This window comes from Phocoena phocoena, chromosome 14 (assembly GCF_963924675.1).
Source record: "Phocoena phocoena chromosome 14, mPhoPho1.1, whole genome shotgun sequence".
Taxonomy (NCBI): Eukaryota; Metazoa; Chordata; class Mammalia; order Artiodactyla; family Phocoenidae; genus Phocoena; species Phocoena phocoena.
Genome location: NC_089232.1, coordinates 14,281,444 through 14,420,993, shown reverse-complemented (window position 1 = coordinate 14,420,993; position 139,550 = coordinate 14,281,444). Strand labels below are relative to the sequence as shown.

At 46.8% G+C, this 139,550-nt stretch overlaps 8 protein-coding genes across 11 annotated transcripts; 5 read left to right on the top strand and 3 right to left on the bottom strand.

Moving 5' to 3' along the window:
• Positions 1-35,018: 35,018 nt before the first annotated feature.
• On the top strand, positions 35,019-41,792 carry MAT2A (methionine adenosyltransferase 2A). The gene is made up of 9 exons (XM_065890763.1): positions 35,019-35,229; positions 37,470-37,547; positions 37,643-37,765; positions 38,060-38,172; positions 38,260-38,403; positions 38,583-38,801; positions 39,016-39,198; positions 39,351-39,484; positions 40,158-41,792. The coding sequence occupies exons 1-9, from the start codon at positions 35,139-35,141 to the stop codon at positions 40,258-40,260; spliced, it is 1,188 nt and encodes a 395-aa protein (XP_065746835.1). The 5' UTR covers positions 35,019-35,138; the 3' UTR covers positions 40,261-41,792.
• A 2,524-nt stretch (positions 41,793-44,316) lies between these two features.
• GGCX (gamma-glutamyl carboxylase) lies at positions 44,317-55,235 on the bottom strand. 2 transcript variants are annotated; one of them, XM_065890749.1, is made up of 15 exons: positions 55,132-55,235; positions 54,568-54,738; positions 53,287-53,445; positions 52,795-52,960; positions 51,043-51,121; positions 50,511-50,617; positions 49,479-49,642; positions 48,865-49,130; positions 48,585-48,716; positions 48,045-48,196; positions 47,434-47,603; positions 47,090-47,220; positions 46,323-46,470; positions 45,954-46,149; positions 44,317-45,515 (listed from the first exon to the last, which is right to left on the bottom strand). In XM_065890749.1, exons 1-15 carry the CDS (start codon positions 55,172-55,174, stop codon positions 45,323-45,325), a joined length of 2,277 nt encoding a protein of 758 aa, XP_065746821.1. In that variant the 5' UTR covers positions 55,175-55,235; the 3' UTR covers positions 44,317-45,322. The 2 variants fall into 2 exon arrangements, with proteins under 2 accessions (XP_065746821.1, XP_065746822.1); XM_065890750.1 differs by lacking the exon at positions 54,568-54,738 and having other exon boundaries at positions 45,251-45,515; positions 55,132-55,174.
• Positions 55,236-64,247: 9,012 nt separating this feature from the next.
• VAMP8 (vesicle associated membrane protein 8) lies at positions 64,248-67,758 on the top strand. 2 transcript variants are annotated; one of them, XM_065891443.1, is made up of 3 exons: positions 64,248-64,527; positions 65,867-66,025; positions 67,301-67,758. In XM_065891443.1, the coding sequence occupies exons 1-3, from the start codon at positions 64,525-64,527 to the stop codon at positions 67,439-67,441; spliced, it is 303 nt and encodes a 100-aa protein (XP_065747515.1). In that variant the 5' UTR covers positions 64,248-64,524; the 3' UTR covers positions 67,442-67,758. The 2 variants fall into 2 exon arrangements, with proteins under 2 accessions (XP_065747515.1, XP_065747516.1); XM_065891444.1 differs by having other exon boundaries at positions 64,472-64,527; positions 65,870-66,025.
• Positions 67,759-70,106: 2,348 nt separating this feature from the next.
• Positions 70,107-77,098, top strand: VAMP5 (vesicle associated membrane protein 5). Its single transcript, XM_065891661.1, has 3 exons — positions 70,107-70,145; positions 76,049-76,186; positions 76,661-77,098. The coding sequence occupies exons 1-3, from the start codon at positions 70,143-70,145 to the stop codon at positions 76,868-76,870; spliced, it is 351 nt and encodes a 116-aa protein (XP_065747733.1). The 5' UTR covers positions 70,107-70,142; the 3' UTR covers positions 76,871-77,098.
• Positions 77,099-79,097: 1,999 nt separating this feature from the next.
• RNF181 (ring finger protein 181) lies at positions 79,098-81,366 on the top strand. The gene is made up of 5 exons (XM_065891436.1): positions 79,098-79,209; positions 80,275-80,405; positions 80,589-80,698; positions 80,882-80,956; positions 81,225-81,366. The coding sequence occupies exons 1-5, from the start codon at positions 79,124-79,126 to the stop codon at positions 81,282-81,284; spliced, it is 462 nt and encodes a 153-aa protein (XP_065747508.1). The 5' UTR covers positions 79,098-79,123; the 3' UTR covers positions 81,285-81,366.
• A 685-nt stretch (positions 81,367-82,051) lies between these two features.
• TMEM150A (transmembrane protein 150A) lies at positions 82,052-86,276 on the bottom strand. The gene is made up of 8 exons (XM_065891478.1): positions 86,185-86,276; positions 85,482-85,661; positions 84,993-85,040; positions 84,566-84,652; positions 83,862-83,929; positions 83,430-83,557; positions 83,041-83,218; positions 82,052-82,820 (listed from the first exon to the last, which is right to left on the bottom strand). Exons 2-8 carry the CDS (start codon positions 85,646-85,648, stop codon positions 82,579-82,581), a joined length of 918 nt encoding a protein of 305 aa, XP_065747550.1. The 5' UTR covers positions 85,649-85,661; positions 86,185-86,276; the 3' UTR covers positions 82,052-82,578.
• Positions 86,277-92,540: 6,264 nt separating this feature from the next.
• On the bottom strand, positions 92,541-94,380 carry C14H2orf68 (chromosome 14 C2orf68 homolog). Its single transcript, XM_065891663.1, has 4 exons — positions 94,274-94,380; positions 94,072-94,190; positions 93,030-93,181; positions 92,541-92,663 (listed from the first exon to the last, which is right to left on the bottom strand). The coding sequence occupies exons 1-4, from the start codon at positions 94,378-94,380 to the stop codon at positions 92,541-92,543; spliced, it is 501 nt and encodes a 166-aa protein (XP_065747735.1).
• A 1,971-nt stretch (positions 94,381-96,351) lies between these two features.
• USP39 (ubiquitin specific peptidase 39) lies at positions 96,352-126,255 on the top strand. Of its 2 annotated transcripts, XM_065890745.1 has the most exons (13): positions 96,352-96,648; positions 99,537-99,606; positions 100,879-100,973; positions 102,184-102,320; positions 103,550-103,702; positions 108,953-109,178; positions 111,042-111,119; positions 112,010-112,077; positions 113,183-113,371; positions 118,045-118,187; positions 122,982-123,117; positions 124,822-124,908; positions 125,751-126,255. In XM_065890745.1, exons 1-13 carry the CDS (start codon positions 96,381-96,383, stop codon positions 125,796-125,798), a joined length of 1,698 nt encoding a protein of 565 aa, XP_065746817.1. In that variant the 5' UTR covers positions 96,352-96,380; the 3' UTR covers positions 125,799-126,255. The 2 variants fall into 2 exon arrangements, with proteins under 2 accessions (XP_065746817.1, XP_065746819.1); XM_065890747.1 differs by lacking the exons at positions 122,982-123,117; positions 125,751-126,255 and having other exon boundaries at positions 96,381-96,648; positions 124,822-124,861.
• The last annotated feature ends 13,295 nt before the right edge of the window (positions 126,256-139,550 follow it).

The following is a 139,550-nucleotide window of genomic DNA, read 5'->3' as shown; positions in this document are numbered from 1 at the left end:
ACCATATTCTTTTTCAATATTTTCCAACAAAAACAAATCTTATTATTTGAGTGCTTTCATTAAATAAATCCCACGAGGGTAACAAACCTTAGAACAAATCACATTTGGACAAAAAGTCCAGTGTTCTGCGTCAGGGTAAAATGTCCAATTAACATTTGAACCAGAAACTTCTAATATTTGAACTTATTTTACTTGTTGCTGTATGTACTTAAATAATATAAAGAAAAACTCTAATTCAGAAAAAAATAATGTGGAAAATGATAAACTAGAAACAAAACAATTTAAACCATTTAGAGACCCAGTTTACACCACAGGAAGAAAATAAAGTTTTTCTGTATGAAGAAAAGCATCACACTTTTTAATATAAGCTAATTAAGAATTAAGTGCTCCGTTTGGCTGTCCTCCTGCTCTAGGTGATGTCTCCTCGCCCATCCTCTTTGGATGCCCACTAATCAGTTATTCAGAACCTTCTCTGTTCTGTCCCCCTAGCCCTCTCCCAAACACTCATGAGCAAATAAGTAGGCCACGTGGATAACTTTCTTTAAAAAGAGTACAGAATTTCTGCCCTCTTCATCTCCACTTTCCAAATACCTTTGGCTTGAGCTTATCTCTTTTTTTGCAGTTTAAGGACTCAATGAATGTTGCCCATGAGGGAGCAGGCAGGATCTCCCCCACCTTTGTGAGGTGGCTCCTTGTGTCTCGAGCCGGATGAAGTGCTAGATAGAAATGTACAATTCCTCCCATTCAAGAACAGGAAGAGCACCCAAGAAATCGAGTCCCAGCTTCCCTTCCCATTTTCAGAGCATTTCGGAGATTCCAAACAAAGCCAGTTAGGCAAGAACTTATTTAAAGCCTTGAGTTTTTTTCCACACCAAAATTTTATATTTTAAACTGTTATATAAATTGTAAGCCTGTTAGCTTTATCCTTTTATGGTTTTTGTATTTTCAGTCTTGTTTGGGAAGAGTTTTCCTAATCTCAAGATTAAAAAAAAAAAGTTCTCCTATATTTATTTTTAGTACTTTCATATGGTTTAGCTCCTCAATCCATCTGGAATTTATTTGGGGGTCTTTTCTCAAATTTATGGGTGAATTAATTCCTCCAGCAGCATTTCCTTATTTATTTGAAATGTCTCCTTTAACAAGTATAATATTCTTTTTCTCCCATAGCTGTTTCTGGATTGTATTCTGTGCCAGTGTTTTGTTCCACTGATTCTATGTCTGCACACATTGTTTTTATTACTATAGCTTCAAGGTATGTTTTGATATCTAAAAGGACAGCCTCTTATTTTCTTTCTTTTCCCAACTTTTCTTGGGTCTTTTTTTTATAGTTCATTGGTTTTACAACCTGAAGTAAGTCTGAGTCAGTTTTCTCATCTGAAAAGATTAAGACTATGGACTCTACAGTCATTTTTTCTGGATATCAGCAAGGTCCACCCAGGCAAATGGAAAGTCTTCTAGGTCTTTTAAGCAGAGGGGATTTAATACAGGGAATTGGTGACATGATATGGAAGGACTAAGTAGCTTAATGCAAAAATAGGAAGCTATTCTGCTGGGGGTGCAACAGGAGGAGGATGTACTATTGCTAAAGCGTAGAGTGGGAGCCATGTGATGGAATCTAGAACCCCATAAGGTTGCCTGATGGGAGCTGGGACCATGGAGCAAGGGCCTGTGGAGCAGATACAGGAGCCACGGGAGACACGGCTGTTGCCAGAGACGCCACAGGAAGCAGAGAGAGGGATAGGGAAAAATACTCTGGCTTCTCTCCTCCTCCCTTTCCCCAAGCTTCCATTAGTGCTTGCCATTGGCTGAATCAACCTGGAAACTGGAGAGCAAGGGAGGCTGGGAAATGTAGTTCCCTGTGATATAGCACAGAGATTAGGAAAGGCAAGGGAGTAATGTGAGCGAGAAAAGGCAGTTGGGCACAACCACATACCAGTTGTGTGACCCTGGAAAAGTTACTTAACCTCAGTTTGTCTCAGTTTCCTCCTCCAAAAAGTGGGGATATATAATAATAGTACTTACCTCACAAGGCTCTCGTGGGGATTAAGTGCATTAATACGTGTTAAACGCTTTGTAAGCATTTAATAATAGTATTTATTATTATTATTCCATAAAATGAAGATAGCAATACCTATCTTGCAGAGCTATGGTCAACAGTGAAGTGAGATAATGACTGCAAAATGTTTGCATCGTGTCGTGCATCTGGTACTGGGTACTTCCTGAATGTTTGTTCTCCTCGTAGCCTCAGCACCTCACCCTTAGTATGTGCTCAATAATGGCTGTAGCTGACGATGATGATGGCCTCGACCTGGGGAGGATGCAGCCTGCTCAGACTGAGGAGGGACATTCTTGCTCTGCTAGAGAGCTAGGGGGACTCTGGAGGGCTGGGCCTTCAAGGGTTTGGGCAACACACAGCCCTACATCAACCAATATGCCCACATACGGAGATGCATTTGGAATGACTTCCTGCAACTTTCTCGGGTTTCTTCTCCTGCTATTGTTGGCGCCCCTTCTTTGATTTTAGCCTATTCTTTTTGGCTCATGCAGACAACTGTGCATTTCTGTGTTCACATACATGGTATGAACGTTCACGAGTACACAATCCTGTGTGTGTGTTGAGTACTTTCCCACTTATGAGCATTGCTCCCAACAAGCCCGCTAATGCAGACAGGGCAAGCTTCATTATTATCCCTGCTGAACAGCAATGGAATCCAAGACTTCAAGAAGACAAGTGGTACACCCAAAGGCCCCCGGGGACTTGGGACAAAGCCATCTCACTCAAGTTCAGGATTCTTCCTACTAATATCTCAGGCAGCCTCCCACAGGCATGTGTGAGTTAATGTGCATATAGGCACATGTGTGTACTCCACACATACACAATAGAGTCAAGTCTCTGAAGGGAAGGTTCATGTCTTATCAATCTTAATATTCCCTGCCTCAGATAAAATGCCTGGCAGCTGGAAAAGAAAAAACATCGTGGAATTGAGTTGGCCTTGACTCTTGAACAGGACCCTCCTGGGGGAGGGGTGGGGAACATAGATGAGAATTATGGCCAGAGCCAGGGTTCAAGACCAGCTTGACTGAACTCTACAGTGCTCTGACCCTTGATTCCAGCTCTACCCAGACGTTTCTCAGGTCATCACAGAGCAGAGGACCTGGTCACCAGGAGGGAGTGAGATTCTCAGGGAGACAGATGTGCCCACCTGGCTCTGCCCTGGGGTGTGTAACAGCTTCTTCTGGGCAGTGGGATCCCTGGCAGGCAGGAGTTTGCTCTAAACCTACTGTGTTAATCCACCAACTGCCTCAGCTGCCCACCCGGGGCCTGGCATCCACACTGGTCCCTGGCAAACCAGTTGAAGCAGGAGCCTCATTCATGTGGGCACGGAGCACTGGCAGGAACCATGGGACACTAGAGATTAGAAGCCCCAGCTAATAAAATGGTTGCCATTGGGCATCAGTGTTTGCCAGGCACGTCTACGTCAATACTTGTTTTATTCTCCACTCAGCCAAGGCATGGGCGCTGCTGGGGTCTGACTCACCCCTTTGCACTGGCTTCAGCTATGAACTCATTTCTCTCCGACATTTTATTTATTTATTTATTTTTAATCTTTATTTATTTATTTGGCTGCCCTGGGTCTTAGTTGCTGCATGCGGGATCTTTAGTTGCAGCATGTGGGCTCTTAGTTGCAGCGTGAGGGATCTAGTTCCCTGACCAGGGATCGAACCCGGGCCCCCTGCCTTGGGAGCTCAGAGTCTTAACCACTGGACCACCAGGGAAGTCCCACCCTTCTCCGATATTTTACAGATTCTATGTACTCAATTGATTTGTCTTTGCTTGGCATCTGTGCTCTTCCTCCTTATCCTGAAATGGGATGCCACTCTGTCCTGTCGGCTGCAAAGACTTCTGGAGCAGGAACGCGGAGGCAGGCTCAGCACAGGTGGCCCAGGCAGCTGCCCATGCCACTGCCATGTGCTTTCAAGAGCCCTGTTGGCTGCCCCACTCTCCCCTCTGCCCACAGACATCCCAGTGCCCCTGAGAGTCAACAGGAAAAGGTTGGGTCATGAATTAGACAATGGGCAGTGAGTGGGAAGAATAAAAGCCAAAGGCCTCACATGGGGACCCTGAGACCGCATGCACCCTGCCCCCGTTACCCCTCAGGCCTCATTTCCTCTTACTCTCCCCTCACTTCACTCTTCACTGCTCCTGGAACATGCCAGGCCCACTCCTACCACAGGGTCTTTGCACTACTCTTCACCCAGGCAGCCCCATGCTCCCTCCTGCTTCCTGTTCAGTGCTTTGCTCTGATGTCGTTTTCTTGCCGAGGCCTTCCTTGACCACCTCCCTACAATTGCAAGCCCCATTCCCCACCCCCTTGCTTTTACCCTGGCTCCTCTCACCGTCCACCTTAGTTATCTGGTTGATGACTGTTCTCCCCACCTCCGCAGTTTTGTCTGTTTGCTCACTGCTGTGTCTCCAGCACCGAAGCAGCGCCTGACACGTAGCACATGCTCAGTGACATTTGTTAGATTTTTGCATGGATGAGGCTGGCCTGTGAGCTGATTCCAGACAGCCCTGGGTTTAAATCAGCCCCACTCCCTTCTGGGCCTGACTCAGTTCATCTGATGACAGGGGCGCACGTGCCACTGGGTAAGCTGCCTTCCAGTGGTAATCATTGGTGAGTCTGGGCCATATCCTCTTCCCACCCAAGAAAGGTCCAAACAGAATGCAACGAGGGAAGGGAGGCAGGAAGCAGCTGCCAGGATGACTAACTGGGATCTTAAGTCATTGTCCCCCAGTGCCAATCGTTACAGGCCTCAGCAAGGCTCAGGATTAGTGAGACTCATGTGGCTTCCCGGCCTGACCCGGCCCAAAAGGGCCATGAGGCGCACTTGGAAAAATAACTCCATCATAGAGAGCTGACACTGAGGCCTGGAGGAGGAATTGAGATTTGCTGGACTTGTACAGAAATTTTGCAAAACTAGACGTGATTCAGCTCTCATTCAACAAATACTGTACTTATAAGGACTCCCTCAGTGCCAGGCACTGCTCTAGGCAGGAACAGAGCAATAAACCAGAGGAGAGAGGTCCTGCTTCGACCTGTGTGTTTACTTGTGAGTCCCGGCGTACCATCCCTCCCCAAGGCCCAGGGCCTGCTTTCCTTCCACCTCCTGCTCCCCAGTATTTTAAATCTCCCCAGATCTACTGGCTACATCTAGATACATAGATGCCATGTATCTCAAAACCAAAACAACAGCAGCAGCAAGGACCTGTGCTCCCGCTAGACCACTGAGACAACAACACTGAGTCCCCCGTATCCCTCTCCGTCATCCCAGTCACATCGACTTTGTGTTCTGTCCCCCTTTCAGGAAGCTCCAGCTCTCTTTCTCATTCTCAGCATCTTCGTGTCTTTGGTCCTACCATTCCCCAACAAAGTCACCTTCTGTACCTGTGGGGTTAATTGCTCCAGTGGTTCCCAAACTAACTGTATGTCCCCGTATTCAGCCCCTTCGAGCTGTATTATCTGAACCGTATGTCCCCTGTATTCAGCCCCTTCGAGCGTTCATCCTTATCTGAACCCTCCCCTCCCTTCCCTCTGCCTCTTCAAAACTGCTCATCACATCACCCTCTCACCTTCAAGGGGAGGCAGGCTTCTCTCAGTTCCCCAACCCTTGAGAAACTCTCCGCCACACAGAACACCTGCTTACCATGAATGCATTGTCATCTGTACTGCACACACACCTTTCCATGTAATTACCGACTGTCCGAGATTGTTTCCTGTATGCATGTCTTATCTCTCCGTGAGACCGTAAACTCCTTGAGGGCAGGGACAATTTCTATCTTTCTGTATCCTATACAGCCCAGTACCCACTCACTCGGCAATCAGTGACAGATCTGACCTGGATTTACCAAATGGTAATATTTAAGAATAATACATTTGTTGAAACGTGTATTTGTTTACAGATGTTAAAAGGAAAATGTAGCATGCAAGGCGGTATTATACGGTCTGATTACCACGGTGTAAACTATGTACTCATAAGGGTAAAACTGGAAGGTAATCGGTAAAAATAAAAAGCATTTTGTCAGGGTTGTTGGACTATGAGTGATCTGTTTAATAATCTGTAACTATTGTTAGTGCATTGTTTATGCATTTGAAAAGAGTTTTTTTTAAATACGTGGAGGGCTTTAAGTGTCATCGAAACATTCCACTCTTGGGTACAAACTCATTAAGTCTTTCTTACGAAATAAGAGGGAATGGGAGCGGGGTAGGCAGGATTGGCAGTCCTTTCGAGATTTTACTCAAGTCATATTTATACACAAAATAGCTAAGCAAAGGGGGGAAGACGCCAAAGTCCAAGTTTTCCCTGAAAATGTTTATCCCCTGAGGATGGGACAGAAAAAATAAACAGCTTAAAATAACCAATGAAATCACGTGAGCCGTAAAGATTTTTTTTCTCTCCACCAGAATGGGAAGTGTGTGCATTCCCCTTGAGTTTCCTGGTGTTTTGTGCTCTGAAGCCCCAGCAAGCGGGGAGTGTGACTGGGAGAGGGAGAGGCTGGGTACACCATCCATCCAGGCAAGGACAGCTCTGGGCACAGGCTTCCTCTGAGTCCTTAACCTCTTCTGACATATTTATTTTATTCATATCAGACTGTGGGCTCTCAAAGATGAGGACCATGCTCTTTCTGTCAAAGAGGTGGCTCCACAGCACACCTAATATCTAAGAGGAACCCAAGAAGTCATTGTCCAATGCCCTCATCAGACCCAGGAGGGCCAGGCTCAGAGGCGTGTGCAGAGGCCACATAGCCTGGGATTCTTGGGGGCGGGGGGGGGGGTGCTGGTTTTAGAGAGCTCTGGAGCGCCCAAGCCCAGCCCCCAGCGTCGCTCAGGTATTCAGAACATCCCTCTAACGAGTGTGGGTTGAGCATAGATTCCCTGGGCCAGAGAGATGGCAGAAGAACGACAATAAACAAAGCGTGCTCCCTAACATTAAGGAGCTTAGGATTCAGAGGGAGAGATGGGGCAAGTTCACCGATAACCAGAATACAAAGCAGAAAGGAAGAAGCATTGCAAGGGGCACGCGCGGAGGAGGCGGGGAGCCTCTGAGGAGGTGGGCTGAGAATGGCTCCAACGGCATGAAGCTGGCATTCAGGGGTTCAGGATGATGCAAATGAGGTCAGAGGCACCGAAACAGTTGCATTCATTAAACAAATACTGGCTGATCACCCACTACCAGGTGCCAAGCAAGGTTCTAGGCACTTGGGAAGCAAATCTCTCCCCTTGTGAAATTTACATTCAAGTAAGAGAAGGGACTTGCCTGGTGGTCCAGTGGGTAAGGGCCCGGGTTCCATCCCTGGTTGGGGAACTAGATCCCGCGTGCCACAACTAAGAAGTACGGATGTTGCAACTAAAGATCCTGCATGTCGCAACAAAGACCCAGCACAGCCTAAATAAAAGTAAATAAATATTAAAAAAAAAAAAAAAAAGAGTAGGGACACTACACAAGATATATAAGTAAAAGTAGGTTAGGTGGGCTGGTGAAAAGGTAAAATTGTGGAGCCACTGTGGAAAACAGTAGGGCAACTCCTCAAAAAATTAAACATAGAATTATCATTTGATCCGGCAATTCCACTTCTGTGTATATTCTCACCCCATGAAGAAATCTGGGGTAAGAGTAGTCCAGAAAGAGGCATCAGCAAGTGCAAAAGCCCTGAGGCAGAAACGGCCAGGAGACCATTGTGCCAAAGCCATTGCCATGAGAACCCATGGGTTTACCTTTGTGCCTCTTTGGTTGATTCCAATGGTACTAGGGAAACTGCTTAATAGTGGAACTAGGAAAAAATATTCCTCAGTTCTGGGGGACAATGCAAGAGTATAGGTTCTTATTTGGGTGAGAGGTGGGAGGAGTGAATTGGCTTTATTGAACTCAGAGCAAAGTCACTATAGGCTCTAGCAGTTACACTTCTTTGGGGAAGTGTATGATCACTCAGACCATAGAGCTGCATGGAACCATAACTTCATTTCTCTGGAAACAATTCTGCTAGGACAGGAGCTGAGAATTCTTTCTCCATGACTTGTGGGTGAGTTTGTGTTCTATGAGAACACTGTGTTTTGCATTTCTCATTACACTGCTCTCATAGCTCCTGGGTTTGGAAGAGGTCACTGTCATTAAATTCTTTTATGACTTTCTCCCCCATCAAACCAAGGATAAAGGTGAATAAAGAACTCATCCAAAGCAGAATGCTCCAACGCCCCAAGATAATTTCTTTTCATAAAACCTGGAGTTTCATGCCAGGGGCATTACATAAAAATAAAGCCAGAGTAACCAAGCGTAAATTATATTGTTATAGACAATGCTATGAGATGAAATCTTTCTTTCAAGATATTTTAATTGCCAGATGCCAAAGATAGTAGACTCTCTTCTTGTTGAGACTTTGCCAGCCTTGTAGCTAATGCCCACTGTAGCTGCATTAAAGGCTCTGGGGCACCTCTGCCAAGATGTGATGGCCAAGAACCAGTGATGACTTCAGCGTAGGCTTTCTCCACCTGCCAGCCCTGCCGCCATCTTGGTCTGGCCTGCACACCAGCTTCCTGACTCTGTCTGATTTGCAGGTCCCATTGGATTGTTTGTCCTCACAGTAAAGTTTTTAGGAAGCTAGCTTAAAGTTTAACGCTGGGCTTCCCTGGTGGCGCAGTGGTTGGGAGTCCGCCTGCCGATGTAGGGGACACGGGTTCGTGCCCCGGTCCGGGGGGATCCCACGTGCCGCGGAGCGGCTGGGCCCATGAGCCATGGCCGCTGAGCCTGCGCGTCCGGAGCCTGTGCTCCGCAACGGAAGGGGCCACAGCAGTGAGAGGCCCACGTACCGCAAAAAAAAAAAAAGTTTAACGCTGAGGGATGCTGTGGCCCTAAGGGTGGTCTCTGGAGGGATCGTCTCTGGAATTCTCTGCTAAGACCCAGTGTGTCTAAGCCACGGTGTTATGGAAAGAGCATAGGAAGAAATAGGAGACAGGAAGTCTGAGGCTTAACCATGATTCATCTCTGTGCTGGTTGCCTTCTGCTTGCTTAACCCACACTAGAGCCACGCCCTACTGGACTCTGCCCTGCCCTGTGCCCCAGGAGACTGACCTGTATAGACATCAACAGGCTCCGTTGTCTTCTGGCCTAAGTAAGGCCAACGGGGATCTCTAGGAGGAGAGAGAGGTTGGTTGTTAGTTACCCCGACTCCTTCCTAGGTCACCTCAGGCTGCCGTCTCTTCCCCCTGAAGATGTCTCTCTCCAGGTTCTGGTGATTGCGCCCTCCTCTCTCTTTCACAGGCCTAGGTAGCTCCCCAAAACTCCACAATGTCCCTTGCATTTTTCCCGCTTTTGTAAAGAGTTCCTTTATTGAATTCTGCTGAAAAGATCCAGTTTAAGTGTGTCCTCTTCCTCCTGCCGGGACCCTGACTGATGTGGTCACGAATGAGCTGGGTGGCCGTGGTCACACCAACTTAGGTCTTGGTTTCATCATCTTTAAAATGGAGATAGGATTTCCCTGGTGGCGCAGGGGTTAAGAATCCGCCTGCCAATTCAGGGGACACGGGTTTGAGCCCAGGTCCGGGAAGATCCCACATGTCGCAGAGCAACTAAGCCCGTGCACCACAACTACTGAGCCTGCGCTCTAGAGCCCACGAGCCACAACTACTAAAGCCCGTGCTCCCAGAGCCCGTGCTCCGCAACGAAGAGAAGCCCCCACTCGCTGCAACTAGAGAAAGCCCGTGCGCAGCAACGAAAACCCAACGCAGCCAAAATATAAATAAGTAAATAAATAAATTTATTTTAAAAATTAAAAATAAAATAAAATGGAGATTAAAATGCCAGTTCTTACACACTCGTTCCAGAGTTTTCATTAGGTTTATAATGCATATAAAGTACTAAATAAACACGTTTTAAAAATAAATATGCTATCTAAGTTTCACAATTCCAGGAATGCCTAAAAATAACATGTTGTCTTTTATATGTCAATATACTGCTACCAATATACGACATTTTGGGTAGTTTTTCTAAAACACATGTGGGTTTTTATTAAATACCCAACAGGTTAACTGGTTTTCACTGTGATAAACATAAACACATTAGATGGCCAATAATAATCCTAAAATCCCAAATTCAGGAAGACAGATAAGACAAAAACACTTTCCATATTTTGTACCCTTCAAGGTAGTAATAATTAGAATTTACCCTTCAAGGTAGTAATAACTAGGGAAAAAATCTAAACATAAATATTGACATATCTTTCCTTTTTCATAAATAAAAATAGCTTGATTATCACCATTAGCTACCAAGAGTCAACCTGGTATAGGAAAAAGGACATTGGCAGACTTAAAAGACATGTCCCGAATTTATTTTTTTTTATTTTTAAAAACTGTAATTTAATTTTTATTTTATATGGAGTTTAATTTATTTACAATGTTGTGTTAGTTTCAGGTGTACAGCAAAGTGATTTAGTTATACATATATCCATTCTTTTTCAGATTCTTTTCCCATATAGGTTATTACAGAATATTGAGTAGAGTCCCCTGTGCTATACAGTAGGTCCTTGTTGGTTATCTATTTTATATACAGTAGCGTGTGTATGTTAATCCCAAACTCCTAATTTATCCCTCTCTGCCACCTTTCCCCTTTGGTAACCATAAGTTTGTTTTCGAAGTCTGTGAGCCCGTTTCTGTTTTGTAAAACATGTCCTGACTTTAAATGCCACTTCTGACACATCCTATACGTGTGATCTCAAACAGAGCATTTAATCCCTCTGTTTTCATCAGATCTGTAAATGGGGGTAACAGTTGTCTCCTCTACTTCTGTATGAGATAACAGTGAAAGGCCCTTGTAAATGAAATTGAGCTATTGGTAATTGCTCGCCCAAGGCTTCTTTAAATACGTCATCTCTGATTATTCTCATCTGATTAAGATAAGTGGGGGCACTAGGGCTGCCCTGATTGGAGACTCAGAGGGGGATGGTGTAGGTCTTGGGGGAAGGAAGTGAGGGGACAAGACAGATGAGGGCCAGATGTTCTGACCACCTAGCACGGAAGAGTCACCCTGGGCTGGCTGTAGTCCAGACATAGAAGTTGGGCTCAGCGGTGGAAAAGACCGGTCCTTGCCCTCGACGACTTTACCCTTTAACTAGGGAACTAAGTGTAACCCGCAGAAAATCTTTCCTGTGTGCTTCACAGGAAGCTCCAAGCTCACTGCGTACTGCAACATCTCCATCAGGCTGCAAGGAGGAGCTGGGCCTCCAGTGGAACCCAGGTGCAGGGGTGAAGCATGGGCACCCAGCAGGGAGGAGGCTGGCTGTGGGGAGGGGGAAACAGCTTTAGGAAGGGGACAGACTGCCGGGCCTCGGGACCAGGCACGATAATATTTACATTCATGCATTAGGAAACAGAAAGCCACCACACAGTTGTGAGCAAAGCGTCTCAAGGTCAAAGTGGATTTTTGAGAAAGATGGGTTTGGCAGAGACGGGCAGGATGAAGTGATGGAAAGACTGCAGAAAAAAGATTTTTTTTTCCCACTCCTTTAAAGAAACCTGAATATTTGCAGTATAACTCGTGACTTAGGATAAGTGGTTCTACCTCCTAACAAAGACAGGCCCCTCCCAGAATATCTGTTTTCCCTTTAAATGAAGTTGATTTACCCTTCAAAACAAGAAGCTTACACTACTGTGAGGTGACTGTCACAGCTCTGAAAGTCCCAAATCAGATGGGGGGTCTCCACTCAAGGCCCTGTGGATTTACAGCCACACTTCTCGTGTTTGTCACACTCTAGTTACCAGAGTATGTGGGCGTTTAAAAAAACAACAACAAACTGTTCCCACACAGTATTAACCCTTTGGTATTTCAGAGGTGAACGGTGAGGTTCAATTTGGCCCTCTTTTTGGTTTCTGTGAGCCGCTTTCCCTTATTGTCAACTCACCCTGCAGACCCAGCTCAGCAGTGAAGGCTTATTCACCATCCCACCCAGGCTTTGGCTCAGCTTAGACCCAGAAGCACCTGGATTAGCTCCCTCAGTAGCCAACAACATTTTGTCCCGGGTCCAAGTTGTTTATTTATCTTTCCTAGGCTATTTGAGTCACTGAAAGAAATGTATTTGCTTTTTCAACTTCTCTATTCCCTAGAACGTTGCTTCCTTTTTTTAAATACATGACATGATAAAGAAGTTATGCTGAGTGTTTTATTAGCAGATTTTGAAGGAGGGGGAGGGAGGGTCTAATTTGAAATAGAGAAAGAGGGAACTAGCCTTTTATTTGGTTTTTATTTTTCCCCTGCATTGTCATCTTCACCATCGTATGTTGAAATGCAACATATATTGGCACAGAATACACGAAAGGCACTGGTGTACATAAATGTCATAACTCCTGCCCACTGGGGGCTTCCAATCCAGTTGGGTGGTCTGTATGGAATCAGCTATACGTTCTGGGTCAGGACAGAAGTCTAGAGGAGGGGGCGATGGTCAAATGAAGGGAGTCAGGGAAGATATGGAGGAGGTGGGGCCCCAAAGGATGGGTGGGACCTGGGAGACCCAAGCTGAGGGGTGGGTTCTGGGCAGGGAGAAGCCCCAGGAGAGGCTGCAGAGGCTGACACAGGCTGGCTGTGTCTGATGAACTTGGTGTGCGGGGTGCACTGGAGAAGCGGGTGGGGCAGAGGGAATGACAGCTCTGAAGGTAGGGCCGTCATGGAGCAGGGGCTCAGAACCCCCGGTCTGTGGCTGGCTTCAGGGGTCCTGAGCCCTGAAGCCGTGCTGCTTTGGGGGTATGTTTGTGCAGGCTTCAGCAGAGATGGTCACGGAGGCCCAAGGAGTTTGGGGAGAGCTTTGCATGCCTTGGCTGAAGGGTCTGGATTTTACTCCATGGAAGCCAATGAGTTTGGAGGCCAAAAAGCAAGGTATCATGGGGAAAACAGTTGTTGTGTATGGGTTTTGTTGCTGCCGTTTGGTTTTTATTTTTTAAAGATTAATCCAGAGGTGGTGGGTTAGACGAGGAGGAACTCAAGTAGGGAGATGATTTCAGTCTCTTATGGTTCAGGCATGAGGTGAAAAAGGACCAAACACGATGATGGGAGGGGCAGGAGAAACATTATAAAAGACAAATTGGCAAGAGTTTGTGACCACATGTGACAGGAGAAAAAGAATGTATTAGTGAATCAAAGTGACCAGTCAGCCCAAGCTAGGTATAACTAGGTTTACATGCAATACTGGCTTATTTCTATAGCTTCTTGCTTTTAACAACAGATTTTGCTTACAAACTGCCCCAAGGATCATTTTCTTGAAGGATCAACGTGCCTTCTCAAAAGGGGGTATGAGTGACCAACAAACTTTGAGCTCCTTTGTAGACAGAGAAGTTGGGCCGGGGCACCCTATTGAGCTGACAGTGGCCAAACGTGTAAGTTTCCAGGAGAAAGTCACAACAGGCCTTAGAGATTCATCAGCTTTCCTTGTTACATTTTTCTTTTAAATTATTATTAAACAGTCAACATAAAATCATTGAAGAGAGTTGCAGAAAACAGGAGAAAGCATTTCCATTTTTGGCTTTGGCAGCCAGATGCCTGAAAAATCCTGCTGACCAAGGCAGCGAATGCCCCAAATAAAAGTCCATATTTGTTGAAAACACACTACACTCAAGACACTTTGGAATTTTAAAACAATGAATTCAAAGGTAAGCTGTAACAAGGAAATTAATGTTTTTTAATACCACTTTCACTTAATCAAAGAAATATTAAAACTTTTGTTATCTTGAAAAGAAATGGATTAGCCAGAATGTTGTTTCCAGACGTTTGTTTGGTTTTCACTGGACTTTTTGCCTTTGGGTCAACAGAGTTTGCTCCTGTCTGTGCAGCTCTGAGTGGTGCTTGTGAGCCAGACCCCACCCAAGCCACAGGGGGAGATTTTCCAGGTTGTTCAGGCAAGGTTGTCACCTCCTGTGTCCAGAAGTGGGGGTCACTGCAGTGCAAGCTGACAGGCTTCTCTCTGGCCCTGTCTCAAAGCCCCTTTCCAACAGGTCTGCTAGAACCTGAGGATGAACAATGCAAGGGACTGAGGCTTGGGACCAGATGGGAAGCTGGAATCCCTCTGGAAAATCAATTTAGCATTATCTAGACAAGTTGAAAATGTATAAACCTTAAGTCCCAGAAATAACCCCAGAGAAACTCTTGATGGTGGGCCCCAGGAATCACATGCAAGAATGTTCACAGCAGCACTGCCAGCAACAGCAAAAAAGTTGCAAACAATCCAAACATCCATTGAGAGGCAAATGGAGAAAAAAGTGGCAGAGCATTCACATAGCAGAGTATTATACAGCTATAGGCCACGGCATACAGGAATGTCACACATATCATGTGGGGTGGTGAGAAAAGCAAATCAAAGAATACGTACTGTATAATTTAGTTTATATAAAGTTCAAAAGTGTGAAAAACCAGCAGATGGTTCAAAGATGAGTATTTTAGGGTAAAATTACAAAGAAAAGCAAAAGGATAAGCAACGAATATTTAGGAGGGGGCTGGGATGGGAAGAAGTACACAAGGGGGGCTTCAATGGTGTGGGTTGTAACATATCTTAAACTGGGTTGTAGGTAGTTGGGTGTTCATTTTTTACACTTTCTCATATGATCTATTATACGCATTTAATATTGAATTGGATTTTGAAAAACAAGATAGGGGCAGAAGTCTCCTTCAAAAGGCTTGATTACAAAGCCTTATCCTCATATTCCAGGAACTCAAAACTCATCAACTCTATCTTTGTTTAACAGTCAGACAAACAAAATGAAGAGGCCAAGTACGTGTACGTAGCAAATGTAGATGGAGAAAAATGACCCAGGAGCCCCAAGTTTCTCTGTCTTCTGGATCATATTTGTGTTTTAGCATTTCTTCTTTTTTATTTTTCATTTCTTATTGTAGTGGGAGGCACAAACAACTGGGTGTAAGACAGGCTCAAGGATGTATTGTACAACACGGGGAGTATAGCCAATATTTTGTAATAACTGTAAATGGAAAGTAACCGTTAAAAACTGTATTGAAGGGCTTCTCTGGTGGCGCAGTGGTTGAGAGTCCGCCTGCCGATGCAGGGGACACAGGTTCGTGCCCCGGTCCGGGAAGATCCCACGTGCCGCGGAACGGCTGGGCCCGTGAGCCATGGCCACTGGGCCTGCGTGTCTGGAGCCTGTGCTCCGCAACGGGAGAGGCCACGACAGTGACAGGCCCGCATACCGAAAAAAAAAAAGGATTCAGTGTTGAAATTGTGAAATCGTAAAGAAAAAATGAGCTATAGAATAACAAAAAAAAACACCCAACCCATTTCTTGAGTATGTCATAAGTTAGGCAGGGTTTAGGTTATGAGGACTGGCCAGTGGCAAGACACGCTTCCTGCCCTCGTGGAGAAGACAGATAATTAAGCAATAGCGGTAAACGAGTGCTGCACGGAAGTACAGGAGGCGGGGGAGACAGGGCAGCGGCAGGCAGCTGAGCCTGGGGAGATGTGCTTTGGAGGGTAATAAAAGCAGGTGCTACTTCATACTAGGCCACGTTCTAGGCACTTTACATATTCTGTACACCATATACGAACTCGCTGAGTCCTCACAACAACCCTAGTGAGGTAAGTGCTATCATTAGCCCCGTTTTTTTGCAGATGAGGAAACTGAGTTGCAGAAGGGTTAAGTGACCAGCCCAAGGTCACACAGCTAGCAAGTGCTGAGCCAGGGTTTAAACCCCCCTGCACACTGGTGTTCTTAACCACCGCCCTCTGCTGCCCCTCATACTTCCCTGAGAAAGTGACATTCTGGCTGAGGCCGGAGAGAGGAAAAGCAGTCCGGCAGAAACAGAGGAGGGGGTGGTGAGAATTCTGGGCAGGGCCCGTGTATGTATCACTTGAAGGTGATACAAGGAGCTAAAATAAGTATTTAGCCACAAAAATTGTGAAAGACCCTTCCAGCTGAGAGCAGTCCTCTTTCATCTCTTTTTTTTCGGGACTTGGCCTAGAAGAAGCAGTGCCGGAATGAGATGAGGTCCAGGGGAGGTGGTCTGCACTCTGTCAGTTTCCCTGGGTGAGACACAGCCCTTGGTGCCAGGGCTCCAAGGGTTTCCAAAGGCCCATGGCAACAACTGCCAGGGCTCCTGGGAACGTCCCCAGGCATCCAGGATCCTGCCGCCTTGCCAGTCTCTCTGTCCCCTCTTGGCCTTATTTCCCAGATGGACCCAACATCAATCAAGGATGAGACCTAAGGCACGACCTAGCAAACAGCTGGCAAACTATTTTTAAAATCCAATTTAAAATTGTGTATGTGTAAGCCCCAGTGTATTTCTCTGGGGGATTCTATCTTTCAAGTGGAAATTTTTTTAAGTCAAATAAGGTAATCTCTATTTTGATTCCCATCAAACCCAAGTGCAGGGCCCTGCGGCCTAGGGTAAGTGCTAATCCACTTTAAGCACAGGCAAGTCGGAGCTTGGGAGCCAGGGCGACTCCAGGACCCAGAGAGAAAGGTCAGGACTGCTGATATTTATTGTGTTAACACTGTTAGTGTGTGTTTGGCTTTGTCTGGTAGAAGAGAAGAAATAGAAGATATGAGTTATGGCTGTGGACGTGGGGGAGAGCGAGGCTTCGGGGATCTGCCCGAATGCTGTTCAGCTTCCTAAATCTTGGACTCTTGCTAGCCCCTTTCCAAGAAAAAAAAAAAAAATCAAGCATTCGGAAGAAATAGGAGTGAGGAGAGAGGAGGGTGCCCGGGCAGGGAACAGAGCAGAGAAAGCGAGAGGGAGGGCAGAGAGGGGTGGGGACTCAGCTCGCCAGCACTTCACAAGGCCTGCTTGTCTAACTCAGGCCACTGTCTTTTTGGTGATTCTGCAGTTGCCAAGCCTCGGCCTCAGGCGCCACTGGTGAGATAAAGCATCTTGTCCCAGGGCCAGCCACATAGCTTATCCTGCGAGGATGACAGCATTTTGCTTCCCCTGACAAACACCTTTTGCATTCAGCCAATCAGATTTATTTGTCTGCGCTTTTCTTCTTTCTGAGGCCTAAACTGGATGGATACATCTAGAAAAAGGATTTCCACATTTTTATTTCCCCCCAGGTACTTTCTAAATTTCATTGCTCCTACCTCACTCTTTTTGTCTCAAACAAATAAACAAACTTTAGGATAACCCAAAATGACCCTTGGCTGCCTGAAGGGTCAGGCCTGTTGTGGCCACAGCCCTGGCCAGAGTCATCATCCAAGCAGGTGAAAAGTTTTTGTTTTTTTTAAATTAATTTATTTACTTTTGGCTGCATTGGGTCTTCATTGCTGTGTGCGGGCTTTAGTTGGAGCGAGCGGGGGCTATTCTTCATTGCAGTGAGTGGGCTTCTCATTGTGGTGGCTTCCCTTGTTGCGGAACATGGGCTCTAGGTGCTCAGGCTTCAGCAGTTGTGGCATGCGGGCTCAGTAGCTGTGGCTTGTGGGCTCTAGAGTGCAGGCTTAGCAGTTGTGGTGCACGGGCCCAGTTGCTCCACAGCATGTGGGATCTTCGCGGACCAGGGCTCGAACCTGTGTCTCCTACATTGGCAGGCGGATTCTTAACCACTGTGCCACCAGGGAAGCCCCCAGGTGAAAGTTTTGAGTCATTGGAAGGAGACATATCCTGGGGTGGAAAGGAGACGGTCCCAGCCAGGCGAGGTGGGCCTGGAGTGGAAGGAAGCTCCAGACAGAAACACCTAATAATTTGTTTGCTGTGATGGGACCCAGGGTGGTTCTGCAGGAGGCTGCTCTCAGGAAGGACAGTTCTAGGAAGAAGGAGGGGAATAAGGCAGGGAGCCAAGTCAGAGGAGGGCTTTTCAGATAAACCACGAGCCTATAAATATAACTTCCCAGGGCTCAGCAATTGCTAGTGTCTGCAGCCATGAAGTGATCACAGTTTCACCAGGCAGCTCATGCTCAAGTCTCATCCTTTAAAAAGCCGTTTTTTTTTTTAAAGTTTATCTTTTGGATAACTTTAAAAAAAAATTAATTAATTTATTTTTGGATGCATTAGGTCTTCATTGCTGCGCGTGTGCTTTCTCTAGTTGCAGTGAGTGGGGGCTACTCTTCGTTGCGGTGCATAGGCTTCTCATTGTGGTGGCTTCTCTTGTTGAGGAGCACGGGCTCTAGGCATGTGGGCTTCAGCAGTTGTGGCACATGGGCTCAGCAGTTGTGGCATGTGGGCTCAGTAGTTGTGGATCGCGGGCTCTAGAGCACAGGCTCAGTAGTTGTGGCGCACAGGATTAGTTGCTCCACAGCGTGTGGGATCTTCCCGGACCAGGGCTCGAACCCATGTCCCCTGAATTGGCAGGGAAGCCCTGAAAAGCCATTCTTGTATAGAACTAATGGATAGCAAACCCTCAGCACATGTCAGGCCCTGATATATGGTAACTGCTCTCTAAATACAAGCCAATATCATGATTATTATTGAGCAGAAAGCTGCCTTTCCCAAATATTTAGCCACTGGCCCAGTGCTGTCTTTAAAAGCAACCAGGGTACTTCTCTGGTGGCACAGTGGTTAAGAATCCGCCTGCCAATGCAGGGGACATGGGTTTGAGCCCCGGTCCAGGAAGATCCGACATGCCGTGGAGCAACTAAGCCAAAATAAATAAATAAATAAATAATAATAAATAAATAAATTTTAAAAATAATAATGCTGTAAAGAATAAATAAAAAATAAAATAAAAGCAACCAGGTCCATGTCTGATCCTCTTTGTTCTCGTTTCCTCAATAAACATCTTCAGTTCCTTCCAGCAGATCTGATACAGCATAGCTTCCAGACACACCACCATGGTTGCCCTCAATAGACAATTAGAATTATCAGTGGCCCCTTAAAACATTTTAAACATGGTACCCAGGCTTGAATCTAATATCTCAGTTATTATCTGACCATCCAAGAATATAGTGGAAAAGTACTCCTTAAATTCTCTTACCTGTTCATACACAAATCATTATGCTAAGCATGCAGGAAATGCTGGAGATTCGAAAATAAATACAACATAGTGCCTGCGATTTGCAATTGCCCCAAATGGGGCTACTTATCATCGTACTTGAATGGATCAATAAATCATGGTCTATTCACACAATAGAATATTACATGGCAATGAAAATGAACTACCTACAACTGCATGCAACAATATGGATGACTCTCACAGATGCGATGATCAAGAATGCCAGACACAGGGGCTTCCCTGGTGGCGCAGTGGTTGAGAGTCCGCCTGCCGATGCAGGGGACGTGGGTTCGTGCCCCGGTCTGGGAGGATCCCACATGCTGCGTTGCGGCTGGGCCCGTAAGCCATGGCCACTGAGCCTGCGCGTCTGGAGCCTGTGCTCCGCAAGGGGAGAGGCCACAACAGTGAGAGGCCCGCGTACCGCAAAAAAAAAAAAAAAAAAAAAAAAGCCAGACACAAAAGAGTAAGTACTAGTTTTGATTTATTTTTTTAAATTTACAAAAACAGCTGAAGCTATTCTATGCTGTTAAAAGACTGGACAGTGGTTCCCCTGAGGAGGGAGATGGAGTGCATAAGAGAACACATTATTGCTATAATGCTCAGTTTCTATATCTGGGGGCTAAGTGCATGAACACATTCAGTTTGTGAAAACTCTGTGAGCTATACATTTACAACATGTGCATTTTTTCTGCTTGACTGTTACATATTAATAAGAGGTTAATGGGGGGAAATAGCATGCATAGGACCAGGTTAATTGGAGGAGACAGAGAGTGAGATAACTTTGGTTCCACAAGGTAGATGTGGTGATAGAGAAATATACAATGTGTGTTACAGCCATACAGACAGAAGAAGGAGCAAGCAGCTGAGGCTCAGGGATGGAATAGGGTCAGTGAGATCTCCTGGAGGGACTCTAGAACTAAACAGGAGCTGAACATCATTCTCTGAGACTGAATACCAGGAAAGAAAGTAAATCTTGTTTTAGATACACTTATAGAGAGAGGGCTGAGATGTTAAAGGCACTCACCCCTGAGGGCCTCGTTTGTTCCCTGAAGTAGAAAGGCAAGATAGGCCACAAAGATGAGAGTGGAAGTGAAATGTGAGAAATGAACATGGTGACAGTTTAGAATAACTGGGGAATGAGAGCCAGAGCCAACCAAGGATAAGTAGAAATAATTTGATGGGTGGTACAGGGAGAGCCCATCAGAGCTACAGACCGTGAACTTGGAGTGGGGCCATTCTCACTGGTGGGTGGCCTTTTCAAGAGCATAAACAGAAAGTTCAGGGTAGCTTAAAAATTCAGCCATTGTGTCTGGCCAGGAACAGAGAACATCAGTTGTGTGTGACCCCACTCCCTCCAGTTTTCCTCTCACAGCTCTGATCGTTTCTCAGCCTCACTGAGGGTTCCTCTTCCTCTACCCAACACTTAAGGATAGGTGATCTCTAGAGTCCAACTTTGAACCTGGCCTTTTTTTTGGTCTACCCAAATCCTAAGTTTCAACTACTACTGGTTGTCGATCTGATGTGTTCCATCTCCAGCTCAGAATTCTCCGAGCTCCATCCCTATATGTCTACTCAACGTGATCAAATTCAACATGTTCATCAACTCAGCACGTTCACAACTGAACTCATTATTTTCTTGCCCACGCTCTTCCATCTCTATCCCTCTCCTTCCTTCTGAGTGTTTCCTTGGACAGCATCACCATCCACTCAGTTGCCCAAAGCAGATGCCTCGGCCCCCTCATCCTCCTTATCCGATCAGGCATCAAGACCATCAGTCTCCAGGACTTCCCTGGTGGCCCAGTGGGTAAAACTCCACGCTCCCAATGCAGGGGCCTAGGTTCAATCCCTGGCCAGAGAACTAGATCCCGTGTGCATGCCACAACGAAAAAATTTGCATGCCGCAACTAAGAGTCCACATGCCGCGACTAAGAAACCCGCATACTGCAACTAAAGCCCTTAGTGCTGCAACTAAGACCCAGTGCAGCCAAAATAAATAAATATTTTTTTAAAAAAGACCGTCAGTCTCCCTTTTTAATAACTCTCCTGTCTGAGGCAGTGTCTCCACCCCCGCCATCACTTTCTCAGTTTGGGCCCCGCTCTGTTGCAAAAGCCTTTGACCAGTCCCCCTGACTCTAGTCTCATATCTCCTCTCCATCCTCCAGCCCGCTGCCCTGGTGACCTTCCTAAAACCCAAACGATTGGTCACAATGCTTTCATTAATGCAGCTAAAACAAGACAGTCCTGTGTCAGGACAAACCATAATCTCCCAACTAAGGGATCCCTCTTCTCCTTCTTCTTTATCCCTCCACGTTCCTTGTCCGTTTCTAAAATATTTATTATTTTAAAAGTCTTGTATTCACATAGTATTAAAAAAATCAAATAGTATAGAAAAGCATCAAATAAAAGGCAGAAGTTATCTTTTCCTCCTGCCAACCCCCAGAACCATTCTCCAAAAGTTACCACCACTTCTTATGTACCCTTCCTGAAAGAAAAAGTCTGCATATATCTATTTTTTAATTTAACACAAATGAGATCACATTGCTGTGCACACTGGTTTATTTTTTTAAACAAAACACATCTAGAAGATCTTTCCATGCCAGTATATACAGGTCTACCTCATGTTTTAATGATTGCATACTTTTCCATTACGTGGGTGTATTTAACTTATCCCCTGCTGATGGATGTCTAGGTGCTTTCCAGTTTCTTTGTTATTACCGACAATGTTGCAGTGAACATCCTTGTACATAATTTTGGCATAACTTTGCCAGTATATTCCTAGGGCAAATCTCTAGCAGTAGAATTTCTAAGTCACTGAGAATAGGCATTCAAAATGTAGACAGACATTGCTGAATTGCCCTCCAGGAGAGCTGAATCTGTTTATGCTCCCAGGACTAGTGTATGAGGGTGCCTATTTCCCCATAATCTTGTGAACACTGGGCATTACCAAACTTTTGTTTACCAACCTGATGGATGACAAATGGAATCTCATTGTTTTGTGATGCATTTCTTTTAACTACGAGTGAGGGTGAATACATGTCTATTACATGTCTATTCGCTATTTGTGTTTCTAGTAGATTGTTCACATCCTCTGCCTATTTGGTGGTTAGTTTGAGTCTGGGTGCGTGAACCGTTGTCTCTCCCAGGGAAGTTAATAGATTGATAGAACTCCATGAATTTCAACTTTGCCCAAATAGGAGCCTCAAACAATCGAAGACTGAGCGGTCCCTGAAAGTTTAAGTAAGGATCTACTCCTGAAGTTTTCTGTCCAGTGATGCTTGGCCCAGTCAGCTGACCACACCTTACTTCTTATGCAAGCATCACCCCAAAAAGAAGCCGCATATCTATCAGCAAATCATTTCCATTCCCTTTTCCTCTCAGGTCCTGGACACCATTAATCTACTTTCTGACTCTATAGATTTTCCTATTCTGAATATTTCATATAAATAAAATCATAATATGTGATCCTTTGTGACTGGCTTCTTTCACTTAGCATAATGTGTTCAAGGTTTGTCCACACTGAAGTATGTATCAGTATTTATTTCTTTTTTATGGCCAAATAATATTCTATTGTATGGATATACCACATTCTGTTTATTATTGATAGACATTTGGTTTGTTTCCAACTTTTAGCTATTATGGAAAAACTGCTATGAACATTCATGTACTAGTTTTTGTGTGAACATATGTTTCAGCTCTCTTGGGTATATATCTAGGAGTGGAATTGCTGGGTCATACGATCATCCTATGTTTAACTTTTTGAGAAACTACCAACCTGTTTTCCATAGTATCTGCACCATTTTACATTTTCACCAGCAATATATGAGTGTTCCAATTTCTCCACATCATTCTCAACACTTGTTATTATGTCTCTTTTATTATAGCCATGCTAGTGGGCATGAAGTGGTATCTCACTGTTTTGATTTGCATTTCTCTAATGACTAATGATTTAGACCATATTTTCATGTGCATATTGGACATTTGTGATCTTCTTTGGAGAAATGTTTATTCAAATCCTTCGCCTATTTAAAAGTTAGATTTCTTGTTTTTTTATTGTTGAGGTGTAAGAGTTCTTTGTATATCCCGGATACTAGACCCTTGTCAGTTATATGATTTGTAAATATTTCCTCCCACTCTGTGGGTTGTCTTTTCACTTTGTTGACAGTTTCCTTTAATGCAGAAAGGTTTTTAATTTTGATGAAGTCTAACTTATCAATTTTTACTTTGGTTGCTTGTGTTTTTGGTGTTGTATATAAGAAACCATCGCCTAGGGACTTCCCTGGTGGTGCAGTGGTTAAGAATCCACCTGCCAATGCAAGGGACACGGGTTCAAGCCCTGGTCCGGGAAGATCCCACATGCCACGGAGCAACTAGGCCCGTGTGCCACAACTACTGAGCCTGCGCTCTAGAGCCTGTGAGCCACAACTACTGAGCCCATGTGCCACAATTACTGAAGCCCACGTGCCTAGAGCCCGTGCTCCACAACAAGAGAAGCCACCACAATGAGAAGCCCATGCACCACAACAAAGAGAGCCCCCACTCGCTGCAACTAGAGAAAGCCCCGCTGCAGCAACGAAGACCCAACACAGCCAAAAATAAACAAATAAATAAATTAATTTAAAAAAAAAAAGAAACCATTGCCTAATCCAAGACAATGTAGATTTACTCCTACGTTTTCTTTTAGGAGTTGTGTAGATTTAACTCTTACATATATATCTTTGATCCATTTTGGGTTAATTTTTCTATAGGGTGTGAGGTAGGGGCCCAGTTTCATTCATTTGCGCGTGGCTATCCAGTTGTCCCAGCACCATTTGTTGAAAAGACTATTCTTTCCCCCTTGAATGATCTTGGCACCTTTTTGAAAATCAATTGACCATATGGGGACTTCCATGGTGGCCCAGTAGATAAGACTCCACACTCCCAATACAGCGGGCCCGCATTTGATCCCTGGTCAAGGAACTAGATCCCACATGCACGCCACAACTAAGAGCTCACATGCTGCAACTAAGGAGCTGGTGAGCTGCAACTAAGGAGCCCGCCGGCCGCTACTAAGACCCCATGCAACCAAATAGATAAATAAATATTTTAAAAAAAGAAAGTCAACTGACCATAGATGTATGGGGTTTATATCTGGACTCTCACTCCTATTCCTCCAAACTTTCCTTAATGTGCTTTGTTACTTTTATACATATATATATATATTTACACATATTAAAAAAAAATAAGCCTAAAAAGTAACTGTAAAGAGGAAGGGATAGCTGTATTCATGCTCAGCTCCCAAGAGGAAAACCTACATGGGGTCCACTTACTATTAGACACTGTCTTTTGTGATTTGGTTGCTTAGAACAAGAGCAAAAGCTGAGAGTTATACAAGTCTTCAAAACCGACTCCCTCCAGTTTATGTGCTCCCAAGTGTGTCTGAGGGAACGTCAGGAGGGAAGCATGGCAGGAGGCCAAGGGGAGAGGGTCAGAGCCTGGCAGTGTCATTGGTGGCAGCAGTGGGCCAGAGTCCAAAAAGAGGGCAGAGTCTGTACACACCAGGCCACATCTACAAGGCGTGGTTTGTGAGAGATGGCTCTCAAGGCCCAGCCAGAGTCCAGAAACCATGAATTTAGTCCAATCTCCAATTCTCAATCCAAAGGAATGCCTAGGGCAATATCTCTGGAATAGATACTGTGGAATAGGATATATCAGAACACTGTAACTTAGGCTGGGACTGTGGGCAGTATCCAGGGTGTGTGTGGGGGGCGGGGTTAGGGGGGAGGGATCGAGGGAGAGAGAATGAGAGAGAGCAGTCTATTTTGTAAAGTTTGTATATTTAAAAAAAATTAAAATTCGGTGGTCTCCCTAGGGACAAATGACTTCAAAGGACCAATTAATGGAGCATGGTGGGGGGCTGTCCTTTTCAAAGAGGGCTCTGCAGTGGTGCTGGCACCTCAGAAGCAGGTTGTCTGGTATTTGGGACCTTCCCATGAAACCTGTGCCATAGAAAATGCCTACTCTACCTGGGGAGGCTAGGCTGACTGGACTGAAGCAGGTTCCTCCACCACACTCCACACCCTAGAGATAACTCACTTTCATTGTTGCTGTTAATATTATTTTTAACTTACAGAAATAAGTGTTGCAAATTTTTACAATTTTAAATAACACAGGAGTGAATACAGGAAAAGCATAAATCTCACCCCACAGAAGTAGCTGCTATAAAGTTTGGTGCTTAGACTCCTAGTATTTATTCTATGAACCCAAACATATTTTATATATATATATAAATGTGTATATATATATACACACACACACACACACATTTGTACTTACACATATGCAATAATTTTTACAAAGATGAAAATTGTTTCAATTTTTTTTATACAGAAGAATATCACAGACCTATTTTCAATCCATACATATAATTGTACCTCATTCTTTTTATTTTTAAATTTTATTTATTTTTTACTTAGTTTTATTTTTGGCTGCGTTGGATCTTCGTCGCTGTGAGTGGGCTTTCTCTAGTTGCGGCGAGTGGGGGCCGCTCTTCGTTGCAGTGCGCAGGCTTCTCACTGCAGTGGCTTCTCACATTGCAGAGCACGGGCTCTAGGCGCGCAGGCTCTGTAGTTGTGGTGCGTGGGCTTAGTTGCTCCACGGCATGTGGGATCTTCCTAGACCAGGGCTTGAACCCGTGTCCCCTGCATTGGTAGCTGGATTCTTAACCACTGTGCCACCAGGGAAGCTCCTCATTCTTTTTAATAGCTGCATAGTATTCCATTGTGAATGAATGAATGAACAATTTTTCAATTTCCCTGCTAGTATCCATTTAAGCTCTTTCCATATTTTTGCTATTACAAAAAATGCTGATATAAACACACACAACATAGTTACACATCAAATGCTAATATTTCTTCAGAATAGGTTGATAATAAAAACAAAAATAAACAAATGGGACCTAATGAAGCTTAAAAGCTTTTGCACAGCAAACGAAAACATAAACAAGACAAAAAGACAACCCTCAGAATGGGAGAAAATATTTTCAAATGAAGCAACTGACAAAGGATTAATCTCCAAAATTCACAAGCATCTCATGCAGCTCAATATCAAAAAAACAAACAACCCAATCCAAAAATGGGCAGAAGACCTAAATAGACATTTCTCCAAAGAAGATATACAGATTGCCAACAAACACATAAAAGGATGCTCAACATCACTAATCATTAGAGAAATGCAAATCAAAACTACAATGAGGTTATCACCTCACACCAGTCAGAATGGCCATCATCAAAAAATCTACAAACAATTAATGCTGGAGAGGGTGTGGAGAAAAGTGAACCCTCCTGCACTGTTGGTGGGAATGTAAATTGATACAGCCACTATGGAGAACAGTATGGAGGTTCCTTAAAAAACTAAAAATAGAACTACCATACAACCCAGCAATCCCACTACTGGGCATATACCCTGAGAAGACCATAATTCAAAAAGAGTCATGTATCACAATGTTCATTGCAGCTCTATTTACAATAGTCAGGACATGGAAGCAATCTAAATGTCCATTGGCATATGAATGGATAAAGAAGATGTGGCACATATATACAATGGAATGTTACTCAGCCATAAAAAGAAACAAAATTGAGTTATTTGTAGTGAGGTGGATGGACCTAGAGTCTGTCATACAGAGTGAAGTAAGTCAGAAAGAGAAAAACAAATACCGTATGCTAACACATATATATGGAATCTAAAAAAAAAGGTTCTGAAGAACCTAGGGGCAGGACAGGAATAAAGACGCAGATGTAGAGGATGGACTTGAAGACACAGGGAGGGGGAAGGGTAAGCTGGGACGAAGTGAGAGAATGGCATGGACATATATACACTACCAAATGTAAAATAGATAGCTAGTGGGAAGCAGCCGCATAGCACAGGGAGATCAGCTCGGTGCTTTGTGTCCACCTAGAGGGGTGGGATAGGGAGGATGGGAGGGAGACGCAAGAGGGAGGGGATATGGGGATATATGTATATATATAGGTGACTCACTTTGTTATAAAGCAGAAACTAACACACCATTGTAAAGCAATTATACTCCAATAAAGATGTTAAAAAAATAAAATAAACAAAAACTCAAAAAAATAAAAAGAATAGGTTTCTAGAGGTGGGACTGCAGGTTACTAGGGAATGTAAATTTAAATTCATGAGATACTATAAAGGATTCTTAACTTGTAGTATATGGTTGAGCTTCAGCAATTACATATTCAATTATGTGTGTGTGAGTATATGTGCTGCATATTTCTACGGAGAGATTCCCAGCTTTCTGCAGACCTACAAAAAGGGTTATGAACCACTGTGCTGCAGGGAGCTGGCATTTCCCTGTGGCTCTGGACCACAAGCATTGAATTTGCAGGTTTTGAGCAATTTAACTGAGCAGGAACTTGTCCAGCAAGGGCCACTTCCTGTCCAGGTCCAGGGTCACCTGCAAGGAGAGCAAATAGTGGCATCCACCAAAATGTCTTGCCCCTAGAGTAAAGGTGAAGCGCCACAGACACATAGTCCTGTGTTCCTGGATGGTGCTTAGGCTCAATTTGATGAGCTATGTCTGGTCAGCTGGTGTTCTTGGATCTCAGGTTGGGAGGCCCTCTCCATACCGCCTATAGCTTCATCTCTAGGAAGTGAGGGCAGTGGCCAGCCTCCAATCTGCTTCACCACCCCTCCTCGCCTGTGTTGCTCCCACATCCAGGGTCCAAAAGCCCAGCCAAGTGGGACTATTCCCTGTCAGGCTATTCCCAGAGACTCAGGTCTATAGTAGTCCACACACGGGGGTCTTACACCCTGCAGGGCTGTGGGCTTCATCAGGGAAGACTTTTAGGGACTTACAAGTTCATCCCAATCCTCAGAGACTGAAAGCATGGCTGCCTTCCAGACAGGGCACAACTTGGACCCTGACTTTTGAACTGCAGCGTTAACTATAACTTTGTGATGTTTCCAATAGCTTAGTGGTTCTCAACTGGGGAGCCCATTTTCAGTTGTCATAACCTGTGGGGGTGGGTTGCTACTGGCATCTAGTGGGTAGAGGCCAGGGATACTGCTACACGTCCTATAGTGCACAGAATAGTGCCCTACAACAAAAAATTACCCAGCACAAAATGTCACTGCCACCAAGGTTGGAGAAACCCTGCAAAATATCTGATTAATAGCATCTACACGCTATTTTGGACTGGAGAGTCATTACAGTATTGATATTCCACATGCTACCTGGACTTGGCTCACATGAAGTTTCTGCTTTCGCAATCACCTTTACGTAAACTTAGAGAAATCTATTTCTTTCTTTTCTTTTTTTTAAATTGAAGTATAGTTGATTTACAATGTTGTGGAGAAATCTATTTCTAAACAATCTGAGGATGAATTCTTGGAATACCCTTTCTTCTCAAACGGATCTAGGTAGATGTTCTTCAAATTTCTATGGCTTTTTAACTCCAAAAATAATTTTTTAAAATGATATGCTATAAGCATATTTTTAAGTAGACAGCTAAAGGTATTCACCATTAAGAAATGGTTGAAAGGTTGTATCTTTCAACACATTGTAAATATTGGCATTTAAAATATAATAAGCCATCACTCTTAAGTAGATCCAATGGAATCTAAATATCACAGGGTTAATACCCACTATCATTCATTTAAAAATAATGAACAATCTGGGACTCCCTGGCAGTCCAGTGGTTAGGACTCTGCACTTTCACTGCTGAGGACCTGGGTTCGACCCCTGGTCAGGAAACTAAGATCCCACAAGCTGTGTGGTGTGGCCAAAAAAAATTAAAAATAGACATAATGAACAATAAATAAATAAAAATAAAAAGTACATGAACAGGGCTTCCCTGGTGGCGCAGTGGTTAAGAATCCGCCTGCCAATGCAGGGGACACAGGTTCGAGCCCTGGTCCGCGGGAAGATCCCACATGACTTGGAGCAACTAAGCCCGTGCGCCACAACTACTGAGCCTGCACTCTAGAGCCCGCAAGCCACAACTACTGAGCTCGCGTGCTGCAATTACTGAAGACTGCATGCCTAGAGCTTGTGCTCTGCAACAAGAGAAGCCACCGCAATGAGAAGCCTGCGCACCGCAACAAAGAGTGGCCCCCGCTTGCCTCAACTAGAGAGAAAGCCTGCATGCAGCAATGAAAACCCAACACAGACAAAAATAAATAAATAAAATAAATAAATTCATTTAAAAAAAAACAAAGTACGTGAAAAATTCTTCTTTAATAGTGCAAAAATTTGTATTATTTCTTTTTCTCTGTGACCTCCAATCTACTTCCCCAGCAGAATTTTATACTAGTGTAATATATTTTATATTTTATCTTGAAAGTCTTTTATTGATCACCCTATCACCTATTCTGTACCAAAATATGCATATAAATTGAAATACATATATCAGAAAATGTTTATTATAAGTCTCAGCAAAATTTCCTTTGGCTTGACTTACTAATAATCAGTAAACGACTGATCAAAGTAAATATATTCTAATTTTTTATAATTATCAATCAAAAAAGGAAAAACATATAAACACACATGTGTGTATGTATACTAGTTTAAAATCCATGAAAGAATATTACTTATTGCTAGAAAGAGACAGGGTTCATTACTGATCTATTTTTCATTTTTATAGGTATAAGCACTGAGCAACCTTGTTTATATAAATAAGTAAATAGTTAGGGAAGGGACTTTGTTAGAGCAATTTTACTAAATGTCTTTAACTCTTTCTGAGTTAAATGCCCCAAAACAACAAACAATCAAAAGCCACATAAGGATCAATCATCAGAAAAACGAAAGCTCCACTAAAGGCCAAACTAATGGGGGAGCTAGAGACGGAGCTTCCTGTTATTTAGATTCCTCCTTCTACCCTCCCCTCCTCCACACGTCTTGTTTTTCCCAAACTCACTATACAAATGAATTAATTCATTTCCCTATCAATGAGGTTAAGTATCATTTCGTACGTTTGCATTTCCTCCTGGGTGAATTACTCACTTATACTCTTTTTCCTAGTTTTCATGGGCTATTTGTCATTTTCCCATCAATTGGTACTAAGCCTTTGTCTGTCATATGCATTGCAAATGTTTTCTTCTATTGTTTGCCTTTGGATTTTACTTGCACAGTAATTTTTCATTTTTATGTAGTTAAGTCTATCAGTCTTTTTTTTTCCTTTGTGGTTTCTAGATATTCTCCTACCCTTCTCATACTTCTCACGTGAAGTTTTGACAGCCATTTGGAAAGTAATCTGACTGTAACTACTAACGTAAAAATGTACATATCCTTTGTCTCAGCAATCCCACTTTGAGACATCTCTTCCACAAAAATAAAAACACTGCTTCAGGGCTTCCCGGGTGGCGCAGTGGTTAAGAACCTGCCTGCCAACACAGGGGACACGAGTTCGAGCCCTGGTCCGGGAAGATCCCACATGCTGCGGAGCAACTAAGCTCACGTGCCACAACTGCTGAAGCCCGCGCATCTAGAGCCTGTGCTCCACAACAAGAGAAGCCCGTGCACTGCAACCAAGAGTAGCCCCCGCTTGCTGCAACCAGAGAAAGCCCGCACCCAGTAACGAAGACCCAGTGCAGCCAAAAAATATATAAAAAAAAAACAACAACAAAAAAACACTGCTTCACAAAAGTATATGTACAAAGATGTTACCTTCATCAGCATTGCGTGTATGGCAAAAATGAGAAACAACTTGAATACCAACCATTAAGGCAACAGTTGAATGAATTGTATGGAGTCACAATATAGTATGTTTTACTGTTATTAAAAAGAATGATTTTGCAGAACAATGTGAATGTTCTTAATGTCACAGAACTGTATACTTTAAAATGGTAAATGTTATGTTTATTTTATCAGAAATTTTTTAAAAGAGAAAAAAAAATAGAATGATTTCTATCTCTATATAGTGTCCTGGAGAAATGGCCATGAAAATTGATAAGAGAAAAATCCATGTTTCAGGTAAATGTGTGTGTGTGTGCGTGCGCGTGCATGTTTATAGAAAAAGGTATGGAAGGATACAAACCAAATTTTATAGTTAATTACCTCAGGGAGTGTGAAGTATCTATCCTATGACTTGTAGCAAGGAACATAAATTTAGAGCTCAGATCCAATTTCAAGTCCACTACTGATTTGGTGTGTGACCTGGGAGAATTACATGTTAGTTCCTTCATGTACAAAATAGGAAGAGAAATAATATATGCCTCACTGGAATTGTTGTGAGGCACAGATATTAGAAAAGTGCCTGTCACGATAAATTATAGATGTCGTCATCATTATATTATTGTCTCCTTCAGTGTCTTCTTCATTGTACCCTATGCATTCTTCCATCCCTCTCTACCTACTGGGATTGTTAAAAGATCTGATTATCAGGAGAGAAAAACAGAGAAACAAAAACAGATTACAAGAAGCCTAACACTGAGGGGATTCACATAGTACTTGTTTCAGAACCCACTAGAGCTAGTTTGCTTCTGAGGCCATGTCTGAGCTTTGGCCCTAAAGAACTGGCACAATTTTGGAGACGTCTGGCCTAGATTTCTTTCTTCTTGTCCTGTCATCACATAGAAGGTAGTCTGGAAAGCTTAGGAGCTCTCTTCTCAACATCTCCACACTTTACTATTGCTTTCTGATATACCTAGTGTCATCTCCCTCTGTTTTCCTGTCAAATCAACAGCTTCTTGCACTGCACATGCTTTCTCTTACTGGTACTCTCTCCTTAACTGGCAGATGGATAAGACCTGGAGTCATCATATTTGCTGAGTCCCACACACCAGTTTATCCAATACCAACCTTGCCTCTTTCATGGAACTACTGCCACATTAACGTTCTTTGGTTTGAGATCCGGAGGCTTTAGGCGATTCGATTTTTTTCTATGTGTTTTGCAACATTTCACATTCAACAAATCTCATTCGTGTTAAATATGAAATAAACCAATAACTCCTCCTAGTTTATTTCAGCCTTAGGGCACTAATGTATGGAATCAGATACCTCATTCCTCTCAGAACAGGATGACGATGAGCTTCCCTGTTAGTAAAGAGCTCTCAGGGTTTTAAATTATAACGCTGGTGACTAAAACAACGCGGTGGCTCTTTTCATTGATTTTACATGATCCCCAGGGTTTCTCATTTCTCCGCTTCTTTGTGCCATCCCTTATATTTACTCATCCTTTCCTTGTGTCTCTTTCCCTTTCTCCCTCTCTTCTCTCTCCCTCTCCTCCAACAAACATTCTTAAGCACCTTCTGTGTGTCAGGCTCTCAGCAACAAAGCCTGAGCAAAACGGACCACCTTCTTATTGTCATGGAGCTTACAAATCTAATTGGGAGTTGAGACATTCATCAAATAGTCACCAAATCTGTATTTCAAAGAGCACTGAGTGCCATGTAGGAAAACACAGGACCCTGTGAGAAATCTGTGTAGGTGAAGATTTCGTCCAGAAAGAGGCAGCTGAAGGCTACATCCAGGAGTGGCAGCTGAGCTGGGTGGGAAGGATGGGGAGGAATTAGCCAGGCATCTCCCCTCATTTAGAGCTATGGGTGGGCAGAGACCAAGACTGTCATGGCACCAGTACTGGGTCTGCTTGACAGAAACGCTTGTAAATATTTGTGGGAGGAAGGGACAATGTGAAACATATAAATCAATGAAAATGTGCTTTGTTTTGAGCATAATCAATTAAGAAATTTAACTGTTAATAGTCAAAAGAATGCAAAGTAGAAGACAAAAAGGAGAGAGTGGCACAAGATGAGGTTAAAGAAGTAGCAGCCAAATCACACTGAGGCCTTTAAGGGTACGTAGGGATTTTGGTCTCTATTCTAACAGCAACTGGAAGCCACCGAAGGGTTATTTTTTACAGCTAACTATTATGTGCTGGATACTGTGCTAAAGACTTTGCTTGCATGATTTTGTTTAATTCTTGATGCAATCCTATGAGAGTATGATTATTACCCCAGTTTTACAGACTGAGGACCCTGAGGAGTAGAGAGGGTTAGTTGTTTGCCCAACACTGTTAATAAGTGGCAGAGGCTTGACTCCAAAACCCCTACCCTTAACCATTAAATTACATATGCTAAGAACAAGAATGAGTAGGTAAGCAAGTATGAACAGCTGATTCTAATCTCCTTGGCAGGAACAACCCCATGTGGAGTTGTTAGCATAGGGGTATCAGGGTTTAATGACCTAATCATTGAATTTAATCTCCTTGCTCTGACTCCATATTAATCAAATAACTTTACATTCTAGCTTCCCCTATAGATTTTTCTGCTGGAAGATAATGCACTGAGCAGCCTACACATGCAATTTGTTTCAGCTGGGAATTTTATTCCACATTGTAAGTTAACAAATTGGCATTCTGCTTAAAAAAAAAAAGTGAACTACTCTAAAACAAACAAGAAATGATTAACGTCTTACACAGTTATTTTTCCATAAGTTAGTTTGAAAAACAGAAACAAATATAAACATCTATATTGTCTCTTTTGTGATTTAGTTGGAGGCTGTCCTTTTCTTGTTCCCTGCTTTGAAGGACCATGGATGCGGTCATAAAGTCTAGAGATGGGCCCTTTTTTAACGTTCTTTGTGAAAGCCCCAAGCACAGCCCAAGTGCTTCCATTGTTTCCCAATCAGCAAACCCACCTTTCCTCCCGCAAGCCGCGGAGAGGACTGTTCTTCCGAATTCACCTAATTCTCTGAGCGGTAAGCAGCTGGAGGCTGCTGCGAGGGGTCTTATTCATCTCCCCAGGGTAGCGTGCATCCTATCCTAGGAGCAGGCGGTCTCCTAATAACATCATTAAACCCGAAGTTCATGCGCTCGGGGCCACCGCGACAGCAGCAGCCCCCCGGCCCCGGCCCTGCACCAAGTCCGAAGCCCCTGTGCGGGACGGAAGTGACACCGGCCCACCCGCCACTTGTGGGCTCCTTCCAAACGGAGAGCCAGGAAATCGGTCCCCGACTCCCGGCTCCTCGTTGGCTCAAGTTTGGTTTTGTTCTTTTCCCTTCTCTTCCTATAATTCCTTTAAATGGGCAAACCTGGCACAAACGCAGGTGGACATTTTAAAGTGAAAGCTTCAGGAAACAGACCATCACCTTGCCAAGAGATCTGCTGAATCACATACAAGGGCGTAAACGGGGCTCCCCCCACCCCAATATTCAACAGTCTCTTGAACAGAAGACTGAAATCATACTCTAAACATCGACTTTTTTCCTCCTCCAAGATAGTAAAGTCAGCGAATGCAAGGTGAGCCTTGTGAGCAGCCTCCTTTCTTGGAGAAAAGGCTGGAGCCAAGGGGCCGAGCGCGGCCTCCACCGTAGGGTCCACAAAGAGTGAGGGCCTCTCTCAGAAACTGTAGCGCTGGGGGCGGAAGGGGGACGGCAATCGTTGAAATCGATGACAGAACTCTCTTTATTCCGCTTTTCGGCCATTTTCACCACAGAACCATTAACCAAGAAATTGCCAGCAACTAGACGGCCCCCCGCAGGGCTGCCAGCCGCCGGCTGCGCTCAGGGCGAGGATGCACAAGGCCGTGCGAAGGATCGTACGCTGACCAGCCAAGATGGCCACTTTCACGTGGCTGTGGGCCACTGGCTCCCTGTCACCCGGGCATCCCCAGGCAGGGCAGCCGGAAAGACCCTCGGGGAGAGCCAGAGGACAAAACCCCCGACGATTCCCGCCGCCCCCGCTGGGGGACGCGACCTAGCGGCCAGGTAGCCCGGCCAACGGTCGGAAGGGAGGTGCCATTGTCACAGCACAGGGGAGCAGGCCCATAAAGCCCTTGTCTCTCTTCCTTCCACGTCGAACACGGAAGCATACAACGACCCAGTATATTGCCTTTCCCCTCACCCCTTATTAGTGCTTAAGATGGCGAATATTCGCAAGAGGGGCGCGTTACCTCCGCTCCCTTCCCCCTGCCTGGCAGAATGGTTCGGTCGAGCTCCCCTCGGTGGACCGCCCCTTCCCCTCCCCCGTCCCCGCGCGAGTGGCGCATTGGCGCGCGGCGCCGAGGGGCGGGGCCCGAGCCGGGCGCGCGCGGGCGCCGTGTATAAATAGTAGGCCGCGCTGCCCGGCGCCTCGTTTGCTCCGCGCCGCCCGCTCGAGCTGACAGGATCGCGGTCTTTTGCTAGCGCGTTTCGCACTTGTCGGCTCGCCGCTTTTTCTCCTCAACGCCACTTTCACTCACCGCCACCACCATGAACGGGCAGCTCAACGGCTTCCACGACGCGTTCATCGAGGAGGGCACGTTCCTCTTCACCTCCGAGTCTGTGGGGGAAGGCCACCCAGGTGAGGTGACGGGGCCTGGAGCGAAGCGAGGGGCGGGGCGCGGGGTCAGGACTGGCCGGCAGAATCCGCCGGCAGCAGTGCCCAAGCCGGTGGCCCTCTCCCGGCTGCTAGTGGAAAGAGCGGCGGCCGCGCGCCTTCCTCGTGGCGCCGCCGCTGCCGAGCGCGTGGCCGCCGCCCCCCCTTCCTCTCTCCTCCCCTCCCATCCGGCCGCGCGGCCCGGCATGCGGAAGATTCCAGAAAACGAGAAGGGCGGGGGCCGTGGCCGCTCGTGTTCTAGCCGGGGAGGGCACTATTTCCTTCTCCCCGCCCTGCGGTCCGAGCCACCTCGAGTGGGCGGCCCGCCTCGCGTGCTCGCGTCCGGCCCGCGAGAGCGCGCGCCCCGCATTGCAGCCTCAACCACGTGTTTGCCGCATGTGGCTTCTGGGCGAGGGAGCCGGCTGGTTTGCAGAGCGTGGCCCGGGCCACCGGGCCTCCGCTCTTCCCGTTAATTCTTTGGCTACACTGAAGAATACGACATGCCCTTAGCCGGTATATGGCCTCGCGTCAAGGTGACAGCCTCCAACTAAATATAGTGCTTGTCGGAGGAGGCATTCCTTATTTGGATCGTGCGTGAAAAGGATAGGAAGCATGAATTAAGTGTATGGCGCCATTGCGTTGGGGCTGACTGTTAGGCAAGGTTTTTACTCCATATATCATCCTCCGGGCTTTGTCCACCGGTCCGCCATTATGGCGATCAATTTACACGTGAACGAATGAAGCTATTTCAAGGAACTTTCGAACCCAGCCTGAAAACCTCACCTAGTGAAGGTCGTTATTCTACCAGACGGGTCCAGCCCTTTCTTGGGATGACCACAATGACAGATGCCTCGTCTGTTGGTGTAAGGATCCATTTCCCTCTAGCAAGCTTACTGTGCCTATGATGAAATCCCACGAGCAACCTAGTGGTAGAGGAGAGGACAAACCCCGAGATCCTGATGAGTGAAGGTCAGGTGTGGTGTGGGTGGTTTTGTTTGTTTTCCCCCAGCGCTGAGAACTGCACTGTGTATTTGAAGCGCCTTTTATTAACTTAAAGCTGCAGGCATTTGTAAATGTTTAGATTGTCCTGGGCCTCTGACTGGACTGCGGTACACATCTTGCTTAAGTTTTTTTTGGATGGTTATAGAAAATTTAGGAAAGTGATATTCGGGGTTTTTTTCTGTTCTCCTGATTTTTAATAGAGGGCAGTACAGTGAGGGGAAGATCAGCAAGGATTCAGAATACATTTGGGGATTTTCCAGTCTATTCGGCTCTTGTTCCTGGATTACTCTTAACACAAAATCAAATGGTTGCCGTTTTATTCCCTTTGTTCATGAAGTGTCGTTGCTGTCATCATTTAACTCTGACTTTATTTCTCACTGCCCTAATTGGCGTTCCTTAGAATCAGGGAGAGATTGATAAACGGTTCACCTTTCTGGTTGGTTAGATTTATAATAAAAAATTTAAGTTCGGGGGATAAAATGTAAGTACCATTGCCTTTGAAAATTAATGCTGTGAAGGTAAATGTTCCTTGCTTTGCTTTTGAATGGAAGATAAAACACTTTCTACTTACTTCCATTTAATCAGTCTCCATTGTGTGGCTATCCTGTTTAACAATAGAAATTGGTTTTGCCTAGGAACTTAATTTTTCAAAATGTCTGATATACTTTAAAGATGGGACTGAAGTCCTTGTAAAGGTGTAAAGTGCATATACTGCAATGAGCTTAAATGTACTAAACATGCTGGGTGTTCTGCTGGCTTATCTGAATTGGTGATCTGTGGTACAGCTATATGAAGAACAAGGTGTCAAGTTAGGAAACATGTAGCACTATATCCAGCATTTATTCTTCAGGGAAATGGTTTCTGCGAAAGCAGTATAGCAGTTAAGATCTCCATACTTGGAATGTCGCTGAAAATGTACACTTGAAAATGGTTAAATTGGTAAATTTTATGCTATATAGGTTTTGCCACAATTTTGGTGGGGGGAGGGTGCCCTGCCAAGCGGCCTTCAGGATCTTAGTTCCCTGACCAAGGATTGAACCCATGCCCCCTGCAGTGGAAGCACGAAGTCCTAACCACTGGACTGCCAGGGAATTCCTGCCACAGTTTTTTTAAAAGAAAACACAGAGATCTTCCCAGCTGTAGTTACAGGGGAAGGGGGCATGACATACATGACATTATCAGTGAATTAAAGAAATTAAGCCAGGAATTTTTTTCTTCCCCAGATAAGATTTGTGACCAGATTAGTGATGCTGTTCTTGATGCCCACCTTCAGCAGGACCCTGATGCCAAAGTGGCTTGTGGTAGGTTCAGAACACTGCTTTATCACCTGATGAAAAGGTAGCATGAAAATTACTTCATAAAAGTGATGTTTGACTGTGAACCTCTCTTTTACTAGAAACTGTTGCTAAAACTGGAATGATCCTTCTTGCTGGGGAAATTACATCCAGAGCTGCTGTTGACTACCAGAAAGTGGTTCGTGAAACCATTAAACACATTGGATATGATGATTCTTCCAAAGGTGTGTTTTAATGAGTGGGCTTTCTAACCTCATTTTTCCAGGTATTTTTCTTTCGGTCCTCTCTAGCTATATCTTCTAGGGTGTTCCTGGGAATATTTAATTCTACTTGTATATTTTTAGTGTTTTTGTTCCAGCCCTATTCTTTAAAAGTACTAAGTTTTAGGTATATTTGATTTCTCTAGCAGCATTTAGAATTCCAGATAATTTTAAAATGACAAATTTACTTTGTCGTAAATACAAAGTATTGCTATGGTCCTTTAAAAACAAACCAAAAAAACATCATTTTGTTTATAGGGTTTGACTACAAGACTTGTAACGTGCTAGTGGCCTTGGAGCAACAGTCACCAGATATTGCTCAAGGTGTTCATCTTGATCGGAATGAGGAAGACATTGGTGCAGGAGACCAGGTATCTTGGTAGACATCTATTTGCATCTCTTCTAACATTAAATTCTAAAGCTTGGATTGATTGCATTGGTAACTTTTCCTTTTTTAGGGTTTGATGTTTGGTTATGCCACTGATGAAACAGAGGAATGTATGCCATTAACCATTGTCTTAGCACACAAGCTCAATGCCAAACTGGCTGAACTACGCCGGAACGGCACTTTGCCTTGGTTACGCCCAGATTCTAAAACTCAAGTAAGTGACGAGTGTCAAAACTACACACATGACATTGGCACAGGACTTCAGTAAGGTGTTTTGATTAAAGCTAAGAGAAGAATATGGTTTGTTCTCTGTATTGTAATGTAGGGTAGAGAGTCAGGAACAAAGCTATTGTTTAATAGATTGATGTTCTGATGATCTGTTTCGCTTTCAAGGTGACTGTGCAGTATATGCAGGACCGAGGTGCTGTGCTTCCCATCAGAGTCCACACAATTGTTATATCTGTTCAGCATGATGAAGAAGTTTGTCTAGATGAGATGAGGGATGCCCTAAAGGAGAAAGTCATCAAAGCCGTTGTACCTGCAAAGTATCTTGATGAGGATACAATCTATCATCTACAGCCAAGTGGCAGATTTGTTATTGGTGGGCCTCAGGTAAGGTCTTACAATGTCAATTCAGTTGCTTTTTTGGGTCTTCTGTTACTTGCTAAAATTTGGCTACTTCCACCTTTTTCCTAGGGTTTTTGAAGCCTGCCTGTGCCTCTTCTGAGGATATTTGCCAAGTGATATTGAATAACCATTTAACAAGCCTGATCTAGAACCACTGGAAAGGATTAGGCATAAAGTAACTTAAATCCTATGATTTCAGGGTGATGCTGGTTTGACTGGCCGGAAAATCATTGTGGACACTTACGGTGGTTGGGGAGCTCATGGAGGAGGTGCCTTTTCAGGAAAGGATTATACCAAGGTGGACCGTTCAGCTGCTTATGCTGCTCGTTGGGTGGCAAAATCCCTTGTTAAAGGAGGTCTGTGCAGAAGGGTTCTTGTTCAGGTATATACTTCTATATAACTGGGTTGACTAAAAGGCATGTAAGCGGGAGGGCATTTAGCAGTTATCTACTTAATCTTTTTTTGATACCAGTGTATTACACAAGTATGTGGGTCTTTTGATCACTGACTCTTACGACATTTAAATTCTTTTAGGTCTCTTATGCTATTGGAGTATCTCATCCATTGTCTATCTCCATTTTCCATTATGGCACCTCTCAGAAGAGTGAGAGAGAGCTATTAGAGATTGTGAAGAAGAATTTTGACCTCCGCCCTGGGGTCATTGTCAGGTAAAGATGGTAAAGACTATTGCTAGTGAAAAACATTGAGGGTGTGGGTGTGTATGTATATATACTTGATATATTCAAATCTGAGAAAGTGAAGGTGTGAAGGAAGACTGGAGTGGTGGGGAAACATGGTAATTCCTAGAATGTGTTGATGTCATTTTTAAATTGCCATCAGTAAAGGCCTAAAATATTAGGAAACTCTAAAATGACACTGCTGCATGGCTTAGACTAACCGCCCTAGAAAGTCCTCCACATTTGATATAGGCTTTGTGCTCCTGTTACCTAAGGGATGTTTACTTAAAAGAAGTTTTAGTACAGATGAATGGGCATGGCTGTTACAAAGAAAATAACCATGGTAGGGTGTGGGCATGGGACCTCGGTAAGTATTCCATGATTTTAGATGAGCTTTTGACACTTGAAATGTCTCAGAATAATGACAAGTTTTCATATTTGTTGAGCCAGGGACGGAAAAACAAGAACTATAGTTACTAATAAGGACTGTGCAAGGAGTTTGGACACCAGGGAAGTAACAAACACTTTTGCCACAAACTTCTTTCCTAGCATACCCCAGAGAACTGAACTCATTTGCCAGAAGTCTTGAAAATGAGTCTTGCTGATTGTTTTGCTTTAATTTAATTGAATGCTACATATTAAGTTACGGACTTGTATATTCCAGGGATCTGGATCTGAAGAAGCCAATTTATCAGAGGACTGCAGCCTATGGCCACTTTGGTAGGGACAGCTTCCCATGGGAAGTGCCCAAAAAGCTTAAATATTGAAAGTGTTAGCCTTTTTTCCCCAGACTTGTTGGCGTAGGCTACAGAGAAGCCTTCAAGCTCTGAGGGAAAGGGCCCTTCTTCCTAAATTTTCCTGTCCTCTTTCAGCTCCTGATCAGTTGCAGTCACTCTAGTCAATGACATGAATTTTAGCTTGTGTGGGGGACTGTAAGTTGGGCTTGCTATTCTGTCCCTAGGTGTTTTGTTCACCGTTATAATGAATTTAGTGAGCATAGGTGATCCATGTAACTGCCTAGAAACAAACCAACAGCACTGTAGTAAACAATGCTTTGAAATTGAACCTTTGTGCCCTATCACCCAACCTTCTAAAATCCTAATTGCATTGACTTTCCCACCAAATGCTGAAAATGTCCTTGTAACGTGCACGTAAAGTACTTGTAGTTCCATTATAGCCTCTGTCTGGCAATGCCACAGCCCTGTCAGCATGAATTTGTAATGTCTTGAGCTCTATTATGAATGTGAAGCCTTCCCTTATCCTCCCTTTAACTTGATCCATTTCTAATTATGTAGCTCTTTGTCAGGGAGTGTTCTCTATCCAATCATTCTTGCATGTAACGCAAGTTCCAGTTGGAGCTCTAGCCTGACATGAGAAAGGAAAAAAAAAAGGCAGTTACCATTAAACCATCTCCCTGGTGCTTATGCTCTTAATTGCCATCTCTTAAACAGCACCAAATCAAAATCTCTCCACTTTTCAGCTGTCTTTTGGAGGACGTACGTAATAAGGTTTTTATTTAGTAAATCAATCCTATGCATGGTTTCAGCACTAGCCAAACCACCAACTCCTAGCTCTAGAAAAACAGGCACTTGGCACCCTTGTGATGTCATACAAAGAAGTCACAGGGCTGTACCTGAGGGTCTGTAGGTTGCACACTTTGGTACCAGATAACTTTTTTTTTCTTTATAAGAAAGACTGAGCACTCCACACTGCACAATAAGTCCTCCCAGGGTTTTAACTTTGTTTTGTTTTCAAAACCAGGTCCAATGAGCTTTCTGAACAGCTGGTGTAGCTACAGAGAAACCAGCTTCCTTCAGAGAGCAGTGCTTTTGGCGGGGAGGAGGAAATCCCTTCATACTTGAACATTTTCTAATTGCTTATTTATTGTATTCTGGGGTATGGCGTAAGTACAGAGAAGCCATCACCTCAGATGGCAGCTTTTAAAATTTTTTTTTTTTTTTTTTTTTTTTTTTCCTCAACACCATGATTCCTTTAACATGTTTCCAGCATTCCCAGGTAGGCCAAGGTGTCCTACAGAAAAACCTTGGGTTAGACCTACAGGGGTTCTGGCTGGTGTTAACAGAAGGGAGGGCAGAGCTGGTGCAGCTGGCCATGGAGAAAGCTGACTTGGCTGGTGTGGTACAGAGAAGCCAGCTTGTTTACATGCTTATTCCATGACTGCTTGCCCTAAGCAGAAAGTGCCTTTCAGCATCTATTTTTGGAGGTTTATTACGTATGTCTGGTTCTCAATTCCAACAGTTTAATGAAGATCTAAATAAAATGCTAGGTTCTACCTTAACCTGTGTCCATTATTCTTTTAAAGTGTTTTGGTATGAATATGAATTGAACATACTTTTTAACCCTGAGTAATCGTAATCCCACCCATGGTTTAGGGAAATCACTTCAATCCTGACTGCAGGCAGTTTGTAAATCATATCCCTTGCACTAAGGAAGTTCAAGGTTTTTGTTTTGTTTTGTTTTGTTTTTTGCGGTACGCGGGCCATTCACTGTTCTGGCCTCTCGTGTTGCGGAACGTGGGCTCCGGACACACAGGCTCAGCGGCCATGGCTCACGGGCCCAGCCGCTCCGAGGCATGTGGGATCTTCCCAAACCGGGGCACGAACCCACGTTCCCTGCATCGGCAAGCAGACTCTCAACCACTGCGCCACCAGGGAAGCCTGGAAGTTCAAGGTTTGATCTCAGTTTGTCTAGCACTGCCTTTTTTGGCCAATACACTGGGCAAAATTCACAGCTCCTTATTACAGCAGCCAGTTCTATACCATCAGCAGTGTTTTAAATTATCTAAGGTTAAGGGCATAAAAACCATTAACGTGAGTGTAATGTGGAAGGAGTGATAATGTTCACTCTAGAAAATTTAAACCAATTTTCATCTTTTTGAAAATGTAGAAAGTTTATTTAATGCCTTAAGTTTCCCGTTTATATAAACAGGTGTTAAAGGCTGCAAGTTACATGTTCAGTACATACTACAGTTTGAAAAGGGTTTTTAAACAGTGGTGAGAGAAAAGCTTATTCTAAAATTGTAGAAGGTTCATCAGCCAGAGCTTGGACCATCCTTCCTTGAGCCTAGCAGCCACTTGGCACATGTTCATACCAGCACGTATGAGATCAAGTGGCTCAAACACTTCACTGTGCTCTGCTGTAGCAGACGTGAGGCCCAAGGAATGCTTGTACCTGGTTGCCTGAAGGCTTAGAAGTTTAGAAACATTTGGGAGGGAAGGCAAGGTTAAATCTTCTGACCTGCTCTGAAACTTGAGAAGTTCAACTTTGCATGACATTGAAAAACTCCAGAAAAAGTTTCAAGAAGCCTTTAGATCACTGCACTGCTATCTGAAGATAAGTTAACCATCTTGACCAAATGGGATGAGAATGAGTACATGCCTGTAGGCTGGCTGGTGAAGCGATACCAGAGAGAACTGCTTTGAGGTTCGGTTCAATATTTACTAGGATGACCCCTGCTTTCAAGGAGTTTGCAGACTAAAGAGAGTGACCTTCAAGGTGGCTTGTCCTCTACCTAGCTGTGGGGTGGAGGTGAGGATTAACCAGCCGAGGGAGGAGAGTAGAAGCAAAGGCATGAAACAGCAAGGGGTGAAGTGATTACAGCTGAGAATCAAAAGCATAAAGTGTTAATAGAAGAAAATGTCCTGTTTCATGTTTAAGTTGAAAATCATACTTTTCTAGAGTTTCAAGGGGGATGACCCTGGTCAGGGACAGAAGATCTAAATGCTCGGGGTAGGATGCAAAGCCTTCTGGCGAAAAGGACATTAATTACCAGGGCCTGAATACTGAAATCTGAATGACCCAGATTTTCACCAGTGAACAGCTTTTCTTAACCAGTATTAGACTAGCACCTTTCTTCATCCCACCCCAACATTTTCATTTGGAAAATGAGACAGACTGGAGGAAAGCAGCATCCTTGCCTGTATTAAGAAAGATACTTTTTGCAGGAGTTTCCTGAAGTGAAGAAGAGTTTTTTTTTTGTTTTTTTTTAACCAAGTAAAAAGGAGGGTGTGGGCAGCAGTTGCGGGAAAGGACATGGTGCCAAGGTGTATCGTGTCGCTGAGATCTGCAAAAGGACTGAAAACCATTGTTTCCCCCACATTGGTGCAAGATGCCCTGTGGCACAGCCATCACTGACGCACAAAATGCCTTGTATGAATCAGAGGGACTTACTGCCAGGCCCCACTTGGCCTCAGCTGGGTGCCCTTATTCAGGCCCAACCTGCACAACTACATGGCAGCCCTGCTCTGGTCTATCCCTAACTGGATTCCAGTATAAAGGCTGAAAGAACAGAGGTGGTAGAGATGAATTCAATAGGTCCAAGAAGTAGGAGGCAGAATTAATGGGACTTGAAATCTTAAGAAATGTGAGGAAAAGAGGAGTCAAGGCTGATGACTCACAGATGGCTTGGTTAAAACAAAAAACAGTTGCCATTCACTAATAAAGGAGACGCAAGTCTGAGTTGGGGATGAATGCAAGTTCTGTTTATGACAGTTTGAAAGCTCTGTAGGATATCCAGCTGGAGCTAGCTAGCTAGATACACAGGTCTAAGGCACAGGAAAGAAAACCTAAGCAGCAGCATCACTGGAAACCACGGAGTAGACATAATCACCCCAGGTGTGTCCAGTGAAAAGGCAGCTGCCTAGGAAAGAACCCTGAGACTGGGTGGAGTGGAGCATGCAGAGAAGCCTGAAAACAGATGCGATCCTTTATCAAAGTTACTGGGACTGCCCGTCTACTGACGTCTTTGCCCGGAAGACCATGAGCTCCCAAGCAGGGCCTGTTTTTTGTTTGTCTTTTTCTTCTCAATTACTCTATGCATTCTAACTTCCTAGCCCAGGGCCAGGCCTTTGAATTTTCACAGAATTGAGGATCCTCCTAAATCACATCCAAACTTTCTACATCCAAAGTCTACAAAGTGACTGTCAACATTCCCTAATCCCTCACCACGTTTGGTTAAATCTTACTTTACATCACCTCCTGCTCATTAAAGGCTAGAATAATGCTAAATACTAAGCTTATTTGTAGATAAGTACCACTACTAATCACCTAAATTTCGTTATTTGTTTAACTTTTGCTATTCTAACTATGCTCATGACTGCTACTGAAAAACTGGCTGTATAAATAATAGGAACAAAGAAGGAACCAAAATTGCAGTGAAGAGAAAATTATTCTCTGTGCATCTGAAACCTGATCACCATCCTAATCATACTTTATAATTGGACAAATTTTAAGCTACGTTATTTCAGAATTATTGTCAAGGATTCTGAAAACTACAAGCAGCAGGGTGCAGGACCTTTAAGTCAAAACAGACTTGAGGTTCAAACCATCAGTCCATCCCTTATTAGGTATATGTCTTATGAGCAAATTATATTACCTCTGCCTCAGTTTCCCCAACCATAAAATAGGGCTTATGGCCGTTAAGGACTAAACGTAATAATGCTGGAACAGTGCTTCACACAGTGCCTAGCATATGGCAAGCACTTGAGAACAGCCAGCTATTATTTTCATCGTGGAACATTAAATCTCTTTCACCAAGGAGCCAGTCACTTTAAACCTGATCCTTACCCTTTCATCCTAGAAAGACATTTTCACGTTGTTTTTTAACTTCCCAGGCCCCTCAACCTTGGATTGATAAATCTTATCCTTGCTTTACTTCCTTGGTTCCTCTAATCTATCATCTCTGAATTTATCAGAGCTATGGATAAGGAAGAAAATGTAAAAAAAATCTGAATTTTTCAGATGTTCACTGCATAGGTAATGGTCTTGTAACTGGCTGCTCCTATATCGGTACCCAACATCTGGCCTCCCTCAGAACTCTGAGTGGACAGTGTCAGCATTCGGCTCAGAAGGATTAGGATTTGAAGAATCTGTGTTTGAAGGACTCGGCTCCCCAACTGGCTCAAAGGGTCGCAAGTTCGCATAAGTCACCTCTTGGGCCAGCTGCTCCAGGGAAGGGCGGCCTAATACCAGATTTCGAAGTGAGATACAAGTCATCAGAAAGCTGAAAAAGAGGGAAAAAGCCAGCAATCCAAACTCCTGTTTCAACATAGTATGCATTCCAGCCAAAGCCCTTAGGGGACACCTGGTCCTACTCCCTCACCCAGGCATAAATGAGACTCTCCCCTCAAGCACCCCAACATCCCAGTTGGAAAGGCACCCCACTCCTTATACAGTCTGGTAGAGGACTCCAGGGTGGGGTAGGAATAACCCACAGGGAGGCCGGAGAAAACCTGAGGCAGAACAAGACGGCGGCCATCAGACACCACTTACTCTCCCATTCAATCAGGGAGAGGAGAATGGAGAGGACAAAAGGGAGGAATTTAGCACTGGATTGTCCTTTCCTGGGAAACAGTCCCTACTGTTACCCTCACCAGAGAAAAGTTACTCAGCCTGCAAACGTCTGATGGCAAAGACACGTACTGCTGTGGGTAAAACTTACCTGCGGCGAAAGACATAGAGCTTTCGCAGCAAGAAGCGGAGGAGTCGCTCGTGGAAAGGGGCATTTCGCCGGCGTTCGATCTCCTGGAGCCTTTGCTGGCGTCTAAGAAAGGTCTGAACCAGTGGTGTTGGCTCAGGGCCCCCTTTGACTTCCCCTTCCAGCAGAGGTTGCAGCTCTGGAGGCAGAGGCTCTGTTTCTGCCCGAAAGAGGGCAAAAAGAGGAATCACTGAGAGAGAGAGAGCATTCTCTCTCCTAGAACTCCCCTTTCCCCAGCTAGACGCTTCAAGTTCATTCTTTAACGGCTAGATCCTCACTCACAACACTGACTTGTAAAGCGGGCTATCTCAGCCCAAATCTTCATATACTCACCACTTCCATTCTCCACCTTCTCTTTCAATTCTTGCAGGTATGCCAGGTCTTGCTCCAGTGCAAGCTCTGTAGTGTTGACATAGATGTACATGTAGCAGGAAGGACTGGGTGACATTGTATACACCTTATGATACTCACCAGCAGGCAACTGAAAAGAGGGGGAAGAAACAGATCTCTTTCACCCTCTAGCCTTTCCCTAGCCAGCCTATGGCCTCCCTACACTGTACCCCGGCCCAGACATCTTTTTTCTTGTGTGCTGGAGTCCAAAGGAACTGACCTCTAGAACCCTGAATGAGGCTATTCACAGCCCCCCTGGGGCCCTTGCTTTTTGAGCTCCCACTGCGTTATTGTCATGTTAAAGTATTTTGAGTCTGTAATAAATCAACTCTACTAGTCTAAACTTTTATACCATTGTTTTTTTCTGTCGTTTTTGTTTTATTTTTCTAATATTTATTTATCTATTTGGCTGCATCGGGTCTTAGTTGCAGCACGCGGGACCTTTATTGTGGCACGCAGGCTTCTCTCTAGTTGTGGCGCACGGGCTCCAGGGCGCATGGGCTCAGTAGTTGCGGCACACGGGCTCTCTAGTTGTGGCGTGGGCTCAGTAGTTGTGGCGCAGGTGGGCTTAGTTGCCCCACAGCATGTGGGATCTTAGTTCCCCAACCAGGGATCGTACCCACGTCCCCTGCATTGGAAGGTGGGTTCTTAACCACTGGACCACCAGGGAAGTGGTGGTCCCTCTACCACTGTTAATTCAAGCAAAATACCTGCATTTTTTCTCCCTCCTGAAGAGTCTGGTTCTTCTGTTCTGCCACCAGCTCCACAGTTACCTCTCCCTGCAGCAGCTGGATGCTAGTGTTGCCCAGGTCTTCGCTCACAAAGTTCTCCAGGTGCAGCCCTGTCGGGCAAAAGTTCCCCAACCCACCCCATGGTGGAGTGAACTCACCCCCAGCCGGAACAGAGAAATCACACCTTCACCAACACCCCCCACCTCGGGTTTCAAAAACTTTCCTCCCACCAGGAGAGGCCCCTCCTCACTCCATCACACGCCATATCCCTGGCCAACGAAGCCAAGAGGGAGACAGCAAAGCCTCCTTGCTCTCCTCCGTACCAGGGAAATCTGCGATGAAGACCACCTCAGTGTGGTTGTCCAGGCTGCTCTTGATTTCCTGTAGTTTGGTTCTCCAGGGAGACAGGTCCATCAGTAGCGGCTGCAGCCAAGGTGTACGCTGGAAGGGGGACCAGGTAGCCTGCACGATGTCCACACGAGGGTCAAAAATCCTTAGGAAAGAAAACCATGTTCTAAGGAAGCCAGAGCCACCTATGCACTGGCATCTCCGGTTCTGTTCTTTTCATCACTGTTCCCAGATAGAGGAAACAGGGTTTTTCAGAAAGAAGAAATGGCCTACGTCAGCATGTTATGGCCAGTTTGGGACAGAGAGAGGAGGGGAAAGAGATTCTGCAGCACTGGGAAGAGTGGGAGTTAGTGGCCACCTGACAAGAGCTGTGATAACAGCTTCGAAAAGAATAAGTGCATTACCTTTTCTTCAGGATGATGGTGCCCCCTGCTGGAAGCAATCAGCTATGCCCACAACCAGGTCAACAGGGACATGCACCTGAGGACAGCCTTTCAAGCAAGACAACACTGGGGAGCATGGGGTATTCATCTTGGCAGAAAGAGCTGGACTTCATTTCTCCCCCTTCTCTGCTCCCCTTGCCCACCTCTGCTGGAAGCGGTCATTGATGGAGACCCAGATATCAAAGTAGATCTGGGGCTCAGTGACATTGTACTTGGGAAGCAGGCGGCTCAGGCAAGTGGCATACTGCTTCAGCATGTCCGCATGATCCTTCCAACGCCGGCTCTGTGTGAATACCTGCCCCAAACCCCCACGTTAGTCCCACCTCATTGTTACGGAGCCTCTGGATAGGTCATGCAATGCCAACGGCACAGAGACACCCCTGCCTGCTGCCAGTTCTGACAGAGAAACAGCAACGACAACAAAACCACACAAAACTCGCGGGAAGAATTCCTCATTGCTGGGCTAGTGGTACTCACCTTTCCTAAATCTCATCTCAGTTCAGGGAAGTGAACGACATCGCACTATTTCAACCCCCACCAGAAAGCGCTCCATGGGGCTCCAGAGAAAGGGCAGAGTGGGCCCAAATGTGTTTTATTTCATAATTGTGTTTATGACCAAACCAGATCCCAAAGCTCAAGGGGGCCTCTGAAGGCCAGTAAATTGTCAGCATCAGACATCTCACCCCAGGGTTGAGGTAGCCCAGCTCGCCGGTGCGGCCATCACGGTAGGTGATCTTCACATGCTGGTGGGAGCGGGAGTGCACCATCATGTCCCAGGAATAGCCGTACAGCCCGTTTGTCCAGTTGTTATAGCCCTGAGGAGGCAGGGCAGCGGCAATCAGCTCGATGGTCCTCACGCTGACACCATCCTCCACCAAGAGAGGTCTGCAAGACCAGCCCCGTTCTCTCTCGGTTGCTGTCACCTCCACGGCTATCCAAGGTTAACCCCCAGCCCACACATACCTGGGTGAGGAAATGGGAATAGGGCAGGAAGAGCTGCTCCAGGAGGTAGAGCAGGGTGAAGGCGGCGCCCAGCCGATGGCGCAGCCCCGGCTTCTGACCACCTTTGGCCCGGCTCCTCTTATACACGCAGGAAGCACTGGGCTGGGGGGCAGTCCTGAGGGGCAGCAGTTCTTGCAGCCTTTTCGGGCAGTGAGCCACCAGCTTCCGAGGCCACTCGGGAGAGCAGAAGAGAGGGCTGCTGGCCAGCATGACGTAGGGGAACATACCTAGAAAAGCAGGGAGAAAACCAGCACGTCGGGAGTTTGCCCGAAGGAAAACGTGGGTAATCGCCTCAACCCTCTTCCCCTAGGCAGCCTTTCCCAGGTACTCCACTGATGATGAAAGAAGTTCTCAACTCCAGTCTATTTCTCCCCGGAGAAACTTACTACATAACGTACTTGCTGAGCCCGGAAGCCACCAGCCGCCTCCCTGTTTGTTTCCATCTCACAGAGACCGTACCGGCTCAGCTTGGCGCCCATCCCTGTCACCACCTCCCACTGCCACACGTGCCGCTGGCTTGTCCCTCCCCTTCACACCTGTGGTTTCCTATTTCCCACCAGACTACAGGAACTGACCAATGCTGAAGAGCTGGGAATTCATGCAGTGGAAGTAGGACACGAAGAGGAGGCCAATTGATCTTGAGGCATCAAAGAAGAGCAGGAAACCGGCAGAGAGGTCGAGCAGCAGTCCGCACCAGTGCACCACCAGCAGACTAGTCATCTCCTCAGACAATACAAATCTGCTGACACCAGGGTCAAAGGTCAGGCACCAGCACTCACGGCACACTCACAGCAGATGTACCTCTGCTACCCTGTCCTTGCTGCAGGATCCACCCCAGCAGGTGGGTGGAAGAACTCTGCACAAAGACATCCTCTGGTAGGGTTTTCCAACCCCTCTTTATTTCCACATACTTTAGGTGGCCATCTTTTTTCAACATACCCTATGTAATAAGCAAGAGTGCATCTCCGAGGGCACAATTTGATGGAGCAGTGTGTGTTGTGGCGGGCAGGTTCGTCGTGGAGGTTATACATGAGAAGAAACTGTAATAGGGGAACGCTTGGCTAACCATCATGGTGTCAAACTTTAGGAACTGGGAGATGACAGGAAAGAGGGAAAAGAACAAAGTAAAACAAGAAGAAAGAAGAAATGGGAGGAAGAGTGATGTCAGAGAGGAGCAGCTCTGTTTTGGAAAGAGTTGGCAACAATGGTATTGTCGGGGTAAGGGGCGCCGACTGCCCATCTGCTCCACACGCCGGCCAAGGAGTCCCGGCGAGAGGCTGGGGTGGCCACCCGAGGACAGAGGCACCACCACAGCAACTGCTGGGGCCACTGCATCACTCACCAAGCCACCTAGCCCTGGCGCTTTCCTTTCCTTTACTGCTTTTCCCTTTGTTTCCGCCCACACTGTAAGTCTCCCAGGGGCAGCTAGGCCTAGATCTTTTGCTACCATCAACTCTGCCTTCCGCAGAACAGGGAGGTGAGTGGACAGAGGGAAACACGTGCAAATTCAGGCAAAGTGGGAAGAGCAGCCGTGACTGCAAACCTGAGGGAGTCAAGTCCCCCACTCTGCACCTGGGCCACATGAGGCCTCTTGCCCTGCCGCTCACTTGAAGGGACTGAAGAGCCAGTGCCGGGACAGGTATTCCATGGAGTAGCCTTCCACCCAGTCTGCGTCCAGCTTTTTCACGCCCGCAATGAAGTACACAATGAAGATCTGCAAACACAAAACGAATGTTCAAAGTCAGAACCCTGTCCCCTACAGACAGTCACAAATCAGTTCTGATGCCAGTTCAGGGCCCAAGGGAGACTAGATCCATTCTTCCATTCACTCAACTAATATATCCACTCACCTGACATCCTACAGATGCCAGGCACAGTACTAGGCACCAAGGAAAGTCATAATGTTACTCTTTCCTCATGCGGATTCTAATCCAGCGGGAACAAAGCTCGGCTCTTTCTATGACAAGGTGAGAGACCCCAGAGATTAGGGGGTTGGAAATGGGAAAGCCAGCCCAGCTTTCCAGCAAGAGGGGGAAAAGAGAAGATCCAGGGAGGCAGAGCAGAGCGTAGTCAGGCAGTGGGACAGTCGTGCTGACAATGGCTGTTGAGAACACCTCCCCCTCTCCTGAAATCCTGTACCTGGCCACGCAGCACAGCATAGTTCCAAAGGGGCACGTGGGCGTTCCGCTTCCGGGCATTCAGCAGGCCGTCCACAGACCTGCAGCGAGGGGGAGAAGGATGGAGGACAGCTTCTTAGTCCAGTCCCATTTCTACCTTGGGACTGGTAGAAATGCTTTTTAAGTGTAATGCTCTCTCTATCCCAGGACGTCTCCCACACCTTCTCTGGTCCTCTGGGCTATTCTGAGGTCCTTTAGAATTATATGAGCATACTGCAACAACGACTATTTCAAGTCACAACAGAAATATTACTAGTGAGTTATAACAACAGAAAGTTCAGTGTTTACCATTCGTTTAGTTAGCAAATTAGTTTCTCCTAAAGAAATAGATTGGGAACAAGACTAAAATGCTAGAATATGGCTGAATGTGAAAAAGAACGAATTTGAGGCAACGTTTGAAAAGCTAAAGGTGTATGAAAATATATATAGTGCATTTAAAAACAAGTTTCAATTTCCAAGACAAACTGACACTTCATAGACATGGATGCTAGGATCTAGTGCCAGAGGGTACCTGCTAACAGCTTACCTAGGCTAAGAACTGATAAAACCAGGCTACTAAGATTAGATGTATTCTGGGGAGGCAGAAGCAAAGTAGGTTTTCAAGAAGACACAGAATGAGCAGAGAAGCCAGGAAAGGGGCAGCTTACACTTGTGGTCAAGAGCATGCGAGCCTGTAGTTAAGGAGACCTGGAGTCTCACTTACGCCTCTTACATGCTATGTGACCCTAGGCAAGTCCTTTACTTCTCTAAGCCTTAGTTTCTTCATCTATAAAATGGGAACAGCACTATGGACCTCATGGGGTTATAATGTGGAAAAATTAACAAGTGTTTAGCATAGTGCCTGGCCCGTGGAAAGCCTTCAGTAAGTGATGGATATTTTTTCAAACTGTGTAAAAGTCATAAAAATGAGACTTTTCAGGAGTATTCTGTCAAAAGTGCCTCTTTGTGATGACAGCTGGCCACTCTGAATGAATGTAAAGGTTTACAAAAGGAGTATCTGCATGTGTGTGTTGATGAAAGAAGTTTAATTAATGACTGATAAATCACCAACAAATCCAATGTTTGAGATTTTTTTCCCCCTATACTCATGTTACTGACAGCTCATACTCGCTTTTCACTTAATAATGGGAGAACCCTTAAAGGTCATCTGCCCTGCCACCCTGCCTCCAAATCCCTTCTCCATCTCCCCTGAGAGATGGTCACCTGAGCCAGAGGTCGAGGAGGGTTACCTCCTCCCGGGACAGCACTGCTCAGCAGCCCTGGTGGGCCCTCTCCTTCTGACATGACTCTGCCCCACAGCAACTTCTACTCTTGGCTCTAACTCTGCCCCTCTGGGCTCACACAGAGAAAGTCTGCTCCCTCTTCCACATGACCACCCTTGTAGTATCTGAAAACAGCTATGTCTGGCTTTACTCTTCTCTTCTTCTAAGAGGATTACAGGAAGTGGATAGATCAAGGCACCTGGAGAGATAGGGAAAGAGTGAAGAGGTGGGAATGGAGCCATTTTGCTTTTTTGTCACCCCAAGAGCCCCAACCTCATGGACCCTTCCCTCTCCCAAATCCATCCAAATCAAAGTGTCACCCTGTAACCACACTCTGCAACGCATGGCTGAAAATACGTTTGCTGGGACAAATTCTAGGACCTCACCGGGCCCCTATCTCTGGTAACCATCCTGACGCAGCCAACCCCTGCCTCTTTTCCCCAGACTCATACCAGTAGCGGTTTGCATCCATGAACGTCAGCTGAAAGGCCAACAAACCATACAGATAGGAGTGGTTGTTCCACGATGTCTTGTCCAGAAGAAACACATACCAGTATGGCAGCAGGAATAACACACAGCTTATCCGGTAGCGCAGGCCCAGCATCATGCCCAGTGCCCCTGGGATTTGTGGGGGAGAGGATTAAGAGGTCAGAGGGCCACTACAGGCCCAGCTCCCCTGGGACAGGCTGTGGGTAGGATTAGGAAAGGTCATCAGACATTTTATAACCGGGTGAAAATAAATTTCAATTAAATGTTATTTCAACATTTTAAACAGAGTTACGGGGTCACAGCTCAGATGACACACAGGTCAGCAGGATGAAATTATAAGTCACAGAGGAAGTGAAATAAGAAACCCGAGACCTTGGTCATTCACCAGCATGCTTTGTATTTCTGGGTTTTGGGTAGGCCAGTCAATACTCCCATCTCTCCTCAGTTTCCCTCACCCAGAAACATGATGGTATAGACCAGATACATCCAGTCAAGTGGCAGTGGCTGCAGGGCGTCCAGCAACGGGAAGCGGCACACCTCCAGCCCATCCAGGTATCTTCGGTCCAGGGAGCTGAGCCCTCGCTCCTGGGGAATGTCCAGCACCATCATCAGCCCTGAGAAGGCAGAGGGGGAGGGGGCCGTTAGGCCTTAGCAAAGCGAGCCGTGGAACACGCTGGAATACAGTCGAGCACACCCAGCTCCAGGGTCAGACTTCTTTCCAAACCCCGGAAAGAATTCATTCAACAATAATCACAGAGCGCCTACTCCGTGCTAGGCATTATGCCAGTTGTGTGATCTCAGACAGCCACCGCACCTCACCGAGCCAATTCCCCATTTGTGAAAGGGGGCTCATAATATTTTGCAGGGTTTCAGAGAAGATTAAATGAAAGAAGTGTACAAAATGTGATCAAAGCTGTTCAGGTTTTGATAGCAATATTTGTAAAGGTCTGTCCTACTGGCTACAGAAAGTGCTCTGGGGTGGTGCTCCTCAACCTCCTTTACTTCCTGGCACACCTGGCAGAGCAGTGTCTGGCCAGCACGCTGGGGCAAAGAGAAGGGGTACTCAGGCCAGGAAGGCATCTCCAGTTAAGGCAAGATTTCTCAACCCCAGGACTATTCAGTTTGGCCTGGTTAATTATTTGCTGGGAGGGCTACCGTGTGGTTCATAGGTCATGCAGCAGCATCCCTGGCTTCTGTGTAGATGCCAGTAACCACCTATTCCCTTCCCTCCCACCCCCAAGATGTGACAAATACAAATGTCTACAGACATTGCCAAATGTCCCCTGGAGAGCAAACTCACTCCCCGTTGACAAGCACAGAGATTAATATCTCAGCATATCTGTAACCCATTCCAAACATACATGCTGTGGCCTATGAGTTAGAAAGATCTGGATTAGGGAGTCACAGCCTAAATGTCTGCCCTGTCACCCCTGCCATTTCTCTAAAGTCTAGTCCTTAGCATACTTACTGGGCAACTTCATGCCACAAATAAAATGGGTTCCTGTTCCTCTACCTCTATATTTCCTATAGCCTCAGACCAAAGCATTTCTGGTCTCCAAACCCTAACCGGAGACAAAACTGGGTCACAACGACCTCTTCCAGGATATCAGTAACTTCAGTTCTTAGGAAAAGGAAGGTAAGTCCACTAAGCAAGTAAGTATCCAAGAAATGGACAAGGGACGATTGTCATTTTCCCACCCCCAACCACGCTGGCCCCTCCCAGAAACTGGACTTACCAAAGAGAAAACGGAAGACTGCCAGGCTTGCAGGATCTGTTGGTCTATTCAGCAGGGTCACCAGCTTCCCCCAGCTGGACACATCTGTCCACTCAAAACCCAAGAGCTTCCCCATTCGGCTGCCCTGACGGCGCCCTGAGGTCTGTCCAGCCTTATCTTTCTGTACTTTATCTGCAACCGATAATTGGAGAAAGTTGTGGGTGCGCGTATGGGAATGGAGATGCTTTAAAATAGGCTCCTCCTCAAATCACAGAAATCACAGGCCCAGGTCTTCTGCCTACCTGGATTCTCCCACTGATCTCCGACTACCCGAAACATCCCTGCAGTGCAGCCCCTCCTCCAGGATCCCCCAATGCCCCAGAACCTTTCTCAGACAGCAGCCCTCTAGCCGCAAAGCGTCCTGAATGTCATCACTACCCCGAAGCCGAAGACTGCAATCTCTCTCTACGGCTCCTTCCCATCGGAGGCTCCCTTCCCCAGGTCCCACAGGGAAGCCCTCCGGCCCCCACCCCTCTGAAACCCGCGCCCCTCTCTATCCGCCACAAGGCGGGGCTCTGACCCTACCTGAGTCGGGCGGAGACCGCGCAGACCGAGCAGACACCGCCATGGCCTCGGGGAGGTAGGTCGGCCACAGAGACAGCGTCCGAGTAGGTGGCGTCGCGAGGGAAAACTCCCCTAAGTCCCGCCTCCCCGACACCACAGCACCCGCGAGGCCGGCCGGAAAGTGCCGGGACTGTCGTGAAGAGCCCTAGTCGGCCGCGCCGGCTCCCTGCTTGGCGGCAGAGGGCGGAGCGAGGAGCCTTGGGGCGGGGCGAAGCGGCCGCGAAGGGGCGTGGTCAGGCCCCGGTCTCCCCTGTGACCCAGGAGGAGCGAAGATGTCACCGGGCCTGCCTCTCTTCCGCCGAATGACCAGTCTCTTCCCTGAGGCCTCCCGATCCCTCTCCGCGCTTTCCACCTAAGAAGACTCCGAGATCCCGCAGCTTCCCTGGGTCACTCCCCGCACCCGTTAGGCCTCTCCAGACGTGAGCAGCGAGGGCGCAAATGTCAGACTCTTCCCAGAGAGGTTCCCGCCGAATTAGGACTCACATGGAAGGGCAGCCCCGGTCTAGAGACTGTGTGCAAGTTTCTTTATTCTTTCTTCCAGTACCTGCCATGAACCAGAGGTTTGAAAGCAGCAGGGGAAACCGGAACAACATAGCTGCAGAGGGTATGCAGAGTAGGGGCAATGAATAGAGTGGTCGATCAAGGAAAGTCTTGAGAGGTGAGTCTTGAACAGCATTGTAACATCTAATTCTCTGCACTGGGATTGACCAGCAGGATCAGAGGAAGGCATCTTAGACCAGGGGTTCTCACATTTTTTAGTCTCAGAACCCCTCTACACTGATACACACGTTATGGAGAACCCTAAAGAGCTTTTTGTTTATAATGGGTTATATTTTCCCATATTTACCGTATTGGAAATTTACACTGAGAAATGTTTAAAATATGTATTGATTCACTAAAAGAAAAAAGTAATAAACCCATTACATGTTTATATAAATAACCTTTTTAAGAGAAAAAGTATATTTTCCATACCAAGAAAATACATGAGAATAGTATTATTTTACATGCAAATCTCTTTGATGTTTGGCTTCATTGAAGAAAGCTGGATTCTCGTATCTGCTTCTGCATTCCATCTGTTGTGAAATGGTGTTGATTGAAGTATGTGAAGGAAACCTGGCCTTACAGATACTTAGTTGGAAAAAAGAGAAGCATTTTATTTTTTTTTATTTTTTATTTTTATTTTTTTGCGGTACGCGGGCCTCTCACTGTTGTGGCCTCTCTCGTCGCGGAGCACAGGCTCCGGACGCGCAGGCTCAGCGGCCATGGCTCACGGGCACGCGGGATCCTCCCGGACCGGGGCACGAACCCGCGTCCTCTGCATCGGCAGGCGGACTCTCAACCAGTGCGCCACCAGGGAAGCCCAAGAGAAGCATTTTAATAGCCTGTTTAGATAACTGGATATTCTTTTGTACCACACCAAAACTTACAAGTAGTCGTTTTTTAAAGGTTAGTCAGATGTGAAATTGAAAATCATATAATGAACTTTATGCTCTATTACGTTAAAATCATTGGTGTATCTTGCGCTTTGAATGGACCTTTTACTCACGCATGATTTTGTAAAACACGCATGGTCATTTGGAAAACATTGCTTCACTGAGTTACACAGCTCTTTTAAATGCAGAGCCTCTTAATGTGGAGCAACAGGAACTCTGCTTCCATTACTCGTGGGACTGCAAAATGGTACAGCCACATTGGAAGACAGTTTTGGCATTTTCTTACAAGGCTCCACATACTCTTACCATATGATCCAGCAATTGTGCTCCTTGGTTATTTACCCAAATGAGTTGAAAACTGATGCCCACACAAAACCTGCACGTGAATGTACAACAGCATTATTTATAATTGCCCAAACTGGAAAGCAACCAAAATGTCCTTCAATAGGTGAATGGGTAAAATCAACTAGCACATCCATATGATGGAATATTCAGTGATAAAATGAAATGAGCTATTAAGCCACAAAAAGACATGAAGGAAGTTTAAGTGCATATTGCTAACTGAAAGAAACCAATCTGAAATGGCTACATACTGTGTGATAACCTGGAAAAGGCAAAACTATGGAGATAGCAAAAAGATTGGTGGTTGCCAGGCATGGGGGGGGGGAGGAAGGGAGAGAAGAATGTAGCACAGAGGAGTTTTAGAAGGGTGAAACTATTTAGAGTATGATACTCTAATGGTGTCGTGGTGAGTTCATGTCATTATATATTTGTCAAAACCCATAGAATGTATAATATAAAGAATGACCCCTAATGTAAACCATGATTATAGTTATAATATATAGTTATTAATATAACTATATAGTTAATAGTTATAATATCACTATTAGCTTATCAGTTGTAACAAATATACTGCCCTAATACAAGATGTTAGTAATAGGAGAAACAGGGAGAGCATGAGGGGTGTATGGGAACTGTCCGTACTACTCAAAAAAATAAAGTCTATTAATTTGAAAACAAACAAAGGTGAGTTGAGCTCACAGTTTAATTGCACAAGTGCTTTTTCTTAGAAACTATGAAACATCATATTTGGGTATGCAGAAGCATTGTATGCATATTTCCCATTTCTTCACACAAAATAGTAAAAAGATCTGTATTCCAGTGTCAAGAGTTTATAAAATTATTAATTTGTACTTCCTCATTAAGGATGTTCTTAATTGACACTGGCATTTTATATTCTATTTTTACTTTTTTTTTTTTTTTTTTTTTTATTTTGCGGTACGTGGGCCTCTCACTGTTGTGGCCTCTCCCGTTGCGGAGCACAGGCTCCAGATGCGCAGGCTCAGCGGCCATGGCTCCCGGGCCCAGCCGCTCCGCGACATGTGGGATCTTCCCGGACCGGGGCACGAACCCGTGTCCCCTGCATCGGCAGGCAGACTCCCAACCACTGCACCACCAGGGAAGCCCTATTTTTACTTTTTTTTTTTTAGGCTACACACTGGCATTTTTTTTTAAATTGCAAACGCATGGCAGGAAGGAATGCAATGACTACTACTACAATTTGGTACCACTGTCTCACTCCTGCTAAGTTGCCAGCAGTTTTGCCACCATTGCTTTTTGCATCATCAGTGCAAATGTCAACACAGTTAAAAAGGCAAATAACATCTCAGTATTATTATAGTAGTTTTGTCCCTAAACACTCCAGGGGTTCATGGACCATGTGCTGACAACCACTATCCTAAAGGGAAAAGGCGGCAGGGGTAGATGTAAAAGTAGAGGTTATTGGGCACAGTTGTGTTTGGCAGGTGGAATTACTGGGCTAACAAGTGTTCCTGCTGTTGAGGGTCTGGCCCACTTCTAGGTCATCCTAATAGGCAAGGGGGGCCAAGTCACTTTGCAAGCCATAGATCTATTTAGGGGATGGATCTCTTAATCCACTGTCAAATCCCAGTCCAAATGAACACAGTGTGGGTTGGGAAGTTTGGGCTAGATCTTCCAGGATCACTCACAATTAGATGGTTCCATTAAGTTCAGTGTTGAGGGTCTGTTATGTGCCAAGAATTGGACAAGTTACAGAGGAGGAAACAGAAATGATTAAGTTGTGGCCTCTGTCCTATAGAAGTATAATAATAAAAATATATAGAAATAATAAAATAATAATAGAATGTAGGAAGTCATTAAGTATTAAGTGAGGTTCAAAGTGCTGCGGGAGCACTGAGGAAGAAATGAATTATGACTGGAGAAATCAGGAAAGTTTTTTTGAAAACTTGGGCCTTAAAGGATGAGAGAACTACAGCTAGTAAATGAGCTGTGCTAACTCTTCACCTTTCCATCCCATGATTTTAACTTGTTTTTGTTCAAGGCGTTGATTTCCAGTTTATCCTTTCAGGACCAATATACAGAGACTCATGGCATCAGACATTCATTTATCCATAAAATAGTCCAAAATTTACAAAAGGAATTTCTTCATGGTTCTTTTCTAATAAAAATTCTCTTTCTGTCTGCACTGTGGAGAAAGAAGCCCTCTTTCAGATCTCTCAATTCAATACCCTAAACATTTAGTGAGTGCCTACTATGTGCAGGATATATGTTATTTTCCACGAGGGGTACCAAAGTAAAAACACAGCCCCTGCCTTCACAGAGCTTAGAGTCTCAGAGGAGTCAAATGTGTACGTAGTGAATGGCAAAGTATATTATAGGCTCTATAAAAGATACAGTGTGATGGCGATCAGAAGAGGAAGACTTTAACTTCAGTGGGGAAATCTGGAAGACTTCATGGAAGCAATGTCTCAAATATGAATAGACTTGCCATAGGCAGTGATGAATGAAGGAGGATATTCACTCATCATGAGACAAGTCCGCTCGAGCAAAGGTATAAAAGGCGATGATGTGTTATGGGAAGGGCAGGTAATTTAGTATGACTGGGGGGCTGGGAGGTGAGTCTCATGAGAGATAAGCTTCAAAAAGCAGGTTGACAGCAATCTTGGAATGCCAAGCTAAGGAGTTTGGGCTCTACTCTGAAGGAGCAGCATACTCAAGTCAGTGTTTTGGGAAGATAACAAGTAACCCCAGGAGGAATGGATGGGAAAAGAAAGGTCAGTTTGGAGGTGGCTGGAATTGTTCAGAGAAGAGATAATGCCCGGCATTACCTAGGAAGCCCAAGCTGATATGGAAAGGAGGGGGTGGATTTGAGAGACATGACCAAGACTTAGTGATGTCCCGTTGTGTGTGTAGGATGGCTTAGGGGTTCCTAACTTGGGACACTGATAGAATGGGAGTACTATCCAGGAGGAGGAACATGAGGAAAAGATAAAGGGTTTGGGTTGGCTGTCGGATGTGTCTGTGGACTGACCAGGGTATTGGAGAGGAAGCAGTGGCAATTGACAGAGATGTACAGATTTGGGGATCATCCATAAATAGCTGTTGAAACTGTAAAGGCATTGATTGCACTTCCAGAGGGAGAGCGGGGTTTCTCAACCTTGGCAGTATTGACATTTGGTCTGCATATTCTTTGTCGTTGGGGGGATGGGTGAGGTGGGGGCAGGGGCTGTCCTTGGCATTGTAGGAAGTTTAGCACCTTTGGCCTCTACCCACTAGATGCCAGTAGCACACCTCCACCACCAGTTGTGTCAAACAAAAATATCTCCAGACATTGTCAAATATCCCCTGGAGGGCAAAATCAACCCCATAGAGAACGATTGCTCTAGGAGAGAGTGCGATTGCTCTAGGAGAGAGTGCGGAGTCAAAAGATGGCCAAGGGCAGAACCTTTGGGTTCTAAGGTCACGGTAAGAAAGGAGGGGCACACTGGGAGAGATGGGGGTGACTGTGTCACAGATGGGGTGGCCAGTGGTGAAACAGTCTATAAAGAGGGTTTTGGAGACAAAAGAGGCCTAGGCAGTGGGGAAAGCTTTATGATCTTTCAGGGAGCAATTCCAACTGAGCCTCCTGAACGTGCTTTCTTCTTGTTCGCTAGCCTTTTCCCTGAGAGGTACAGGAGTCAACTGCCCCCTTGGGCCATAAATGAGACTGGGATATATGCCAGTGTACCACAAAGTTTGCCTGGTTGCTTTGCAGGATGTTCATATTCCTTTTCCCCTATTTTCTCATTCCATTTGTTCTATTAGTCTCCTTTTTCATTTGTAATGTGCTTTAGCAGAAATATATACCCATACCATTTAATCCTGATAATAACCCCGCAAAATAGCTTTCATTCTTATTCCCATTTTGCAGATGAGGAAACCAAAACTCCCAGAGGGAACCTTGCCTAAGACAGCACAACCAGGGAGCCATAGAGCTGATGCCCAAATCTTCTGATCACACAGGGACTGAGAACACTCTTCATCACACCGCAATTGCTTCTTTGGTTGCAACTCCTACCATGTAGCATCTTTTCCTTACAAAGTGACTGACACTCCCCTTCTCCTGGGATAGAGCCTTCCTTGACTGTAAAGGAATCAGTGGCTTTTGTTCTCTTGTTCCCTGACCACAGCACCATTTCTGCTCATAGAGTATTGTTTGGTGCCTTACTGAATGTCTCACCTTGTGAGGGTATTAGCCAGATGGTCTTTTTTCCTTCTTCATTTTCTTCTTTTTTTTTGGCCACGCCTTGCGGCTCGTGGGATCTCTGTTCCCTGACCAGGGTTTGAACCTGGGCCACGGTAGTGAAAGCCCAGAATCCTAACCACTAGGCCAACAGGGAACTCCCAGATGGTCTTCTGACAAAGGGTAACATTGTAATGTTTGTACAGGTGAGGCCAAGCCTGCGGCAATTCTGTATGGTGAAGATGAGGACAGACAGGTCACAGGCCCAACTGTGGGCACTTCGGAATCTCTCTGATGGTTGCTGGGTCTAGGCCAAGGGTCATCTCCCTCAGGGACACCAGTGTATGTCCAAGGCTTGCAGTGGCACCAGACCCCAGTAACTCCTCAGCTGTTGGAACTCTCCTTCCCTCCCTGGGAATCCTCTGTCATTTCCTCCTGCTCCCCACAAACTTCCTACGCTGACCCTTTGTTTCTTGGCACCCCTCATGTTCCCTTAACCACCAATTCACTTAGCATCTGGAATTCTTAGTAATAGTAATCACAAAAGCCACCATTTACTGAGGGTTTTTAAAGTACCAGGCATAGACAATGGAAGTAACTGAGGCTTAGAGATGTTACATAAATCTGTCCAACGTCACATAAATATTAAGGTACAGATCAGCATATCTAATAGAAATGTAATTTGAGCCACGTTGGTAATTAAAATTTTCTATTAGCCAAATTAAAAGAGAAAAGAAACAGGTGAAATTAATTTTATCAATATTTTTTATTTAACAATATATCCTAAGTGTCTATCAACAGAACAATGGATAAAGATGTGGTATATATATACAATGGAATACTACTCAGCCATAAAATAGAGTGAAATTTTGCCTTTTGCAACAACATGAGCGGACCTCAAGGGTATTATGTTTAGTGAAATAAGTCAGACAGAGGAAGACAAATACTGTCTGACAGAGGTCCCCAACCCACGGTCCTTGGACTGGTACCAGTCCACATCCTGTTAGGAACCGGGCTTCACAGCAGGAGGTAAGCGGCAGACAAGTGAGTGAAGCTTCATCTGCTGCTCCCCACCGCTCCCCACAGCTCCCCACTGCTCCCCATCGCTCCCCACCGCTCCCCATCGCTCCCCACAGCTCCCCACCGCTTCCCATCGCTCCCCACCGCTCCCCATAGCTCCCCACCACTCCCCATCGCTTGCATTACTGCCTGAACCATCCCTCCCACCCCTCCAGCCCCCTTCCATGGAAAAATTATCTTCCACGAAACGTATCCCTGGTGCCAGAAAGGCTGGGGACCACTGCTATATGATATCACTTACATGTGGAATCTAAAAAATACAACAAACTACTGAATATAACAAAAAAGAAGCAGACTCACAGATATAGAGGACAAACTAGTGGTTACTAGTGGGGAGAGCGGGGGGAGTGTCAATTTAGGGGTAGGGGATTAAGAGGTGCAAGCTGCTATGTATAAAATAAGCTAAAAGGATATATCATACAACCCAGGGAATATAGCCAGTATTTTATAATAGTTATAAATGGAGTATAACCTTTAAAAATTGTGACTCACTATAGTGTACACCTGTAACTTAAATAATATTGTACATCAACTATAACTCAATAAAAAAATAAGGCACTTGGGAATTCCCTGGCAGTCCAGTGATTAGGGCTCCGTGCTTCCACTGCAGGGGGCACGGATTCGATCCCTGGTGGGGGAACTAAGATCCCGCATGCCGTGTGGCCAAAAAAAAGTAAATAAATAAAATAAAGCACGTTACAGATTTTTTTAAAAAGGGAAAAAAAAGATCCAAAACATTATCCCAACATGTCATCAATATATAAAATTACCAAAGAGATATTTATAGTCTTTCTCCCATAATAAGTCTTTGAAATCTGCTGTGTGTTTTCCTCTTACATCTCATCTCAGTTTAGACTAGCCACATATCACATGTTCAACAGCCATTTGTGGTCAGTGGCTACTGTATTGAACAATGAAAGTGTAGATCAAGGATTCTGAGCCACCTCCGCTTGGCTTCATTGTCGCCTTTCTAAGGATGGTGAGGAGTGGGGCAGCCACGTTCTCTGTGAAAGCAGGCTGATCCTGTCCCCCAAAATTCAGGTCTGAAAAAGATAATAGTCTTATCTAATTGGGAGTAAGATTTCATTATAAATGAGAATAAAGGGTCTCCAAATGCTACAGAGGTCCAAAGTTTATTAGATTCTTTAAAAAAGCATTTGTCAGAGAAGCTGACATTTCCCTCTTGGAACTGTTACTTCTTCTGGGATGGGACAGGAATGTTTGTTCCTTTCTGCAGGTCCCTGTTATTGTTCTTTTATCTCCATAAACACTGTCCAGGAAAAGTGGATTTTCTCTGGCCTGGAGCCAGGTTGGTGGAAAACTCCTTTGCCCTGGGCCCTCTCTCTTGTCCATAGGGCAGTCGCATGACCCCTTCTGATGGGGCTCACCAACCGACGTGGTGGCCTCGGAAGGGACGTGCAGGATTGTTGAACTCTGGAAGGAAAGGAGGGTTGGTGAGCCGTCATTCCCTGATTTGAGCAGTGGGCAGCCCTTTGTTCCAGGCATTGTACTAGGCACATGGCATGTGCTATCCTTTTACTCCTCACCACCACCCTATGAGGTAAGCATCAGCACTTGCAAAACCCAGGCAGGTGAAGAGGTTCACTCAGGGTGTGCAGCTTTCCGACATCAGAGCCCGGGATTACAGCATTCCAGACTTTGGGGGTTTCAATGCTTTCTGCAATAAGACGGACATGGGAACAAGGGTTGTCGAGCAAGAAATGTTCATATCTGTGTTCTGTTTCCATGCGAACAAGGTCTGGCAGGGTGCTTAGGGTTGATTTCAGTCTCTAAGAATTGGGGGTGAGATACTCAGCACATAAAAATAGGAGATGGGGGACTTCCCCGGCGGTCCAGTGGTTAAGTCTCCGCTCTTCCACTGCAGGGGCCACGGGTTCCATCCCTGGTCAGGGAACTAAGATCCCCGGCATGACGCGTGGTGCAGCCAAAAAAATAATAGAAATAAAAAAAGGAGACGGCTGCCCTTTCTATATCAGGAAACCTAGGAGGACTGCTTGATCTTTCTTTACTTGTTCCTGACAAGTTAGAAGAAATGTGGTGCCGGGGAGCCCTGTCGCTTTAAGCCTAAGCCCTGGTTTCCCAGGAGACTTGGGTGGGCGGTGGAGAGTGCCCGCCTACCTGGGGAACCTGAGCGAGGTGTGGCCGGAGAGGCTCTGGATGCGAGGTGGGCGGGGGCAGGCTGAAAGTTGGACAAGCAGGAAGTGAACCGACGGCTGCCCGAGAGGAAACAGACTAAGCGAGAGTCCTGCTGCCGACAGGCCCGAGCCGCTCGGAAACATGGTGAGAGAGCGGGAAACTAAGAAGGGGCTGATTTCACGAGCAGCCAGAGGGGGCTGGGGGCTGGGGATCAAGAAAGGAAAGCTGGTGGCAAAATCTGAGGGCTGGGCCGGCGCTGACTGTGACCTCTCTTCTTTGACAGCTGGGCTGCAAATAGGTCTGAGCTGCCTGGGCGGGTGTTCCTGCTCTTCTCTGCCCCCTCCCTCCCCTGAGCCCTGAGCTGGCCTGGAGTGGAGCTTCGGTGGGAGTGTGAGATCCTAATTCATCTCCTCCTCCAGCCCTCCGGCCTTTGGCCTTCGGGTGTTGTGACATTCCTGGGCAGTGCCTCTGCGGTTCCCAGCGCAGATTCCAGCCCAGCGGCAGGAATCCCGCTCTGCCTCTCACTTTATCCCTGTACAGAAACCCAAAGAATTTGTCTCTCCGTCGAGTCCAAGGAATCTGCCCCCTCTCCATAAACATGAGGAAGAGAGCTGATGGTTTGTAAAAAAAAAAAAAAAAAAAAAGACAGAACTTGGTTCTCTGTGATAATCTAGTTTGGACCCACGCCCCTGGCTTGTGTCTGGAAGTCTAGTGGGTCAGGGAGGGAGGAGCTTAGTAGTGTTTTTCCCTCCCTGTTCAAAAACCTTATCAGAAAGCCTGAGGATGAGGCATCAGCCAGGGAGCATTTGCCCTCCATTTCCCCCAACACCCAGGCTGCTGTTTGTATGTTTCATACTTGCTTAAGTAGGCAATGGCGTGGTGCCTGCGCGAGGTGCTTAGTGGTGGGGAAAGCAGAAGTTTGTGGCCCAACGGCTGTCTCTCATGGGGCCTTGTGAGGGACTTGGAGCCTGGTTGCCATGGCTCAGGCTGCCCAGGAGGCCGGAGCAGCTCTCCAGCTGCTGTCTTGAAGAGAGGGCGGGTTAGGCTAGGGGAGGGTGGTCTGCGGGGGGAGGGGCACAGGCATTTTTAATGAGGACCGGTGGGATCTGGGAATTCACAGGTAATGGTGGGGCTGTGCCTTGTGAGGTGCTGGCTCAGCAGTCTCCTCTGACCCTCTCCGAGGAACAAGGAAGCAGTGGAGAGGGCTTTGGGGGTATGCTTCTTGTCGTCTCACGTGCCCTGAGAACCCACAAAGAAGTTGGATCCAGTCTGTCTCCTAGCATGGCTCTCACCATCTGGGGCTTAAAAATGCATTTGTTTTTGATTACACGAGTGCTACAAGGAAAACATTCTCTTTGCAAACAGTTCAAGCATTACAAAAAGCTAAGTCCACCTTAGGCCTCCCTCTCCTCCGGCCTCTGAGGCTGAGTCTCAGTCCCTCCGGCACTCACTCGGCCTAATTAACCCCTGTGTGGCTGCCCAGGAGGAGGCCAGTGGTGGTGGAGGAGATGACCGTGTGCGAAACCTGCAGAGTGAAGTGGAGGGAGTAAAGAACATTATGACCCAGAATGTGGAGCGGATCCTGGCCCGGGGAGAAAACTTGGATCATCTCCGTAACAAGACAGAGGATCTGGAAGCCACAGTGAGATGATGGGGAGCCCAGTGGGGGCCAGGGGAAGAGGGGGGAGGAGGATTATTGGGGGCTTGAGGCTTGGTGGTCTTGGTGGCAGAACGATCAGGAGGGAAGTCTGCCTTTTTACCTGTGTTGGGAATTGATGTGAGCTGAATCCCCACTTCTGATTCTGCTCTACTCCACTGATTGGTACTGGGGTCCAGGGAATGGGTTCAAGGACTGGGGCTGGGGATTGGGGGGTGGACCCATGGAGACATTTTGTGAGACTGATGGATGGCTCAGTCAGCCTGTGCTGTCTTAGGCTTCTCTCCTATGAAATCGACTTTCACTTTGAAGGCTGCCCTTGACAGTCATTTGGACCGGGCCTCCCCAGGACAAAAATATTGGCTCCAGAAAATCCTCTTAGGGCCTTTGGCCTTCCCCAGGAGTTATTAGGCAGGGGGTGGAAAACTGTTAGAGTTTTGCTGAGCCAGCTTTAAAAAGAAGCTGGGAAGAGGAGTAAAGTCTTTGATCCCAGGGTCCTCTGTTGGCTGAAGGCTGGAATAATATCTCCCACACATCTTGCTAGATCTCATTCTTCTCTCCCTCCAGCCAGAGGCTGAAGCCAGCTGCTCAGGGAGGGAGTAACTCTAAAGTTCAACAGAGGGCTGGAGACTTAAGATTCCATGTCCACGGAGAGAGACTGGCCACGGCTTTCTGAGTCCTGTGTGTAATCTTGAGCACAGCTCATTTGACTCCCTGGGACTTAGTGTTTCTTTCCACAGCCCAGGCTGGGAAGCATGGCCCGGGGAAACAATTTCTGCAATTCAAGTTGGGAGAGGAAGAGCATTTTTCCTCAGTTCCAACCCCTGGACTGCCCTGGCCCCTCCTCCAGCTTCAGCGGTCCTCATGTGGCCAGAAGTTATGGAACCAGGGAGATGTGTCCACCTGGAGCCTGCACCCCTCAGCCCCAGTGTCTGCCCTCCCAAGGGTGGGTTGTGCTGCCAGTGTCGCAACCCTGGGCGTGGGCATGCGTCAGAGGCCCCTCAGTGTGCATGGCAGTGCGGGGGTAAGAAGAGAAGGGGGCAGGCAGGGGACCAGAGGGAGCCCAAGGATTCTAAATTTGAATTGGTTCACCAGATGGTTGTGAAGGTACATTTGTCAAGGTTTGAGGACAGGACTATTTTATTTAGCAGTCTGTTGCCTCAACGTAGCACTTATATGTTTAGATGTATGGCGTGGGGGTCTCGGTATGCTCATCCCAGTGGCAGGAGGCACTGGGTGATTCTGCGTTATTCCCAACAGTCCGAGCACTTCAAGACCACATCGCAGAAGGTGGCTCGGAAGTTCTGGTGGAAGAATGTGAAGATGATCGTCCTCATCTGCGTGATTGTTTTTATCATCGTCCTCTTCATCGTGCTCTTTGCCACGGGTGCCATCCCTTAAGTAACTTAGGGAACCCCTCCCACCCTGCCCTCTTCTTGGGGGGCAGCCTTCCATAGTGGGTGCCAAGAGGCGCCCTCTCTCCTGTCCTTCTCCACAGGGAATGCTGCTCCGTCCTCCCGCCCCTCATTCTGGGGCCCCTCTACCACACTGTCTGACCCAGGGAGCACCTTGGTCCCCAGAAGGAGAGAGCTGGACTGTGGCTGTGTTTCAGGGGTCCTCAGAGTTGGTTGGAGAGACCCAGAAGGGCCAGCACATGGCTGGGAAACTGATGGAACTGAGGGTGGCCAGTGGGCAATAAAGACCTTTCAGTATCCCTATGCATGTGAGGTACTTTCTCCCTTTCCATTTTGCCTTTGGCCCTTCCATTTCTTTTCTCCCCAAGGATGCCCTCTGGCAGAGATCCTCCCTTTGGAGGCCCAAGCTGTTGGAGGAGTGGAGAGCATATGTTTGGAGAAGAAAGATGGAAACTCCCTGTCTTTCTTTATCTCCCCTTGTTCCATCATTGTCACTGGTCTCAAGAACAGGAATTTTCTGGAGGTCTTGGCGTATGGAAAATTCAAAACCTTCCCAGCATTTTAGGGTCGTATGTAAGACTTTTAAGTGTCCCCTCTGGGACTTGCCATTTCCTTTATTAGTTTTCTGCTGGAAGTGTTAGCCGAGACATGAAGCCTACCTGGGCAGAGCATTTAGGAATCTGGTTAAGGGCCTCCCACCCCTCCCATCATTGCCATTTCTCTTTGGTGGACCTGCTGTAGTCTTAGAGTGAGGGGGTTAGAGGAACTGAACTGCTTTTCCTTCTCTTGTGGTTCTGCGAGTTCTATTTGTCTTTTGTCTGCCCCTGTCCTTCTGGAACTTAGCAGGGCCTCTGGGTCTCAGCTGTCCTGAGCGGGTGAGCATCTCTCACCCGTGTCTCATGGCTGGGCACAGTCAGTGTCACAGGACAGGGCCTATGGCCTTCCTTCCCCTCCATGGACAATGGACCTCTCTGTCTTTGGGCCTCCCTCCTCTCCACCAGGTTCCACCATCGTTGTCACTCTTTCCAGTGCCCAGTGCGCCTTGGTTTGGGGGAAGGGTTTATGTCATCTCTGTCCCTATTTCCCCCATAGGCTTTCCAGAATTGAAAAGAACCTGATTCGGGGAGGGAATCTGGAAGGGGTGGGGTTGGGAAACAGGACTGGGGACTAGTACTGGCAAGTCAGGTTCTAGAATCATGCTCCAGGGACTTCCCTGGCGGTCCAGTGGTTAAGACTCCACACTTCCAATGCAGGGGGCGTGGGTTTGATCCCTGGTTGGGGAATTAGGATCCCACATGCCGCGCAGTGCAGCCAAAAAAAAAAAAAAAAAATAGAACCATGCCCCGAAAACTAGGAAGGGAGGAAAGCACAGAAGAGACCCTGGGGGCAGACTTTGTCAGGACCCTGTCCATCCTCTCTCTTCTCAGTCCACTCCTGGACTCGAGGTCCAAGCAACTGGGGTGATTGGGACCTAGTCTGTCCAGGCTGGGGGTGGGGTCTGTGCTCACATGGGGCTCAACGTGGGAGAGGGAAGCCCCCAACCCCCTTCCTCAAGAGGGGCCACCTTTGAGATGTTGGGATGGTATGTGGTGGGATAGAGAACAGGTGGCTGCAGCAGTGAAAGGGCAGGCTGAGGATGGATAGACTCAGCTCAGGAAGGCTCTGGACAGGTTAGACACACCAGCCTCCCTCATCCTCCAGCTGAGGAAGGGGGTCATATCAGGACAGGGCTGCACTTGCCCACGTGGTGAAGGGGAAAGAAAGAAAAAGCTAGAGCTAGTACCTTCTCCATGGGGGTCTGTTTTCTCTTTTTTGGGGGGAGGTACGCGGGCCTCTCACTGTCGGGGCCTCTCCCGTTGCGGAGCACAGGCTCCGGACGCGCAGGCTCAGCGGCCATGGCTCACGGGCCCAGCCGCTCCGTGGCATGGGGGATCTTCCCGGACCGGGGCACGAACCCGTGTCCCCTGCATCGGCAGGTGGACTCTCAACCACTGTGCCACCAGGGAAGCCCTGTTTTCTCTTTTAATTGAGGTGAAATTCGCAAAACATACAACTGACCGTTTTAAAATGTACCCTCCAGTGGCAGGTAGTGCACTCATGATATTTATTGTGAATAAACTTTATTTAGTTTCAAAACTTTGGCGTGGTCGGTTTTTGGTTATGGGTGAGTTGCACTCACCAAGGTGGCAAAGACCCTGTCCAGCTGTTCACTGCGTTTCCTGCCCCTAGCACAGTGCAGGACAATGGCGCTTCTACAGGTGCTTGTTGAATGAATAAATGATCCTCCCCAGATCAACCCGGTCTACCTGAGCTGGGATGCAATTCCAGAGAGGATTCCCTGAGCCCGTTCCAGAACCCACTCCACTGGGACCATTTCATAGACTGGGGTCCCGAGCTGTAGACCAGGCACCACGCTGATTGGAAGGAGGCCCCACTTCACCAGGCTGGGGAGTCATCCCGAGCCGGGCGCCGGCGGCCCGGGGAGAGGTGCCGAACCGGGACCCCGGGAGCCATCGCCGGCCGCTTCCGATTTGACTGATTTGACTAGGTTTCGGTCGCCGCTCCCAGAAGGCTCGCCCCCCGCCCCCGCCAGGCAGGCCCCGCCCCGCCCTCCGCTTCCTCCCAGATCCCTGGCACTGCGGCCGCTCGGGCAGAGGAGCCGGAGCGGCGAGGCAGCGGCGGCGGCGATGGTGAGGGCCCGGGGCCGGGGCAGAGGGCGAGCGTGGAGGGGTGCGAGGCGGGAGTCCGAAGTCCAAGGGGTGGAGGCGTCCTTCGGGACGGCGCCCGGAAGCAGGACCGGGGCCGGACCCTCAGCTCGTCGCGCGCATCGCGGGAGGAAACGGGCGGCGTGCGAGGGTCCCGACTGCCCAGCGCCGAGTGAGCTGGACTCCGGCTTCCCACTTGCCGGGGCCAAGCGGTTACGAGCACCAGCTTCGGAGTCAGACTCCGGGCTGAGATCCTGGTGGTGGCCACTTACCCGCTCTGTGACCCCGGGCAAGTCACTTAGCTTCCCTGAGCCTCTTTTTCCGCATCGTGAAGTGGGGTCAGCGATACCCGCCTCGCTGGGTGAGAGGAGGTACAATGGCAGAGACCTGCCTGGCCCTCAGAACCTGCTCCTGATAAGTGGTGGGTAATATGGTGACCTCTTCAGCCCTTCCTGGTGCTGTGAGGACACAAGTCTGGCCCAGGGGTTGGAAACCTGAGCCGATGGGGTGGTAGAAGCCAGTCCTGTGGTAGGGTGTTGGAGGGCAAACTCCTTCCCCTGGGGACAGAGTAAGTAAGATGTTTACTATAAAAGTTCCACTGAAGTTATCAGAGTGTGGCATAGCCTGACTCCCTTCTAAGCCATACCTAGGGACACAATCTTGAGTTGAGTCATCCCCCACTCCTGCTGTAGACTCTGGCCTCTGTCTCCACTTGTCATTTCCAGGCAAAAGTGTCAGGAGCAGTTGGTGCCAGTCGCTTCTCCGCTCCCCTGGAACTCCTGGGAAGTCGTGCCCGGCAGGAAGCAGGCTTGGTGCTTTAAGATTCTGCCATGGAGGGACTTTCCTGGGGATCCAGTGGTTAAAACTCTGCCCTCCCAATGCAGGGGACGCAGATTCGATCCTTGGTCAGGGAACTAAGATCCCACATGGCACGGCCAAAAAGAAAAAAAAAAAAAAAAGATACTGCCATAAAAAAAAAAAAGATTCCGCCATGGAGAAGGCAGCAGAGGTGTGATGGATGTGGATGTGGATGTGGCCTGGCTGGGGGTCGAGATGCCTGGATGGCCTCATCTCCAGGGAACTGGAGGCAGGAAGAGGAAGCGGGGCAGGAAGGTAGCACTGAACTCTAAGGCCAGGCCAGGAAACTGAGGGAGGCCCAGGGAATGGGACGGAGCCCAGAGCCCACTTCCCAGCGTGCAGAGCAAGGAATCAGGCAGGGTTAGGATGGGCTTGCGGCTGGGCCTTAGCACTTGGTGAGAAGAGGAAACTCTTGAAATGAAGGCTGAGGCTGTGGTAATTTACTGGGGGTTACTGGGAAACTCTGGGACTCTCACAGGTTCATCTGAGGCAAATAGTGGATCTGAGCCTGGGGACTGATCGCTCTCTCCCAACCATCTCCTAGCCCCTTCCCTCTGTTTTTTCTCTTATTCCTGCCCCTTTGTCCACCCCCAGAACTTTCCCTTCCTTCTTCCCATCCGCCTTCCCTACCTGGTCCTTCTTGCTTTCCCTTCTTTTCTCCTCTTTTCTGATTCATTCAGTTAACAAGTGTTTCTTGGGCATTTCCTTTGTGTCAGTCATGGTGACTGGTATAGGGGATAGAGTAGGAACAAAATAGTGATGGGAAAGATAAAAATTGAATGGGTAATGAACTCATTCATCCTGTAGATGGTCCTCACTCATGCTCTGTGCAAAGAATTTGGGTTTTGAGCCACAGGCCTCCCTCATATGCACACAAGCTGAGTTGGCAGCATCAAACTGGGTGAGTCTTTAGCCAGCCAGCTAAAGCATTTGACCTCCCTTTACCCGCATCCAGTTTAACACAGGGGTTAAGAATGTGATCCCTGGAGACTAAGTTTATTCAACTCCCAGATCTTCTACTCACTGGCTCCGTGACCTTGGATGGGTGATTTAACGCCTCTGAGCCTCAGTTTCGTATAAAACTGGGGTGAGAGTACTTTCCTCAGTGGGTTGTTATGAGGCTTAAATGAGATAAAGTGAACAAAGAGCTAGCGGCACACTTCTCAGCTCAGAATATGTGCTCATTGAGTGGGAGCTATTATTACTGTCAGGAGGTAAAACCTCCTCAGCAGCCTGTAGCGCCTGATGGAAATAAAATAGATATAGGTTATCAAAGGCCCATGTCAAGTTTTATATTTAGGTTAGAAACGATTAAGTGCACAAAGTGGCAACAGGGAAGAGCTTGCTTGGCTGTGTATTTTGTAAAAATGTTTAAGAGGTTTTATTGACCACAGGTGTGCTTCCTGGGATCTGACAGCTAAAAAAAAAAAACCTAGGGAAACTTGGGCTACCGCAATAATAGCTATTATTTATTGAGCATTTAGTATGTGTCAGGACTTGTGCTAAGTACTTTATTTATAACATGCCACATGCCTTAGCTAATGTTATGGGAGATATTATTGTCACCACTGTAGATGAGGAAGCAGAGGGGTCAGAAAGGTCATATCCCCAGTCTTTAGTCACTCAGCTGGTGAGTGGCAGAGGCAGGATTTGAAGGAACCCAGGGCTGTAATGCAGAGCCCGGCTCTTAGGCTCTGAGCTCAGGCGAGCGCTGACCCAGGAAGGAGGTGATGCACCAGGTCGCTGCCCGGGTCCCTCTGAAGATGGCAACAGTGACAGCTGGGATAGGGTTTCGTAGGCGCTAATCAGGAAAGAGGGGAGACAGGAGAGTTTGGAAAGGGAGGTTTTTAAGAGCTTTCTTTTCAGAGGAACCAGCTGTATTTGGCCTGGAAAAACCCGAGGAGAGATTTGAGAACTGAAGGAGGGATATTCTGCACACCGGGTAACAGTCTGTTGATTTCCTGTGTAACTACCATCCTCCGTCTGCCAACAATGCTGCCCCTACCCAAGCTCAGAAGTGCCTCTCACCCTCCCTTCCTCTCTTGCCCTCCGTTCCTCCCGGCCCCCCAGCCTGGGAACCTCTCCACATACCCTTGCTGATAGCGTTTCTACATGCCTTCTGGTGGCCTCTGGCCTGAGTTATCTCACTTTCGTTCATGCCAGTCTACCACCAACAGAGAAAGTCTCCTGAAGCCCCTCCAGGCTCAGAAACCTACATAAGCTCTTGATCCATCCCTCCCTCCATGGAAGCTTCCTCATCTTGACTTTTACCCTCTGCCAGATCTGTCACTGTCCAGAGTGTGTCTCTGTGTGCCTGTGGCAGTAGTCTCCACCACATGCCCCCCCCCCGCCCATCCCTGGTCCATCTTGGTTCTCAGAAATCACCTGTCTGTGGGCGGCTCAACACTCGCTATTTGTATCTCATGGGGTGAACTCATTACTCTTCTCTAACTGTATCAAACACACTTCTTTCCCCCAGCCTATAGCGATCTTTTCAAGAACCGGCCCAACTCATTCAGAAAATATTTTCCACGCATCCACGGTGTGCCAGGCGCTATGCTGAGTTCTATGTGGCAGGATGCAGCGTGGCCGTCCTCTGGTCTCTTACCTCCTTCCACACCCCGCAGTTCTTTATTTGAATCACCGTGCCAGCAGAGACCCGTGCATACAGTGTCCTTTTTCTTCTGGTTGAGGGGGGCCAAGGAGGGCTAGAGACTTGAGCCTCAGGCCTCTGTGTTCCCTGGAGCGAATGTGTTCTTTTAGGCCTGGGCCCATCTGGGCTCCAGACAGGCCTGGTTTCTCAGTGGGGGAAGGAGGCTACAGCTTGCAGTGGGAGGCACAGCCAGCTCTCCTGAAGAATGTGACCCAACATCACCCCATGTTGGAGAATAAGATGACAACAGCTGTAGCATTTAAATTAGAAAAAAATGATATGTAACATCCCACCAGTCTCTAGCAGTGATTCTCCTTTTTTTTTTTTTTTTTTTCTTTGTGGTATGTGGGCCTCTCACTGTTGTGGCCTCTCCCGTTGCGGAGCACAGGCTCTGGACGCGCAGGCTCAGTGGCCATGGCTCATGGGCCCAGCCGCTCCGCGGCATGTGGGATCTTCCCAGACCGGGGCACGAACCCGTGTCCCCCGCATTGGCAGGCGGACTCTGAACCACTGCACCACCAGGGAAGCCCTGATTCTCATTTTTGAATCTTGGTCCATTCCCAGGTTTTTGCCTTGGACTATTTGAATGTGAGAGACTCCAAGTAATGGAGACTTGTTGAATAATTTAGTCATAATAATAGTGGTGATGGTGGTTGACTCAGGAAAACTCAAGAGATGAGTACAACTTCCCTGCTTTCTTCATAATGCTTCCTTGTTCCCCAGCTACTGCTTCCCCCAGCCCATGAGTGTACCGCTCTGTCGTGGTTTGCTTTCCCCCTCTCAAAATGGGTTGCTTTTCTAGCTCATGAGTAAATATTGACCTACTTGGGTTTCAGATGCCTGCCCCTGAAACTCCTGCTGGGCTAGATAAACACACTGGGATAACAAACTTGAGAATGACAGTTGCATTGGGATAAGTTATAATGCAATTGGCTCACTCATTGAGTCCTTGAAGATGGTCAGCATTGTGCTGGCCTCCTGGGCCTCCAGGCTGGTGGCAGACAAAGGCAGGGCACTGGCCCCTGCCCTCCCCCTGGGAGCTTGTGGTCCAGTTCGGGAGATAGGATTCATATACTGGGAATGCTTGGAGGTTACATGCAAGGCAGCTGCAGGGATCCTGAACGGGGATTCTTGACTGAGTAGGAGGTGGCCCTCCGTGACCACCAGATCCCTTCACTTTCTCTGGTTTTAAGTGGGATTCAGTCAAGTGCCAAAATGTCTTGCCGCATACAATGGGCAATATAGTCTGGCAGGAAAGGGAGCCTGGCCCATGCTCTGTGGGGAGGAGATGAGAACAGGGTTGGGCTCTGGGGGACAGGGCTGGGGGAGGGAGTTCCTGTGGTTTGTTAGTCCCCTGGGATTCATCTCCCGACGTGTCCCTGGACCTCCAGCTCTCACCAGGGCCTCCTGCCCTGGGTCTCTCCCAGTTGCATGTATCCAAAGCCCAGCTTCTTTCTTGCTTGTGATCCATGTGTTCTTCCTCTTCCTGGCCTCTCCCCCAGCTTGGACCCTGCATCTCCCTTCCCAGTCCTCTGAAATGAGCTGGGTTCTTTTGTCAGGTGAGGCTGCTGCCCAGGCTGGGAAATCCAAGAGCTGGTCCCTCCTGTGTGAGCTGGATCCCAGTGAAGATCCTGGCTAGCTGGAAAGCTGGAGGCCAGAGGCCAGGAAGGCCGAGGCTCCCAGGCAGACAGAGAGTGAATCGACTTTGAGCATTGATGTGGGAGCAGGGTCAGGCCAGGAGGCAGAACTGGCTTGACCAGTCAGAGACTGGAGGAGGGAGGGGAGCGAAATCTGATCTCAGTTTGTGTGTGTGTGTGTGTGTGTGTGTGTGTGTGTGTGTCTGTGGGGTTAGGCAGAGGCTATAACGTGTGGTGATCCAAAATTTTCTGTCTAGCTCAGTAGGCTGGATCTCCTCCCTGTCTGGCTCTGGCCAAGTAGCTTGGTTCTGTGTTCTTTGCTGCCTCCTTAGGCCAGTGGGAAGCCACAGGGGTAGGTTGAGGCCATCCTAGAGCAGGTGAGCCAAGTGTCTGCTTTGTGGGAGGGTGGGTCCTGGGAAGGTCCCATCCTCAGGCATCTTAGAGGAAGCGAAGATGCTGGAAGTCAAGGCTGACCTAGGACCTGCCTTGATGGGCAAGGGGAGGAGCCAAAGGTGAGCCGTACACACCCAAGAGGCCAGCCCTTCCCTCTGCACATATCAGACCCTTACATGAAAGGCGCTGTTCCCCTTACTCATACACACACACACACACACACACACACACACACACACACACACACACGCGCTTGCCCAGTGGGGCAAGGAGGCCGCTAGGTCTCAGGACCAGATGAGGGCCAGGCAGGGGCCTCATGTAGCCCTGACCTTGGGCTTGGTGTCCAGGCAGGGAAAGAGTTGGAGCGGTGCCAGCGGCAGGCGGATGAGGTGACAGAAATCATGCTCAACAACTTCGACAAGGTCCTGGAGCGCGACGGGAAGCTGGCGGAGCTGGAACAGCGTTCAGACCAACTCCTGGACATGGTGTGAGGCCTGGAGAAGCAGGGAGGGGGAGGGAGAGGCTAGGAGGGGCCCTCAGAGGGAGCTCTCAGGCTGTGCTCAGGGTCTCCCGGCTGGCTGTTGGTAGGGCCTGAGGCTCACCCAAGGGCCAGTGTGGGGGACTGTGGGTTTCTTGAAGCATCCCTAGCCTAGCTATGCAATGGGTGGGGAGGTCTCATGAAGTCCGAAGGCCTTGGTTTGAAGCTGTGGATCTCCCTAAAGGTTGAAGACTGGCATTGTTAACTGGGGGTGAGCCTGTAGGCCTGTGAGTCAAGGGCTACACCAGTGTGGGAGACCAGGAGTCAGGCTGGGAGGGTCCTGAGAAAGGGAGAAAGGGAGCTGACAGGTTGAGGAGGCTGCGGGAGGAGACTAGGCCTTGTCGGGGCTGGGTTGGAAGGAGCTGGTCCAGGGCTCTGGGGAAACCACTAACTCCTACCCTGTGTCTGGGGGTGTCCACAGAGCTCCGCCTTCAGCAAGACAACCAAGACTCTGGCCCAGAAGAAGCGCTGGGAGAATGTCCGTTGCCGGATCTACTTGGGGCTGGTAGTAGGCGGTGGTCTGCTCATCCTCCTGATTGTGTTGTTGGCCATGTTTCTCCCACAAAGCAGCAAGGGCAGCAGTGCCCCACAGGCCCAGGGTGCCGGTGCTGCCTCAGGGCCTGGGGAATGACACAGCTGGGCCTGGAAAAGAGGCCGAATAGCCACACTGGTCGGTTGTGGTCTTCAGAGAACCCTGGAGTTTGCTCCCTTCTGAGCCACCCCAGTGAGCGTGGAAGGGCAGCAGCAATTTGTGCACCTTTGTTACTTCCTATTACACCAGAGACTGGCCCTTGAGGGCAACCTGCTGCGCTGGCCATGCCGGGGCAGCCCCACCTGGAGCTTAGTAAAAGCTGCTGTTGGGTTAAAAGCTGCTGTTTGGTTAAAAACTGGTGTATGTGTGTATGTGTGTGTTTGAAGGTCTTCAGATTGGTTCATCCTGCCCTGCCTCCACCCCTGGGGCTGCTTGGAAAACAGAAAGTCCCAAAGGACTCCAGCCTTGGGAGATGGCCCTTCTCCCTTCTCAACTTGACCCAACCCTACAGACAGATCCTTCTGGGGTGCATGTGTAAAGACACAACAGCCCCCAAACCAGACCCTTCAACCAGTGCCCTCCAAGTCTGTTTCCCTGAGAATGAAATCTGTTATTTTTCTGAGTCTTGGGATGTTCAGAGGACCCATGGGACTCCAGATAGGATGACAAAGAGGAAAGCACTTCCAGATCTTTATATCACAAGGCTCTCACCTTCAGAGAGACGTTTCCCCTTGAGCACCTCTGCTCCAATTTCTCCCTCAAGCTTTACATCAGCTCACAGGTGGGGTAGGTGGCAGGAAAGGGAAAGGGCTTCCTTCTGTGGTGCTGTAATGCAGAGTCACAAAGTTTGCCCTGTGGGAAAGAATTGGGGCTTTTCAAAGGGCCAGGGAGGCAGTGCCTTCAGGGCACCAAGTAAGATGGTTGGGTAAAGGCTGGGGAAGAAGGAAAGGCCCTACCAAGACCTGGGAAACAGGGCAGCCACTGCCTGAACTCCTTAACTGCATGTCAAACTCAAGAGTGGGTGGGAAGGGGAATTCAGGGTCAAGTGTGCAACAGAAACAGTTCCTTGTTAGGTGGAGTGAGGGCTACTGACGGAGAAGCACGAACAAACCATCGAGTTGTGTGGAGCTGTACCCGCACAGAGTGTGTTACTTTCGCTAGGCTCACCACCATCTGCCTTTCCCGGGGAAGATGGAGGCAAGCACCCGGTGCTGTACTTAGGTGTGCAACACTACTAAGAGGCCCTGTGAATGTGGACTTGGGTTTTACATATGTAACAAGGGATAATGATACTAGTTCCCAGGATGACCCTGAGGAGTATTTATACCCTATGTACAATATCTCTCAATGTAATGGTTCTAGATGCCAACTAAATGCTAACTATTATCCAAATCATTCAGTGCAGTTATTCTCAACCTTGCCTCACATCAGAATCACCGGTAGAGCTTATTTAAAAAATACCACTCCCAGGCCTAGATCAGTTAAATCAGAATCTTTGAGGCTAGGTATCAGACACGTTTTTTTTTGTTTTTTTCCCTAAAGCTGCAACCCCTCCTCTTCTTCTCTCTCCAGGAGATTCATGGGTAGCCAGGGATGCAAACCACTTGTTCAGTTCAAGCCACTGGTTTTACAGAAGCTGGGGGAGAAGTTGAGCAATGGGCTAAAGGTCACACAGATAGTTCCATGAGCTGGTAAGGCCCTAGATTCCCCTGCAGGGATCGTCCTCCTCTCGGTTGGGGAGGCTGTCCCACCCTTTATTATTGTGCCTAACACAGAAGAAATGAGCAGGGAATTTTTGTTTGTTTTGCGGGAGTCGTGGAGGAGTGAAGCGCCAAGCCCTGAACTAATTAGAGTGCAGAAGTGCCCGGCGAGGCCGCGACAGAGCAGCGGGAAGCGTCCTGACACCAGGCCTCCCTAGGCTCGCAGAACCATGATCCCTGGGCCAGGGCCTCCCTCCCTCTCTGAGAGACCTCTGACATCTGTCCTGCCGAGACTCTCTGAGCCGTAGAGCGGATGGAGGACCCCTACAGCCCAGACCCTTGGTTTTTCAGGGCTCTAGGGACGCGATCCAGACGTCCCTCCCACGAACCTACTCTAGGCTGGGACTGCAAGACGAACATTTTCTGACCAGCCCCGGCCCCTGCCATTGGTTTCAGCCTTTGGTCACCTGACTTAATCGAGCCAATGAAAGGTGAGAAAATTAATACTTCCGCTTTCCCTGAGGCGAAAGAGCCACTGTGCCCGCCTTTCGGATGCTATGATTGGTCATCCTCCCTCAACTCGCCAGTTTATTGGCCAGCACCGCGAGGCTGAGGTGCAGCGGGGTCCGAGGGCTGTGTCAGGCCCGCTGCCATGGCGTCTTATTTCGATGAACACGACTGCGAGCCGTTGCAGCCCGAGCAGGATGCCCGAACCAACATGCTGCTGGAGCTCGCAAGGTGGGTGCGCGGGGCTGGGAGGTAGGGCTCACGCAGCAGGTTACTGGGCTGAAGCTGGCTGGAGAAGGCGGATTATCTGGGGCAGTGGATTCAGAGGAGGACGGATAAATAATCTGGAGAGTTAGTTCTATAGTGGGATAAGGGGGAAGTCGATAATTTGGATCGTCCTTGGAGGGGCCCGGGCCAAGGGGGTTCTGGAAAAGACGAGCTGGCGAGTCGGGGGAGTCGGGGCCGCAGGGCAGTGGGCTCTAGGAGGTTCTGGAATAGGCGGGTCATGGGGGCGGGGTAGGGGCCGTGTGGCTGTGAGTAGGCATATTCGTTAGGAACTCCAAGCATGGAAGCCACACTGCCACTTGGAATCTGGCTTTACCAGGTCATTCCTGCGTGGCCTGGGTAACTTCTCTGAGCTGTTGTCTCATGTGTAAAATAGGAATAAACAGCCTGCGTGCTTGGGGTTGTCTGATGGCAGCTGTAAGCCATTTCCCGCTGTGCTTTTTACGTAGTGAGCACTACTGAGGGGTAGCTATTAGTACTAGTAGCTGGGCAGAGTACTTATCTGTTAATGCTTAGTGGACTGCGGGGGCAATGAGAAAGTATGGGTTTTTTGTGTTTTGGCTATGCTGGGTCTTCGTTGCTTCACACGGGCTTTCTCTAGTTGTAGCGAGCGTGGGCTACTCTTCGTTGCGGTGCGCGGGCTTCTCATTGCGGTGGCGTCTCTTGTTGCAGAGCATGGGCTCTAGGCGCAAGGGCTTCAGTAGTTGCAGCACGCGGGCTCAGTAGTTGCGGCATGTGCGCTTACTAGTTGCAGCACGCGGGCTCTAGGGCGCACAGACTTCAGTAGTTGTGGCACACAGGCTCAGTAGTTGCAGCTCGTGGGCTCTAGAGCACGGGCTCAGTAGTTGTGGTGCACGGGCTTAGTTCCCCTTTAGCATGTGGGATCTTCCTGGACCAGGGATCAAACCCGTGTCCCCTGCATTGGCAGGTGGATTCTTAATCACTGGACCACCAGGGAAGCCCCAAAAGTATGATTTTTCTTTGGTTCTGACCTTGGATTCTTCTTCCCAGGTCCCTTTTCAATAGGATGGACTTCGAAGACTTGGGGTTGGTAGTAGATTGGGATCACCACCTGCCTCCACCTGCTGCCAAGACTGCAGTTGAGAACCTCCCCAGGACGGTCATCAGGGGCTGTCAGGCTGGTGAGAACACTAATTCTTTCCACTATTTGGGTCAGGTGTGCCAGACCCACCCCCTCTGGAAGCCAGACTGTGGTCTGGCTCTTCAGTTTTCCAGGCCAGGCTGGGGCAAGAAGTGTCCTTCAGGAATGGGAGCTGGGAGGTAGGGCCTATAGCAGCTCTCCTGATTAGCACTCCCTCCTCAAGAGCTCAAGTGCCCCGTGTGTCTTTTGGAATTTGAGGAGGAGGAGACTGCCATTGAGATGCCTTGCCATCACCTCTTCCACTCCAACTGCATTCTGCCCTGGCTGAGCAAGGTACTGCTTCCTTTTTCCCAGCCCTCACCCTGCCCTGGGCCCAGTTCTCAAGCCGCTTTCTGTTTATGGACCACTGGGGGGATCAGAGACGGGAGAGGGATAGGGGTGGGATTTGGGAGCTGGAGACGGTTTTTAGCTTATCAAGACCAGACCTGGGCTCGTACACTGCACTGCTTTTCCCAGACAAATTCCTGCCCCCTGTGCCGCCACGAGCTGCCCACTGACGATGACACTTATGAGGAGTATAGACGAGATAAGGTAGGGGGCTGGGTAAGTGGAGTGGGTGGTGACGGGGCTCCCCGAGTCCGTCCTTGATGCTCTCGTTCCCCACCTCAGCAAGCCTGAGTGGGCCTCATGGTCCCTGACTCTGGCGGCCTTCCCAGTGATTTTAGTGAGGGGCAAGGGCCTTGGCATCGCAGGTGCCCAGGGCCTGAGAACAGTGAGCCAGTCCCACGGTGGCTGCCCTGTCCCTTCACCCACAGGCCTTGGGGTACGGCCCCTGCCCAGTGCACCCTCTTTCCTTCAGGCTCGCAAGCAGCAGCAGAAGCACCGACTCGAGAACCTCCATGGAGCCATGTACACATGAGGTGGCTGGGACGGCACACCAGTCCTCCTCCACAACACCTTCCTCTTCTGCCTCGGATTCTCATTAAAAGTTTCTTTACCCATCCTGCCGCTCCATTGCTCACAGGCCTGGGCAGGGACTCTGTACCCTCCAGTGGGTCTCTACTGCTATGGGGGAAGGTGGTCCTGAACCGTAGAAGGTACCAGGCTGCGTATCCCTCTCTGCCAAGCCTGCTGGCCTCAGGGCAGTAGGGCCCAGGTCAAGAACTTGGCCACCAACCAGACCAGCCAGGGCTTCGGCCTCTGTGTCTGCGGTTGGAAAGCAAAATGTGTCAGGGTCTGGCAGCCAGTAGTTACTTAAAAACGGTAAAGAAAAACTAGCCCATCTCTCTCCCGCCCCCTGCAATCTTTAGTCAACCTTAGAATCCCAGGGGCTTTCTTTAGCGTCACTGCAAAGATTGCTTCTAACAAACATTTTCAAGTTATTCTCTGTATCCTCCCTTCCTCATATCCCTTAGTGTGGAATCAAGCTTCAAACCAGACTCTGAGCAGGACAGGAAGTGTGAAAGGATCGAGTCGGCTCTTTAGACTGTTTAAAGGCCCAGAAAGGGCTTCAAGCCCTTGCGGGGTATTTGGATAGCACTTGGCATCCCTCATTTTTGGCAGTCCTGCTCTCAAAGAGCAGCGGGCACTCAGGACCCTCCCTGGAGGCAGAGGCTTTCTCCCATCCTTTGCCTAGGGAAAGCCAGCATCAGGCCCTCTCCAACTCTCCAGAACAGACTACAAACATGCAAATTAGAATTCTTTTAATAGATATATATATAAAAAAAAGTACTAAAATACCCACGTGGTTCTGCTGTGTTATTTGCCCTAAAGAAAGGGACAGAGTGAAGAATCCCAGTGCGGCTCAATGGGCCCAGAAGTGGGCCTTCCCACAGACCAAGGAGTGCTCACCCCCGCCCCAGACTGCTGTCCCTCTTGCTGTTCCCAGCCCCCAATTCCTGCAGCAGGAAACCCCAGTGGCACTGGGGGAATAGAAGGCACCTGAAGGGCTGGCTGGGTGAATGAGGATACGTGACCTTTAAAACATAAAAATAACACTGCGGTGTGGGAGCAGGCTGTGCGCAGCTTGGGCAGCTGCCAGGGCCCGCTCCTGTATGGCACAGGTGGGTGTGGGATGGCCACTCCTCCAGGAGCGAGGAAGCCTCTGTCCCAACAGAATACTTTCTCAAAACCGTTTTTTGGTACAAAATAAATGCAAAGGAGATAACGGGGTGGGGAGCTGCGGAGGCCGGGCCAGCCACCCTCCCCAGACCTCAGATCATGGCGACACTCTCAGGGGCACAGTTGAGGTGTGTGGAGGTGCTGCTGCTTCCGGACGACTTGCAGGCCCGGCCGGGGGCAGGCTGCAGTGTGGCCACCAGTGTCTCCGAGGAGACTGCCCCGAACTCGTAGCTGAAGGTACCGTAGAAGATGAGGATGTCGATGACAAACAGCCACTCGCACAGGGCTGCCCCGTGCTGCAGCTGAGAGCTCTCGTGGATGAAGAAGACCCCGCCTGGGATGGGGCTAAGGAAATGTTCAGTGGGATGGGCGGCAGCCTGGCGACGCCCTTTCTGCCTTCCCGGATATGCGGCTAGGCTGGGGCCGAGGACCAGGCCTCACCTCCCGGGAGAGGGGGGCAGAAGACCACCCGGGTGGGGGCGGATCCCCATCTTGGGTGGGAGAGGGCCTGGGCTACAGGAGGAGCTCCTGGCCGCCCTGTCCTGGAAGGATACTGAGGATCAGAGAGACAAAGGCGATGGCTGCCAGCACAATCCGCAGGTAGGCCACAGCCAGGTCGTGGGGGGCAGTGGCCCCGTGGTAGGAGAGGGCACAGTGCAGGCAGACAAAGAGCAGCCCGGCAGTGAAGGCCACGCCGGTTCCGACGTAGTGCAGAGACTTAGCGTGATCCACCTGGGCCCGGAGAGAGGGGCCGACCCGTGAAGCAGCCCCCTCCACCCCGCTCCGTCCCTCCCTCCCGGGCTTTTCCCCTCCCGGGCCCTGTTCTTCCCACCCCCAACCCTGAGGGGCAGACCCGCAGCTTGGGTCAACCCTCGGGAAACAGGGCCCTTGCCGAAAGCCTGGCCCCCTTCGGGAAGTGCAAGAGGTGGGCGGGCGGGCGCACCTGGAAGTTGCCCACCACCACCAGGCCCGCAGCGTTGGTGCAGCCTGTGATGAGCGTCGTGGTGTTGACCCAGGAATGACGGCTCTGCTCCAGGAGCTGCCCGTAGCGCAGGAGGCAGATGAGGGCCACTGGGGGAGGAGAGCACAGGTGGGGCCGGCTCTGGCCCTGGCCCAGCCCAGCGAGCCCACCAGCTTTCCCCAGATACTCTGAGGGCAGGAAGGGAACGGACAGGCGGGTGGTGTGCCCTACCGGCGAGGCCGTGTGCAAGTTAGCCTTGGGCCTTCAAGGAACGGAAGAGAAGTGGCCCCGCTGGCCTTAGCTCGTGGCGGGGTAGGCGGCGCGAGGCCAGGGCTTCCTGGGCCTCTTTGGGGAGCAGGTGTGAGGGCGGGCGGGACTGAGCAGGTTGGTGGTCGGGCCGAGGGCACAACTCACCCATGAAAGCACCCACGTTGCCAATGAGGCTGAAGAGGCAGCTCTCGGGGGGGTATGTGCCGCACTTGCTGAGAGGAGGGGGCGAGGACAGAGTGAGGGGGGGCAGGAGCACCGGAAGGCCCCGTTCTGGCCCGCCTGCTCTCCCTTGCCTTATCTGTGCCTGTTCCTTAGCAGGCAAGCCCGACTGATGAGAAGGGCCAGGGTCCCTCACAAACATTTGGCCCTAGGCTGGCCACACCTCCCCCCAAGGCAGAGCTGGTGTGCGTGCTGGGGTAGGCAGTGCCCAGGATTGCTCGGCAGACCCCGAGGCTCTTGGACTCCCTGAGACCGTCAAGGCCTGCAGGGGGTCTGGCTTCCCTTAAGCCAGAACTTGGGCTGGGCAAACAGCTTGAACTTAAATCCAGGTGCCTCCACTTACTAGCTGAGGGACCTGGATGGATGACATAGCTCTGTCTCACTTTCCTTGCCTATAAAACGGTGAAAACAACAGCTGCCTTAGTGCTAGGAGAATTAAATGCCGCTACGCATGTAAAGCATTCAGCACAGGGTCCGGTACGTAGTAACTGGTAAGTAATATTGTAATTAAGTGCTCTTAATGGAATTATTATTCCTGAGACCCAAGGACAGGCCTTTGCTGGGGGGGCTTAGTTGGGAGTCTAGCAGGGCCTTGGGTCTCTGTGACCTGCGCGGTTTCTAGGCCTTACCTGATGAGGGGGACATCGTCCAGGGTGCAGCAGGTCTTGGGGCCCCCTTGCTCAGTGGGGTCAGGAGAGCAGGATTCGTTGTAGGACCTGGCAGGCAGGACAGAGAGTAGCCTGGGGGAAAGGGGTTCCCCCAGGCCCTCGGCCTGTAGCCTCAGGCCTCTCGGAGACTACCCTCCCAGACCTCCCTTGGCAGGGGCAGAAGAGCCCACTTCCCAGGGCCCCCCTGAGACAGAAGCCAAAGGGGCCAATGATGGTGGGAAGCAGGTAGGTGGGCACGAAGCCATGCCTGGGGAGGGGCAGGCGCTGCCAATGTCAGAGAAGAGCAGTGAGGCCCAGTGTCTCCATCTGGCTCGAGGCAGCCCCGGCCCCAGAGGGAACAGAGATGAAGGGAGCTTTAGAGTGAGGCTGTCTGCAGAGTGCGCCATACCAGTTCTCCACGGGGCACACGTGGTGGTTCATCACGGCCATGGCATACCTGCGGGAGCACAACTGTCACCCTGCCCCATGATGCACCCAGCCTTCTCCCACTGACTCTTTTCCTTTGATTCTGCCCCCATTCAGCCTTACTGTCCTTTCCGGGGGCTCAACCTGGGGTGGCCCTGGGGCTTGATGCTACTCTAGAACCCATAGCCTAGTCCCAAACTAGAGGACCTCTGGAAGTTGCCCTGGCTAGAAGTGTGTCTGTCAGGGCCACCCTGCTGGACAGCAGTGGTGCCAGCTTGTCCCAAGGGGTTGTGTGCCCAGGCACCAGGCCAGGCTTTGCAGACAGCCAGAGTGGCCCTGGGTACCACCCTGGAGCCTGCAACAGGACAAGGGACTTTGTGTGTGCCATCAGGCTCCTGTTGGGTCCTGTCCCTTCTCAGCCTGGGTCCATTTTGTCCCCTAGTTGCCTCCCCCCATCCCCCTCTTTACTCACACAGTCCATAGGCCAGTGATGGAGAATGCTGACAGGCTGACAGGAAGGAGGATCCAGGCGGTCATGAGGGAGGGGAGCCAGGGTGGTGGTGGTGTGGGGGGAGGACAAGAGGTAGGTGGGGAAGAGGGTGTGGACCCAGCTACCTTAAGGTACTTCGCCAAAACCATCAGCTGCCCGGGCCTGGTGGAGAGAGACAGGTCAAAGTCCAGGGTCTAGTGACTGGCCAAAGCCGGTGCGGGGGAGAGGAAGGTGGTCAACATCAGATGCAGGGCTCCCGCTGCGGCTCTGAGCGCCCACACTTCGGGCTGAGCCCCCGCCGCAACGTGGACACCCTCCGGCATCCACCGGGGGCCTCCGCGTTCCACCCAGATGTTCAGAAACGCCGCGGGGCCCTAACATCTGGAAAGGGGGCCACTCTCCCTGGCCTGAGGGTCCCGGGCTGGGAGAGGGGCTGGAGTCAGGACAGTCCAGGGGGCCACGCCAAGGAAAGCCTGGGAGGGGATCCGGGGCTGGGTGGAGAGGCGGCCGGGGGCAGGCAGCCACCTGACCACCAGCGCCGCGGGGAAGGGGCGGGTTCACGCGGGAAGCTCAGCCCGGCCCGCTCCCGCCCGCGAGGGCGCCCGGAGCCCACGGTCCGCGAGGCCCCGGAATCCGGGGACCCGCGCCTCCGCAGGTCCGGGGGACGAAGGGACCCAGTACGCACCTCCCCGGAGCGCCCCGCCGCCGCCGCCGCCGCCGCCGCCGCGTCTGCTCGGCCCCCGCGTGGCGCCGTCCCCGGCTGCGGCCCTCGGAGCTGCCCTGAATGGTTTAAAGGGCCGAGCAGCCCCTCCCCCGGCGCCCCGGACCGAGCCGCGCCGCCCGCCGGGACGTGGAGTCCGCGCCGCCCCAGCCCTGGCGCTCGCGCCCAGCCGGGAACTACAACTCCCGAGCCCCCGCGCCCGCGTCACGCTGGAAGGGTGGGCGGTGCCCCGACTTCTGGGGACCTGGACGCCGAGGGCGGTGGCTCGGGACCCCAGCGGAACCTCTGACACCGATGCCAAAAGGATAGTGCCGTCTACCTCCACCTGCGGGGGAAGCTTCGGGAGGCGGGGAGCTCCGGGTGTGCACTGCCTTCCCGCTGCACGTGTGATTGTCACCGCACACGTGGCTGGAGGAAGCCTCCCTCAGCCGCCGCGCACATTTTGCAGCCTGGACTGGCCGACAGTGACTTCGGGCAGCCTCCCTCCATGTGGCACCCCGTGCCTGCCGCTGTCCAAGGCGAGGCGGGTCTGCAGAGAAGCAAGCACAAAGCCTTGGCTGTTCCTTAGGAGACTAGCGCTCTGGATTTGGCTTTTGCTTCCCTCGGCTCAGCAAACTCTGGAGGAGGGCTACTTTCATCAGATACATTTTATTTTCAGGGGTACAAGTACACAGTGTACTGTCCAGAAGTCAGTGTCCAAAATGTGTTTCCTGACTGCTGAACACTCACTTGAAACAATATCCATTCTAAGTAGACACACTTGGCCAGGTGTTGGGAGGCAAAAGAGAGGAGAGGAAGGCAGGAGACCCAGAGCAATCTGGGAAAAAGCAAACAGGATACTGTGAGGATAAATTACCCAACAGCTTCACGAAAATTTATATTGAATGAAAAAAATGCACAACCTAAAAGTTGAGAATTGTTTTATTCGGTAGACTTTCTGAGGACTCAAGCCCTGGAGGAAGCCTCTCGGATACCTCTGAGGGACTGCTCCAAAGAAGCAGGGGAGAAGCCAGGATGGGAGTTTTTGCAAAACACAGGTATTTGTAATATCAAAAGCTTACTGTTGATTAAAGACCAGTAAACAGACACCTCAAGTTAATGAATTAGCGCTTTTCTATGTATGGGAAGATACAAGAGTCTGGGCTCATTGAAATCATTCCTTTGATAGGCACCTTAGTTATCTAGGGCCAGTATCCTGCTTTTCTCCACGCTGAATCCCCTCAGGGTGCACAGCTGGGGACGGCTGCAGGCTTGATGGTCACATCTTTTTTCCTGACATGGCAGGAGACATTCTTCGTCCACACTTAACAGGCCAAGGGTGCCCTCCTAGACATTCTTTTCATGATTAAAGGAGCAGGAAATCTTCCTTTCACACACTGGAAGTGTAACTGGCACTCTAAACGGGAGCCCAGCATATCTGCTGGAGCCCTTGGGAGACAACACTGGGGCTGAGAGACCTTTACTTGAAGGGAGCATGGGCCCAGGCTGCTGGGAACCAGGGAGCTTAAGTTCGGCAGCACTGGTGAAGCAAATGTAATAGGCAGAAACAGGGCCCTGTACCATGGGGGAAATGGAGAAGATTAACTGGGCGACAGCTTGAGGAAGGAGAAACCTTTCTGGACCTAGTGGAAGGTAAAAATGCAAACAGGAAACCTGTTGGAGGGCCCTCTTCCAAATTGCATCAGCATAAGTAGTTAAATCAGGGTCAAAAAGTATGGCAGTGCACAGCAATCACTGTACAAGAATACCTGGCTGAAGGACTGGGGGGGGTGGAAAATCCAGTCCGTCTGCTGGCCATGCTGTGCCCCAGGACAAGGGAGTGCCTCTTTCTAATTTACCAAGAAGCACCAACTTCCTGCCCAGGGGTGTTGTCCTTGGAGCAGGCACCTTTTTCTCATCTGTCCAATGGTGCCCTGAACGCTCAGCATTTCCTACTGCTTTGGAAGCTTTGCAATTTTTAAAAAAAATATATTTTCTTTTTTTGATGTGGCCCATTTGTATAGTCTTTATTGAATTTGTTACAATATTGCTTCTGTTTTTTATGCTTTGGTTTTTTGGCGGGGAAGCATGTGGGATCTTAGATCTCTGACCAGGAATGGAACCTGCACCCCCTGCATCGGAAGGCGAAGTCTTAACCACTGGACCACCAAAGAAGGCCCCTGGAAGCTTTGCAATTCTTAATCAACATCTACTATCACCTGTTGAGTTGGGTTTCAGTTCCTCTCCCACCACGATCATGGGGAAGGCCTGAGAAGGCTACTCAGGTTCTAAACTGGCCGTTCTATCCTAAAGTAGGGGTAAGGCAAGCACCCCAGAGCCTTGACAAGGAGGCAGATTTGGGTTTAACATGACAATCGGAGTCATCCCTAAAACAGAGAATTAGCCCAAGACAGAAGGGCTCTTCATGGGTAGTCGGTAGGGAGGAGTTGCGTATCAGGTAAAAAGTAGGACCAGATGTCTTTACAAGGCCCTTCCAGCTCTAATGCCACGTGAGTCTACTTGTTATGCTCCAACCAGGACAGTTCTTAAAATAGGCAGAACAAGAGATGAGATTTCAAGTGCTGATTCTGCGCTGCTGAATGTAACCTTCACTTCCTTATGTACACAAGTGATTTCACAACTCTTGGCAAAAACAGTGCTATAAAAATAGTAAGTTTATTGGCTGAAAAAAATACTGTATTTGAAAAGTACCTTCCTTCCAGGATTTTCAAATAATTTCCATGTCACTTTATTCATCCAAACGCAGAAACGAAATGAGAAGAGAAGAATGTATAGCTTTTTACACACTCAACACGACACAGCCAGTGCAACCAGTCTCATTCTGGTGGCTCTGGGAAAGGCAGAGGGGCCATTCACTCTCTTCCCTTCTGGCTTCACTCCACCTCCTGGGGAAATCTGGGGTGGCTTGGTCATTTGATTCCTCAGGGACAGGAGTTCAAGGAGGGAGCTTAAAACGTTTCAGATAATTGTCACCATTCCATGGTTCTTCTTCCCAAAGAAGGCTCAGAGGTAGGAAAGTAATCTGTCCTTAGTTTTCTTTCTATATGCCCCATTTATATTTGTGACCAGCTGGGGGATCCCTACCCTACCATCCACAGATCCTGCCAGATGCACAGCAAACTGGATACCCCCCACCCCCAAGGGTTTCTTCCAGTTTCGTGGGCTAATCTCTAGATGGCAGTGCCCCTCAGAGTGGAACAATGGAGACGGAATGTCCCTTTCAGACGCTCATCCACAGGGAGAAGCATTTTTTTGGCCACGTCGTGAGGCATGTGGGATCTTAGCTCCCCGACCAGCAATCGAACCTGCGTCCCCTGCATTGGAAGCGCAGAGTCTTAACCACTGGACTGCCAGGGAAGTCCAGGAACAAGCATTTCTTATTGCCCACGTTGGTCCTACCGGCTGGCTGGGCTCCTACTCTCAGTACAAAAAGCTTTGCATTCTCCTTTTCCGTTCTTGCGTTACCTTCTTCAAAGACTTCCACACTTGCCAGCTGGCTGGAACTCAAGCTTTAGTGTTTACTCTCGCACAGCCCAAAGCCCCTGCAGGCCCCACCTTCCTTCTATTAGTAATCACCCACTGTGGCCCAGGAAACACAAAGCCGTAAAATCCAAGGCTTAGCCTTAGTAAGTGAAGACCACTTCGTTTTGGATGAACATCAGATATGCCCGTCAGGCTACAAGACTTTGTTTTTTAAGGCGGCTGAGAACGTATCTAGTTAAATGAGTGTTGATTCTGAAGCAGTCTGCCGGAAAGCCCCAGCTAGTCTAATGCTGTTGCCACTGAGCCAAGCAGCACAGGACAGTCCTCTTTGGGACATCTCTAGAGCCTCTGGGAAACGCTCTGGAACATGCTCCTTGATGGCAAAGCACTGATATTTGAAAACAGCTGGAAGACATCGAGAGGCAAGTCCGGTAACCATACTGGATAGTACTACCTTGGACTGGGATGAGGTGTGGCAGAAGCAACGAGCGAAGCTGTAAGGCTGTCAGTGGGCTGAGGGCCAGCACCAGAGAAGCATCTCAGGCACACCTGGAGTGATGGCACCATCACCACCAACAGGCCTGCTCTGAAGGACAATGCCTCATTTAAGTACCAGGCCTAGCGCTTTATATAGTCTCGTGGCACAAATTAGCTACAAATTAGAATGTTTTCTTGAGTGGAAAATATTTGATATGCACTTGATATAAAGCAAAGGGCCTCAAGAAAAAGCTTGCAAGCAAGGTATTACCATCATTCTCTTACCTGAGAGTGTTAGGATTACACGATAAACACACAGAAGGATAGGATAGGTACACAATTCTCACAGGAATGGAGGCTAAAATTTCAGGTGCCATGCCCCCAACCTCCTCTTCTGGACTTGTTTCTAAATTCTATAATAAATCCAGGAAACGGGCCATCCAGCCGTGAGAAGACGAACCTCAAAATATTTCCAGACTAGGAAGCCTAAAAGTTCCAGTGAAATCCTATGTCCAAGTCAGAAGATCAGCTGAAGAGCTAGAAGACTAAAATGACTGGTGCTGAGCTGCAGGAAGATTGGGGAGAGAGTATGGCATAGTCTCCTTGACCCGGGAGGCTCTGGAGGGTAGTTAACGTTAAAAGTCAAAAGGCACTTGCAGCCTGGCTGAATGAGGACAGACTTTCTCCTTCGAAAGTAGAACTGAGCCAAGGACTGGCAAGTTTAAGGCATTTAACCTTGGACCAGCCCTGGGGCTCAAGAGCGTGCCGGTCCCTGGCTGCCTTCACAACCAGGTCCTTCCACCTCACTCACCTTCCCCACGAGCTGCGACTTGCTGCATTTTAACGATGGAGTCGAAGTAGCTGCCTTGCCCCATTTCAGAGGGGGCAGATTTGCAGGGGTGTATAGGGCATGAACCAGAAGGGCTCTCAGGTGTCCCCTTTAAGAGAAAAGCTGCTGAGAGGGACCAGCCAGACTGATCTTGAGACCCTGATGAGGAAAGACCTCTGGGGCAGGGGGCTTTGGTTTGAAGAAGTCTCTGCTCACGGGCTCACTTAAACCCCATACTTCAAGTCACTGTGGTTAGGCCCATTTGCTGGAAAACTGAAGTGGCTTGAAACTGCAGTGCGTGGGATTGCTTGTGGATTTCTCAGACTGTAGCCCAACCCTGCATTAGGAAAAATGTTCACTTAGGTGAAAGCAGTGATATTCCTGGGATCTTTATTCTCAGGATCTACTGGGAGTTTTATATACTCTATACTCTTGGGAGGTAGGAAACGAGAAAGCACAGAGCAAGGGAAGGGCAGATGAAGGAGGCTTGTTTCGCTCCCTCTAGGGCTCTCTTCAGGCTTTTTTTTTTTTTTTTTTTTTTTCCTTTTTCCCAACTAGGGCTTGAAACAGGTAATTATTGCTAATGCTGAATTTCCCTTTGTATGTACATTCAAGGCTGTTGAATCACATTTGGAAACGCGGTTTCAGGCTTGTTTTGATAATTCCCTTTTAGCCTGAGCAGAGGATGGTCTGTTCACAGCTAGGGATGAGGCTGGAAGCTGGAATTCTGTAGTCCAAACCCTGGCAGGTTTTGCTGCAAGAAATCCTCACAGTTTAGTCCTGGCATCATCTTTCTAGATCTCCTTACCTAGACTATGTGAAGCAGTGGAGCATGGGAGAAACCTGCAAAAACCACGGAAGGGGAGGAAGACATCCTCACAAGTAGGCGTCAAAGAAGATCATCTCCCTCGACTGGTATCAGAATTACTGGGAGAGCCTGTCAGAAAGGTAGACCCCAGTACCCCATCTCCAAAGTCCTGAGCATCCGTAGGTGAGCAGTCACACTGGGAGGTGGGGGGCGGGGTGGAACTGATGGATTGGGAGACAAAAAAGATGAAGGAAAGAAAAGAACAAAGAAACAGAGCTGAAAAGATGATCTAGGAAAGCACGGATGGAAGTGAACAGAAACACAGAAGAAAGGAACCATAAAATCACAAATGGGGCTTATGGAGCTGGGCGGAGCAGCGTGGTCAGATGCCCTGGGGCATGTGACCTTGGTGAGAAAGCAGCACGTTGGCAGAAGGTCTCATAAGCCTCATCTCTCCCTGGAATCTCTGCTTCCAGAACACCAAGCTAACCAAACAAAATTCTCAAAAACGTCCAGAACATTAGGCTGGTCAAATGAGCCAATATACGAGAAAGAACGGCTACAAGGAAGGTGGCCAGGCGTAGTCCCTGTGACACCCTTTTCCTGTGGATGTGGCAGCTCTGGGGCGGTGGGGGGGGGGGGGGCCGGTCCTCAAGATCAGCTCAGACTGGTCCTAGCACCCCCAAACTAGGGGCGGCTCCCTGGACAGCGACTCCAGTCTGGTCAGTGTCGGTTCTGGCGCTTTGCAATCTCCTCCTGGATGCGCAACTTGAGGGCCTCTCGCATGGGTGGCTCCAGAGGCGTGTGTGCTGACACCTCCTCGCTCACCCTTCCTGGATCATCATCCTACGTGGAGGAAGGGTCAGGAAGCTCAGGGCCTGGCCTCTTCTGAAAAGGCGACCTGCCCTGTCCCTAGACAACACCCTCAGAGAACTCTGTTTGACTCACAACTTCTTGCCAGTGCCTGTCATTTCCCAGGTGTCCCCTGTAATAGTGACTCTCAACTGGGGGCCGTGAGCCCTCCCTGTTGCCCGCTGAGAATCACTGTGTGACGGGAGTGACTTGTGCTCAAAAGCATCGCCCAGCAGTCTGTGCTCTCATGTGGAGCAAACACTTCCCACTGGCCCTGAGGAAAACAGTGGCTCCAGGTCCGGCAGTGATTTCCATCACGGCCCAGGACCTTCAGGCTGCAGCTGTTTCCATCGGGCGTACCTGATACACGATAACTGAAGTGACGTCTCCGCTGTCCGCCTCATATTCTAAGCAGAAGAGCTGATGGCCAGGGAGCTCTGGCTCAGAGCTGCCACTACTGCTGCTTTCACCAGACTCCTCACAGCCTGGGGTGCTTGGGTGGGTAGAGCCATCTGGAAGGATGAACCAGAGTGAGAGGGAAGGGAGGAAGGCTGCTGGAACCCCTGCCCAGAGATGATACAGGAAAACATATTGTAAAGCCCCAATCTTCTCAAGGACCCAGAACGTACCTCTGTGTGTGTGTGTGTGTGTGTGTGTGTGAAATCAGCTGCCTATCAGGAATTTTATTCACCTTTGTATCCCTGCCCCAGGACCAGCACAGTCCTACCACGCAGTCGGTATACAATGCACATCTGTCTACACGGTTGTAAGGTAGTGGAGAGGTGAATAGGGCTCTGCCTGGGTTCAAATCCAGGCTCTGCCATTTACTTCTCTGCTATCTCCAACAAGTTACGAAACCTCTCTCTGCCCGTTTCCCTGACAGTGAATCAGAAATGATAATAGTTCCCATCTTACCGGATCCTCTGAAAGCTAAATGAATGACTGCACATAACCTCTAAAAACACTCATAAGAGAAGCTCAAAAAATTTAGCATCGCACGTTAACTATTGTAATCTCTAGACCACAAGTAAGTTGGGGAAAAAAACCCATTAACTGGGTTTGGGCTTTATTCCACAATTATGTCCTCGTCGCCTAGACCTGTGCCAAACTTTTTTCCTGTTAGCTGGTGGGAGTGCGAAAATATAGTACGCTGGGGGCAAAGCGGCGGACAACTTGCCGACTCTCAGGGAGGTCCGGTAATAGTGATGCTTAACTGCGGGACTTGAGCCCTCCCTGTGCTGCGGGCAGAATCACTGAGCGGCGATTGGGGAGCGTCGAGATAGACGTTGGAGATGAAATGAGCCTTGGGAACTAGGACATAGTTTTTTCCCAGACAGAAAAGAAGAGCGCGTGGAGGCAGAGGGCCCGGGGGCAGAAGAGCGCGCGGGGCGGGCGGCCTCACCTCGATGTCGCGGCAGGTACACCTGCAGGTCGGGCTTTCGGGGCCGAGTGGGCGCGGGCGTGTGCCGCCTCCTCGCCTTCTCCTTGGCCGCCTGCTTCACCTTCTTGTCGTAGTCGTCCCTGCGGGGAGCCGAGCGGGAGTCAGGGACGGCCGAGCCAGGCCAGGCTGGGGCTGGCAGCCGTGGCGCGGGGCGGGGCGGTACCGGGCGAGCTGGTTCCGTCGGATGTGGTGCACGAAGCCGTGACTCATGTCCAGCCGCCCGCCAGGCTTGCAGCAGAGCCCGGGTCCGGGCCCCGGCGCCGCTTCCATCTGGAGCCCCTGAGCGCGGAGCCGCCGCCGCCACCGCCGCCGCCGCCGCCGCCTCCTCAACGGCCTCAACTGCCACCCTCCTGCCCCGAGAGCTCCGCGCCCCTCCTCGCTCGACTTTCGACCCTGCGCCCTGACGTCGGTCGGGAAATGGCCAGCCGGGCCGAATGTCCCAGCGCGCGGAGTTCCTGGAGCGGGCGGGGCGGGGGGCAATGGGGCATGCGCAACTTCCACTCCGGGGCGGGGCTTTTCTTTCGTTGTGACCTTATCAGTAAGAAACCAGGATTTAGGTTTAGTGCAGCTACATCAGAAAATCCAGAAAAACACAAAGCACCCATCACACCACTCAGCGTTCGGTGTGGAGCCTTCCCGTCCTTTTTCCTGTGCTTGGATGCTGTGAAACTCCATCACCAGCTGCGTGACCTTGGCTGACTGTTGCACCCCGCTGTGTCTCAGTTTACTCATTTGTAAATGAGGGCACTGATATCACCTACCTCCGAAGAGGTCGTGAGGAGGCGAGTGCCAGGGCAGGGCACACAGCGGCGCCCCGGCCGCCCAACCCAGCCCGCGGCCCGCCCGGGGCTCCGCGCCGCCGCCGGCGGGGACGCTCCTTCCAGCCCGCGCAGCACCAGAGCTCTGCGGACTTTCCCGCTACCCAGCTCGTCTCGGCGCCCCCCGGACCGATGTCTTAACTCTCGGCGTGGGAGGACCCAGGGCCTTTCAGGCGTCTGAGACTGTGCCATTTTTGAATCCTCTTTAAAAAGAGACAAAAATAGGAATCCGTGATTAGAACAGGGACAGACTGGTACATCCACACAGTGGGATGCCGCTGAGCAATCAAAAGGAACGAGCACTCAACAACTTGGATGAATCTCAAAACAAACACGCCGAGTGAAAGAAGCCGGGGATAAAAAGAGGACTCTCTGGGTGCTTCCATTTATATAAGACTCTAACAAGTAACACTGATCTCTAGCGACAGAAAGCAGATCAATGGTCGGGGCAGGGTAACACTTGGTGGATGGTGGTTAGGTTCATTATCTTGATCGTGGTGGTGGTTTCAGAGTGTATACATACCTCTATCAGTATTCAGCAAATTGCACACTTTAAAAGTGAATTTTTTTTTTTTTTTGCGGTACGCAGGCCTCTCGCTGTTGCGGCCTCTCCCGTTGCGGAGCACAGGCTCCGGACGCGCAGGCTCAGCGGCCATGGCTCACGGGCCCAGCCGCTCCGCGGCACGCGGGATCCTCCCGGACCGGGGCACGACCCGTGTCCCCTGTATCGGCAGGCGGACTCTCAACCACTGCGCCACCAGGGAAGCCCTAAACGTGAATTTTATTGTATGTCAATCACACCTCAGTAGAACTGTACAAAGTATTGAATAGTTCAGGGCTGTGGAAGGGGTCGTGAAAGTCACAGACCCTGAAGCTTGAGCTTTAGTAGCGTCACTAGTCTCCTTCTGCTCATCGTTTGCATTTTTCTGTGATACCAAGAACAATCCTCTAAATGTGGAATTAGAGCCGTCGGATTGCTCCACGAAGGCTTTGACTTGGGGATGTTGCCTAGTTCTGTGAAGGGCCGTCGGTCTCCGAGGCTCGGAGACTGGAGACGACCTGCCAATTCTGGTTTGGGGACACAGAGTATCTTGAAGACACCTGGGGCCCAATGATAACTTTTTTTAATCCAGAATTTCCGCAGCCAGTGAAAGGTTCCTGCCTCTTTAAGCTGGTAATAATGAGTAAAGGGGCAGTAGGGCCGCCTATCGGTCTGAGGTGCGCGCGCACCCGCAAAGACCCCCCCCCCCCCTCCCCCGCCCCCCCGCCCCCCCGCCCCCCCGCCCCACAAGAGGCGTAGTACTTCCCAGAAGTTCTCTGCGGCTTGATTTGTCCCCATCGGCGACTCGTAGAAAACCTTGGGCTTGATAACAGCGCCGCTCCTGATTGGCCGCTTGCCGCGTGCTTGGTCTTCCCTGGAGTCTGCGCCGGGCGACTCGGCCGGTAGTGGAGATGTCCGGCCGGTCCAAGCGGGAGTCTCGTGGATCCACCCGCGGGAAGCGCGAGTCCGAGTCGCGGAGCGGCTCGGCTCGTGTCAGACGGGAGCGAGATTGGGAGCGGGAGACAGAGGCTCCGAGCTCCCGGGGCAGTCCGGTGCGCGTGAAGCGGGAAGTCGAGCCGGCGAGCGCGCGCGAGGCCCTGGCGCCCGTGGTCCCGGCGGTGCGGGTGAAGCGGGAGCGCGAGGCCGACGAGGACTCGGAGCCTGAGCGGGAGGTGCGAGGTGCGCGGGGCCGGGCGCGGGTTCCACTCTCGCGTTCTTCTTTTTCTTTTTTCAACCTTCTCTCCCCACGGGGAAGTCACACTCCACTCGCGACCCGACTCCGTTTTAATGAGGATACTACTTGTCTTGATCAGGATCGTAGCTATAGCGTTTCTAACAGTAATAAGAACAGGTAGCTTTCCTTTATCGGATGTCTAGTGCGGGCCAGGCGCTGTGCTAATTGTTTTACAGGTGTCCCTTCTTTTTAGTTTTTTTACAAAATACCTGAGGAGTGAGTCTTGCTGTAATTTCTGAGCGGAGAGCCTGAACGCTGTGCACTTGGACCACACTGCCCTGTTATCCAGGGCTGTAGCAGCCAGGAGATATGGATTCTAGTCCTGCCTCTGAGACTGAGTCACGGTGGTTTGGGAAAGTGATTTTCACGTGTCTGTCCCTCTTTAGGTTAACGGAAGGAGTCCTGGAACCCATGACCTTTGAGAGCCCTAATAAGCCAGTGAGTCTGTCAGTTCCCATCTATGACTGTATCCTCTGCCTTTTTCTGCTGGACTCGTTCTGCTTTTCTTAGTAATTTCTGGAGACTTCTTGGCCAAGCCATGGTACTCTGTAGTGTGTACACTCTTTTCCAACTTGTTGATATCTTACCAATCATTAAGTAGGTTTCTATCACTTCTGAAGCTTTTCCTGTTTACCTCAGTTACATCTTTTCCTTCTCTGAACTTGGAACTTCTGCTTTGAACATGTTCCTATGTACTTGTTTTCTGGTGAGTTAGAAGGTGAACATATCACAAGGCTACATGTTAGGGGCAGTGTTCATGGGGGGGTGGTCTTCATTCTCCAGGATTTTATAATTCTGTCTCTGCACCTGGTTATCTATATAAAGTTATACTCTTATGTTAACTCTTAAATTTCTAGCTCAGAGTCTTGTGTTTGACATATTTTTATATTACCCTCAGGGTCCAGATTAGCACCTTGCTCGTCGAAAGTGCTTGATAAATGTTCTTTGAATAATGTAGTTAATAATTTCAGGGTATTCTTTGATTTCCTTTACTTAAATATTCTGTCAGCCTCATGTTTCCCTTTCTTTGGAAGAGAAATTGTTTCTTAGATATTTTGTATACTTACGGTAAGGAGATTGTTTTCTCTGGGACACACTAGGATCCCAGTTGAGGTTACTGCTGTTTTCTTTTTTCCCTTTTATTTTTTTCATGAAATAGATTATAGGTACTAAGATGAGCTAAATGTCAAGCACATGTATAGTTTAAAGAAGAGTGTGGATATATATCCTTAAATCTACCACTTGTCAAGAATTGTGAAGGGTCTGAGATTTTACCCTTTTTGTACACTACCAAGTTAGCCTGCCGTGGTTTCATGGATGCTGATGGAAGACATGGAGCTATTGGGCTTGAGACAGCTTATTGCAGCAATAACAGTAGCCAGAATATAGCATTGTCACTTCCGAGTCAGTTCCCACAGCGCAACACGATGAGAACCCATACACACAGTGGGTGGCCTCACAGGACAAGAACTCTGAGCTTAGAGAACCCAAATCTTCTATAATGGGCTGTGAGCTTGCCTGCCCTTTGCTCTGTAGGGACACACTGTCTCCTACTTCCAAAGCTATAGAAACAAACTTCACTATACAAACAACTTTGACAAGATGGTCTGGAGGCAGTCAGTGCCTCTGGTCACAATATGTGCAGAAGTTCGAGAGACCCATGGAGAGCTGCCTCCTGATGCTGTTCAGCTTAAGAAGTGGTACTTAACCAGGACCTTAGAAGCTCCCATAGGCCCCTTCCCAGTTGCATCTGCCTTCCTTGCTTGCTTGGGTAATCACTGAATTTTTTCTAATCATTTCTACTTTTATTATTTACAGTTTTACCTCACATATACATCCCTGAGTAGAGCTGTATTTTATTTTGTATTTGTTATAAATGGAATCATACTATATGTTGTCTTCTGTTTTGCCTTTTTTTTTTTTTTTTTTCCCCGCGAGCCATATTGTTGAGGTTTATCCGGGTAGATGTTCATGGTAACACAGTGTTCTATTGATGATATACCAAAATGTATTCCTCCCATTTTTATATGTTGTAGACATTTGGGTTGTTTCCAGTTTGGTCTCTTTCAAATATTGCTGCTATAAATATTCTTTAGTAAAGCATTCCTGATGGCACATGTGCAAAAGTTCTCTAGGGTATATAAGTAGAAGAGAGATTGCTGGGCCAAAAGGTCTGTGTATTTTCAGCTTTGATCTTGCTGTACTATTTTCTAAGAGGTTGTAACAGTTTATACTCCCACCAGCAGTTACATGAGCATTCTCACTGTTCTTCATATTTGCCAACACTTGGAATTGCCTGATTTTATTTTTTCCTCTCTGGTAGGTGTGAAGTGGTATATCATTGTGCAAGGAAATTTGCTTGTTCTTGATTACTGGTGAGGTTGAGCATCTTTTCTTTCTTTCTTTTTCCTTTTGGCCATGCTGTGAAGTTTGCAGGATCTTAGTTCCCCAACCAGGGACGAACCCCAGCCCCCTGCAGTGGAAGCACAAGAGTCCTAACCATTGGACAGCCAGGGAATTCCCAGCATTTTTTCATAAGTTTGAGGGCTGTCTTCCTCATTTCCTTTTGGGTTGTCTTGTTTTTTTTTTTTTTTAATCTCCACCAGGTTTCTTTATGTAATTGCAAGCAATTCCTTTGTTGGTTATATGTGTTTCAAGAATATTCTCTCAGTTTGTGGCCTGTTTCGTTAAGTGGGCTTCTTTGGTGTTGTCAGGCTGCCTGTACAGGAGCTCATCCTGATTAATTTTTCCCATTTCTGTGTTTGTTTGTACTGGTAGTTGACCCTGAGTATGGGTTTCCCATTTTCAGAGCTTTTGATGCTTTTCCTTTCAGCAAAGAATGGCCGCATGGATTCTGAGGATCGGAGGAGCCGCCACTGCCCCTACCTGGACACCATTAACAGGTCGGTAGCACAGGAATGCCTAGGGCAGCAAAAGAACAATGGAGTCTCTGCAGAAAGTTCTTTGGACTGTACGTTAAAAATACGTTCCAAAACTTTATCTCTTTTAAAGCTTTCTGCCCAGAAAACTGTGCCTCTTGCCTTGTTTTTTAATCTTTGCCCTTCAATTTAAAGTGTCAGAGAGCATGTTGTTTTAGGGTGGGCATATGCAGAAAGAGCGTTTAGCTCATTTTGAATTTGTGTGAGGAAATAAAGGGATATGTGGTGTCGATGACAATAGCAAATTTAAATATTATTGAGCACTGACTGTGTGCTAGGTCCTGCTCTAGGTGCCTGGGATTGAGCAGAGGAAAATCAGACGAAAATATATCCTAAAGCAGAGGTGTTTACCCCGTCTTGGTATTCTTTGATCCCAGATGCATTTTACGATGGTTTTTCATTTATGCCCTAGGGTGGCACTGTCTAATAGACTTTTTTGCAACAATGGAATTGCTGTTTAAGGACTGTCCATTGTGGTAGGCACAGGCTACTTGTGGATATTGAGCACTTGAAATGTGGCTTGAGGAACTGAATTTTAAATTTTATTTAATTTTAATTATTTTACTTTTAAACACCAGTAGCCGTGTGTGGCTAGTGGCCCCTTTAACTGACAGTGCAGCTTTCCTGGGACCATTACCAATTAATTAGAGTTAATGCTTGAGAATGAATCCCCTTGCCACCTGTGCATTCAGTGGAGGTAAATTTTCTTTTATCACTTAACCCGCCCAGTACTCATATACCATTACTTTGCACTTGAATAGATAGATCTGTTTGTAGGTATTCCCCTAAAGTTCTTCAGGCTTCCCATTTATTTTTATGGACAAAAATAGAATTTTCTTTTATGAAAGGGTTTATTCACTCTTTTTATGTCCTTCCTTTAATTATGTCTTTTAATTTGGAATGCTGTTGGGGCCCTGTTACTTTAGTCCTACTTGTGGCTTTTCCTCCAGAGAAAGTAATGGAAGATTCTCAACTGGTTGTGAATACTCAAAAGAAAGAGGGTCGTTGGTGGAGATACCTTTGCACTGCTTTGGGGCTTGGTGGGTGGCGGTGCTATATTAAATGCCTAGGTAAGGAAGAGTTAATGTTCCCCACGGTTTGTATGTGATTGTTGAACTGTTCTCTGAAGGCGGCTGTGTGACTGCAGAACAGGGAGCCAGGGACACTGCTTCGCTCAGGTGCTCACCTAGGCAACCATCCCTATTAATTGTTTCTGTTTTGTTTTGGTTCTCTTAGGAGTGTGCTGGACTTTGACTTTGAGAAACTGTGTTCCATCTCCCTCTCGCATATCAATGCGTATGCCTGTCTGGTGTGTGGCAAGTACTTTCAGGGTAAATAAATGTTTTGCATCACATTTTCAGCACTAGCCACAGTTCTATTCAGGGATTTTTTTTTTTTAAAGTAAGTAAGCTGCTGTTAGGAATCATGTCTAATAAGCCCTATCTTTGTTCCCAGGAAGGTGGAATACTCTTAGAAAATCCACAGGAGGTTCTCTGATTGGTCAGAACCTGAATACATGTGAAAGGAAGAAAGAACTAGCCATATAAGAGACTATGTAGGAAGTATCAGAGACTCTGGGTTTTTGAATCTCTGATGTTTTCTATACTTATGTCTTTTTCTGAGAATCCTTTAAGGACTTTTTCATTCTGTTCTTTTCTGGAAATTTATTAGTTCATTCAGAGCAAGCAAATGCTTTGTACACAGTATAGTGGAGGATTCAAAAGAATTATAAACTACATTCTTTGCTCTAATAAGGATCTTATAAACTGTCAAGGTTAACACGTAAAACAATCAGCAGACCCTCTTAAGACCATAAAGATTACTGCTGGACTGTGTGGCGCTGAGTCTAAATAAGGATGATAGGAGTTGAAATATGCAAAAATATGCAAAGGATGATAGTTGAAATATGCAAAGTTGAAATATGCGAAGATCATTGTTAGCTGGAGTGTTTGTGTAGAGTTCATGGAGGAGGTGGAACTCGTACTCTGTATGCAGGACATAGAGTTTGAATAGGTTAAGGGTGAGATGCTCTAGAAAGGAGTGGCAACGTGAACAAAAGTATGTGGGTACAGGATTGTCGTGAATGTGGACAGTTGAAAACTCAGGACTAAGTGATGATGGACTGTCACAGATATGTACGTGTGTACGTGCAAATCAGTGTATGCATGTACGTACATGTATATGATATATATATGGATATTCCTAGTTTCTAATACATGAAACTAGCTCATATACATAAACACATACATACATGCACACACACGCACAAGTACACCCACACATTTTTCTGTGTTCATGTATATGAAATTAGTTCCCTTATGTCTTTTGCCATCTAGGGAATAAAGATAATGCGCTATTCTTTCTTGCTAATTTTTGTAATGAGAAGAGTTCATGTGGGAGATTCCTTTCGTGGATGGTGTAGTACTTTGTTTTTGCTGATACTAACATGTTCTGGTACAAAATAATGAAAGGAAAATTACCCCTCATCTCTGTGCTTATGGAGTCTGCCCTTCTCTCATAGCCTTTCACTCTTCCCTACAGGCCGGGGTTTGAAGTCTCATGCCTACATTCACAGTGTCCAGTTTAGTCACCATGTCTTCCTCAACCTCCACACCCTCAAGTTTTACTGCCTCCCAGACAACTATGAGATCATCGATTCCTCGCTGGAGGATATCACGGTGCGTGTCCAAGAGGGTTGGTTTGGAACTAGTTATCCTGGGAGCCACCCCAGGGCTCCTGAGGATCTGCCCCAGCCAAGGTCAGGGAAGAGTCTCAGTCCCTTGGGCTTCGAGAGGCTCCTTTCGCCTTGGCAGGAACCAGAGAAACAGAGTAAGGAGATCACAATCCATAATTTTGGCCCATGGTCTACAGCCTAGCTCTGATTTCTGCTTTTAATGTTGAGGGTTAGGACTGAAGAAATATTGCTACTTTTCAATTAGGGTGAAAGCATTTTTGTGAAATAAATTATCCTTCCATATTTTGGAGTAGGGATGTGAATTGGGCCTGCTGTAGGACAGTGGATGCCAAGAGGTATACCAGCTTCCGGCTACTTTTGACATGATACTGCCAGAATGGCCAACGTGTCCATCCTTGGGCTCTGGTCTGTGCCCTGTGCCAAGAGTCACTGCACTTGAGTGGGGAGTATGGAAGGTCCTCTTGGGCTTTGATTACTGTTGGAACTGTTGATTATTGCTTTCCTTTTCAGCAGTGGCTGCATGTTCAGTAGAGTTGAATGCTCTATTTATTAAGGAAAGCTTGGTTTTCAGTGTTTGAAACACTACTTACTCCACTTCCATACGTTTTATAACAGTCTATTAAAGTTGAAGTTAAAGTGGTTAAGGACAGTATTTATAGATGGAGAAACTGAAAGGAATTCAAGCTTTCAAAGTGACTTAGTGGCGACTTCTGACCAGTGTGTGACATGATGACCCTCATAGGTCTAGGACAGGGAAGGTTCTGATCCTGCCCCTCCAGCCACAGGGAGTCCTGAGATCTCAGTCCTGCAGAGATAGGAGGTGACACTCCTGTTCCTGCACCGGGCCTGTGTGCTGGCTCTGTGTGAGGTCCCACCTGGGACTCAGACTCCTGCCTCCTGCAGACTTGAGTGTCCTGCAGCTTCTCCCTGTTGTTTGTCACGGGTTTGGCTGAACCTGCGGTCTGAGGACAGGCCTGGGATTCAGTGACTTTGGGTTAAGCACAGAGATCACCTTCTAGATGAGCAACGTGGAGCGGGGCCCATTGCATGTTACCTCAGTCCTTAGACCTACTGTTGGGAGCCCTTTGGGTGGGTGGTGAGACGTTCACCACCAAAGTATCTTTTCTTTTGGCAGAAATTGCTGTTGCGGATATATCTTGTGAACTCTGTAGACTGCCCTAAAACAGCCTAGGATTTTCTTTTGCTTTTCAGTATGTGTTGAAGCCCACTTTCACAAAGCAGCAGATCGCTAACTTGGACAAGCAAGCCAAGTTGTCCCGGGCATATGACGGCACCACTTACCTGCCCGGTATCGTGGGCCTGAATAACATAAAGGCCAACGACTACGCCAATGCCGTCCTTCAGGTAGGTTGGAGGTGGGAACCATGAGGGAGGGGGTAACCTGGGAACACTGTGAAGCTTGGCTAAGAAACAGCTGCCTTCTGGTGGAGTGCAGTCAGGTGGTCCTCAGACCCCGAGTCTTGTCAAGGACTCTTCTTGGGTGTTTGTTCTGCCCCAAGCAGAACGTTCCTGTCTGCTTGAGGGGCTGCCGCCAAATGGTGGGCCTGTTCCAGCCTCTGGAGCTTCCAGGGAATGGGGGATGGAGCTGCGCGGGGCCTGCAGTACCAAGTAAGAGACACGTGAGCTAGATGATGCTTTTTCTTTTCATGGTGCAGATGTTCATTGTGTTGGCTCTGTGATGTCTCTGTCCTGCCCCTGTGCTGAAGTCCTGCAATGGGAAAGGCAGAAAGCCAAAGTTGTCCTGTTTGCAATTGTTTTGCTTTTTAAAAAAAATTACACAAGTAATGTGCGCATATTGTAGAAAGATTAGAAAACGTTGGTAAGCATAAGAAAATAATCATCCTACTTCACTCAAAAAAAACTGGTTAAAAAAAACTATAAACAAGTACTTGTGTAGGGGGAAGATATAGAAAGTATAAAACAAAAGCTTCATTCCTTTCTTTCCCTAGTACGCTGTCCTGGGGTAGTTAGCAGTATAGAGACCTCCAGAACTTTATTCTAAACGCAGGTACACAAATGCATTATATCCTGTCATGTGGCAATATTATGGTTTATTTTGTTATTTCCCAATTGATACATAAAATTTCACTTGTCTCACATTTTTATTTCTGTTACCAGTGTTGCAGTGAGTATTCTTCTATATATATATATAGTCTTGCACTTCTTGTGACACTGTTACATTTTGTTAAATTTCTTTTCTAGACTTGAAAAATATTTGTATTTTTTTATCTGTAAAGTAATGTAGTATGTATCTTTGTATGTATTTTAACCTAAAAGCATATTATGAAATCAATAAATATTCTTATGCAGCATCCTTAATGTTTACATGTCAGTCCATTTTGTTGAATTTAATTTATTTAACCTTCTCTTCTTCTTGTGTTAATGCACCTTGGGCCTAGATTCTAGGCTGTAGGGGGTTTGTAGCAATTTACAAACCCACCAGCAACACAAAAGGGTGTTTTTCTTTTTCTGTTTTTTTAATTGAAGTATAGTTGATTTACAGTGTTGTGTTAGTTTCTGGTATACAGCAGGGTGATTCGGTTATGCATACATATATATATATATATATTCTTTTTCATACTCTTTTCCATCATGGTTTATCACAGGATATTGAATATAGTTCCCTGTGCTATACAGTAGGACCTTATTTATCTGTTTTATATATCTATTTATATATGTATTTATTTTATATCTATTTTAATTTATATGTATATTATATATATCTATTTTATAGGTTTGTATCTCCTAATCCCAAACTCCTAATTTATCCCCTCCCCCACCCTTTTCCCTTTGGTAACCATAAGTTTTCTATGTCAGTGAGTCTGTGTTTTATGGATAAGTTCATTTGTGTCGTGTTTTAGATTCCACATGTAAGTGATATCATAAGGTATTTGTCTTTCTCTTTCTGGCTTACTTCACTTAGTATGATAATCTTTAGGTCCATCCATGTTTCTGTAAAAGGCATTATTTCATTCTTTTTGTGGCTGAGTAACATTCTAGAGTGTGTGTGTGTGTGTGTGTGTGTGTGTGTATCACATCTTCTTTATCCATTCATCTGTTGATGGACATTTAACTTGTTTCCGTGTCTTGGCTGTTGTAAATAGTGCTTCTATGAATATTGGGGTGCATGTGTTTTTTCGAATTATAGTTATCTCCGGATATATGCTTAGGAGTGGGATTGTTGGATCATACAGTAGCTCTGTTTTTAGCTTTTTAAGGAACCGCCATACTGTTCTCCATAGTGACTGCACCAATTTACATTCCTACCAGCAGTGTAGGAGGGTTCCCAAAAGGGTGTTCTTCATCTTGCATTGTCACTGTTAGCATTGAAAACAACTTTTTCCATTTTTTTTTTAATGTATTTCATTTATAGATTTTTGGCTGTATTGGGTCTTGGTTGCTGTGTGCGGACTTTCTCTAGTTGCGGCGAGTGGGGGCTACTCTTCGTTGTGGTGCGTGGGCTGCTCATTGTGGTGGCTTCTCTTGTTGCGGAGCATGGGCTCTAGGCGCGTGGGTTTCAGTAGTTGTGGCACGTGGGCTCAGTAGTTGTGGCTCGTGGGCTCTAGAGCACAGGCTCAGTAGTTGTGGCGCACGGGCTTAGTTGCTCTGCGGCATGTGAGATCCTCCTGGACCAGGGCTTGAACCCATGTCCCCTGCATTGGCAGGCAGTTTCTTAACCACTGCGCCAGCAGGGAAGCCCAACTTTTTCCATTTTGATAGATATCTCCATTTTAATTTACTTTTTAAGAATTCACTTCTAAAGTTGATTATTATATTTTTTCATGAGTTGTTGGGCCTTATGTGCTCATTTTTCTATTAGTGGTCCATTTTATTGAGGATTAAAAGTATGCTGGAGAGGGCGTGGAGAAAAGGGAACACTCTTGCACTGTTGGTGGGAATGTAAATTGTTACAGCCACTATGGAGAACAGTATGGAGGTTCCTTAAAAAACTAAAAATAGAATTACCATACGACCCAGCAATCCCAATACTGGGCATATATCCTGAGAAAACCATAATTCAAAAAGAGTCATGTACCAAAATGTTCATTGCAGCTCTATTTATAATAGCCAGGACATGGAAGCAACCTAAGTGTCCATCATCAGATGAATGGATAAAGAAGATGTGGCACATATATACAATGGAATATTACTCAGACATAAAAAGAAATGAAATTGAGATATTTGTAGTGAGGTGGATAGACCTAGAGTCTGTCATACAGAGTGAAGTAAGTCAGAAAAAGAAAAACACCGTATGCTAACACATATGTATGGAATCTAAGGGAAAAAAAGGTCATGAAGAACCTAGGGGTAAGATGGGAATAAAGACACAGACCTACTAGAGAATGGACTTGAGGATATGGGGAGGGGGAAGGGTAAGCTGTGACAAAGTGAGAGAGTGGCATGGACATATATACACTACCAAATGTAAAATAGATAGCTAGTGGGAAGCAGCTGCATAGCACAGGGAGATCAGCTCGGTGGTTTGTGACCACCTAGAGGGGTGGGATAGGGAGGGTGGGAGGGAGGGAGACGCAAGAGGGAAGAGATATGGGAACATGTGTATATGTATAACTGATTCACTTTGTTACAAAGCAGAAACTAACACACCATTGTAAAGCAATTATACTCCAATAAAGGTGTTAAAAAAAATCAGATGTTCAAACTTAAAAAAAAAGTATACATATATATATTGGCCTTTTTTTTTGCATATGTTGCATATATTTCGTTCTAGTTCTTTTTTGGCCTTTAAACTTTGTTCGTGATATTTTTGCATGAAGAATTTGGTAAAAAATTGTAAAAGTATATCTGTGAATTTTGGTGTCTGCCATTGGTGTCATGCCTGGTCCCTGGAGAGGTCAGATTCTTAGGTGGAGAGAGACTTTGTGGACTGTTCCTCTTACAGCCTCTTGTGGCTTTGTGAAGACTGTTACAGGATGGACAGATAGGATTTGGATATGGGCAGGGCAGCTAGTTTTGGCTTTGTGATGGGTTTCAGTCCCCATAGGAAGTTCTCTTTATTTATACAAATAAGTAGATCACCTGGCTCTGTAGCGCGATGAATAGTGCATTGGACTTCTATTTATACAAACAAGGAGACGAACAAATCCTTTTTGATGTTTCCACTAAAATGGGATTGAATGGACCAAGTACTCCACCTGGAGGCTGAATAATTTCTCTCCGAGGACACCTACTGCTTGTATTGTTGCTGAAACCAGGGAGCAACCTCTCTCCACAGCATGGATAAGCAAGAATTAGTATAAACCATTCATATGCTTCTCCTTTTTTGAGAGTAACTCTAAGCCGGAAATCCTTGTTTCTTCAGCTGAGCTAAGCTTGTAGGGGCTTTCCTGATCATCTCTATCGTTACCCTGAGTTGTATCCTGAGTTGTCTTTCCCAGAGATACCTGGGTCTTCCCCAGAGACACATGGGTTTAATTGTGTGTTTAACAGCATCCTTCTATCCTTGCTTGTCAAAGAAAGTTGTGCTCATGGTAAGCATAGCACTGACGAGGATTCATGAACCCATCAGGAGGGACCTGTGGGGAGACTGCATTTATTTAGGGTCTGAACCGTGGTCTCCTTCCCAGTTTCATAACTCACACTAATAAGCATGTGTTTCTTCTTGAACTAACATGGCTGCTCTTTATCTTTTTGCTTAATGAGATAAAATTAATTTTTGTTCTCTTAAACCTTTTAACTATTTTCCATCATAACAGAGTACACTCATTTTTATATACAGTTGTATCGTTTTGTTTTGTTTTGTTTTTGGCCGTGCCACACAACATGTGGGATCTTAGTTTCCCAACCAGGGATCGAACCTGTGCCCCCTACAGTGGAAGTGCAGAGTCTTAACCACTGGACCACCAGGGAAGTCCCTGTATCATTTTATTACCACCCTCTCAATACCACATTTGGGGAAGACACCAGGTTTTACTAAGATGTTTTTCATATTGTTTTAATGTACAGTTGAGAGATGGGGGAACTGTGGTCTCCAGATAGTTCTCTCTGCCCCAGCCAAATACATGGTGAAGAAAGAGTATCTGGGTTTCTAGCCTTCAGTTCCTGTGAATCCAAACATAGTTACAGGTCTAATTAGAGTAAACAAAGGAAATTTTTAATTGGTCAGCAGATAGGGATTTGAATACCTTTTTTTTTTTTTTTTTTTTTTTTTTGCAGTACGCTGGCCTCTCCCGTTGCGGAGCGCAGGCTCAGCGGCCATGGCTCATGGCCCCAGCTGCTCTGCGGTATGTGGGATCTTCCCGGGCCAGGGCACGAACCCGTGTCCCCTGCATCGGCAGGCGGACTCTCAACCACTGCGCCACCAGGGAAGCCCGGATACTTTTATTTTAAAACCCTTTGTTATACCCACGTTAGCAGAGTGTCTGCAGAACTGAACTTTCTGTGGAACTCACTATAAAGGATGTTTCTCTAATGTGAACTCTAGGGGGGGATTCTCTGGGAGTGCATTTGCTTCTGATTCTTTAAGGCATCACAGGCACAGTTCTATTAGAAGAACTTTAGGTGGACAAGCTTGGCTCCCAGGGGTCCTGAAGAAAGGCTGTGGATTAATTGGAGTGTTTGTTTGATTTCCAGGCTCTGTCTAACGTTCCTCCTCTCCGAAACTACTTCCTGGAAGAAGACAATTATAAGAACATCAAGCGTCCTCCTGGGGATATCATGTTCCTGTTGGTCCAGCGTTTTGGAGAGCTGATGAGAAAGCTCTGGAACCCTCGAAATTTCAAGGCACATGTGTCTCCCCATGAGATGCTTCAAGCTGTCGTCCTTTGCAGCAAGAAGACTTTTCAGATCACCAAGCAAGGTAAGGAAGGAGTAATTCATGTTTTCTCACTTCAGGGCAACACAACTAATTTGATGAGCACATTTACTTCCACTTTGCTGTGAACCTTACAGTAGCCGGAGCGAGTGTCCAGTGCATACTGTGGTTAGGTTCCTCACTCTTCCTTCCTCAGCCTGCCCTGCCCAGGGTCCCAAGCGATTTTAGCTGGATAGAAAGTCTGTCTGCTTTGGTGAACTAAACTCTACGACTCAGGAAAACCAGGAGGCTGGGAAAGGCACCAACCCTTATTAAGCGCCTGCCACTTTTGGTTCTCATTTTGCCATGTTGCAGACTAGAATATTTTATTTTGACTATTTTTATCTCTCCAAACTCAATTAGTTGTTGCCACATGAGTAGCTCTTAGTACCTGTATCTGATATGATATTCTCTAGCATCCAGGTCAGTTGATTCACCATTCACTCATGGTGCTAGTAGGTTTTAATGCTACCAGGATAAGAAACACAGTTTTTTCTTCCAGGAGCTCCTGTTCTAGTGGGGAAGACAGTTTATGTAGAAAGATGATTACAGGGTGTTGAGTGCTGTGATAGAGGAAGCACAACATGCTATGGGAGGGAGCACAGAGTAAGGAGGCCTGTCGAGCACATGGGAGGTAGGCTGGGGGTCAGAGTGAAGGAAGAGACACCTAAGTTTTAGGTAGCGGGGAGACAGGGTGGGGTTGGGCATTCCAGGTAGAGAGGACACCGGACAGGAGCATGGAGCTGCCTGGTGCAGAGAGAAGACTGCATGTGGCTGGACCCTTGGATCCAACGATGAGAGCCGAGGTGGACCAGGTGTTGGGTTTATATGCCACTATATATAAGGAGGCTGGATTACATCCTGATAACAGTGGGGAGTCAGTGAACGCTTTTAAGTAAAGATGTGCCTTCACATCTTTGTTTTGAAAACATTCTGGCTGAGGAATGACTTAGAAGGGAAGTTCAGTAATGGCCTTTTTTTTGTTTTTTTTTTTGTACGGTACGCGGGCCTCTCCCTGTTGTGGCCTCTCCCGTTGTGGAGCACAGGCTCCGGACGCGCAGGCTCAGCGGCCATGGCTCATGGGCCCAGCCGCTCCGCGGCACATGGGATCCTCCCGGACCGGGGCACGAACCCGTATCCCCTGCATCGGCAGGCGGACTCTCAACCACTGCGCCACCAGGGAAGCCCAGTAATGGCTTTTTAAATTTTTATTTTAATTTAATTTAATTTTTTTTTTTTTTTAAATATTTGGCCATGCCGCATGGCTTGGGGGATCTCAGTTACCCGACCAGGGATTGAACCTGGGCCACAGCAGTGAAAGCATCAAGTCCTAACCACTAGACCAGCAGTCCCCAACCTTTTTGGCACCAGGGAATGGTTTCGTGGAAGACAGTTTTTCCCCCGGACTGGGGGGGTGGGGGAGGGTGGGGGGGGAGGGTTCAGGCGGTAATGGGAGCGACGGGGAGCAGCCGATGAAGCTTCCCTCGCTAGCCTGCCGCTCACCTCTTGCGGTGCGGCCCGGTTTCGAACAGCGGTCCTCGGCCCAGGGGTTGGGGACCCCTGCACTAGACTACCGGGGAACTCCCAGTAATGGCTCTTGATGGGTGATGAGACTCAAGTTTGGAATAGAGGTGATAATCGAAGATTTTGGTTGAACCAGAGAGCCAAGGGAGAGAGTAAAGATCAGAAGACTGAGAGTTTGTCCTTCAGGAGTGCCAGCGTGTAGTGGCCAGGTAGAGGAGGATGCCCAGGGGACAGGATGGTGTGGCCGGAGAGGAAGGAGAAGCACTGAGGAATGCCAACCCGCATGTGGTTTGGGATATTGTACTGTCTCCCAGCTTCGACATACCATATTTCTTTCTTTTCCAGGGGATGGAGTCGACTTTCTCTCCTGGTTTTTGAATGCTCTACACTCAGCTCTGGGGGGCACAAAGAAGAAAAAAAAGAGTAAGTCATGTTATTTTGTGAAAGGGAGACCTTTTCTGTTTTGTTGCTTCTTTTAAAAAACGCTTTGCAGCTTCCCATCCTTTTCTTCTTACCTGTTTATCTTTTTGTATTAGGGTAGTGTCTCTGTATATATGGGCTAAATCTTGTTCCTGAATGGTTTCTTCTCCATTTTTCTTTATTAGAATATGGTTATATCTAATGGCATTTTTAATAAGTGGAAATGGGTATATAATTGTGCTCTAGAAGTCCTGACCCAGTTTCAAGCTGGGGGGCTGGGCAGCATGCTGTAGACATGCTAGTGGTGCCAGAGTGAGGGCTTGGTGGGCGGGTTGCCTGGCTTGTAATTTGGTGGAACAAACTAAAAGCTCGTGCCTCGCCCTGAGCATGTACTTGGGGAGATGAGGCTGGCCGCTCTGTTCATTCTCAGACCTTGAGTCCCTGTGTTTCTTAGCATCCAGGTTGGCTTAGCAGTAGCTAGACATTTTTCATGAATGCCAAAAATAACTCTTAGCTTAGAGACCGCTGAACCAGGTGAATAATTTTGGAGACCTAATGCAGTTTTCTTCTTTCTGTGTTCTGATGGTGTTGGTTTCTTCATGTGGGATTGTGGCCTCATTCTTTTTCTGTCACATAGCCCTGCCATCTCTTCAGGTATCTTCAGCCTGTGTGCCCCATCTCTCTTGGGAAGAAGATAGACATAAAATAATTATTTACACAAATAAAGGTATAATTTAGTGGTATATGTTACAAAGGTTCTTCTGTGCTTAGTGAGAGCTTTGGGTCTTCTGCTGGAAGATGCTGGTTTATTTCAGAAATTTAGGAGTTAGGACTGTATTTTGGAAATGCTTTCCAAGCTGACAGAATTTGCATTTTGATTTCTGTTTGTACAGCTATTGTGACTGATGTTTTCCAGGGGTCCATGAGGATCTTCACTAAAAAGCTTCCTCATCCTGATTTGGTGAGTGGCTTGAACCGAGTTTTGGACCGATTTATATCACCCGAGGGGATTTAGGGTTGACAGAGAGATGCTTAGATAACTGGTACAGCCTTTTTTTTTTTTTTTTTGTGGTACGTGGGCCTCTCACCGCTGTGGCCTCTCCCGCCGCGGAGCACAGGCTCTGGACGTGCAGGCCCAGCAGCCATGGCTCACAGGCCCAGCCGCTCCACGGCACGTGGGATCCTCCCAGACCAGGGCACGAACCTGTGTCCCCTGGATCGGCAGGTGGACTCCCAACCACTGCGCCACCAGGGAAGCCCCGGTACAGCCTTTTGCTCCAGGAAGAGGTTCTACAGTACACCTGACAAGTGGCACTTCCTCTAGGTTCCTGTTGCACCAGTGTGCTTAAGTTTGGGAGGTAGTGGTTGGATATAACAGTTGACCTTTGAACAACACAGGTTTGAACTGCACTGGTTCACTTATACATGGTTGTTTTTTTTTTTTTTACATATTTATTTTTTTGGCTGTGCCGGGTCTTAGTTGTGGCATGCATGTGGAATCTAGTTCCCTTACCAGGGATTGAACCTGGGCCCCCTGCATTGGGAGCACAGAGTCTTACCCACTGGACCACCAGGGAAGTCCCTGGTTGTTTTTTAATACATAGAACTACTACGTTTACGTTTAGCAGTTGGTTGAATCCGAGGATGCGGAATCTGTGGATATGGAGGGCTAACTATAGGACTTGAGCATCCGTGGATTTTGGTATCCAAGGCAGCTCCTGGAACCAACCATAGATACCGAGGGATGACTGATTTCAGTGTTCTGGCCACTGGGTGGTGCTGGCGTGTTTTTTCCAGAAAGTTCAGATAAGCTTTCTAGATCATCTAAAAACTTTTAAAAGAGTCTGGTATTTAAATAAAATCTCTCTGAAGATGGAAGCCCGGTTTTTGCATTAATCTAAACAGGTACAACTGCACGTGAAACTGCCCAGTCTCTTGGGCACCCCTCTTGGTTCACTTCAATATTAAATGAAGTAAATGTAACAGAAACATCGTTTCTTTCCATCTGTGGTGTTCTCCACTCTGCTCACACTCCTTCCCTCCTTTTGCTTCTCCCTCGCTGCTAGCCAGCAGAAGAAAAAGAGCAGCTGCTCCATAATGATGAGTACCAAGAGACGATGGTGGAGTCCACGTTTATGTACCTGACGCTGGACCTTCCTACTGCCCCCCTCTACAAGGACGAGAAGGAGCAGCTCATTATCCCCCAGGTGCCGCTCTTCAACATCTTGGCCAAGTTCAACGGCATCACTGAGAAGGTAGCCCATTAGCACACCTGCCCTGCTGATACCCCATTCTCTCTCTTGACATTTTTCTTTTTATACTTGGAAATTGCCACATGTATGTAATGCGTTTATTTTAAAGTATATTGTGTTTATTGAGCCTCCCAGACTTCCTGATGTTTCACCCCCAACTCTTAACTTGAGTTACAGTGCCTCTGGGTAGTATGGAGAAAGGAAGGGGGTATTTAGGATAGTAGGAACTCACAAAAGTACGAAAAACTCCCGTCTTTTAAAAAACATGACATCAGTATTAAAGTGGAAAAAAAAACAGAACTAAAATACAATGAAAAAATTTATTCTTGTTCTGCCATTGCTCTGCATCAAGTTAAAGGTTTCTTTTTATCTGCTGAGTTAACCGTTTCTTGGTTTAATTCCCTTCTTCATCCTAGACAAATTTAATCCTTTTTGATTCTTTTAAACTTTTTAACTTTGGTTCTTTTTTTTTTTAACTTGATGCCTCATTCCAAACCCTTTCTGCTCTCTTTTTTAACTAAGGTTCATTGGTTTTCAGATAGTAAATGCCCATTTCTCCACGCCACCCCCATCCCCTTTTCTCGCTCACACACGCACACGCACACGCATAGAGATAGGTAACCTAAAATATCTAGCCTGTTTCTTAGGCTCATTTCATTTTGGGGAGGCAAAAGACCTTGGGGCTCATCTAGTTCAGTTTATTTTATTTGGTTTTAGTTTATATTGGTTTTAAATGACAGAGCTGGGGATTTTTTCATCTGACTTTTTCAACTATGCCACATGGTCCCTATTATTACTGTTTGTTCAAATTTAAGTAATAAGATTCCCGTGGACCCTCAGTATTGATTTAAATTTATTGTTATTATAATATTACTTAAAATAGTATAAACATCAATGTTGGTATAAGCTTTTTATACCTACAGCTTTTAAGCATGTATTAAATTATAACAAACTTATACAAGCAAAACTTTGAAACCAATAAAATTGGTTAACAGTGCTCTTGTAACGTGAGTTTAGCTAAAACCTTGCTGTGTGAATGTGGTACTGATGTCCAGGGTGAAATCCTTCCCCCCAGTATTTTCTCATAAATTCCAGAGAAACCTTTTCAAGTTAGGCTATGACATCATTTAGGTGTTAAATCTGTCTATCCTTCACTACTCTGAGATAATTAAAAATAGGGCTTCTTGATGTCAACTTGTTCATAGACACAGATGTGGGCAGTGAAATCTCTTGGCATTTACTTGATTAAAATTTTTTCTTTGCTTTTAGTACAGTATTTTATTTCAGTCATGCAGAGATGAGTTACTTCATATCACCAAAAAGACATTTTTTTCCAATAGTGCTTATACCCTTAGATGATCAGAAATTTACTTAAAAGAAGGTGTGGCTGTGGTATGTGTGCTAGAGCTGGAAAGTTTTTATTTCTCCAGCGCTGTCAGGTTTCTCGTCATGTGGCAAGGGAACTTAGTTTTTTAAAAAGTAGCAGTTCTATGGAGATACAATTCACAGCACCATATAATTAAGCGATTTAAAGTTTACAGTTCAGTGGTTTTTTCCTACATTCACAGATCTTTGCAGCCACCACCAGAGTCAGCTTTAGAACATTTTCATCATCGATGTTTTTTATCGCCCTTTAGTTATCATTCCAACCCTCTTGTCTCCCCTAGCCCTAGACAACTACTAATCTGTTTTCTGCCTCTGTAGATTTGCCTCTTCTGGACATTTCATATAACTTGTGGTCTTTTGTGATTTGCTTCTTTCACCTAGCATATAGCGTTTTCAGGGTTCATTCATGTTGTAGCATCTATCAGTGCTTCATTCCTTTTTGCAGCCAAATAACATCCCATTGTATGAATACACCACATTTTGTTTATTCATTCATCAGCTGATGGACATCTGGAGTTGTTCTCACCTTTCTGCTGTTATGAATAATGCTACTATAAATGCCAGTCTACAAGTTTTTGTGTGGACATGTTTTCATTTCTCTTGGGTGGGTATTGGGGAGTGGAATTGCTGAGTCATATGGTAACTCTTATGGTTAGCCATTTGAAGAACTGCCAGACTGTTCCAAAGTGACTGCACTATGTTATGTTCCTACCACCAGTGTGTGGGTGTTCCAGTTTCTCTACATCTTCACCAATGTTTGTTATTGTTCATCTTCTAGATTATAGGCATCCTAGTAGGTGTGAAGTGGTATCTCATTATGGTTTTGATTTGTATTTCCCTGATGACTAATGGTGTTAACCATTTTTTCATGTGCTCATTGGACATTTGCATATCATCTTTGGGGAAGTGTTTATTTAGATCCTTTGTGCATTTTAAAAATTAGGTTATTTATCTATTTATTATTGAGTTGTAAGAATTCTGTATATGATCTAGATACCAGTCCCTTAACAAATGGATGATTTGCAAATATTTTCTCCCATTCTGTGGCTTGCATTTTCACCCTCTTGATAGTATCATTTGAGGCATAACAGTTTTAATTTTGTTGAAATACTGTCTAGTTTTTCTTTTATAGTGTGTGCTTTTGTTGTCATATGTAAGAATCCATTGTTAAATCCCAGGTCAGGAAGATTTACTCTTGTGCTTTCATCTAAGACTTTTGTAGTTTTAGCTCTTAACATTTCAGGGCTTTAATTCATTTTAAGTAAAGTTTAGTATATGGTATAAAGTACAAGGTCCAACTTGATTCTTTTGCATATGACTGACTGTCTAGTTGTCCTAGTACTATTTGTTGAAAAGACTATTCTTTTCGCATTGAATGGTCTTGGCACCCTTGTTGAAAAATCATTTGACCACAGACACATGGGTTTATTTCCGGACTCTTAATTTTATTCCGTTGACGTATATGTCAGGACCACAGTCTTGGTTATTACTGCTTTGTAGTTAGTTTTGAAATCAGAAACTGTGAATCCTCCGACTTTGTTCTTTTTCAAGATAGTTCTGGCTGTTTTGGGTTCCTTGCAATTCCTTGCACATTCAGATTTGAGGATCAGCTTGTGGATTTCTACAAAGAAGCTAGCTGGCATTCTGACAGGGATTGTGTTGAATCTGTAGATTAGTTTGACAGTTATTGCCATCTTAATAATAGAAGTCTTCTGATTCATAAACATGGGATGTTTTTCTATTTATTTATCTTCTTTAATTTCTTTCAACAATGTTTTATAGTTTTCAGAGTATGTTTTAAACTTCTTTTGAGTTTATTCCTAAATATTTTATTCTTTTTGATGCCATTATAAATGGAGTTGTTTTCTTAAGTTTAGTTTTGGATTGTTAATTGCATGTGTTTAGAAATACAGTTGATTTTTGTATATTGATTTTGTAGCCTGCAACCTTGCCAGACTTTTAAAGTGGATTTCTTAGGATTTTCCACATACAAGATCATGTCATCTGCAAACAGAGATAGTTTTATTTCTTCCTTTCCAATCTGGATGCTTCTTATTTACTTGTTTACATTTTATTGCCTAATTGCTGTGGCTGGAACCTCTAGTACAGTGTTGAATAGAAGTGGTAAATGCAGACATCCTTATGTCGTACCTGATCTTAAGGGAGCGCATCCAGGCTTCACTAGTAAGTATGATGTTAGCTGTGGATTTTTCATAGATACCCTTTATCAGGTTGAGGAAGTTCTTCCTATCTGTAGTTTATTGAGTGTTTTTCTCATGATAAGGTGTTGGATTTTGTCAAATGCTTTTTTGTGTCTAATGAGATGATTGTATGGTTTTCGGTTATTCCTATTTATTGCCTTATTATTTTATTAATATGAAATGGTACATTACATTAATTGATTTTTGGATGTTAAGCTACCTTTGTATTCCTGGGTAAGTCATACTTGGTCATGTGTAATTGGTGTATAAGTCTTTGTTGTTGTTTATGTTGGAATTGGTTTGCTAGTATTTTGTTGAGGATTTTGGCGTCCGTGTTGGTAGAAATATTGATCTGTAGTTGTCTTTTCTTGTGATGTGACTCTCCAGAGAGTGATGGTCTCATTGGTATTTCCTCTCTGATTATGATTAGTCTTTCATTCCTGTCTCTTAGTTTTTACTATACTACATTGTGTTTGTGTTAAGGAAAAGTAAATATATGTTCACTAGCTTTTAAGCCTCTTGGGCTGAGGAGAATGTCCTGGGCCCCCACCACTCCATCCCCTCAGACGTGCTGAGTGAGGCCTCAGTGAGTGTTGCCCAACAGGTTGCGCTTGACCCACCAGTCTCGGGGCCTTTGAGGAGGAAGGAGTGTGGGATGTCGGTTGACAGCTCTGCTGGAAAACCCTCAGCGATGAGGGGCTCCTTGCTGCCTCCTAAGTGCCTGTTCCACAGTGCATGCGTCTAGTGGTCAGGAAGCTCTTCTTTATTATGAATTAAGTGAGACTCTCATGGTTTTTAAATTCTGAGCTTTTAACAAATCCTCTTTTTCACTTGACATTTTTGTTTTCCTTATAGAAAGGAATATCCATACTGTGTTTGGAGTTCAACAGTATGATTGTGTGCTGGCTGAAATGCAGCCCACAGTTGAGGTATTTTAGCCGTAGTTAAACAGCTATTCCTCAGCCTTGTAGGTGGTTTCTGGGGTCAGGTGTCTTCTGAATTCTACATGTAAGGCAAAATTATATTAAAAAAGCCAAAACAAAACTCATGTCCCTGCTCTAATTTGATAATTTTCTTTTTTCTGTCTAGGAATATAAGACTTACAAGGAGAACTTTCTGAAGCGCTTCCAGCTCACCAAACTGCCTCCATATTTAATCTTTTGTATTAAGAGATTCACTAAGAACAATTTCTTTGTGGAGAAGAATCCGACTATTGTCAACTTCCCTATTACGTGAGTGTTCCCCTCCTTCACTTCCTCATAGGGGGCATGAGCTTGGATTTCTTTTTATATCTTTGTGCCACTCTTAGTTTTGGACTGTCTTAGTTGGAGATTGCAAGGCACCAACCTACACTACATAAGTTAAGGGTTTTTATTGGAAGGATAGAGATATTTTAGGGCCCTCAAAGATGGATATTTCCCTGCAGGCAGTTCCTCTTTTTTCTTCTCTCCTGTTGCTTGCTGGGAATTGTAGTCTTTCAGTAAAGGGAAAAACAGTTGGTAAAAGTAGGGTAGGACAGGTAGGATTCTCCTGGCTTTGAAGGTAATCCTGAGCAGTTAGTCTGGCCATCTGTTTTCTGGTCATTGCATCTTGTACGCTATAGTTAAGGATGGACAGGACAGGTAGGATTCTCCTGGCTTTGAAGGTAATCCTGAGCAGTTAGTCTGGCCATCTGTTTTCTGGTCATTGCATCTTGTATGCTATAGTTAAGGATGGACAGGACAGGTAGGATTCTCCTGGCTTTGAAGGTAATCCTGAGCAGTTAGTCTGGCCATCTGTTTTCTGGTCATTGCATCTTGTATGCTATAGTTAAGGATGGACAGTGGGAGTGACTCTAGATTTGTCTTGCTTTCTTGGGGCCCTACTACCTTATTTCTTCCCTAGAGGATAAAGTCTGAAATGTGTTCAGTTTCTCCCTATTGATGAGGACGTTATACATTTTGATGTATAGTCTTATTTTTCATTGACCACGCAGTTGTCTTTTTGCAAACATTTATGAGTGTTCTAACGGGACATTTGGAGGAGTCACAGAAGGCTCCTGCAAGACCCTTTTGGAGGTAGACAGTTGGTTTCCAGTTCTCAAGAGACACGGTTTTTCCCACTCTGAAGATGATCTCTCTGAGAACATGGAGAAGCCTGGTGGCAGGGCTGGCAGGAAGAAATGTGGGTCTGTGTGTGGGCTTTTAGATAAGGTAAGAGCGGAGCCCTGAGGTGGCTTCTTACTGAGAACGATTTGGATGGATGGATGATAGGATTACCATGCTGTAATAGCTCAGGAGTGTGGTGTTTTTAAACCTTAGAAAGTAGTTGGAGCTGTAAGGGGCAAATGTTCATCTTCTTCTCTTGTCTTTCTACCTCCATTGCCTCCATTTTCCAGATGCCCAGACTGCTCCAGGACTGCCAGTGTTCTCCTTTGAAAATAGTACCGTTTTTTTTTTTTTTTAATAAATTTATTTGTTTTATTTATTTATTTTTGGCTGCGTTGGGTCTTCGTTGCTGTGTGCAGGCTTTCTCCAGTTGCAGCGAGCGGGGGCTACTCTTTGTTGTGGTCGCGGGCTTCTCATTGCGGTGGCTTCTCTTTTTGTGGAGCATGAGCTCTAGGCACGCAGGCTTCAGTAGTTGTGACACTTGGGCTTAGTTGCTCCGCGGCATGTGGGATCTTCCCGGACCAGGGCACGAACCCGTGTCCCCTGCATCTGCAGGTGGACTGTCAACCACTGCGCCACCAGGGAAGCCCCAGGTGTAACATTTTATTGTTTCTGGTTCCGTCATCACCAGGACTCTGAGAACAGTGGGGGTTGAGGAGAGAAAACCTTTGTAGTTAGGATTACAGGAGAACTTCTTTTTCTCTTTTCACACACTTTTCATCCTGTTCTTCTCTAGTATTGTGTTTGTGTGACAAGTAGGATGAAATCGGGGAACACGAAGGTCAGCTCTCTGCCAACTTGCGTAGGACCACAGAGGGGCTTTCCTTCAAAGTCTGTGTATCAGGGTTTTAGTTCAGAACTGGGCTTCTGTGAATTGCCACAGTCACCAGTTTGTTCCTGGAAGGAAGGAGCGCCCTTGACTCCAGGGCAGCTGCTGAGGAAGGACTATGTGTTGGTGGTAGTTGCTGCTCAGTCACCACAGAAATTTCCTTGCTCCGGGAGTTCTTTTATATTGGACCTGTAGTATGTTTATTTTGCCACCAGTTGCATTTGGATTTTTGGTAACTGACTTCAGTAGTTTGTCTTTCAGAAAGCTTTGGAGAAGTTGAGAAAAAGGTTACTTCTCAACCAGTCAGCCTTTTAGAGAACATCAAACTGTGTGATTGATTCTGGAAACCTGTACTTCGATTACTTTGTGCACTGTCATTACTTTTAAACTAACATGGTTCCAGGTTAGCCAAGGTCCCCGCTTCTTGAAGAGGACCCTTATCAGACCTAATTCTTCTCCTGTGTTTTATTCATAACACATCTTCTTTTTACCAGAGATTGATTCAGACTTGCAGGGATTAGGGACCCTCTGTTCATTTGGAGGTAGGGTTTCTGGAGCACAGGTTTCAAGTTTCACTTCCAGCTACTTAGGTGGTCTCAAAATTGGACTGTTCTGATTGGCGGATGAGTATGGTTTGCTCCGTTGACTGTTTTCTAAAACAAAGTGATTTAACATGTATTTATTCCCTTTTGTCACCTAAACAGTTTCGTTTCAGTCATGGAAACTTGAGTATAAATACTTCTGAAGATTTCTCTAGGACTCATTCAGAGAAGTCTGAACAGCTGTTGTTAAAGCTGAGAAAACCATACAAGAAGTCAGTTTTTGGCAGCCGGGAGGCATTTCTAGAGCTCACATGGGTTTCCTCAGACTCATATCTAAATTTTATTTTACCAGTGACGGTTTAGGGAATTCTGTGGTAGTCCAGTGGTTAGGACTCAGCGCTCTCACTGCCGGGGCCCGGGTTTGACCCCTGGTGGGGGAGCCAGCATCCCGCAAGCTGAGTGGCCAAAACAAAACAAAACACCCAACAAAAAGCAACAACGACTCTTTGATCTATATGGGACACTGTCAGTCTGTAGAAATAAATAGCTATCATGAACACATAGAAAGTTACATAATATAGTTAGAACAAAGATGTTTATTAATACGTGGTTTGCATTGAAAACTTTTTGTATTTTTGGAGAGATAATAGATTCATAGTCTAAAGTTCAAAAGGAGATACATATCTGGAAGTGACCACTGGATGTGACTGCTATTAGCATTTATTGTAAATCCTTCCAGAGATGACATTACTGTGTTTTGTGTTTTGAGTGGTAGCACATCAGCCAGTTCTACAGCGATTAGAAATAGGATATAATCTCTCTTATTCTACATTGTATTTAAATTTTTATAAATACTTGTAGGCTACAGAAGGTTATATTTTTCCTGAAAATAGTGTAGTTAGCATTCTCTTAATATTCATGTTAACGGTCAATCTACTTCCCTATTTAGCTATTCGAGAGATCTTAGTAATTGTCATTGGAGTCTTCACAGTGAGCATTTATTATAGCTCTTGACTTCGTAATAACTGGTGTACGTGTATATACTTCAACTGACAGAATTCAACAAATGAAACACAAAAGCAGGTTTTATTCTAAGTACATCAAGAATGCTTCTCTATATTTAAAAAAATGAATGTTCAGGTATTAAAAATAAATTTTATATTTCTAAGTCCCAGTTGAAGGAACCTAGTCAGTAGTCTCTTTTGGCAACCAGAACTGAGAAATTTGGAAGCTGTGGGGTAGCCAGTGTGGGTTCCGTAAAGGAAAGAAAGCTGGGTGGGAAAAGAGTAAAGCTGATGTCAAAGCAGAAAAGAGGGCAGGTGCCTCTCAGATCTTGCTGCCTCTCCAGTGCTTGGTTTCAGCTGCATTTCCTAGTCTGAAACCCTTGAACAAATACCCGTTTTGTGCTTAAGCTACCTAGGGTGGATTTTTGTTACTTGTAACCTTTTGCTTATTTAACTAAAAGAAAAACAAATAAGGTTCCAGAAGATCAAAGAAAAAAATAAATCGGATGATCTGCCATTTTGCCGTATTGGAATTGTTACGGTGATTATATACAGTGACAACCCACGTGATCAGACTTCCACAGCCTAAGGCCAGAGACCAGGCGTCCCCTTGACGCTGCAGCTGCAGCTGATTCCCAGATGGGGCAGAGGGTGGGGCGGTTACACGTGTTCTCATCTCAGAGGAGAAGGTGGCACTCATTCTCACAGAGGAGCCCTAGGTTATGTCACCTGCTTAAACTCGAACACAGCTCTGAGGTGGCAGAGTCCCGATTCCAGATCAGATCTGAATGACTCCAGGCCCTGCACTTTTGACTGCTAGACTTTTTTTTTAGATTTTTAAAAAAATTTATTATTTATTGATTGGTTTATTTATTTATTTTGGCTGCACCGGGTCTTAGTTGCGGCACATGGGATCTTTGTTGCGGCACGCGGACTCTTAGTTGCAGCATGCATGCAGGATCTAGCTCCCCAACCAGGGATCGAACCTGGGCCCCCTGCATTGGGAGCATGGAGTCTTACCCATTGGACCACCAGAGAAGTCCCTAAGCATGCTTTTATTTTTTACTTTTCATTTATTTTTTTAACATCTTTATCAGAGTATACTTGCTTTACAATGGTGTGTTAGTTTCTGCCTTACAACAAAGTGAATCGGCTATACGCGTACACATATCCGCGTATCTCCTCCCTTTTGCATCTCCCTCCCACCCTCCCTATCCCACCCTTCTAGGTGGTCACAAAGTACTGAGCTGATCTCCCTGTCCTAAGCATGCTTTTAAAGTGTGCTTTTCCCATAGAGCCAGTCTTTCCAGTTTGACTCATTTTTATGGCAGATTATATGAATTTCCACAAACCTGGGCTCCCATGGCTCTTCAAGCCCACCTAGATACAGGGTCCTGAAATAGGGCTCCAGAGCTTCGTGGTCCGTTTGGGTAAGACAGTTAACCTCTACAGGGCTAACGTAGTAGGCTTTGTCTGATCTTCACTTTATTTTCATCATCATCAGAAATGTGGATCTGAGAGAGTACTTGTCTGAAGAAGTACAGGCGGTGCACAAGAATACCACCTACGACCTCATCGCCAACATTGTACACGACGGCAAGCCCTCTGAGGGCTCCTACCGGATTCATGTGCTTCATCATGTGAGTGGGGCTGACTTCTCACGGTGGCAGTGGCAGGAGCAGGAGGTGTTCCTTTGGCATTTCAGAGGGCGCTCCTTTCAGCTTGCCCTTTCTTATCCTTGACTTTGGGATTCTGCAAGTAATAGAGCGGACAGTGGTCAGTTTAAGGCAACGATTCTCAATTTTGGCTGCCCATGGGACTCCCCTGTGGGCAGATTTGAGACTCCTGACACCTGGGCCACCCCAGGCCAGTTACGCGAGAACAGCATAATTTGTGCCTGTTGGTTTTCAACTGGGCAGAGGCCAGGGGTGCTGCTGAATAATCCTACAGTGCACAGGCTACCTGCACAGCAAAGCATTTTCTGGCCCAAAGTGTCAGAGTTAAGACTGCGTTAGATTATCTGGAGGTGGGAACCAGGCATCGTGATGTCTTAAAGTTCCCAGGAGATTTCCAGTGCGCAGCCAAGATCGACAAGCACTGTCCTAGACTAGAGCCTTACCACCTAAAGTGGAGTCCTTGGACCAGCAGCACCGACATCGCATAAGAACTCGTTACAAATCGCAGAACCCCAGACCCCTCCCTACACCTCCTGAATCACAGTCTACATGTTAACAAGACCCTCTGATTGGTATGAAATTAAAGTTCACAAAGCACTGGTGTGTAGGTTCCCTTTCAGCTAAAAAAATTTTGTGAATTTGCTGAAAATGGCTGAAACGCGCTTAAGATGTATTTGCTATCACACAGATTACTCGCACAGATTGTTCTAGCTTGGTTAGTCTCCTGGGGCCGTGGGTTTAATAATAGCTAGCTGTGCCCGTCGAGCGCTTTGCTGTGCGCTAGACAGTACGCCACGTGCTCATGGGTGTACATCTCGTTTATATCCTTAAAACACACTTTCAAGATAGGTGTAAATACCGCCTTTTTACAAGTGAGGAACCTAGGCTCAGAGTTTGAATAGTTTATCTGAAGTCAGTAGAATTGGGATTTGAACCTAGATATTTGGTTTTACCGGGAATAGGGACTTGGTTACGTGATCCTGAGCTTTTGTTGTGTCTCCTGTTCTGAACTACTGGAATACCCCGAATACCTGGAGTGTATCTGTCTTTGGCGTTTCTTAGAAGTTGGGATGGGTGGGGCTGGTGAGCTTCCAGGGGTGCCTCTGCCATAATCCAGAAGCCTCTTTTCCCCCTTGTTTATGGAAGCATGAAGTGAGGTAGATTTTGGTGTATTTGCAGCACTGTTTTTTTAGGCCAAAGGAAGCAGGTTAGTATGGTGGACAGTGTCCACCAAGGACACTTTTTCTTGACTAACTTGCTGTGTCCTCTGGGATGGGGGTGGGAATGTCCACTTTTGGTTAACACTGCACCTCCTAAGTCAGTGTGTCTGTTCCGTCACTTCTGAGCAGCAGGGAGACATCTTAGGTGAGGAGAAGAGGGCTTCCTCTTCTTTCTCTTTATTGTCCTTAAAAGACGTACGGTGTTTGAGACCCCATTGTACTTCAAGGAGTCCTCAGCAGGAATTGAGTTTGCCAGGATGAACACCCTAAAAAGTCTTTAAATTGAGTGATGCCCGGCAGAGGCCGTGCACCCTTTTACGTACCGCTCTTGCTGTGTGATGGTCTAGTGACTATTCTCATTTTTCTAGCTTTCAGCTGTGATCCCTTCTGTCTTATATCCTTTCAGTTTCAGAGAGCAGACTAACCCAGCCCTTCGTACTCTCTGCAGGGGACAGGCAAATGGTATGAATTACAAGACCTCCAGGTGACTGACATCCTTCCCCAGATGATCACTCTGTCGGAGGCTTACATTCAGGTGGGTTGGCCGCGGACTCCAACGAGCACCAAGGAGATGGAGCGTGGGTCCAGTGAGAGCAGTGATGTAGGTGAAGGCATGGAATGGGATTGAGTTAGGTTGGGTGCCTTTTGACATGCACTGGGGAGTGTGGTGGGACCAGATTATATGGCCCTTGAAGCCCAGGAGTGACCTTCAGGGAAGAGAAGGGTGGAGAAGCAGGGAAGAGTGATGCGTGAGCGAGGAGGTTCTGCTTACGGTGAGCCAGGTTAGTTTTGCGAGTGTGTGGTCTGATTTCAAGGAGGAAGAGCCCAGAACCATCCGGGCCGCCAGCTAGGAGTTGTCTCTGAAGCTTCCCCAGTCCCCCGGGCAAAGTCAGCACTCTTCGTGACCCCACCGCACCGTCTCTTGTCTTCGTGGAGCACCAGCTGGACTAGTGTAACTGTCCTCTCCACTGGGTCGGGAGGTCATGGAGTAGAGTATCTCTGTCTTCTTTTTTCTAACTGTCCTAGTACCTGCAGAGAAGGAAGACTGAGGCTAAGAAGATGCTATAGCTTTGTAAAAAAGGAGGGAGACGCTGCTCGTTCCAGAGATAACTCTTTCCTTGGTGACTCTGTCTAAAGTGGCAAGTCTGACTCTGAGTCACTTTTTAGAAAAGGAGTTTGGAATGGGAAGAGAAGGATGGGTAGAAAAGTGATAGTTGAATGAAGGAATTTTCTGAAAGATTATGAGTTAGTTTCAGGGGACTTAACAAATACACAGGTGGGGTGTTAGTTTGTCCATTGCCTAGCGCAGATTTAGGTACTTGATAAATGTTTGTGGATTGAATGCCAGCTCCTAAATATCGTATTCATTTCTTGCAGATTTGGAAGAGGCGAGATAACGATGAAACCAACCAGCAGGGGGCTTGAAGGAGGCATCTAGAGCTTTGCTCCCAGGGGACTTTGGCTGAAGATGGAAATACGAATACTGAGCACAGGCTGATGGCCCAGCCCTTGAGCCAGCCCAGGTTTTATGTGTCCTCGTTCACACCAGAGCATCCCTGGTCCTTCTGCCTAGGATGGCTCTGTGCTGTCACTCAGCTGGTCTTTGATCAGTTGATTGTAGATGGATGCTCCTTTCTCCTTCCTGTCTGTCTCCCTTCTAGCAGGCCAGGACTCTTTTACAGATGTATGTAATTTATTTCTGAATAGCTGGGAGTAGCTGAAGGACAAGATAGTTTTCTTCTATGCATCAAAGCCTCAAGATTATAGGAATTAGAGCTTGAAACCAGTAGCACCCTTCTTCCATCATAGGTAGATAGTTTTCCTGTAGTTCTCTTCATTTCTTTGTGTTTTGGGATGGATTAAATATTTTCCTGTTTTTAAACTAGCCTCTTGTTTCATATCCTTCCCTTAGATTGCTGCCTAAGGGGAGGATTTAAAAAAAAAAAAATCCTCACAAACCGTCTACCCTATAGTCTGTTATCTGGTGGCCATCACCTTCCTGTCAGCCTGTGGGTGGTGTGTCAGTTTAGGATGCATTTATCTCTAAGTAACAAAATATCTGACTGAAAGAGATAAATTATTATTGGGCTTAACTAGAAGTCTGGAGGTGGCTGGTTTCAACCTGCAGTGCAGGGCCGTGTGAGGAAAGAGGGAGGGAAGGAGGTAGGAAGAGCATCTGACTGCAGTGCAATTCTGAACCTCTCAGCCAGGCCGGTGGGAAGCCTGGAGCACGGAAGAATCAAGCAGAAGTGGTTTTCGGCAAGCTCATTGATTAGGAGCTGCCTGGAGGAAGGGTGGCCTTGGCCTGGGCGCTGTGGCAGACCTGAAGATGTGGGAGATCTGAAGATACAGCCGTTGGTGGCCGTCAGTCAGCTGAAGCAAGTTCTCTTAATGGGAGGTAGGAGCCGTGCACCTCTGGCTGCCACCCTTTGCTTTTGGGACACAATAGAGTCATCCCTCGGTATCCTCAGGGGATTGGTTTCCAGTACCGCCGTGGACACCAAATTCTGAGGAGGCTCAAGTCCCTTATATAAAACGGCACAGTGTTTGCATGTAACCTACGCACATCCTCGCGTATACTTTAAATCATCTCTAGATTACTTACGATGCCTAATACAGTGTAAATGCTATGTAAGTAGTCACCAGGCATGTGGCAGATTCAAGTGTTGCTTTTTGGAATTTTCTGGAATTTTTTTTCCAGAATATTTTCAATCTGAGGTTGGTTGACTCTGTGGCTACAAAACCTGCAGATGTGGAGGACCGACTGTACTGTCCTTATTTTCCTCTGCCTCTCTTACAGCTTCAGCATTCCTTTGTGGGCTCATCTTCCTCTATCCAGCCATTAAGAGTTGGGATCCCTCAAGACTCTGCCAGGCACTTTATTCTCACTGTTTACTTTTTCCCTAGGCCATTTCAACTATGCCTGTGGCTTTACTTACCAGTTTAAGGGAGATGACTCCAGTCTTAATCCCAGACTCCTCTAAATTCTTGAACTTTAGAGCCAGCTGCCCACTCGATATGTTTTGGGTGTCTTAAAGTCAACGCAAGCTCAGCATTGTTCAAAACTGAGCTTGTGAGTTTTCTCCTCAATCGTCACCCCTTTCTGGAAGTTTCTGTGTAGGTGAAGGGTTCCCTTATTCATCTAGATATATAGGCTGGGTAGTTTTCCAGGTGTCATCTTCCCCTCACCCCTACTTCCCTTGTCTAATCTAATACCAAGTCCTGTCTTTTACTTTGTGTCTTTTGAATCTCCCCACTTCCTTTTGTTCTCTGCCACTGTCTAGTCTACGCTAGTGCCAGCTTAATCCAGGTCCAACCAGGAGAGAGAAACCATACAAAAATATGATCGGGGAAAGTTTAACTTCAGGAATTAATAGCTATAATGGGGCTGGAGTAATGAGGAAATGGCTAGTAATAAGAGAAGGTAAGAATAGCAGATAGAAGGAACAGCCACTGCTCCTTGGGGTGACATAGAGTGTCCAAGGCTGAAGTCTAGACCTTGCTGAAAATCTGTCCCGCTGGAACCCGTCAGAAATCTGCTCTCTAGTGCTCTAAGGAAAGCTGTTTATAGGAAGGCCTCTCACTCTGCTACCAAACTGCCTGGGGAGGAGGGAGGTGCCTGGTGAAGCTGCTGGCTGCTGCTGGAGGCTGTGCACTGCAGGATCTTCGGGCACGGCAAGAGCCTGATGCTGAGAAAGCTGCACACGTTGCCTTCAAGGGAGCCCACGGGAACCGGGAAGCAAAGCCCTTTCTCCCTGTGGTGTGTCTCCAGCACCCTCTTCTGCCAAGCCTCAGTGGCAGCTGGCAGGAAAAATCTAAAGGGCTCCAATCCATTCAGGGAACAGGCAGAAGGGGTGAATTTGGAGCTGAGGGGCACTAAATTGATAACCTGCCCAGTCCACCCCTTTGATGACTCAGCTGCCCTGTGTGCTCTTTTTTTTTTTTTTTTTTAAGTCTTTTGAATTTGTTACAATATTGCTTTTGTTTTATGTTTTGGTTTTTTGGCCAAGAGGCATGTGGGATCTTAGCTCCGCCGACCAGGGACGGAACCCTCACCCCCTGCATTGGAAGGTGAAGTCTTAACCGCTGGACCGCCAGGGAAATCCCATGCCCTATGTGCTCTTTCACACACACAGACTCCCATCCAGCAGCCACCACAACGAAGAAGACAACTCCTTACGCCTAACAGAAACAGCTGCTCTTCCTATGAGAGAACAAGTTTTCAACCTTTCTCAAAATGGGATGCAGTGCCAGGAGTCATGTATCCACTGATAGTTATATGTATTACTCCTCAAATCCAGTCATAGACACACTGAATATTATGTTACCTAAAAAGACTGGGTTGCAAGGTTAACTTCCCACAAGTTAACCTAAAGATGGGAAGAAGAAAAAGTGGTTAGCATAGGCAAATTATCACGTACATGTAACAAGCCAATAGAAGACATGAGCAGAGCTACTTAGAGTCCTCGTTTCTGTAACTGGCCACCATACTGTGGTTGATACCTGTGCTTGTTTCTTCCGTTTCCCTACCCCTCCCTGTGTTCTCTGCCCTCAGCTCAAACCACAGCCATTCGGGGTTCTTCACCGGGTACAGTGACCCAAATCTTCATTCTCTAAGACCCTGGCTCCTTAATCATCCTGCCCCCCCCTCCCCTTTTCTGGCTGCTGTGGTTTTTCATTAACTTTTGCTGTTGGACACACTTGCCTCCGTTGTGTAGAAGCAACCCAATTGGCCTTTGGTAATCAGGGTCAGTCACTCCGGCAAGTATAATAGATGACACTCCTCCACCATACTGCCCTCCTCCGCACCTGCTGGTTCACTAGCATAAGGAGCCCCAAGTGTCCAGGTGGCCGCGTCTCATCTTACAATTTAGCGGAACCATTGTTGGGTCCTTTGATGAAGCATTCCTTCTTTGGGAACTAAAATCTCCAAACCAGCAGGGCTTAAAATTGCTGGGACGGGAAGCAAAAATTCTGCGAGAAATCTGTTAGTAATAGGGGAGTCACTCTGCCATCCACCTGTTTTCTAGACCCGTATGTTTTGAAGAGCGCACCATACAGTGGTCTCTGATTCAAAACATGTACTACGTCCTGTAAAACGAGCACCAAATGGTACTGCAACTGTTTGTTTGCTTTAAGACATACGCGCTTATTTATTTATAAGTGGTTGTGCTGCACGGCTTGCGGGATCTTAGGTCCCTGACCAGGGATTGAACCCAGGCCCTCGGCAGTGAACGCGCCAAGTCCTAACCACTGGACTGCCAGGGACTTCCCTGTAGCTGTGTTTTCAGTACGCCAGTCCACCTTTCCGTTAGGCTACCCACTTCCAGATGATGGCGTGTGTACGTGGTAAGTCCAGTTAATCCTGTGGGCATGAGCCCACTGCTGCACTTGCTTTGCTGTGAAGAATTCCTTGATCAGATGCAACGCTGTGTGGAATGTCGTGACGATGGATAAGGCATTCTGAGAGTCCACGGATGGTGGTGCTGGTAGAAACATTGTGGGCAGGGAAGGCAAATCCATATCCAGAACACGTTTCTAGTCCTCTGAGGTTGGATCTACGCTCCTTCCATAATAGAAGAAAGTAATCGGCCTGGCACTAGGTGGCTGGCCAATCCCCACAAGTAATCGTGTCCATACTGGGGACTCAGTGTAAATCCCTGCATTGGCAAATTAGATAACTCCGCAGAAGTACTACTCAGATCAGGGGAAGTCTGTTGTTTGTTGAGCCCACGCATAACCTCCATCCCTGTCACCACGGCTCCTGAGCTCATTGAGCAAGTGCTGGGGGAGGCTGGAGGAAGAGGCTGCTTACTACATCCACAGAGCATGTCATTTGCCCTGACTGTTAAGGTTCTCTAATGCGGTGGATACCTTTTGGTGGGCATTCTTGTGGAGCACAACTATTTTCATAGTATAGTCTTATTCAAGTTGTCCACCCATATACCTCTTCCCCAAACTTCTCTTTCACCAGTGTTACAATCCTGTTCCTTCTGAATCCCTAACCATCCAGTCAAATCATTGGCAACTGCCCCTGAATTAGTCTAGATCTGTAGTTCTGGCCATCTCACACTCCAAATGGTGAACAACCAAATATACTGCTTGAAGCTATGGCCACTAGAGGATTTTCCTTTACTTCTGTCTTTCAGTGTCACCCTGAGTGGGGATGAAGTGCAACTGTCCACTTACTGGTTGTGCCAGCATATTATACAAACCCATCTATAAACTGGGCTTGAGTTTTGTCTTTTTTGGTCTGCTGGTCTGAAGGAACACCCCAGGAGGCAATGCAACAGGAGTTGTGTCAGAGGAATCCGCTCATGGTAACTTGTGCCTTTTGGACCTGCCTGAGCTTGGCATTCCATTTAATGGCAGGTTGCAGCTGTACCTGCCCAGCATGGCAAGGTGTCAGACGACAACCAGTTCATGAGAGGAGGATCAGGCTGCATGATCACCTGATGTCCCATTGTCAGGTGCTCTGTCCCTGCCATGGCCCCATAGCTAGCCAGAAGCTGTTTCTCAAAAGGAGAATAGGTATTTGCAGAAGAGGGCGTAGCCTTGCTCCAAAATCCTGGAGTTCTGCACTGGGATTCTCCCACTGGTCCTTGCTGGAGGCTCCATACAGCATTCCTGTTTGCCCCGGTCACTTCGAAATATCGTTGGCTCACCCCGATCATAAGGCCCAAGTAGTAGAACGGTCCGTTGTGCAACCTAAACTCGCTGCAGAATCTTCTCTTATTCTGGTCTCCATGAAACTAGTAGTTACACAGCTGTAAGTGACTCTCTAGATAGGTTAAAAATAGCACACTCGGGGCTTCCCTGGTGGCGCGGTGGTTGGGAGTCCGCCTGCCGATGCAGGTGACGCGGGTTTGTGCCCCGTTCCGGGAAGATCCCACATGCCGCGGAGCGGCTGGGCCCGTGAGCCATGGCCACTGAGCCTGCGCGTCCGGAGCTTGTGCTCCGCGGCGGGGGAGGCCATGGCAGTGAGAGGCCCACATACCGGAAAAAAAAAAAAAAAATAGCACACTCAAATGTGATCTATGTTGTCTTCAAAAGTCAAAAAAGCCTACTAAACATTGTACTGCCTCTGTGTGTGTGTGTGTGTGTGTGTGTGTGTGTGTTGACATGAGGTACGGCAACTTGGTGGTGATGCTTTGACATACTTTCGACCATTGACCCCGAGAAACTTCACTGAGGTGACTGGTACCTGAATTGTATTGGGGTTAAATCCCACCCTCTCGTTTGTGTATGTCTTACTAAGACATTTAAAATACTTGGTACTTCCTGCTTATTGGACATTGATGACATCCAATGTCATCAATACAGAGGACTACTGTTATGTGGAATGTTAAGATGTCTGTGGACTGTGACAGTAGAGAGTGGAAGAATTGACGTCGTCTTCATGCAAAAATGTGAAGGTATACTGTTGGCCCTGCCAGGTAAAAGCAAACGACTTCTGGAGACGTTTATAAATTGGCATGGAGAACGAGGCATACAAAGTGCCAGAGGCTGTGCTGTATCAGTAAAGATGCTACGACTGGGACAACGGCTTCCATCAGAGTCAGCATCTAAGTTTATGACTGTCTGAAGTCACTCTCCAAGATCCATGTGACTTCTGCACAGGCCCTCTGCCACTGTCATTCTAGTCTACGCTACTGACAGTTTATCCCCACATTCCCTTGTTCCCTCACCCCAATTCATTCACACTTTAGCCGGAGTAATCTCGTTTGTTTTTCTTTTTGTGGTACACGGGCCTCTCACTGTTGTGGCCTCTCCCGTTGCGGAGCATAGGCTCCAGATGCACAGGCTCAGCGGCCATGGCTCATGGGCCCAGCTGCTCCATGGCATGTGGGATCTTCCCGGACTGGGGCACGAACCCGTGTCCCCTGCATCAGCAAGTGGACTCCCAACCACTGCGCCACCAGGGAATCCCTTTTTTTTTTTTAATATTTATTTATTTGGCTGTGCCGGGTCTTAGTTGCAGCACGTGGGATCTTCGTTGCTGCGTGTGGGATCTTTGTTGTGATGTGCGGGGTCTTTTAGTTGCGGCATGCAGGTTCTAGTTCCCTGACCAGGGATTGAACGTGGGCCCCCTGCATTGGGAGGGCAGTCTTTTTTTTGAATTTTATTTTATTTAGTTTTTTATACAGCAGGTCCTTATTAGTCATCAGTTTTATACACATCAGTGTATACATGTCAATCCCAATCTCCCAATTCATCACACCACCACCACTCCCCCCGCCACTTTCCCCCCTTGGCGTCCATACGTTTGTTCTCTACATCCGTGTCTCTGTTTCTGCCCTGCAAACCGGTTCATCTGTACCATTCTTCTACGTTCCACATATATGCATTAATATATGATATTTGTTTTTCTCTTTCTGACTTCCTTCACTCTGTATGACAGCCTCTAGATCCATCTACGTCTCTACGAATGACCCAATTTCGTTCCGTTTTATGGTTGAGTACTGTTCCATTGTACATATGTACCACGTCTTCCTTATCCATTCGTCTGTTGATGGGCATTTAGGTTGCTACCATGACCTGGCTATTGTAAATAGTGTTGTAATGAACATTGGGGTGCATGTGTCTTTTTGAATTATGGTTTTCTCTGGGTATATGCCCAGTAGTGGGATTCCTGGGTCATATAGTAATTATATTTTTAGTTTTTTAAGGAACCTCCATACTGTTCTCCATAGTGGCTGTATCAATTTACATTCCCATCAACAGTGCAAGAGGGTTCCCTTTCCTCCACACACTTTCCAGCATTTGTTTGTAGATTTTCTGATGATGCCCATTCTAACTGGTGTGAGGTGATACCTCAGTGTAGTTTTGATTTGCATTTCTCTAATAATTAGTGATGTTGAGCAGCTTTTCATGTACTTCTTGGCCATCTGTATGTCTTCTTTAGCGAAATGTCTATTTAGGACTTCTGCCCATTTTTGGATTGGGTTGTTTGCTTTTTTAATATTGAGCTGCATGAGCTGTTTATATATTTCGGAGATTAATCCTTTGTCCGTTGATTCATTTGCAAATATTTTCTCCCATTCTGAGGGTTGTCTTTTTGTCTTGTTTATGGTTTCCTTTGCTGTGCAAAAGCTTTAAGTTTCATTAGGCCCCATTTGTTTATTTTTGTTTTTATTTCCATTACTCTAGGAGGTGGATCAAAAAAGATCTTGCTGTGATTTATGTCAAAGAAGGCTCTTCCTATGTTTTCCTCTAAGAGTTTTATAGTGTCCAGTCTTACATTTAGGTCTCTAATCCATTTTCAGTTTATTTTTGTGTGTGGTGTTAGGGAGTGTTCTAATTTCATTCTTTTATATGTAGCTGTCCAGTTTTCCCAGCACCACTTATTGAAGAGACTGTCTTTTCTCCATTGTATATCCTTGCCTCCTTTGTCATAGATTAGTTGACCATAGGTGCATGGGTTTATCTCTGGGCTTTCTATCCTGTTCCATTGATCTATATTTCTGTTTTTGTGCCAGTACCATATTGTCTTGATTACTGTAGCTTTGTAATATAGTCTGAAGCCAGGGAGTCTGATTCCTCCTGCTCTGTTGTTTTCCCCTCAAGATTGCTTTGGCTATTCAAGATCTTTTGTGTCTCCATACAAATTTTAAGATTTTTTGTTCTAGTTCTGTAAAAAATGCCACTGGTAATTTGATAGGGATTGCATTGAATCTGTAGATTGCTTTGGGTAGTATAGTCATTTTCACAATATTGATTCTTCCAATCCAAGAACATGGTACATCTCTCCATCTGTTTGTGACATCTTTGATTTCTTTCATCAGTGTCTTATGGTTTTCTGCATACAGGTCTTTTGTCTCCCTAGGTAGGTTTATTCCTAGGTATTTTATTCTTTTTTGTTGCAGTGGTGAATGGGATTGTTTTCTTAATTTCTCTTTCTGATCTTTCGTTGTTAGTGTATAGGAATGCAAGAGATTTCTGTGCATTCATTTTGTATCCTGCGACTTTAGCGAATTCATTGATTAGCTCTAGTAGTTTTCTGGTGGCATCTTTAGGATTCTCTATGTATAGTATCATGTCATCTGCAAACAGTTGACAGTTTTACTTCTTCTTTTCCAATTTGTGTTCCTTTTATTTCTTTTTCTTCTCTGATTGCCGTGGCTAGGACTTCCAAAACTATGTTGAATAATAGTGGTGAGAGTGGACATCCTTGTGTGGCTCCTGATCTTAGAGGAAATGCTGTCAGTTTTTCACCATTGAGAATGATGTTTGCTGTGGGTTTGTCATATATGGCCTTTATTATGTTGAGGTAGTTTCCCTGTATGCCCACTTTCTGGAGAGTTTTTATCATAAATGGGTGTTGAATTTTGTCCAAAGCTTTTTCTGCATCTATTGAGATGATCATAGGGTTTTTATTCTTCTATTTGTTAATATGGTGTATCACATTGATTGATTTGCGTATATGGAAGAATCCTTGCATCCCTGGGGTAAACCCCACTTGATCATGGTGTATGATCCTTTTAATGTGCTGTTGGATTCTGTTTGCTAGCATTTTGTTGAAGATTTTTGTATGTATATTCATCAGTGATATTGGTCTGTAATTTTCTTTTTTTGTAGTATATTTGTCTGGTTTTGGTATCAGGGTGATGGTGGCCTCATAGAATGAGTTTGGGAATGTTCCATCTTCTGCAGTTTTTTGGAAGAGTTTGAGAAGGACAGTTAGTGCTTCTCTAAATGTTTGATAGAATTCACCTGTGAAGCCATCTGGTCCTGGATTTTCGTTTGTTGGAAGATTTTTTTTTTTTTTTAATTATAGGTGATTTAAAAAAATTATTTATTTATTTATTTATGGCTGTGTTGGGTCTTCGTTTCTGTGCGTGGGCTTTCTCTAGTTGCGGCGAGTGGGGGCCACTCTTCATCGCGGTGCGCAGGCCTCTCACTGTCGCGGCCTCTCTTGTTGCGGAGCACAAGCTCCAGATGCGCTGGCTCAGCAGTTGTGGCTCACGGGCCTAGTTGCTCCACGGCATGTGGGATCTTCCCAGACCAGGGCTCGAACCTGTGTCCCCTGCACTGGCAGGCGGACTCTCAACCAGTGCGCCACCAGGGAAGCCTTGTTGGAAGATTTTTAATCACAGTTTCAATTTCATTACTCTGTGATTGGTCTGTTCATATTTTCTATTTCTTTCTCTTTCAGTCTTGGAAGGTAATACCTTCCTAAGAATTTGTCCATTTCTTCCACGTTGTCCATTTTATTGGCATAGAGTTGCTTGTAGTAGTGTCTTATGCTTTGTATTTCTGTTGTGTCTGTTGTAACTTCTCCTTTTTCATTTCTAATTTTATTGATTTGAGTCCTCTCCCTCTTTTTCTTGATGAGTCTGGCTAAAGGTTTATCAATTTTGTTTATCTTCTCAAAGAACCAGGTTTTAGTATTTATTGATCTTTGCTATGTTTTCTTTGTTTCCATTTCATTTATTTCTGCTCTAGTCTTTATGATTTCTTTCCTTCTACCAACCTTGGGTTTTTTTGTTCTTCTTTCTCTAGTTCATTTAGGTGTAAGTTTAGATCGTTTATTTGAGATTTTTCTTGTTTCTTGAGTAGGCTTGTATTGCTATAAACTTCCCTCTTAGGCCTGCTTTTGCTGCATCCCATAGGTTTTGGATCGTTGTGTTTTCATTGTAATTTGTCTCTAGGTATTTTTTGATTTCTTCAGAGATCTCTTGGTTATTTAGTAACGTATTGTTTAGCCTCCATGTGTTTGTGTTTTCTACATTTTTTTCCCTGTAATTGATTTGTAATCTCATAGTGTTGTGGTCGGAAAAGATGCTTGATATGATTTCAGTTTTCTTAAGTTTACTGAGCCTTGATTTGTGACCCAAGATGTGACCTATCCTGGCAATGTTCAATGTGCACTTGAGAAGAAAGTGTAATCTGCTGTTTTTGGATGGAATGTCCTATAAATATCAATTAAATCTATCTGGTCTATTGTGTCATTTAAAGCTTGTGTTTCCTTATTAATTTTCTGTCTGGATGATCTGTCCATTGGTGTAAGTGAGCTGTTAAGTTCCCCCACTATTATTGTGTTACTGTCGATTTCCTCTTTTATAGCTGTTAGCAGTTGCCTTATGTATTGAGGTGCTCCTATGTTGGGTGCATATATATTTATAATTGTTATATCTTCTTCTTGGATTGATCCCTTGATCATTATCTACTATCCTTCCTTGTCTCTTGTAACATTCTTTAAAGTTTATTTTATCTGCTATGAGTATTGCAACTCCAGCTTTCTTTTGATTTCCATTTGCATGGAATATCTTTTCCCATTCCCTCACTTTCAGTCTGTCTGTGTCCCTAGGTCTGAAGTGGGTCTCTCATAGACAGCATATATATGGGTCTTGTTTTTGTATCTGTTCAGCCAGCCTGTGTCTTTTGGTTGGAGCATTTAATCCATTCACGTTTAAGGTAATTATTTATGTTCCTGTGACCATTTTCTTAATTGTTATGGGTTTGTTTTTGTAGGTCCTTTTCTTCTCTTGTGTTTCCCACTTAGAGAACTTCCTTTAGCATTTGTCGTAGAGCTGGTTTGGTGGTGCTGAATTCTCTTAGCTTTTGCTTGTCTAAAGCTTTTGATTTCTCCACTGAATCTCAATGAGATCCTTGCCGGGTTGAGTAATCTTGGTTGTAGGTTCTTCCCTTTCATCACTTTAAATATATCGTGCCGCTCCCTCTGGCTTGTAGAGTTTCTGCTGAGAAATCAGCTGTTAACCTTATGGGAGTTCCCTTGTATGTTATTTGTCATTTTTCCCTCGCTGCTTTCAATAATTTTTCTTTGTCTTTAATTTTTGTCAGTTTGATTACTGTGTGTCTCGGTGTGTCTCTCCTTTGGTTTATCCTCCCTGTGACTCTCTGCGCTTCCTGGACTTGGATGGCTATTTCCTTTCCCATGTTAGGGAAGTTTTCAACTATGATCTGTTCAAATATTTTCTCGGGTCCTTTCTCTCTTCTCCTTCTGGGACCCCTATAATGCAAATGTTGTTGCGTTTAATGTTGTCCCAGAGGTCTCTTAGGCTGTCTTCATTTCTTTTCATTCTTTTTTCTTTATTCTGTTCCGCAGCAGTGAATTCCACCATTCCGTCTTCCAGGTCACTTATCCGTTCTACTGCCTCAGTTATTCTGCTATTGATTCCTTCTAGTGTATTTTTCATTTCAGTTATTGTATTGTTCATCTCTGTTTCTTTGTTCTTTAATTCTTCTAGGTGTTTGTTCTTTAATTCTTCTAGGTCTTTGTTAAACATTTCTTGCATCTTCTCTATCTTTGCCTGCATTCTTTTTCCAAGGTCCTGGATCATCTTCACTATCATTATTCTGAATTTTTTTCTGGAAGGTTGCCTATTTCCACTTCATTTAGTTGTTTTTCTGGGGTTTTACCTTGTTCCTTCATCTGGTACAAAGTCCTCTGCCTTTTCATTTTGTCTATCTTTCTGTGAATGTGGTTTTCCTTCCACAGGCTGCAGAACTGTAGTTCTTGCTGGTGGATGAGGCTATCTAAGAGGCTTGTGCAAGCTTCCTGATGGGAGGCGGGAGGGCAGAGTCTTAACCCCTGGACCACCAAGGAAGTCCCAGCCAGAGTAATCTTTTAAGGCACAAGTCTAACCAAATCATTTCTCCCCCACACCCTGATCGCCCACTTAAGACCCTTCATTGGCTCTTAGAATCAAGCTGAAATTAGCCTCTCTAGTCTCACCTCTCGGGATGTTTCTCCTGATCCTGATTCCCAGACTCTTATTCTGTTGCTCACATATGCCACCAGGCCCCAGGCCTTGGTGCCATCCACTTCCTTTTCTTGGGCTGCTCTTTTTCTTTAACTTGCTCTTCTTTCGCCTCTCTGACTCTCGTATCTGCTCAGTCAGTACCATGCATTGGTCTAATTGATGGCACTATCCCACCTGAAGTATGCCATTTTTTCTGTGACTCTGATTAATGTCCATCTTCTCAACTAGATTCTAAGTTCCAAAAGGGCAGACAGCAACTGTTTCTTTTGTGCCCAGCCCTAGGGAAATGCTTGACACTTAGGAGTCAGTGACTAATAATGTTCGTTAAGCACATGGCATAGTGCTGAGTCTGTGTTCTCTGTATCCTTCTTTTGCAGAGATGATTTTGTCTCCTTACACCCTCCCGAGGTGTTGACGATAGATGCAGTTGCCTGAAAGGTTGGGGACCACTGCTCAGGCTGACTGTCATGTCCTGTGTGTGTAGCTTGAGGTCCTTTGTGGGTGACATGTGGGTGGCTTCCACCACTGCTGTCTGAGCTGGGGGCCTGGCCCACGTGTCTTTATAGCTGTGATTCCAGCATATGCTTCCTCTTTGGAGACCTCAGGCTCTGGCTGTCTGAATCACAGATGGGAAAGCAGTGAAATTTATGCTTTCTCAGCTGGATGTCACAAAGGAAAAGATAGATATGTGGAAAACATATCCTAAATTTGAGAGACTTATGCTAGGGGAAAATCTGCACCATATAGGACAGTAAATAAATAAATATACCTGATATATTTTTACTGGTAAGACAATAAAAAGAACACCCCAGCAGAAAATCATGCAAAAAACCCAAACAGGCATTTCACGAAAGATGAAATATAAATGGCCAATAAACATGTTAAAAAAAGTTTACTTAGGAACCAAAGAAATGCAAATGAGAATAACCAGAGGTCATTTTATAGTTCAGCAAAGATTTGAAAGATTGCTAATATCCAGGGTTGGAGAGAGTGAAAAAGAGGCACTTGTTTACTATTGAGATAGAAATTGGTAGGGCTGGTAAAGGGCCAGTTTGATAATACAGACTATGTTAGAAGTAAAGATGTACATGGTTTTTGTCCCCAAAATTTCATGTCTTAGAATTGATTCTAAGGAAATAATCAGACTAGTAAGCAAAGATGTTACTGCCAGGATTTTTATTCTTCACAACATTGTTGATAATAGTTGTTTTAAAAAGTAAAGAGTTTTGGGACTTCCTTGGTTGTCATTGCGTAAGACTCCATGCTCCCAATGCAGGGGGCCTGGGTTCGATCCCTGGTCGGGGAACTAGATCTCACACGCATGCTGCACCTAAGAGTTCACATGATGCAACTAGGAGTCTGCATGCTGCAACTAAAAGATCCCACATACTGCAACAAAGATCCCACGTGCCGCAACTAGGACCCAGGGCAGCCAAAATCAATCAATCCA

Bases quoted from the DNA above. Each gene is read 5' to 3' on its own strand.
- MAT2A (XM_065890763.1), top strand. From the start codon at position 35,139: ATGAACGGGCAGCTCAACGGCTTCCACGACGCGTTCATCGAGGAGGGC. The intron at 38,404-38,582 runs GTAAGTGACGAG...TTCGCTTTCAAG, and splicing joins GCCCAGATTCTAAAACTCAA to GTGACTGTGCAGTATATGCA. The intron at 38,802-39,015 runs GTAAGGTCTTAC...CTATGATTTCAG, and splicing joins TTGTTATTGGTGGGCCTCAG to GGTGATGCTGGTTTGACTGG.
- GGCX (XM_065890749.1), bottom strand. From the start codon at position 55,174: ATGGCGGTGTCTGCTCGGTCTGCGCGGTCTCCGCCCGACTCAG. The intron at 48,717-48,864 runs GTATGTGTGGGC...CTGCCTCCTCAG, and splicing joins ATTCCCATTTCCTCACCCAG to GGCTATAACAACTGGACAAA. The intron at 48,197-48,584 runs GTGAGATGTCTG...GGTTTGGGGCAG, and splicing joins TGGGCTACCTCAACCCTGGG to GTATTCACACAGAGCCGGCG.
- VAMP8 (XM_065891443.1), top strand. The intron at 66,026-67,300 runs GTGAGATGATGG...TATTCCCAACAG, and splicing joins CAGAGGATCTGGAAGCCACA to TCCGAGCACTTCAAGACCAC.
- VAMP5 (XM_065891661.1), top strand. The intron at 76,187-76,660 runs GTGTGAGGCCTG...GGGTGTCCACAG, and splicing joins CAGACCAACTCCTGGACATG to AGCTCCGCCTTCAGCAAGAC.
- RNF181 (XM_065891436.1), top strand. From the start codon at position 79,124: ATGGCGTCTTATTTCGATGAACACGACTGCGAGCCGTTGCAGCCCGAG. The intron at 79,210-80,274 runs GTGGGTGCGCGG...TCTTCTTCCCAG, and splicing joins ATGCTGCTGGAGCTCGCAAG to GTCCCTTTTCAATAGGATGG. The intron at 80,957-81,224 runs GTAGGGGGCTGG...TCTTTCCTTCAG, and splicing joins AGGAGTATAGACGAGATAAG to GCTCGCAAGCAGCAGCAGAA.
- TMEM150A (XM_065891478.1), bottom strand. From the start codon at position 85,648: ATGGTTTTGGCGAAGTACCTTAAGGTAGCTGGGTCCACACCCTCTTCC. The intron at 84,653-84,992 runs GTATGGCGCACT...CCTGCCTGCCAG, and splicing joins GTGTGCCCCGTGGAGAACTG to GTCCTACAACGAATCCTGCT. The intron at 83,219-83,429 runs GTGCGCCCGCCC...CTCCGGGCCCAG, and splicing joins TGGTGGTGGGCAACTTCCAG to GTGGATCACGCTAAGTCTCT.
- C14H2orf68 (XM_065891663.1), bottom strand. From the start codon at position 94,380: ATGGAAGCGGCGCCGGGGCCCGGACCCGGGCTCTGCTGCAAGCCTGGC. The intron at 93,182-94,071 runs GTGAGGCCGCCC...TCATCCTTCCAG, and splicing joins GTACCTGCCGCGACATCGAG to ATGGCTCTACCCACCCAAGC. The intron at 92,664-93,029 runs GTACGCCCGATG...TCCTCCACGTAG, and splicing joins CTTCAGTTATCGTGTATCAG to GATGATGATCCAGGAAGGGT.
- USP39 (XM_065890745.1), top strand. From the start codon at position 96,381: ATGTCCGGCCGGTCCAAGCGGGAGTCTCGTGGATCCACCCGCGGGAAG. The intron at 103,703-108,952 runs GTAGGTTGGAGG...TTTGATTTCCAG, and splicing joins ACGCCAATGCCGTCCTTCAG to GCTCTGTCTAACGTTCCTCC. The intron at 109,179-111,041 runs GTAAGGAAGGAG...TTTCTTTTCCAG, and splicing joins TTTTCAGATCACCAAGCAAG to GGGATGGAGTCGACTTTCTC.